We start from the raw sequence: 144,179 nt of genomic DNA on the forward strand, positions 1-144,179 counted from the left end.
AAGAGAATCAGGCGATAGCCTTGAACACCATTCCGAGCCTAGTAGCCAATATTTCGTTGGGTCCCAACCAAGTTGCTCTAGAAGTTCAAGGCCTCTACGAAGGGAACTCCTATAGTTGAGTTCTGAAGTCAAGAAAACCTACACCCCACAAACCTCTACAACCACACCATTAAATGTCATAAAAGCCATGCCTCGGACACCAACTTAAAACTTAAGTAGGAATGGAGAGAGTAGCGGGTGACACCAGCTTCAGAGAAGTTCGAGGAGTCCATATGCAAAGCAGGAAGAGGCAGTAGTACCTTGCCCTTGTGCAATCATACCTATTCTCATCAAAGAAGAGAGCCACCAGGGAGCCAAACCCCAAAGAGTGTTGGTACCCATCATCCCTGTTTGCATCAAAGCAGAGCCACCACGGAGCTAAACCCATCATCCATATTCCTCTCAAAGAAGAGCCACCCATGGAGCCAATGGCCTTACCCATCATCCATGTTCCTCTCAAAGAAGAGCCACCCATGGAGCCAATGGCCTTACCCATCATCCATGTTCCCATCATCAAAGACGAGATACCATGGAGCCAAACCCCAAAGAGTGCCGTGCAAACACTTTCGTGGCACCGTCAAGCAACTCCAAGGCTCAAAACGATCACCACAACCCCACAATAGCTGTGTGTGCCATGCCACAAATGAAATTAGAATGAAAAAGCTTAATAAAGCATGCCTGTTATAAAGCATGCCTGTTATAAAGCTTAATAAAGAATGCACGTTATAAAGCCGGTGGCAATGATGTCAAGGCTTTCGTAGTGGATGGGCATGCGACTATCCGCCTCCTTTGCTCAATTAGTCCACATGGTAAGTGATTATCCGCCTTTGATCAATGAGGCCATATGGACAGCCATTATTCACCTTTTCTCAATGAGGCAACATGGTAAGCGATTATCATCCACATTTGGTGTTGTTGCACGAGGACTAGCCTAGGACTTAGCTTTGTTCTTCTATCCATTCCAAGCTTTTGTGGGATCACCCAATATAGGTTACCCCTTATGGAATGGTTACCATATCCTTGGTGGATGAGGGCACCCCACACTTATCAAAATTTCAAGCCATGGTTAAATTTACCACAGTAATGGTTACCCTCAAGCTTTCCCATGGAATGGTTATCGTAGTAATGGTTACCCTTGAGCTTCCCCATGGACCCTTGTGGGATGAGGACATGCCACACCTAACAAAATTCCAAGCCACATCCTCCACTTATAAGCCATCACCTCACACCTTTCAAAATCCAAGCTACATCCTCCACTTACAAGCCATCACTTTAACTCCTAACACTCAACACTCCTCTTGCCCTCACCATATCGACTACCCCATCAAACCATCAAAGAGAATCAGGCGACAGCCTTGAACACCATTTCGAGCCTAGTAGCCAATATTTCGTTGGGTCCCAACCAAGTTGCTTTAGAAGTTCAAGGCCTCTACGAAGGAAAATCCTATAGTTGAGTTCTGAAGTCAAGAAAACCTACACCCCACAAACCTCTACAACCACACCATTAAATGTCTTTAAAGCCATGCCTCCCACACCAACTTAAAACTTAAGTAGGAATGGAGAGAGTAACAGGTGACACTAGCTTCAGAGAAGTCCGAGGAGTCCATATGCGAAGCAGGAAGAGGCAGTACTACCTTGCCCTTGAGAAGAGAGCCACCAGGGAGCCAATCCCCAAAGAGTGTTGTACATACACTTTCGTGGCACCCATCATTCCTGTTCGCATCAAAGAAGAGCCACCATGGAGCTAAACCCATCATCTATATTCTTCTCAAAGAAGAGCCACCCATGGAGCCAAATGGCCTTACCCATCATCCATGTTCCCATCATCAAAAAAGAGATACCATGGAGCCAAACCCCAAAGAGTGCCGTGCATAAACTTTCGTGGCACCGTCATCAAGCAACCCCAAGGTTTAAAAAGATCACCACGACCCCCCAATAGCTGTGTGTGCCATGCCACAACTGAAATTAGAATAAAAAAGCGTAATAAAGCATGCCTGTTATAAAACCGGTGGCAATGATGTCAAGGCTTTCATTGTGGATGGGCAAGCCACTATCCACCTCCTTTGCTCAATTAGGCCACATGGTAAGTGATTATCCGCCTTTGATCAATGAGGCCATATGGACAGCAATTATTCACCTCTTCTCAATGAGGCAACATGGTAAGCAATTATCCACATTTGGTGATGTTGCACGATGTAAGATCCCTGTTCCCACCGAGCAACGGATTCAGGGTACTGGCAGCGGAAGTAGCGCTTCTCACGCGGGACAGGGGTCCCACACTCGGGGCCTCGCCCACGGATATCCGGATAAGAGACTAATTCGTCGGTTGTTCCAAAACCGAACCCGGAAAAACTTCCTCTACCGGAAAGCACGGGCGATTCCACCAGGATAACTTTTTACTCTAACGTAGTCAAGATCATTTCTGATCGAGATGATCCGATTACATCTATAAGATACTTAGTCAGTTCAAGGAAGAAACTTGCACTTGGATCATTGGGATCAACGCTTTTTTCCCCATTCAAGAGGCACAGCCGTTGATTCCTATCCATAGAACAGTTTCTGTCCGGGATTTATTTTTTTTTTCTATCGTAAAAACAAAAGTTTGAGTCTCGATTTACGGATCCATCAGTCCAGCCTAACCCCATCCAATCCCATGGGTTAGCCAACCGCCCAACCACTGTAGTGATGGGATCCAATTAAAAATTTGGTTAGGTTTTGTCCCGGGTACCAAGGAAAAGAGTTCCAAGGCCCCCTAGCCGGATGTTCATGCAAAATAAAACTAGTCACACCACTCACACACCCAATATGAAATTGCCTTTTTCAACCAGATTCAACCAGTTTAAAACAATCCTTTAATAAAACCATAGTATCATTGATCACCATCTTCCAATTTATCCAATTGATTCTTAATTTCCCATCATTCCGTCATCAGAGTATCTATGGCATCATTGGCAACTAGAACGCTCAGGAGCCGTTTCGATAGTTCCTAGCCCATAATACTTGGCAATATAATCACTTAACATGATGGACTCTCGTTGAAGATCAGCAAGATCAACCAACAGATCCATATAAGGAGCCATGGACTCATCCATTGAAGACCAGCAAGGTCAATCAACCAGATCCATGCTCGATTTCAGAAAACAACTCCAACTCTGTTCCAATATCTTCCTCGACGCACGCGTGGGTATCCTAGGCGACCCAGAGCCCGAGCACCGTATGGTCAGCACCCTCTAGGATCCTTCGCAGGTAACCTAGCGCTTCACGCATAGGCCGCTTCCTTGGCCCCTCATCCACCGTACCGGAAGCTCACCATTTTAATCGCACCGAGGCTGGTCAAGACCTCGGCCGACCTTGCTACGCGAGACGTCCTTCATTGACTCCCCGTCAGCAGTTGCAACTTTCTCATCACGACCTTAATCACAAGACGGTCAAAATGCTCCCCCCAGCATTCTTGACATAAAACAATCATTTACAGACAGCATTTACAAACAGCATTTACAAACAATTTACAATACAATTTCTATTTTAACTTTCATTTTTCCACATTATCCCTCCTCAATCTACATTACTTATTCCATATTCCATTTATATGTATACTCATCCCATCACATCATTTCCATCTCATCACTTCAGATTCCCTCACATCACAATCGTATATTCACATCCATACATCCACAACTATATGCGTACATTCACATCTACATGCATACATCTACATCCCTATGCATACATCCACATCCACATTCACATTCACCTCCATACATCTACATCTACATGCATACATCCACTCCACATTCACATCCACATCTATACATCTACATCTACATGCATACATCCACTTCTACATCCACATCTACATCTATACACCTACATCTACATGCATACATCCACATCTCCATTCACATCTACATCTATACATCTACATCTACATGCTTCCATCCACCTCCACATCCACATCTACATCTCTACATCTACATCTACATGCATCCATCCATATCTCCATTCACATCTACATCTATACATCTACATCTACATGCATCCATCCACCTCCACATCCACATCTACATCTATACATCTACATTTACATGCATACATCCATATCTCCATTCCCATCTACATCTATACATCTACATCTACATGCATCCATCCACCTCCACATCCACATCTACATCTATACATCTACATCTACATGTATACATCCACATTTCCATTCACATCTACATCTATACATCTACATCTACATGCATCCATCCACATCTCCATTTACATCCTCATCTACACATCTATTTCTACATGCATACATCCACATCTCCATGCATACATCCACCTCCACATTCACTCTCACACCCATACCTCTACATCTACATGCAAACACCCATATCTCCATGCATAAATATTCTTTTAATTAATCTAGGATGATAGTTCCTAGAATATGGTAGGAATTCCTCTTTTTATACTTTGAATGAATTTATTTTATGCGTAATTTCTATAAAAATTTTGCCATAGCTCCGCTACTATGACTGATAAATCTCAATTTTTTTCTAAGGGATAAAGCTCATTATTAAAGAAATAATTAGAATGGTCTCTAATTGGATCATCAATCCATAATGGTCTCTAATTGGATCATTAAGAAAACAATTAGAATGGTCTCTAATTGGGTCATCAATCCATAATGGATTGAATCATCAATGTGCATAAACTAAAAGCATAGCAAAAAGCCATTAATTTGGCCTCAAGCATAGCTTAATCTTGGATTAAGGAAAGGCTTTATGAAAAGCTTCATTTGGATTGAGAATGGTTCATGAGTATGACCATTTCTTGAGTGAGAGAGAGAAATTTCATAAAAACCATTAGAATTTAAACATAAATGGAAATTAACTTCTATAGCATTTATTAAATTATGTAACTCTTCACTACTATTCACCAATTAACTTCAATAGCATTTAAAAAACCATACCAATTAAACTTCTCAAGCTTGAGAGGGGTTGAGAAGAGAGAATCATTGAGAAATTATAGAAAAGATCAAAATTCAATATACTTACCTTATGATTTGCTTGATTCTTTATTCACGGTAGAGGCCCCCAACCAATCAATTGGTTTAGTATGTTGATGGAGCCACCAATGGGGATTGAAGAAAGAGAGAATTCACAGTTCTTGGCTTAGGTAGAGTAGAGTAACAAAGCATAAGACTCTATCTAATTTGGCTTAGGTGGAGTAGAGTAACAAAGCATAAGACTCTATATATTTTGGCTTAGGTGGAGTAGAGTGACAAAGCATAAGACTCTATATATTTTGGCTTAGGTGGAGTAGAGTGACAAAGCATAAGACACTATCTAATTTGGTTTAGGTGGAGTAGAGTAACAAAGCATAAGACTCTATATATTTTGGCTTAGGTGGAGTAGAGTGACAAAGCATAAGACACTATATTTTTTTCAACAAGGGGAGGCTTCTATTTATAGGAAAATTTGAGCTCCTAACCAAACAAACTGATTCTAGAATTTTCCAAGTCAGTTTGGTTGAATTTGGACTAGATTTGGACCTAGTTTGGTTACTTTTTGATTCGGTTTGGTTCCATTTTGATTTGGTTTGGTTCAAGAGAGATGAGAGATAAAAATATCACATTATTTTTGAGTTTAAAACTCATTCAAGCATGTGAAATATGCACCTCCTTTAAAGAATTCCCCTTCCTTACATATGTGTCAAAATTTTATTGCTCATAGTTTTTTACTAATAAACCTTGTACATTTTCAACTCTTCATCTTATGTGAAATATGCACCTCCTTTAAAGAACTCCTCTTCCTTACATATGTGTCATAGTTTTTTTACTAATAAACCTTGTACATTTTCAACTCTTCATCTTATGTGAAATATGCACCTCCTTTAAAGAACTCCCCTTCCTTACATATGTGTTTATTTACTAATAAACCTTGTACATTTTCAACTCTTCATCTTATGTGAATTATGCACCTCCTTTAAAGAACTCCCCTTCCTTACATATGTGTTTATTTACTAATAAACCTTGTACATTTTCAACTCTTCATCTTATGTGAAATATGCACCTCCTTTAAAGAACTCCCCCTTCCTTACATAGGTGTCATAATGGAATCATTTTAATATTGCTCATAGTTTTTTACTAATAAACCTTGTACATTTTCAACTCTTCATCTTATGTGAGCATTTACTCATTTTTGGGTATCTTCTTTTACAAATTGGATTTATCTCCTCCCTACACATGGATTGATGCTATTGGCCCATAGGAACCTTAATTGGACCATAATCTAAAAATTTCTGAAAATCTAGACCCTTAGACTAAGGTTCTTTATACTTATTTCCAATTAATTCCAATTGCACATTGGAAAATTCTTTTTGAATTTCTATTTCAGGGGAACTTATTTTAATAAGATGAGTTAATTTTCTATCCAAAAATATTCATAATCTGAATATTCTCTCTCTAGCATATTTTTCTCTCTCTAGGCTAAAACAGTTAGAACAAGGCCTTTATATTTCTGAAGAGGGATTGATTACAGGGGAAGATACTAGACATCAAAAAGGGTTGGGGGAGGAATCTTACATTCTACCCCACTTAAAAAACGCGAGATGTCCTCATCTCGCAACTTCTGATAAATGCGCAAGATGCACGAATATGAGACTTAGAGAAAAATTTTAATCACGATTAACCACCAAGAAAAGTCTTAAAGAGAGCAAGATTCAAAATAAGAACAAGATTTAAACTTTATTCATTCTCGGAACTTATACAGTAAAGATAGAGAAACTCTTTACACTTCCATAAGCCCGTCCATCATATGGTCACAAAAGCAGTCCTCACAAGCTGCACAAGTATAGGGTAACTCATCTATGGGAATGATTCTGCTGGTTATTGCCACACCCATCTCAGTGGTATGAGGTGATCTAACAAAAGGACCTCTGAGAGGCAAGCCAAAAACGGGGTAAAGGCATATCTTCTCATGAGGAAGAAAACATGCCAGTAAGAAGACCCGCTCAGAAAACCCAAGATGCCTTGATCTCATGACACAGTAGTATCGGGGACCCAAACCCAAAGCTTCAATAACCATGGCCAAGCGGACATTGTTACGAAAGTGTTGCTGACCCCAGGGTGTTACCCTAGTTATGTTTTGATAGGTCCGCCATTTGGTCTGCGCTACAGAAGTTCCTAGGTGAGGAAAAAGTGAGTGCTCATACTGTTCTATAAAGTCTTTCTTCACAGACTCTCTTGCGTCTTGAAGGTGAGAAATCATCAGGGATAAAACTAATTCCTATTGCCAAGCCATGAAGGAGATTAAGAAAGAAAGGAGATTGATGGGAGTAAGATTACTGTGAGTGACAAGTAAGTTACGACTTATATAAAGGAAGGAGCTAGCGTAACCTAGAAGCCATACGGTAACTTGCCACTGAAGTTTTACCGTCTTTCCATGATTTGTGTTTGACACATTTTTCTATAGAAGGTATTAAGAATTTTGAGATGAGGAGATAAAAGAAGCTTGTAGGCTAAGTCACCTACTTTCATTGAATTCAGATATAAGGGTCACAATATCTGGGAAATAACTTCTTATACTCCCCAAAAGATAAAGAACTTCTTTTGGGCCATACTCGAATGAAAACCAAAACCTTGGTATCCAAAACACCGATTCTCACTTCTAAACTCATTGTTCTAAATCCTTAAAATAGGCGTGACTCCTGAGAAGTATTTTAGGAAAAGGGTATTCCTTTTTTAAACAGAAACTTTCTTTTATTTTAGAGAGGGAATAATTATAAGATCAGAAAGGAAGATTCTTACTCCAGTATACCTCGAAGGTTGGGGAGGAATCTTACATTCTACCCCACTTAAAAAGTGCGAGATGTCCTCATCTCGCAAGGTAGAGGACAGCTCTTTTTCTTAAGATCCAATTTTATTCTGGGGTTCCTTATATTCTGGTCAACCCAACAGAACACTAGGATAAATATCCCTTATATAGAACTCATCATTAAATAACAATTCATTCAGGTCATATCATTCATATCTTTAACATGATAATGGTCTATTAGACCAAAAAGTTTCCTTCGGAACATTCCTCCACGGAAACTTCAGTCAAGCAAGTTCTCAATTTGACATCCCTTAACTTGATCTACCGGTCAAGTATTAACAGTAGCAATCTAACAGCACAACCCACTAACCTCATAGTGATTTGCTGAATTCATTATCATCATTCTAGTTATGAATATCATCACAGGGACTCGTCCCATTCCCCCTCATTGTGGTTTCATTATATTTCAACTAATTTTTAAAAATCAACATTTCTCAATCAGCATTTTCAATCAGAATCCAAATCAATTCATCAATTCTCAAACAGAATTAAAAATCATATCAATCACATTCAAAATCATCATCTAGATAGCATTAACGCTTATAATTTCAAGTCTTAGATTTACTCGTATATACTGTCAGTAAAGAGCTGCAGTATACTCTCGGTATATACGGGTAGTCACGGCCCTTGGAATTATAAGGTAAATACTATCATGTCTAGGCCTCAAGCAAGTCCGGGTTTCTATATAATTGCGGTACTTCCATCTGAAGAACCAATTACCAAATTATGAATATCAAATTGTATGAATTATATCACACAATTATAACCTTTTTGTGTTTCTTGATAAATTTTTGACATATTTGTCTTCTCAGTTGATCTTTATTAACCAAAGGCTCTGATACCAACTGTAAGATCCCTGTTCCCACCGAGCAACGGATTCAGGGTACTGGCAGCGGAAGTAGCGCTTCTCACGCGGGACAGGGGTCCCACACTCGAGGCCTCGCCCACGGATATCCGGATAAGAGACTAATTCGTCGGTTGTTCCAAAACCGAACCCGGAAAAACTTCCTCTACCGGAAAGCACGGGCGATTCCACCAGGATAACTTTTTACTCTAACGTAGTCAAGATCATTTCTGATCGAGATGATCCGATTACATCTATAAGATACTTAGTCAGTTCAAGGAAGAAACTTGCACTTGGATCATTGGGATCAACGCTTTTTTCCCCATTCAAGAGGCACAGCCGTTGATTCCTATCCATAGAACAGTTTCTGTCCGGGATTTATTTTTTTTTTCTATCGTAAAAACAAAAGTTTGAGTCTCGATTTACGGATCCATCAGTCCAGCCTAACCCCATCCAATCCCATGGGTTAGCCAACCGCCCAACCACTGTAGTGATGGGATCCAATTAAAAATTTGGTTAGGTTTTGTCCCGGGTACCAAGGAAAAGAGTTCCAAGGCCCCCTAGCCGGATGTTCATGCAAAATAAAACTAGTCACACCACTCACACACCCAATATGAAATTGCCTTTTTCAACCAGATTCAACCAGTTTAAAACAATCCTTTAATAAAACCATAGTATCATTGATCACCATCTTCCAATTTATCCAATTGATTCTTAATTTCCCATCATTCCGTCATCAGAGTATCTATGGCATCATTGGCAACTAGAACGCTCAGGAGCCGTTTCGATAGTTCCTAGCCCATAATACTTGGCAATATAATCACTTAACATGATGGACTCTCGTTGAAGATCAGCAAGATCAACCAACAGATCCATATAAGGAGCCATGGACTCATCCATTGAAGACCAGCAAGGTCAATCAACCAGATCCATGCTCGATTTCAGAAAACAACTCCAACTCTGTTCCAATATCTTCCTCGACGCACGCGTGGGTATCCTAGGCGACCCAGAGCCCGAGCACCGTATGGTCAGCACCCTCTAGGATCCTTCGCAGGTAACCTAGCGCTTCACGCATAGGCCGCTTCCTTGGCCCCTCATCCACCGTACCGGAAGCTCACCATTTTAATCGCACCGAGGCTGGTCAAGACCTCGGCCGACCTTGCTACGCGAGACGTCCTTCATTGACTCCCCGTCAGCAGTTGCAACTTTCTCATCACGACCTTAATCACAAGACGGTCAAAATGCTCCCCCCAGCATTCTTGACATAAAACAATCATTTACAGACAGCATTTACAAACAGCATTTACAAACAATTTACAATACAATTTCTATTTTAACTTTCATTTTTCCACATTATCCCTCCTCAATCTACATTACTTATTCCATATTCCATTTATATGTATACTCATCCCATCACATCATTTCCATCTCATCACTTCAGATTCCCTCACATCACAATCGTATATTCACATCCATACATCCACAACTATATGCGTACATTCACATCTACATGCATACATCTACATCCCTATGCATACATCCACATCCACATTCACATTCACCTCCATACATCTACATCTACATGCATACATCCACTCCACATTCACATCCACATCTATACATCTACATCTACATGCATACATCCACTTCTACATCCACATCTACATCTATACACCTACATCTACATGCATACATCCACATCTCCATTCACATCTACATCTATACATCTACATCTACATGCTTCCATCCACCTCCACATCCACATCTACATCTCTACATCTACATCTACATGCATCCATCCATATCTCCATTCACATCTACATCTATACATCTACATCTACATGCATCCATCCACCTCCACATCCACATCTACATCTATACATCTACATTTACATGCATACATCCATATCTCCATTCCCATCTACATCTATACATCTACATCTACATGCATCCATCCACCTCCACATCCACATCTACATCTATACATCTACATCTACATGTATACATCCACATTTCCATTCACATCTACATCTATACATCTACATCTACATGCATCCATCCACATCTCCATTTACATCCTCATCTACACATCTATTTCTACATGCATACATCCACATCTCCATGCATACATCCACCTCCACATTCACTCTCACACCCATACCTCTACATCTACATGCAAACACCCATATCTCCATGCATAAATATTCTTTTAATTAATCTAGGATGATAGTTCCTAGAATATGGTAGGAATTCCTCTTTTTATACTTTGAATGAATTTATTTTATGCGTAATTTCTATAAAAATTTTGCCATAGCTCCGCTACTATGACTGATAAATCTCAATTTTTTTCTAAGGGATAAAGCTCATTATTAAAGAAATAATTAGAATGGTCTCTAATTGGATCATCAATCCATAATGGTCTCTAATTGGATCATTAAGAAAACAATTAGAATGGTCTCTAATTGGGTCATCAATCCATAATGGATTGAATCATCAATGTGCATAAACTAAAAGCATAGCAAAAAGCCATTAATTTGGCCTCAAGCATAGCTTAATCTTGGATTAAGGAAAGGCTTTATGAAAAGCTTCATTTGGATTGAGAATGGTTCATGAGTATGACCATTTCTTGAGTGAGAGAGAGAAATTTCATAAAAACCATTAGAATTTAAACATAAATGGAAATTAACTTCTATAGCATTTATTAAATTATGTAACTCTTCACTACTATTCACCAATTAACTTCAATAGCATTTAAAAAACCATACCAATTAAACTTCTCAAGCTTGAGAGGGGTTGAGAAGAGAGAATCATTGAGAAATTATAGAAAAGATCAAAATTCAATATACTTACCTTATGATTTGCTTGATTCTTTATTCACGGTAGAGGCCCCCAACCAATCAATTGGTTTAGTATGTTGATGGAGCCACCAATGGGGATTGAAGAAAGAGAGAATTCACAGTTCTTGGCTTAGGTAGAGTAGAGTAACAAAGCATAAGACTCTATCTAATTTGGCTTAGGTGGAGTAGAGTAACAAAGCATAAGACTCTATATATTTTGGCTTAGGTGGAGTAGAGTGACAAAGCATAAGACACTATCTAATTTGGCTTAGGTGGAGTAGAGTAACAAAGCATAAGACTCTATATATTTTGGCTTAGGTGGAGTAGAGTGACAAAGCATAAGACACTATCTAATTTGGTTTAGGTGGAGTAGAGTAACAAAGCATAAGACTCTATATATTTTGGCTTAGGTGGAGTAGAGTGACAAAGCATAAGACACTATATTTTTTTCAACAAGGGGAGGCTTCTATTTATAGGAAAATTTGAGCTCCTAACCAAACAAACTGATTCTAGAATTTTCCAAGTCAGTTTGGTTGAATTTGGACTAGATTTGGACCTAGTTTGGTTACTTTTTGATTCGGTTTGGTTCCATTTTGATTTGGTTTGGTTCAAGAGAGATGAGAGATAAAAATATCACATTATTTTTGAGTTTAAAACTCATTCAAGCATGTGAAATATGCACCTCCTTTAAAGAATTCCCCTTCCTTACATATGTGTCAAAATTTTATTGCTCATAGTTTTTTACTAATAAACCTTGTACATTTTCAACTCTTCATCTTATGTGAAATATGCACCTCCTTTAAAGAACTCCTCTTCCTTACATATGTGTCATAGTTTTTTTACTAATAAACCTTGTACATTTTCAACTCTTCATCTTATGTGAAATATGCACCTCCTTTAAAGAACTCCCCTTCCTTACATATGTGTTTATTTACTAATAAACCTTGTACATTTTCAACTCTTCATCTTATGTGAATTATGCACCTCCTTTAAAGAACTCCCCTTCCTTACATATGTGTTTATTTACTAATAAACCTTGTACATTTTCAACTCTTCATCTTATGTGAAATATGCACCTCCTTTAAAGAACTCCCCCTTCCTTACATAGGTGTCATAATGGAATCATTTTAATATTGCTCATAGTTTTTTACTAATAAACCTTGTACATTTTCAACTCTTCATCTTATGTGAGCATTTACTCATTTTTGGGTATCTTCTTTTACAAATTGGATTTATCTCCTCCCTACACATGGATTGATGCTATTGGCCCATAGGAACCTTAATTGGACCATAATCTAAAAATTTCTGAAAATCTAGACCCTTAGACTAAGGTTCTTTATACTTATTTCCAATTAATTCCAATTGCACATTGGAAAATTCTTTTTGAATTTCTATTTCAGGGGAACTTATTTTAATAAGATGAGTTAATTTTCTATCCAAAAATATTCATAATCTGAATATTCTCTCTCTAGCATATTTTTCTCTCTCTAGGCTAAAACAGTTAGAACAAGGCCTTTATATTTCTGAAGAGGGATTGATTACAGGGGAAGATACTAGACATCAAAAAGGGTTGGGGGAGGAATCTTACACACGAGGACTAGCCTAGGACTTAGCTTTGTTCTTTTATCCATTCCAAGCTTTTGGGATCACCCAATATAGGTTACCTTAAGCTTCCCCATGGAATGGTTACCATATGCTTGGTGGATGAGGGCACCCCACACCTATCCAAAATTTCAAGCCATGGTTATAGATTTTACCACAGTAATGGTTACCCTGGAGCTTCCCCATGGAATGGTTATCATAGTAATGGTTACCCTCGAGCTTCCCCATGGACCCTTGTTAAATGAGGAGATGACACACCTATCAAAATTCCAAGCCACATCCTCCACTTATAAGCAATCACCTCACACCTGTCAAAATCCAAGCTACATCCTCCACTTACAAGCCATCACTTTAAGTAACTCCTAACACTCAACACTCCTCTTGCCCTCAACATATCGACTACCCCCTGAAATCATTATGGAGATCCAAAACCTCATTGGTGAAGACGAAGACCAGCCCCCAAACTTCAACCTTAACAACCCTTGAGGGACGTCACTAAGAAGGAGTGGGGTACAAAAGAGTACCCTGCCTAGCCAAGGGAAATATGATGTCCATGTAAAGACTTGGTATCTAACATTTAGCGAGAAGCCTATCCATGAGCAGAGATTTGCCAACCGAGAGTCCCATATAATAGAGTTTTACCTAACCCCCAAGCCCCATTGGATCCTTATTTCAAGGCTTCTACGATGGAAACCCTTCTATTTAGGTGCCAAAAACCTCACACATTGCACCCCAATTTCTAAGTCCAAAGAGAATCATGCGACAACCTTGAACACCATTTCGAGCCTAGTAGCCAATATTTCGTTGGGTCCCAACCAAGTTGCTCTAGAAGTTCAAGGCCTCTACGAAGGGAACTCCTACAGTTGAGTTCTGAAGTCAAGAAAACCTACACCCCACAAACCTCTACAACCACACCATTAAATGTCATAAAAGCCATGCCTCTGACACCAACTTAAAACTTAAGTAGGAATGGAGAGAGTAGCGGGTGACACTAGCTTCAGAGAAGTTTGAGGAGTCCATATGCGAAGCAGGAAAAGGTAGTAGTACCTTGCCCTTGTGCAATCATACTTATTCTCATCAAAGAAGACAGCCACCAGGGAGCCAAACCCCAAAGAGTATTGTACATACACTTTTGTGGCACCCATCATCCATGTTCGCATCAAAGAAGAGCCATCATGGAGCTAAACCCATCATCCATATTCCTCTCAGAGAAGAGCCACCCATGGAGCCAAATGGCCTTACCCATCATCCATGTTCCCATCATCAAAGAAGAGATACCATGGAGCCAAACCCCAACGAGTGCCCTGCATACACTTTCGTTGCACCGTCGAGCAACCCCAAGGCTCAAAATGATCACCACAATCCCACAATAGCTGTGTGTGCCATGCCACAACTGAAAATAGAATGAAAAAGCTTAATAAAGCATGCCTGTTAAAACGCTGGTGGCAATGATGTCAAGGCTTTCATTGTGGATGGGCAAGCGACTATCTGCCTCCTTTGCTCAATTAGTCCACATGGTAAGTGATTATCTGCCTTTGATCAATGAGGCCATATGGACAGCAATTATTCATCTTTTCTCAATGAGGCAACATGGTAAGCGATTATCCACATTTGGTGTTGTTGCACGAGGACTAGCCTAGGACTTAGCTTTGTTCATCTATCCATTCCAAGCTTTTGGGATCACCCAATATAGGTTACAGCTTAAGCTTCCCCATGGAATGGTTACCATATCCTTGGTGGATGAGGGCACCCCACACTTATCAAAATTTCAAGCCATGGTTATAGATTTTACCACAGTAATGGTTACCCTCAAGCTTCCCCATGGAATGGTTATCATAGTAATGGTTACCCTTGAGCTTCCCCATGGACCCTTGTTGGATGAGGACATGCCACACCTATGAAAATTCTAAGCCACATCCTCCACTTATAAGCCATCACCTCACACCTTTCAAAATCCAAGCTACATCCTCCACTTGAAAGCCATCACTTTAAGTAACTCCTAACACTCAACACTCCTCTTGCCCTCACCATATCGACTACCCCCTCAAACCATTATGGAGATCCAAAACCTCATTGGTGAAGACGAAGACTAGCCCCTCCAAACTTCAACCTCAACAACCCTTGAGGGACATCACTAAGAAGGAGTGGGGTACAAAAGAGTACCCTGCCTAGCCAAGGAAAATACGATGTCCATGTAAAGACTTGGTATCTAACATTTCGCGAGAAGCCTATCCATGAGCAGAGATTTGCCAAGCGAGAGTCCAATATAATAGAGTTTTACCTAACCCCCAAGCCCCGTTGGGTCCTTATTTCAAGGCTTCTACGATGGAAACCCTTCTATTTAGGTGCCAAAAACCTCAGACATTGCACCCCATTTTCTAAGCCCAAAGAGAATCAGGCGACAGCCTTGAATACCATTCCGAGCCTAGTAGCCAATATTTTGTTGGGTCCCAACCAGGTTCCTCTAGAAGTTCAAGGCCTCTACGAAGGGAACTCCTATAGTTGAGTTCTGAAGTCAAGAAAACCTACACCCCACAAACCTCTACAACCACACCATTAAATGTCATAAAAGCCATGCCTCGGACACCAACTTAAAACTTAAGTAGGAATGGAGAGAGTAGCGGGTGACACCATCTTCAGAGAAGTCCGAGGAGTCCATATGCGAAGCAGGAAAAGACTTGGTATCTGACATTTAGCAAGAAGCCTATCCATGAGCAGAGATTTTCCAAGCGAGAGTCCCATATAATAGAGTTTTACCTAACTTTCAAGCCCCGTTGGATCCTTATTTCAAGGCTTCTACGATGGAAACCCTTCTATTTAGGTGCCAAAAACCTCACACATTGCACCCAAATTTCTAAGCCCAAAGAGAATCAGGCGATAGCCTTGAACAGCTTTTCGAGCCTAGTAGCCAATATTTCGTTGGGTCCCAACCAAGTTGCTCTAGAAGTTCAAGCCCTCTACGAAGGGAACTCCTATAGTTGAGTTCTGAAGTCAAGAAAACCTACACCACACAAACCTCTACAACCATACCAATAAATGTCATAAAAGCCATGCCTCCGACACCAACTTAAAACTTAAGTAGGAATGGAGAGAGTAGCGGGTGACACAAGCTTCAGAGTCCATATGCAAAGCAGGAAGAGGCAGTACTACCTTGCCCTTGTGCAATCATACCTATTCTCATCAAAGAAGAGAGCCACTAGGGATCCAAACCCCAAAGAGTGTTGTACATACACTTTCGTGGCACCCATCATCCCTGTTCGCATCAAAGAAGAGCCACCATGGAGCTAAACCCATCATCCATATTCCTCTCAAAGAAGAGCCACCCGATGGAGCCAAATGGCCTTACCCATCATCCATGTTCCCATCATCAAAGAAGAGATATCATGGAGCCAAACCCCAAAGAGTTCCGTGCATACACTTTCGTGGTACCGTCGAGCAACCCCAAGGCTCAAAAAATCACCACAACCCCACAATAGCTATGTGTGCCATGCCACAACTGAAATTAGAATGAAAAAGCTTAATAAAGCATGCCCGTTATAAAGCCGGTGGCAATGATGTCAAGGCTTTCGTTGTGGATGGGCAAGCGACTATCCGCCTCCTTTGCTCAATTAGTCCACATGGTAAGTGATTATTTGCCTTTGATCAATGAGGCCATATGGACAACAATTATTCACCTTTTCTCAATGAGGCACTATGTAAGCGATTATCCACATTTGGTGTTGTTGCACGAGGACTAGCCTAGGACTTAGCTTTGTTCTTCTATCCATTCCAAGCTTTTGGGATCACCCAATATAGGTTACCCCTTAAACTTCCCCATGGAATGGTTACCATATCCTTGGTGGATGAGGGCACCCCACACTTATCAAAATTTCACGCCATGGTTAAAGATTTTACCAGAGTAATGGTTATCCTCAAGCTTCCCCATGGAATGGTTATCATGGTAATGGTTACCCTCGAGCTTCCCCATGGACCCTTATGGGATGAGAACATGCATCACTTAACAAAATTCCAAGCCACATCCTCCACTTATAAGCCATCACCTCACACCTTTCAAAATCCAAGCTACATCCTCCACTTACAAGCCATCACTTTAAGTAACTCCTAACACTCAACACTCCTCTTGCCCTCACCATATCGACTACCCCCTCAAACCATTATGGAGATCCAAAACCTCATTGGTGAAGACAAAGACTAGCCTCCAAACTTCAACCTCAACAACCCTTGAGGGACATCACTAAGAAGGAGTGGGGTACAAAAGAGTACCCTGCCTAGCCAAGGAAAATACGATGTCCATGTAAAGACTTGGTATCTAACATTTAGCGAGAAGCCTATCCATGAGCAGAGATTTGCCAAGGGAGAGTCCAATATAATAGAGTTTTACCTAACCCCCAAGCCCCGTTGGGTCCTTATTTCAAGGCTTCTACGATGGAAAACCTTCTATTTAGGTGCAAAAAACCTCAGACATTGCACCCCATTTTCTAAGCCCAAAGAGAATCAGGCGACAGCCTTGAACACCATTTCGAGCCTAGTAGCCAATATTTCGTTGGGTCCCAACCAAGTTACTTTAGAAGTTCAAGGCCTCTACAAAGGAAAATCCTATAGTTGAGTTCTGAAGTCAAGAAAACCTACACCCCACAAACCTCTACAACCACACCATTAAATGTCTTTAAAGCCATGCCTCCCACACCAACTTAAAACTTAAGTAGGAATGGAGAGAGTAGCGGGTGACACTAGCTTTAGAGAAGTCCGAGGAGTCCATATGCGAAGCAGGAAGAGGCAGTACTACCTTGCCCTTGAGAAGAGAGCCACCAGGGAGCCAATCCCCAAAGAGTGTTGTACATACACTTTCGTGGCACCCATCATTCCTGTTCGCATCAAAGAAGAGCCACCATGGAGCTAAACCCATCATCTATATTCCTCTCAAAGAAGAGCCACCCATGGAGCCAAATGGCCTTACCCATCATCCATGTTCCCATCATCAAAGAAGAGATACCATGGAGCCAAACCCCAAAGAGTGCCATGCATACACTTTCGTGGCACCGTCGTCAAGCACCCATGGAGCCAAATGGCCTTACCCATCATCCATGTTCCCATCATCAAAGAAGAGATACCATGGAGCCAAACCCCAAAGAGTGCCATGCATACACTTTCGTGGCACCGTCGTCAAGCAACCCCAAGGTTTAAAAGGATCACCACAACCCCCCAATAGCTGTGTGTGCTATGCCACAACTCAAATTAGAATAAAAAAGCGTAATAAAGCATGCCTGTTATAAAACCGGTGGCAATGATGTCAAGGCTTTCATTGTGGATGGGCAAGCCACTATCCACCTCCTTTGCTCAATTAGGCCACATGGTAAGTGATTATCTGCCTTTGATAAATGAGGCCATATGGACAGCAATTTTTCACCCTTCTCAATGAGGCAACATGGTAAGCGATTATCCACATTTGGTGTTGTTGCACGAGGACTAGCCTAGGACTTAGCTTTGTTCTTCTATCCATTCCAAGCTTTTGCGATCACCCAATATAGGTTACCTTAAGCTTCCCCATGGAATGGTTACCATATCCTTGGTGGATGAGGGCACCCCACACCTATCAAAAATTTCAAGCCATGGTTATAGATTTTACCACAGTAATGGTTACCCTGGAGCTTCCCCATGGAATGGTTATCATAGTAATGGTTACCCTCGAGCTTCCCCATGGACCCTTGTTAAATGAGGACATGACACACCTATCAAAATTCCAAGCCACATCCTCCACTTATAAGCAATCACCTCACACCTGTCAAAATCCAAGCTACATCCTCCACTTACAAGCCATCACTTTAAGTAACTCCTAACACTCAACACTCCTCTTGCCCTCACCATATCGACTACCCCCTCAAACCATTATGGAGATCCAAAACCTCATTGGTGAAGACGAAGACCAGCCCCCAAACTTCAACCTCAACAACCCTTGAGGGACGTCACTAAGAAGGAGTGGGGTACAAAAGAGTACCCTGCCTAGCCAAGGAAAATACGATGTCCATGTAAAGACTTGGTATCTAACATTTAGCGAGAAGCCTATCCATGAGTAGAGATTTGCCAAGCGAGAGTCCCATATAATAGAGTTTTACCTAACCTTCAAGCCCCGTTGGATCCTTATTTCAAGGCTTCTACGATGGAAACCCTTCTATTTAGGTGCCAAACACCTCACACATTGCACCCCAATTTCTAAGCCCAAAGAGAATCAGGCGACACCCTTGAACAGCATTTCGAGTCTAGTAGCCAATATTTCGTTGGGTTCAAACCAAGTTGCTCTAGAAGTTCAAGGCCTCTCCAAAGGGAACTCCTACAGTTGAGTTTTGAAGTCAAGAAAACCTACACTCCACAAACCTATACAACCACACGATTAAATGTCATAAAAGCCATGCCTCCGACACCAACTTAAAACTTAAGTAGGAATGGAGAGAGTAGAGGGTGACACCAGCTTCAGAGAAGTCCGAGGAGTCCATATGCGAAGCAGGAAGAGGCAGTAGTATCTTGCCCTTGTGCAATCATACCTATTCTCATCAAAGAAGAGAGCCACCAGGGAGCCAAACCCCAAAGAGTGTTGTACATACACTTTCGTCGCACCCATCATCCCTGTTTGCATCAAAGAAGAGCCACCATGGAGCTAAACCCATCATCCATATTCCTCTCAAAGAAGAGCCACCCATGGAGCCAAATGGCCTTACCCATCATCCATGTTCCCATCATCAAAGAAGAGATACCATGGAGCCAAACCCCAAAGAGTGCCATGCATACACTTTCGTGGCACCGTCGAGCAACCCCAAGGCTCAAAAAGATCACCACAACCCACAATAGCCGTGTGTGCCATGCCACAACTGAAATTAAAATGAAAAAGCTTAATAAAGCATGCCTGTTATAAAGCCGGTGGCAATGATGTCAAGGCTTTTGTTGTGGATGGGCAAGCGACTATCCACCTCCTTTGCTCAATTAGTCCACATGGTAAGTGATTATTTGCCTTTGATCAATGAGGCCATAAGGACAACAATTATTCACCTTTTCTCAATGAGGCACTATGGTATGCGATTATCCACATTTGGTGTTGTTGCACGAGGACTAGCCTAGGACTTAGCTTTGTTCTTCTATCCATTCCAAGCTTTTGGGATCACCCAATATAGGTTACCCCTTAAGCTTCCCCATGGAATGGTTACCATATCCTTGGTGGATGAGGGCACCCCACACTTATCAAAATTTCAAGCCATGGTTATAGATTTTACCAGAGTAATGGTTATCCTCAAGCTTCCCCATGGAATGGTTATCATGGTAATGGTTACCCTCGAGCTTCCCCAAGGACCCTTATGGGATGAGAACATGCCACACTTAACAAAATTCCAAGCCACATCCTCCACTTATAAGCCATCACCTCACACCTTTCAAAATCCAAGCTACATCCTCCACTTACAAGCCATCACTTTAACTCCTAACACTCAACACTCCTCTTGCCCTCACCATATCGACTACCCCCTCAAACCATTATGGAGATCCAAAACCTCATTGGTGAAGACAAAGACCAGTCCCCAAACTTCAACCTCAACAACCCTTGAGGGACGTCACTAAGAAGGAGTGGGGTACAAAAGAGTACCTTGCCTAGCCAAGGAAAATACGATGTCCATGTAAAGACTTGGTATCTAACATTTTGCGAGAAGCCTATCCATGAGCAGAGATTTGCCAAGCGAGTCCCATATAATAGAGTTTTACCTAACCTTCAAGCCTCGTTGGATCCTTATTTCAAGGCTTCTACAATGGAAACCCTTGTATTTAGGTGCAAAAAACCTCACATTGCACCCCAATTTCTAAGCCTAAAGAGAATCAGGTGATAGCCTTAAACACCATTTCGAGCCTAGTAGCCAATATTTCGTTGGGTCCCAACCAAGTTGCTCTAGAAGTTCAAGGCCTCTACGAAGGGAACTCCTACAGTTGAGTTCTGAAGTCAAGAAAACCTACACTCCACAAACCTATACAACCACACCATTAAATGTCATAAAAGCCATGCCTCCGACACCAACTTAAAACTTAAGTAGGAATGGAGAGAGTAGCAGGTGACACCAGCTTTAGAGAAGTCCGAGGAGTCCATATACGAAGCAAGAAGAGGTAGTAGTATCTTGCCCTTGTGCAATCATACCTATTCTCATCAAAGAAGAGAGCCACCAGGGAGCCAAACCCCAAAGAGTGTTGTACATACACTTTTGTGGCACCCATTATCCCTGTTCTCATCAAAGAAGAGCCACCATGGAGCTAAACCTATCATTCATATTCCTCTCAAAGAAGAGCCACCCATGGAGCCAAATGGCCTTACCCATCATCCATGTTCCCATCATCAAAGAAGAGATACCATGGAGCCAAACCCCAAAGAGTGCCGTGCATACACTTTCGTGGCACCATCGAGCAAACCCAAGGCTCAAAAAGATCACCACAACCCCACAATAGCTGTGAGTGCCATGCCACAACTGAAATTACAATGAAAAAGCTTAATAAAGCATGCATGTTATAAAGCCGGTGGCAATGATGTCAAGGCTTTCGTTGTGGATGGGCAAGCGACTATCCGCCTCCTTTGCTCAATTAGTCCACATAGTAAGTGATTATCCGCCTTTGATCAATGAGGCCATATGGATAGCAATTATTCACCTTTTCTCAATGAGGGAACATGGTAAGCGATTATCCACATTTGGTGTTGTTGCACGAGGACTTAGCTTTGTTCTTCTATCCATTCCAAGCTTTTGGGATCACCCAATATAGGTTACCCCTTAAGGTTCCGCATGGAATGGTTACCATATCCTTGGTGGATGAGGGCACCCCACACTTATCAAAATTTTAAGCCATGGTTATAGATTTCACCACAATAATGGTTACCCTCAAGCTTCCCCATGGAATGGTTATCATAGTAATGGTTACCCTTGAGCTTCCCCATGGACCCTTGTTGGATGAGGACATGCCACACCTATCAAAATTCCAAGCCACATCCTCAACTTATAAGCCATCACCTCACACCTTTCAAAATCCAAGCTACATCCTCCACTTACAAGCCATCACTCACCTCACACATTGCACCCCAATTTCTAAGCCCAAAGAGAATCAGGCGACAGCCTTGAACACCATTTCGAGCCTAGTAGCCAATATTTCGTTGGGTCCCAACCAAGTTGCTCTAGAAGTCAAGAAAACCTACACCCCACAAACCTCTACAACCACACCATTAAATGTCATAAAAGCCATGCCTCCCACACCAACTTAAAACTTAAGTAGGAAGGGAGAGAGTAGCGGGTGACACCAGCTTCAGAGAAGTCCGAGGAGTCCATATGCAAAGTAGGAAGAGGCAGTACTACCTTGCCCTTGAGAAGAGAGCCACCAGGGAGCCAAACCCCAAAGAGTGTTGTACATACACTTTCATGGCACCCATCATCCCTGTTCGCATCAAAGAAGAGCCACCATGGAGCTAAACCCATCATCCATATTCTTCTCAAAGAAGAGCCACCCATGGAGCCAAATGGCCTTACCCATTATCCATGTTCCCATCATCAAAGAAGAGATACCATGGAGCCAAACCCCAAAGAGTGCCGTGCATAAACTTTCGTGGCACCGTCATCAAGCAACCCCAAGGTTTAAAAAGATCACCACAACCCCCCAATAGCTGTGTGTGCCATGCCACAACTGAAATTAGAATAAAAAGCGTAATAAAGCATGCCTGTTATAAAACCGGTGGCAATGATGTCAAGGCTTTCATTGTGGATGGGCAAGCAACTATCCACCTCCTTTGCTCAATTAGGCCACATGGTAAATGATTATCCGCCTTGGATCAATGAGGCCATATGGACACCAATTATTCACCTCTTCTCAATGAGGCAACATGGTAAGCGATTATCCACATTTGGTGTTGTTGCACGAGGACTAGCCGAGGACTTAGCTTTGTTCTTCTATCCATTCCAAGCTTTTGGGATCACCCAATATAGGTTACCCCTTAAGCTTCCCTATGGAATGGTTACCATATCCATGGTGGATGAGGGCACCCCACACCTATCAAAAATTTCAAGCCATGGTTATAGATTTTACCACAGTAATGGTTACCCTGGAGCTTCCTTATGGAATGGTTATCATAGTAATGGTTACCCTCGAGCTTCCCCATGGACCCTTGTTAAATAAGGACATGACACACCTATCTAAATTCCAAGCCACATCCTCCACTTATAAGCCATCACCTCACACTTGTCAGAATCCAAGCTACATCCTCCACTTACAAGCCATCACTTTAAGTAACTCCTAACACTCAACACTCCTCTTGCCCTCAACATATCTACTACCCCCTTAAACCATTATGGAGATCCAAAACCTCATTGGTGAAGACCAAGACCAGCCCCCAAACTTCAACCTTAACAACCCTTGAGGGAGGTCACTAAGAAGGAGTGGGGTACAAAAGAGTACCCTGACTAGCCAAGGAAAATACGATGTCCATGTAAAGACTTGGTATCTAACATTTAGCGAGAAGCCTATCCATGAGCAGAGATTTGCCAAGCAAGAGTCCCATATAATAGGGTTTTACCTAACCCCCAAGCCCCATTGGATCCTTAGTTCAAGGCTTCTATGATGGAAACCCTTCTATTTAGGTGCCAAAAACCTCACACATTGCACCCCAATTTCTAAGCCCAAAGAGAATCAGGCGACAGCCTTGAACACCATTCCGAGCCTAGTAGCCAATATTTCGTTGGGTCCCAACTAGGTTCCTCTAGAAGTTCAAGGCCTCTACGAAGGGAACTCCTATAGTTGAGTTTTGAAGTCAAGAAAACTTACACCCCACAAACCTCTACAACCACACCATTAAATGTCATAAAAGCCATGCCTCTGACACCAACTTAAAACTTAAGTAGGAATGGAGAGATTAGCGGGTGACACTAGCTTCAGAGAAGTCTGAGGGGTCCATATGCGAAGCAAGAAAAGGCAGTAGTACCTTGCCCTTGTGCAATCATACCTATTCTCATCAAAGAAGATAGCCACCAGGGAGCCAAACCCCAAAGCGTGTTGTACATACACTTTCGTGGCACCCATCATCCCTGTTTGCATCAAAACAGAGCCACCATGGAGCTAAACCCATCATCCATATTCCTCTCAAAGAAGAGCCACCCATGGAGCCAATTGGCCTTACCCATCATCCATGTTCCCATCATCAAAGAAGAGATACCATGGAGCCAAACCCCAAAGAGTGCCGTGCATACACTTTCGTGGCATCGTGGAGCAACCCCAAGGAGGCCTTTGATCAATGAGGCCATATGGACAGCAATTATTCACCTTTTCTCAATGAGGTAACATGGTAAGCGATTATCCACATTTGGTGTTGTTGCACGAGGACTAGCCTAGGACTTAGCTTTGTTCTTCTATCCATTCCAAGCTTTTGGGATCACCCAATATAGGTTACCCCTTAAGCTTCCCTATGGAAGCGTTACATTATCCTTGGTGGATGAGGCCACCCCACACTTATCAAAATTTCAAGCCATGGTTAAAGATTTTACCACAGTAATGGTTACCCTCAAGCTTCCCCATGGAATGGTTATCATAGTAATGGTTACCCTTGAGCTTCCCCATGGACCCTTGTTGGATGAGGACATGCCACACCTATCAAAATTCCAAGCCACATCCTCCACTTATAAGCCATCACCTCACACCTTTCAAAATCCAAGCTACATCCTCCACTTACAAGCCATCACTTTAAGTAACTCCTAACACTCAACACTCCTCTTGCCCTCACCATATCGACTACCCCCTCAAATCATTATGGAGATCCAAAACCTCATTGGTGAAGACAAAGACCAGTCCCCAAACTTCAACCTCAACAACCCTTGAGGGACGTCACTAAGAAGGAGTGGGGTACAAAAGAGTACCTTGCCTTGCCAAGGAAAATACGATGTCCATGTAAAGACTTGGTATCTAACATTTCGCGAGAAGCCTATCCATGAGCAGAGATTTGCCAAGCGAGTCCCATATAATAGAGTTTTACCTAACCTTCAAGCCTCGTTGGATCCTTATTTCAAGGCTTCTACAATGGAAACCCTTGTATTTAGGTGCAAAAAACCTCACACATTGCACCCCAATTTCTAAGCCTAAAGAGAATCAGGTGATAGCCTTAAACACCATTTCGAGCCTAGTAGCCAATATTTCGTTGGGTCCCAACCAAGTTGCTCTAGAAGTTCAAGGCCTCTACGAAGGGAACTCCTACAGTTGAGTTTTGAAGTCAAGAAAACCTACACTCCACAAACCTATACAACCACACCATTAAATGTCATAAAAGCCATGCCTCCGACACCAACTTAAAACTTAAGTAGGAATGGAGAGAGTAGCAGGTGACACCAGCTTTAGAGAAGTCCGAGGAGTCCATATACGAAGCAAGAAGAGGTAGTAGTATCTTGCCCTTGTGCAATCATACCTATTCTCATCAAAGAAGAGAGCCACCAGGGAGCCAAACCCCAAAGAGTGTTGTACATACACTTTTGTGGCACCCATTATCCCTGTTCTCATCAAAGAAGAGCCACCATGGAGCTAAACCCATCATCCATATTCCTCTCAAAGAAGAGCCACCCATGGAGCCAAATGGCCTTACCCATCATCCATGTTCCCATCATCAAAGAAGAGATACCATGGAGCCAAACCCCAAAGAGTGCCGTGCATACACTTTCGTGGCACCATCGAGCAAACCCAAGGCTCAAAAAGATCACCACAACCCCACAATAGCTGTGAGTGCCATGCCACAACTGAAATTACAATGAAAAAGCTTAATAAAGCATGCATGTTATAAAGCCGGTGGCAATGATGTCAAGGATTTCGTTGTGGATGGGCAAGCGACTATCCGCCTCCTTTGCTCAATTAGTCCACATAGTAAGTGATTATCCGCCTTTGATCAATGAGGCCATATGGATAGCAATTATTCACCTTTTCTCAATGAGGGAACATGGTAAGCGATTATCCACATTTGGTGTTGTTGCACGAGGACTTAGCTTTGTTCTTCTATCCATTCCAAGCTTTTGGGATCACCCAATATAGGTTACCCCTTAAGGTTCCGCATGGAATGGTTACCATATCCTTGGTGGATGAGGGCACCCCACACTTATCAAAATTTTAAGCCATGGTTATAGATTTCACCACAATAATGGTTACCCTCAAGCTTCCCCATGGAATGGTTATCATAGTAATGGTTACCCTTGAGCTTCCCCATGGACCCTTGTTGGATGAGGACATGCCACACCTATCAAAATTCCAAGCCACATCCTCAACTTATAAGCCATCACCTCACACCTTTCAAAATCCAAGCTACATCCTCCACTTACAAGCCATCACTTTAAGTAACTCCTAACACTCAACACTCCTCTTGCCCTCACCATATCGACTACCCCCTCAAACCATTATGGAGATCCAAAACCTCATTGGTGAAGATGAAGACCAGCCCCCCAACTTCAACCTCAACAACCCTTGAGGGACGTCACTAAGAAGGAGTGGGGTACAAAAGAGTACCCTGCCTAGCCAAGGAAAATAGGGTGTCCATCTAAAGACTTGGTATCTAACATTTAGTGAGAATCGTATCCATAAGCAGAGATTTGCCAAGCGAGAGTCCAATATAATAGAGTTTTACCTAACCCCCAAGCCCCGTTGGGTCCTTATTTCAAGGATTCTACGATGGAAACCCTTCTATTTAGGTGCCAAAAACCTCACACATTGCACCCCAATTTCTAAGCCCAAAGAGAATCAGGCGACAGCCTTGAACACCATTTCGAGCCTAGTAGCCAATATTTCGTTGGGTCCCAACCAAGTTGCTCTAGAAGTCAAGAAAACCTACACCCCACAAACCTCTACAACCACACCATTAAATGTCATAAAAGCCATGCCTCGCACACCAACTTAAAACTTAAGTAGGAAGGGAGAGAGTAGCGGGTGACACCAGCTTCAGAGAAGTCCGAGGAGTCCATATGCAAAGTAGGAAGAGGCAGTACTACCTTGCCCTTGAGAAGAGAGCCACCAGGGAGCCAAACCCCAAAGAGTGTTGTACATACACTTTCATGGCACCCATCATCCCTGTTCGCATCAAAGAAGAGCCACCATGGAGCTAAACCCATCATCCATATTCTTCTCAAAGAAGAGCCACCCATGGAGCCAAATGGCCTTACCCATCATCCATGTTCCCATCATCAAAGAAGAGATACCATGGAGCCAAACCCCAAAGAGTGCCGTGCATAAACTTTTGTGGCACCGTCATCAAGCAACCCCAAGGTTTAAAAAGATCACCACAACCCCCCAATAGCTGTGTGTGCCATGCCACAACTGAAATTAGAATAAAAAGCGTAATAAAGCATGCCTGTTATAAAACCGGTGGCAATGATGTCAAGGCTTTCATTGTGGATGGGCAAGCAACTATCCACCTCCTTTGCTCAATTAGGCCACATGGTAAATGATTATCCGCCTTGGATCAATGAGGCCATATGGACACCAATTATTCACCTCTTCTCAATGAGGCAACATGGTAAGCGATTATCCACATTTGGTGTTGTTGCACGAGGACTAGCCGAGGACTTAGCTTTGTTCTTCTATCCATTCCAAGCTTTTGGGGTCACCCAATATAGGTTACCCCTTAAGCTTCCCTATGGAATGGTTACCATATCCATGGTGGATGAGGGCACCCCACACCTATCAAAAATTTCAAGCCATGGTTATAGATTTTACCACAGTAATGGTTACCCTGGAGCTTCCCCATGGAATGGTTATCATAGTAATGGTTACCCTCGAGCTTCCCCATGGACCCTTGTTAAATAAGGACATGACACACCTATCTAAATTCCAAGCCACATCCTCCACTTATAAGCCATCACCTCACACTTGTCAGAATCCAAGCTACATCCTCCACTTACAAGCCATCACTTTAAGTAACTCCTAACACTCAACACTCCTCTTGCCCTCAACATATCTACTACCCCCTTAAACCATTATGGAGATCCAAAACCTCATTGGTGAAGACCAAGACCAGCTCCCAAACTTCAACCTTAACAACCCTTGAGGGAGGTCACTAAGAAGGAGTGGGGTACAAAAGAGTACCCTGACTAGCCAAGGAAAATACGATGTCCATGTAAAGACTTGGTATCTAACATTTAGCGAGAAGCCTATCCATGAGCAGAGATTTCCCAAGCAAGAGTCCCATATAATAGGGTTTTACCTAACCCCCAAGCCCCATTGGATCCTTAGTTCAAGGCTTCTATGATGGAAACCCTTCTATTTAGGTGCCAAAAACCTCACACATTGCACCCCAATTTCTAAGCCCAAAGAGAATCAGGCGACAGCCTTGAACACCATTCCGAGCCTAGTAGCCAATATTTCGTTGGGTCCCAACTAGGTTCCTCTAGAAGTTCAAGGCCTCTACGAAGGGAACTCCTATAGTTGAGTTTTGAAGTCAAGAAAACTTACACCCCACAAACCTCTACAACCACACCATTAAATGTCATAAAAGCCATGCCTCTGACACCAACTTAAAACTTAAGTAGGAATGGAGAGAGTAGCGGGTGACACTAGCTTCAGAGAAGTCTGAGGGGTCCATATGCGAAGCAAGAAAAGGCAGTAGTACCTTGCCCTTGTGCAATCATACCTATTCTCATCAAAGAAGATAGCCACCAGGGAGCCAAACCCCAAAGCGTGTTGTACATACACTTTCGTGGCACCCATCATCCCTGTTTGCATCAAAACAGAGCCACCATGGAGCTAAACCCATCATCCATATTCCTCTCAAAGAAGAGCCACCCATGGAGCCAATTGGCCTTACCCATCATCCATGTTCCCATCATCAAAGAAGAGATACCATGGAGCCAAACCCCAAAGAGTCCCGTGCATACACTTTCGTGGCATCGTGGAGCAACCCCAAGGAGGCCTTTGATCAATGAGGCCATATGGACAGCAATTATTCACCTTTTCTCAATGAGGTAACATGGTAAGCGATTATCCACATTTGGTGTTGTTGCACGAGGACTAGCCTAGGACTTAGCTTTGTTCTTCTATCCATTCCAAGCTTTTGGGATCACCCAATATAGGTTACCCCTTAAGCTTCCCTATGGAAGGGTTACCATATCCTTGGTGGATGAGGCCACCCCACACTTATCAAAATTTCAAGCCATGGTTAAAGATTTTACCACAGTAATGGTTACCCTCAAGCTTCCCCATGGAATGGTTATCATAGTAATGGTTACCCTTGAGCTTCCCCATGGACCCTTGTTGGATGAGGACATGCCACACCTATCAAAATTCCAAGCCACATCCTCCACTTATAAGCCATCACCTCACACCTTTCAAAATCCAAGCTACATCCTCCACTTACAAGCCATCACTGTAAGTAACTCCTAACACTCAACACTCCTCTTGCCCTCACCATATCGACTACCCCCTCAAATCATTATGGAGATCCAAAACCTCATTGGTGAAGACAAAGACCAGTCCCCAAACTTCAACCTCAACAACCCTTGAGGGACGTCACTAAGAAGGAGTGGGGTACAAAAGAGTACCTTGCCTTGCCAAGGAAAATACGATGTCCATGTAAAGACTTGGTATCTAACATTTCGCGAGAAGCCTATCCATGAGCAGAGATTTGCCAAGCGAGTCCCATATAATAGAGTTTTACCTAACCTTCAAGCCTCGTTGGATCCTTATTTCAAGGCTTCTACAATGGAAACCCTTGTATTTAGGTGCAAAAAACCTCACACATTGCACCCCAATTTCTAAGCCTAAAGAGAATCAGGTGATAGCCTTAAACACCATTTCGAGCCTAGTAGCCAATATTTCGTTGGGTCCCAACCAAGTTGCTCTAGAAGTTCAAGGCCTCTACGAAGGGAACTCCTACAGTTGAGTTCTGAAGTCAAGAAAACCTACACTCCACAAACCTATACAACCACACCATTAAATGTCATAAAAGCCATGCCTCCGACACCAACTTAAAACTTAAGTAGGAATGGAGAGAGTAGCAGGTGACACCAGCTTTAGAGAAGTCCGAGGAGTCCATATACGAAGCAAGAAGAGGTAGTAGTATCTTGCCCTTGTGCAATCATACCTATTCTCATCAAAGAAGAGAGCCACCAGGGAGCCAAACCCCAAAGAGTGTTGTACATACACTTTTGTGGCACCCATTATCCCTGTTCTCATCAAAGAAGAGCCACCATGGAGCTAAACCCATCATCCATATTCCTCTCAAAGAAGAGCCACCCATGGAGCCAAATGGCCTTACCCATCATCCATGTTCCCATCATCAAAGAAGAGATACCATGGAGCCAAACCCCAAAGAGTGCCGTGCATACACTTTCGTGGCACCATCGAGCAAACCCAAGGCTCAAAAAGATCACCACAACCCCACAATAGCTGTGAGTGCCATGCCACAACTGAAATTACAATGAAAAAGCTTAATAAAGCATGCATGTTATAAAGCCGGTGGCAATGATGTCAAGGATTTCGTTGTGGATGGGCAAGCGACTATCCGCCTCCTTTGCTCAATTAGTCCACATAGTAAGTGATTATCCGCCTTTGATCAATGAGGCCATATGGATAGCAATTATTCACCTTTTCTCAATGAGGGAACATGGTAAGCGATTATCCACATTTGGTGTTGTTGCACGAGGACTTAGCTTTGTTCTTCTATCCATTCCAAGCTTTTGGGATCACCCAATATAGGTTACCCCTTAAGGTTCCGCATGGAATGGTTACCATATCCTTGGTGGATGAGGGCACCCCACACTTATCAAAATTTTAAGCCATGGTTATAGATTTCACCACAATAATGGTTACCCTCAAGCTTCCCCATGGAATGGTTATCATAGTAATGGTTACCCTTGAGCTTCCCCATGGACCCTTGTTGGATGAGGACATGCCACACCTATCAAAATTCCAAGCCACATCCTCAACTTATAAGCCATCACCTCACACCTTTCAAAATCCAAGCTACATCCTCCACTTACAAGCCATCACTTTAAGTAACTCCTAACACTCAACACTCCTCTTGCCCTCACCATATCGACTACCCCCTCAAACCATTATGGAGATCCAAAACCTCATTGGTGAAGATGAAGACCAGCCCCCCAACTTCAACCTCAACAACCCTTGAGGGACGTCACTAAGAAGGAGTGGGGTACAAAAGAGTACCCTGCCTAGCCAAGGAAAATAGGATGTCCATCTAAAGACTTGGTATCTAACATTTAGCGAGAATCGTATCCATAAGCAGAGATTTGCCAAGCGAGAGTCCAATATAATAGAGTTTTACCTAACCCCCAAGCCCCGTTGGGTCCTTATTTCAAGGATTCTACGATGGAAACCCTTCTATTTAGGTGCCAAAAACCTCACACATTGCACCCCAATTTCTAAGCCCAAAGAGAATCAGGCGACAGCCTTGAACACCATTTCGAGCCTAGTAGCCAATATTTCGTTGGGTCCCAACCAAGTTGCTCTAGAAGTCAAGAAAACCTACACCCCACAAACCTCTACAACCACACCATTAAATGTCATAAAAGCCATGCCTCGCACACCAACTTAAAACTTAAGTAGGAAGGGAGAGAGTAGCGGGTGACACCAGCTTCAGAGAAGTCCGAGGAGTCCATATGCAAAGTAGGAAGAGGCAGTACTACCTTGCCCTTGAGAAGAGAGCCACCAGGGAGCCAAACCCCAAAGAGTGTTGTACATACACTTTCATGGCACCCATCATCCCTGTTCGCATCAAAGAAGAGCCACCATGGAGCTAAACCCATCATCCATATTCTTCTCAAAGAAGAGCCACCCATGGAGCCAAATGGCCTTACCCATCATCCATGTTCCCATCATCAAAGAAGAGATACCATGGAGCCAAACCCCAAAGAGTGCCGTGCATAAACTTTCGTGGCACCGTCATCAAGCAACCCCAAGGTTTAAAAAGATCACCACAACCCCCCAATAGCTGTGTGTGCCATGCCACAACTGAAATTAGAATAAAAAGCGTAATAAAGCATGCCTGTTATAAAACCGGTGGCAATGATGTCAAGGCTTTCATTGTGGATGGGCAAGCAACTATCCACCTCCTTTGCTCAATTAGGCCACATGGTAAATGATTATCCGCCTTGGATCAATGAGGCCATATGGACACCAATTATTCACCTCTTCTCAATGAGGCAACATGGTAAGCGATTATCCACATTTGGTGTTGTTGCACGAGGACTAGCCGAGGACTTAGCTTTGTTCTTCTATCCATTCTAAGCTTTTGGGGTCACCCAATATAGGTTACCCCTTAAGCTTCCCTATGGAATGGTTACCATATCCATGGTGGATGAGGGCACCCCACACCTATCAAAAATTTCAAGCCATGGTTATAGATTTTACCACAGTAATGGTTACCCTGGAGCTTCCCCATGGAATGGTTATCATAGTAATGGTTACCCTCGAGCTTCCCCATGGACCCTTGTTAAATAAGGACATGACACACCTATCTAAATTCCAAGCCACATCCTCCACTTATAAGCCATCACCTCACACTTGTCAGAATCCAAGCTACATCCTCCACTTACAAGCCATCACTTTAAGTAACTCCTAACACTCAACACTCCTCTTGCCCTCAACATATCTACTACCCCCTTAAACCATTATGGAGATCCAAAACCTCATTGGTGAAGACCAAGACCAGCCCCCAAACTTCAACCTTAACAACCCTTGAGGGAGGTCACTAAGAAGGAGTGGGGTACAAAAGAGTACCCTGACTAGCCAAGGAAAATACGATGTCCATGTAAAGACTTGGTATCTAACATTTAGCGAGAAGCCTATCCATGAGCAGAGATTTGCCAAGCAAGAGTCCCATATAATAGGGTTTTACCTAACCCCCAAGCCCCATTGGATCCTTAGTTCAAGGCTTCTATGATGGAAACCCTTCTATTTAGGTGCCAAAAACCTCACACATTGCACCCCAATTTCTAAGCCCAAAGAGAATCAGGCGACAGCCTTGAACACCATTCCGAGCCTAGTAGCCAATATTTCGTTGGGTCCCAACTAGGTTCCTCTAGAAGTTCAAGGCCTCTACGAAGGGAACTCCTATAGTTGAGTTTTGAAGTCAAGAAAACTTACACCCCACAAACCTCTACAACCACACCATTAAATGTCATAAAAGCCATGCCTCTGACACCAACTTAAAACTTAAGTAGGAATGGAGAGAGTAGCGGGTGACACTAGCTTCAGAGAAGTCTGAGGGGTCCATATGCGAAGCAAGAAAAGGCAGTAGTACCTTGCCCTTGTGCAATCATACCTATTCTCATCAAAGAAGATAGCCACCAGGGAGCCAAACCCCAAAGCGTGTTGTACATACACTTTCGTGGCACCCATCATCCCTGTTTGCATCAAAACAGAGCCACCATGGAGCTAAACCCATCATCCATATTCCTCTCAAAGAAGAGCCACCCATGGAGCCAATTGGCCTTACCCATCATCCATGTTCCCATCATCAAAGAAGAGATACCATGGAGCCAAACCCCAAAGAGTGCCGTGCATACACTTTCGTGGCATCGTGGAGCAACCCCAAGGAGGCCTTTGATCAATGAGGCCATATGGACAGCAATTATTCACCTTTTCTCAATGAGGTAACATGGTAAGCGATTATCCACATTTGGTGTTGTTGCACGAGGACTAGCCTAGGACTTAGCTTTGTTCTTCTATCCATTCCAAGCTTTTGGGATCACCCAATATAGGTTACCCCTTAAGCTTCCCTATGGAAGGGTTACCATATCCTTGGTGGATGAGGCCACCCCACACTTATCAAAATTTCAAGCCATGGTTAAAGATTTTACCACAGTAATGGTTACCCTCAAGCTTCCCCATGGAATGGTTATCATAGTAATGGTTACCCTTGAGCTTCCCCATGGACCCTTGTTGGATGAGGACATGCCACACCTATCAAAATTCCAAGCCACATCCTCCACTTATAAGCCATCACCTCACACCTTTCAAAATCCAAGCTACATCCTCCACTTACAAGCCATCACTTTAAGTAACTCCTAACACTCAACACTCCTCTTGCCCTCACCATATCGACTACCCCCTCAAATCATTATGGAGATCCAAAACCTCATTGGTGAAGACAAAGACCAGTCCCCAAACTTCAACCTCAACAACCCTTGAGGGACGTCACTAAGAAGGAGTGGGGTACAAAAGAGTACCTTGCCTTGCCAAGGAAAATACGATGTCCATGTAAAGACTTGGTATCTAACATTTCGCGAGAAGCCTATCCATGAGCAGAGATTTGCCAAGCGAGTCCCATATAATAGAGTTTTACCTAACCTTCAAGCCTCGTTGGATCCTTATTTCAAGGCTTCTACAATGGAAACCCTTGTATTTAGGTGCAAAAAACCTCACACATTGCACCCCAATTTCTAAGCCTAAAGAGAATCAGGTGATAGCCTTAAACACCATTTCGAGCCTAGTAGCCAATATTTCGTTGGGTCCCAACCAAGTTGCTCTAGAAGTTCAAGGCCTCTACGAAGGGAACTCCTACAGTTGAGTTCTGAAGTCAAGAAAACCTACACTCCACAAACCTATACAACCACACCATTAAATGTCATAAAAGCCATGCCTCCGACACCAACTTAAAACTTAAGTAGGAATGGAGAGAGTAGCAGGTGACACCAGCTTTAGAGAAGTCCGAGGAGTCCATATACGAAGCAAGAAGAGGTAGTAGTATCTTGCCCTTGTGCAATCATACCTATTCTCATCAAAGAAGAGAGCCACCAGGGAGCCAAACCCCAAAGAGTGTTGTACATACACTTTTGTGGCACCCATTATCCCTGTTCTCATCAAAGAAGAGCCACCATGGAGCTAAACCCATCATCCATATTCCTCTCAAAGAAGAGCCACCCATGGAGCCAAATGGCCTTACCCATCATCCATGTTCCCATCATCAAAGAAGAGATACCATGGAGCCAAACCCCAAAGAGTGCCGTGCATACACTTTCGTGGCACCATCGAGCAAACCCAAGGCTCAAAAAGATCACCACAACCCCACAATAGCTGTGAGTGCCATGCCACAACTGAAATTACAATGAAAAAGCTTAATAAAGCATGCATGTTATAAAGCCGGTGGCAATGATGTCAAGGATTTCGTTGTGGATGGGCAAGCGACTATCCGCCTCCTTTGCTCAATTAGTCCACATAGTAAGTGATTATCCGCCTTTGATCAATGAGGCCATATGGATAGCAATTATTCACCTTTTCTCAATGAGGGAACATGGTAAGCGATTATCCACATTTGGTGTTGTTGCACGAGGACTTAGCTTTGTTCTTCTATCCATTCCAAGCTTTTGGGATCACCCAATATAGGTTACCCCTTAAGGTTCCGCATGGAATGGTTACCATATCCTTGGTGGATGAGGGCACCCCACACTTATCAAAATTTTAAGCCATGGTTATAGATTTCACCACAATAATGGTTACCCTCAAGCTTCCCCATGGAATGGTTATCATAGTAATGGTTACCCTTGAGCTTCCCCATGGACCCTTGTTGGATGAGGACATGCCACACCTATCAAAATTCCAAGCCACATCCTCAACTTATAAGCCATCACCTCACACCTTTCAAAATCCAAGCTACATCCTCCACTTACAAGCCATCACTTTAAGTAACTCCTAACACTCAACACTCCTCTTGCCCTCACCATATCGACTACCCCCTCAAACCATTATGGAGATCCAAAACCTCATTGGTGAAGATGAAGACCAGCCCCCCAACTTCAACCTCAACAACCCTTGAGGGACGTCACTAAGAAGGAGTGGGGTACAAAAGAGTACCCTGCCTAGCCAAGGAAAATAGGATGTCCATCTAAAGACTTGGTATCTAACATTTAGCGAGAATCGTATCCATAAGCAGAGATTTGCCAAGCGAGAGTCCAATATAATAGAGTTTTACCTAACCCCCAAGCCCCGTTGGGTCCTTATTTCAAGGATTCTACGATGGAAACCCTTCTATTTAGGTGCCAAAAACCTCACACATTGCACCCCAATTTCTAAGCCCAAAGAGAATCAGGCGACAGCCTTGAACACCATTTCGAGCCTAGTAGCCAATATTTCGTTGGGTCCCAACCAAGTTGCTCTAGAAGTCAAGAAAACCTACACCCCACAAACCTCTACAACCACACCATTAAATGTCATAAAAGCCATGCCTCCCACACCAACTTAAAACTTAAGTAGGAAGGGAGAGAGTAGCGGGTGACACCAGCTTCAGAGAAGTCCGAGGAGTCCATATGCAAAGTAGGAAGAGGCAGTACTACCTTGCCCTTGAGAAGAGAGCCACCAGGGAGCCAAACCCCAAAGAGTGTTGTACATACACTTTCATGGCACCCATCATCCCTGTTTGCATCAAAGAAGAGCCACCATGGAGCTAAACCCATCATCCATATTCTTCTCAAAGAAGAGCCACCCATGGAGCCAAATGGCCTTACCCATCATCCATGTTCCCATCATCAAAGAAGAGATACCATGGAGCCAAACCCCAAAGAGTGCCGTGCATAAACTTTCGTGGCACCGTCATCAAGCAACCCCAAGGTTTAAAAAGATCACCACAACCCCCCAATAGCTGTGTGTGCCATGCCACAACTGAAATTAGAATAAAAAGCGTAATAAAGCATGCCTGTTATAAAACCGGTGGCAATGATGTCAAGGCTTTCATTGTGGATGGGCAAGCAACTATCCACCTCCTTTGCTCAATTAGGCCACATGGTAAATGATTATCCGCCTTGGATCAATGAGGCCATATGGACACCAATTATTCACCTCTTCTCAATGAGGCAACATGGTAAGCGATTATCCACATTTGGTGTTGTTGCACGAGGACTAGCCGAGGACTTAGCTTTGTTCTTCTATCCATTCCAAGCTTTTGGGGTCACCCAATATAGGTTACCCCTTAAGCTTCCCTATGGAATGGTTACCATATCCTCGGTGGATGAGGGCACCCCACACCTATCAAAAATTTCAAGCCATGGTTATAGATTTTACCACAGTAATGGTTACCCTGGAGCTTCCCCATGGAATGGTTATCATAGTTATGGTTACCCTCGAGCTTCCCCATGGACCCTTGTTAAATAAGGACATGACACACCTATCTAAATTCCAAGCCACATCCTCCACTTATAAGCCATCACCTCACACTTGTCAGAATCCAAGCTACATCCTCCACTTACAAGCAATCACTTTAAGTAACTCCTAACACTCAACACTCCTCTTGCCCTCAACATATCTACTACCCCCTTAAACCATTATGGAGATCCAAAACCTCATTGGTGAAGACCAAGACCAGCCCCCAAACTTCAACCTTAACAACCCTTGAGGGAGGTCACTAAGAAGGAGTGGGGTACAAAAGAGTACCCTGACTAGCCAAGGAAAATACGATGTCCATGTAAAGACTTGGTATCTAACATTTAGCGAGAAGCCTATCCATGAGCAGAGATTTGCCAAGCAAGAGTCCCATATAATAGGGTTTTACCTAACCCCCAAGCCCCATTGGATCCTTAGTTCAAGGCTTCTATGATGGAAACCCTTCTATTTAGGTGCCAAAAACCTCACACATTGCACCCCAATTTCTAAGCCCAAAGAGAATCAGGCGACAGCCTTGAACACCATTTCGAGCCTAGTAGCCAATATTTCGTTGGGTCCCAACTAGGTTCCTCTAGAAGTTCAAGGCCTCTACGAAGGGAACTCCTATAGTTGAGTTTTAAAGTCAAGAAAACGTACACCCCACAAACCTCTACAACCACACCATTAAATGTCATAAAAGCCATGCCTCTGACACCAACTTAAAACTTAAGTAGGAATGGAGAGAGTAGCGGGTGACACTAGCTTCAGAGAAGTCTGAGGGGTCCATATGCGAAGCAAGAAAAGGCAGTAGTACCTTGCCCTTGTGCAATCATACCTATTCTCATCAAAGAAGATAGCCACCAGGGAGCCAAACCCCAAAGCGTGTTGTACATACACTTTCGTGGCACCCATCATCCCTGTTTGCATCAAAGCAGAGCCACCATGGAGCTAAACCCATCATCCATATTCCTCTCAAAGAAGAGCCACCCATGGAGCCAATTGGCCTTACCCATCATCCATGTTCCCATCATCAAAGAAGAGATACCATGGAGCCAAACCCCAAAGAGTGCCGTGCATACACTTTTGTGGCATCGTGGAGCAACCCCAAGGAGGCCTTTGATCAATGAGGCCATATGGACAGCAATTATTCACCTTTTCTCAATGAGGTAACATGGTAAGCGATTATCCACATTTGGTGTTGTTGCACGAGGACTAGCCTAGGACTTAGCTTTGTTCTTCTATCCATTCCAAGCTTTTGGGATCACCCAATATAGGTTACCCCTTAAGCTTCCCTATGGAAGGGTTACCATATCCTTGGTGGATGAGGCCACCCCACACTTATCAAAATTTCAAGCCATGGTTAAAGATTTTACCACAGTAATGGTTACCCTCAAGCTTCCCCATGGAATGGTTATCACAGTAATGGTTACCCTCAAGCTTCCCCATGGAATGGTTATCATAGTAATGGTTACCCTTGAGCTTCCCCATGGACCCTTGTTGGATGAGGACATGCCACACCTATCAAAATTCCAAGCCACATCCTCCACTTATAAGCCATCACCTCACACCTTTCAAAATCCAAGCTACATCCTCCACTTACAAGCCATCACTTTAAGTAACTCCTAACACTCAACACTCCTCTTGCCCTCACCATATCGACTACTCCCTCAAATCATTATGGAGATCCAAAACCTCATTGGTGAAGATGAAGACCAGCCCCCAAACTGCAACCTCAACAACCCTTGAGGGACGTCACTAAGAAGGAGTGGGGTACAAAAGAGTACCCTGCCTAGCCAAGGAAAATACGATGTCCATGTAAAGACTTGGTATCTAACATTTAGCGAGAAGCCTATCCATGATGAGCAGAGATTTGCCAAGTGAGAGTCCCATATAATAGAGTTTTACCTAACCCCCAAGCCCCGTTGGATCCTTATTTCAAGGTTTCTACGATGGAAACCCTTCTATTTAGGTGCCAAAAACCTCACACATTGCACCCCAATTTCTAAGTCCAAAGAGAATCATGCGACAACCTTGAACACCATTTCGAGCTTAGTAGCCAATATTTCGTTGGGTCCAAACCAAGTTGCTCTAGAAGTTCAAGGCCTCTACGAAGGAAAATCCTACAGTTGAGTTCTGAAGCCTAAACCCCACAGACCTCTACAACCACACCATTAAATGTCATAAAAGCCATGCCTCCGACACCAACTTAAAACTTAAGTAGGAATGGAGAGAGTAGCGGGTGACACTAGCTTCAGAGAAGTTTGAGGAGTCCATATGCGAAGCAGGAAAAGGAAGTAGTACCTTGCCCTTGTGCAATCATACCTTTTCTCATCAAAGAAGAGAGCCACCAGGGAGCCAAACCCCAAAGAGTGTTGTACATACACTTTCGTGGCACCCATCATCCCTGTTCGCATCAAAGAAGAGCCATCATGGAGCTAAACCCATCATCCATATTCCTCTCAAAGAAGAGCCACCCATGGAGCCAATTGGCCTTACCCATCATCCATGTTCCCATCATCAAAGAAGAGATATCATGGAGCCAAACCCCAAAGAGTGCCCTGCATACACTTTCGTGGCACCGTGGAGCAACCCCAAGGCTCAAAAAGATCACCACAACCTCACAATAGCTGTGTGTGGTGCCATGCCACAACTGAAATTAGAATGAAAAAGCTTAATAAAGCATGCCTGTTAAAAAGCTGGTGGCAATGATGTCAAGGCTTTCGTTGTGGATGGGCAAGCGACTATCCGCCTCCTTTGCTCAATTAGTCCACATGGTAAGTAATTATCTGCCTTTGATCAATGAGGCCATATGGACAGCAATTATTCACCTTTTCTCAATGAGGCAACATGGTAAGCGATTATCCACATTTGGTGTTGTTGCACGAGGACTAGCCTAGGACTTAGCTTTGTTCATCTATCCATTCCAAGCTTTTGGGATCACCCAATATAGGTTACCGCTTAAGCTTCCCCATGGATCGGTTAACATATCCTTGGTGGATGAGGGCACCCCACACTTATCAAAATTTCAAGCCATGGTTATAGATTTTACCACAGTAATGGTTACCCTCAAGCTTCCCCATGGAATGGTTATCATAGTAATGGTTACCCTTGAGCTTCCCCATGGACCCTTGTTGGATGAGGACATGCCACACCTATCAAAATTCTAATCCACATCCTCCACTTATAAGCCATCACCTCACACCTTTCAAAATCCAAGCTACATCCTCCACTTACAAGCCATCACTTTAAGTAACTCCTAACACTCAACACTCCTCTTGCCCTCACCATATCGACTACCCCCTCAAACCATTATGGAGATCCAAAACCTCATTGGTGAAGACGAAGACTAGCCTCCAAACTTCAACCTCAACAGCCCTTGAGGGACGTCACTAAGAAGGAGTGGGGTACAAAAGAGTACCCTGCCTAGCCAAGGAAAATACGATGTCCATGTAAAGACTTGGTATCTAACATTTAGCGAGAAGCCTATCCATGAGCAGAGATTTGCCAAGCGAGAGTCCAATATAACAGAGTTTTACCTAACCCCCAAGCCGCGTTGGGTCCTTATTTCAAGGCTTCTACGATGGAAACCCTTCTATTTAGGTGCAAAAAACCTCAGACATTGCACCCCATTTTCTAAGCCCAAAGAGAGACAGGTGATAGCCTTGAACACCATTCCGAGCCTAGTAGCCAATATTTCGTTGGGTCCCAACCAGGTTCCTCTAGAAGTTCAAGGCCTCTATGAAGGGAACTCCTACATCCACCAAGGATATGGTAACCATTCCATGGGGAAGCTTAAGGTAACCTGTATTGCGTGATCCCAAAAGCTTGGAATGGATAGAAGAACAAAGCTAAGTCCTAGGCTAGTCCTCGTGCAACAACACCAAATGTGGATATTCCCTTACCATGATAGGTGTGGGGTGCCCTCATCCACCAAGGATATGGTAACCATTCCATGGGGAAGCTTAAGGTAACCTATATTGGGTGATCCCAAAAGCTTGGAATGGATAGAAGAACAAAGCTAAAGTCCTAGGCTAGTCCTCGTGCAACAACAACAAATGTGGATAATCGCTTACCATGTTGCCCCATTGAGAAAAGGTGAATAATTGCTGTCCATATGGCCTCATTGATCAAAGGCGGATGGATAATCACTTACCATGTGGCCTAATTGAGCAAAGGAGGCGGATAGTCGCTTGCCCATCCACAGTGAAAGCCTTGACATCATTGCCATCGGCTTTATAACAGCGAGGCATGCTTTATTAAGCTTTTTCATCCTAATTTCAGTTGTGGCATGGCACACACAGCTATTGTGGGGTTGTGGTGATCTTTTTGAGCCTTGGGGTTGCTGGATGGTGCCACAAAAGTGTATGCACGGCACTCTTTGGGGTTTGGCTCCATGGTATCTCTTCTTGGATGATGGGAACATGGATGATGGGTAAGGCCATTTGGCTCCATGGGTGGCTCTTCTTTGAGGGGAATATGGATGATGGGTTTAGCTCCATGGTGGCTCTTCTTTGATGCGAACGGGGATGATGGGTGCCACGAAAGTGTATGTACAACACTCTTTACGGTTTGGCTCCCTGGTCGCTCTCTTCTTTGATGAGAATAGGTATGATTGCACAAGGGCAAGGTACTACTGCCTCTTCCTGCTTTGCATATGGACTCCTCCGACTTCTCTGAAGGTGGTGTCACCCACTACCCTCTCCATTCCTACTTAAGTTTTAAGTTGGTGTAGGAGCCATGGCTTTTATGACATTTAATGGTGTGGTTGTAGAGGTGTGTGGGGTGTAGGTTTTCTTGAATTCACAACTCAACTGTAGGAGTTCCCTTCATAGAGGCCTTAAACTTCTAGAGCAACTTGGTTGTGATTCAACGAAATATTGGTTGCTACGCTCGAAATGGTGTTCAAGGCTGTCGCTTGATTCTCTTTGGGCTTAGAATTTGGGGTGCAATTTGTGAGGTTTTTGGCACCTAAATAGAAGGGTTTCCATCGTAGAAGCCAGGAAATAAGGATGCAACAACGGGGATTGGGGGTTAGGTAAAACTCTATAATATGGGACTCTCGCTTGGCAAATCTCTGCTAATGGATAGGCTTCTCGCTAAATGTTAGATACCAAGTCTTTACATGGACATCGTATTTTCCTTAGCTAGGGAGGGTACTCTTCGGTACCCCACTCCTTCTTAGTGACGTCCCTCGAGGAATGTTGAGGTTGAAGTTTGGGGACTGGTCTTCGTCTTCACCAATGAGGTTTTGGATCTCCATACTGGTTTGAGGGGGTAGTGGATATGGCGAGGGAAAGAGGAGTGTTGAGTGTTAGGAGTTACTTAAAGTGGAGGATGTAGCTTGGATTTTGACAGGTGTGAGGTGATGGCTTATAAGTGGAGGATGTGGCTTGGAATTTTGATAGGTGTGGCATGTCCTCATCCAACAAGGGTCCATGGGGAAGCTCGAGGGTAACCATTACTATGATAACCATTCCATGGGGAAGCTTGAGGGTATCCATTACTATGGTAAAATCTATAACCATGGCTTGAAATTTTGATAGGTGTGGGGTGCCCTCATCCACCAAGGATATGGTAACCATTCCATGGGGAAGCTTAAAGTAACCTATATTGGGTGATCCCAAAAGCTTGGAATGGATAGAAGAACAAAGCTAAGTCCTAGGCTAGTCCTCATGCAACAACACCAAATGTGGATAATCGCTTACCATGTTGCCTCATTTAGAAAAGGTGAATAATTGCTGTCCATATGGCCTCATTGATCAAAGGCGGATAATAACTTACCATGTGGCCTAATTGAGCAAAGGAGGCGGATAGTCGCTTGCCCATCCACAATGAAAGCCTTGACATCATATGCCCATCGGCTTTATAACAGGCATGCTTCATTAAGCTTTTTCATTCTAATTTCAGTTGTGGCATGGCACACACAGCTATTGTGGGGTTGTGGTGATCTTTTTGAGCCTTGGGGTTGCTGGACGGTGCCACAAAAGTGTATGCACGGCACTCTTTGGGGTTTGGCTCTATGGTATCTCTTCTTTGACGATGGAAACATGGATGATGGGTAAGGCCATTTGGCTCCATGGGTGGCTCTTCTTTTAGGGGAATATGGATGATGGGTTTAGCTCCATGGTGGCTCTTCTTTAATGCAAATAGGGATGATGGGTGACACGAAAGTGTATGTACAACACTCTTTGGGGTTTGGCTCCCTGGTGGCTCTTCTTTGATGCAAATAGGGATGATGGGTGACACGAAAGTGTATGTACAACACTCTTTGGGGTTTGGCTCCCTGGTGGCTCTCTTCTTTGAGAATAGGACTCCTCCGACTTCTCTGAAGGTGGTGTCACCCACTACTCTCTCCATTCCTACTTAAGTTTTAAGTTGATGTCGGAGGCATGGCTTTTATGACATTTAATGGTGTGGTTGTAGAGGTTTGTGGGGTGTAGGTTTTCTTGACTTCAGAACTCAACTGTAGGAGTTCCCTTCGTAGAGGCCTTGAACTTCTAGAGCAACTTGGTTGGGACCCAACGAAATATTGGCTACTACGCTCGAAATGGTGTTCAAGGCTGTCGCTTGATTCTCTTTGAGCTTAGAAATTGGGGTGCAATTTGTGAGGTTTTTGGCACATAAATAGAGGGTTTCCACTGTAGGAAGCCTTGAAATAAGGATGCAACGGGGCTTGTGAGTTAGGTAAAACTCTATTATATGGGACTCTCGCTTGGCAAATCTCTCCTCATGGATAGGCTTCTCTGCTCATGGACATCGTATTTTCCTTGGCTAGGCGAAGTACTCTTCGGTACCCCACTCCTTCTTAGTGACGTCCCTCGAGGAATGTTGAGGTTGAAGTTTGGGGGATGGTCTTCTCGTCTTAACCAATGAGGTTTTGGATCTCCATAATGGTTTGAGGGGGTAGTCGATATGGTGAGGGCAAGAGGAGTGTTGAGTGTTAGGAGTTACTTAAAGTGATGGCTTGTAACTAGAGGATGTAGCTTGGATTTTGACAGGTGTGAGGTAATGGCTTATAAGTGGAGGATGTGGCTTGGAATTTTGATAGGTGTGGCATGTCCTCATCCACCAAGGGTCCATGGGGAAGCTCGAGGGTAACCATTACTATGATAACCATTCCATGGGGAAGCTTGAGGGTAACCATTACTATGGTAAAATCTATAACCATGGCCTGAAATTTTGATACGTGTGGGGTGCCCTCATCCACGAAGGATATGGTAACCATTCTATGGGGAAGCTTAAGGTAACCTGTATTGCATGATCCCAAAAGCTTGGAATGGATAGAAGAACAAAGCTAAGTCCTAGGCTAGTCCTCGTGCAACAACACCAAATGTGGATATTCGCTTACCATGATAGGTGTGGGGTGCCCTCATCCACCAAGGATATGGTAACCATTCCATGGGGAAGCTTAAGGTAACCTATATTGGGTGATCCCTTAAGCTTAGAATGGATAGAAGAACAAAGCTAAGTCCTAGGCTAGTCCTTATGCAACAACAACAAATGTAGATAATCGCTTACCATGTTGCCTCATTGAGAAAAGGTGAATAAATGCTGTCCATATGGCCTCATTTATCAAAGGCGGACGGATAATCACTTACCATGTTGCCTAATTGAGCAAAGGAGGCGGATAGTCGCTTGCCCATCCACAGTGAAAGCCTTGACATCATTGCCATAACAGGCAGGCATGCTTTATTAAGCTTTTTCATTCTAATTTCAGTTGTGGCATGGCACACACAGCTATTGTGGGGTTGTGGTGATCTTTTTGAGCCTTGGGGTTGCTGGACGGTGCCACGAAAGTGTATGCACGGCACTGTTTGGGGTTTGGCTCCATGGTATCTCTTCTTTGATGATGGGAACATGGATGATAAGTAAGGCCATTTGGCTCCATGGGTGGCTCTTCTTTGAGGGGAATATGGATGATGGGTTTATCTCCATGGTGGCTCTTCTTTGATGCGAACGGGGATGATGGGTTCCACGAAAGTGTATCTACAACACTCTTTAGGGTTTGGCTCCCTGGTGGCTCTCTTCTTTGATGAGAATAGCTATGATTGCACAAGGGCAAGGTACTGCTGCCTGTTCCTACTTTGCATATGGACTCCTCCGACTTCTCTGAAGGTGATGTCACCCACTACTCTCTCCATTCCTACTTAAGTTTTAAGTTGGTGTCAGAGGCATGGCTTTTATGACATTTAATGGTGTGGTTGTAGAGGTTTGTGGGGTGTAGGTTTTCTTGACTCCAGAACTCAACTGTAGGAGTTCCCTTCGTAGAGGCCTTGAACTTCTAGAGCAACTTGGTTGTGACCCAACGAAATATTGGCTGCTACACTCAAAATGGTGTTCAAGGCTATCGCCTGATTCTCTTTGGGCTTAGAATTTGGGGTGAAATTTGTGAGGTTTTTGGCACCTAAATAGAAGGGTTTCCATCGTAGGAAGCCTTGAAATAAGGATGCAATGGGGCTTGGGGGTTAGGAAAAACTCTATTATATGGGACTCTCGCTTGGCAAATCACTCCTCATGGATAGGCTTCTCTGCTCATGGACATCGTATTTTCCTTGGCTAGGCAGGGTACTCTTCGGTACCCCACTCCTTCTTAGTGACGTCCCTCGAGGAATGTTGAGGTTGAAGTTTGGGGGGTGGTCTTCTCGTCTTCACCAATGAGGTTTTGGATCTCCATAATGGTTTGAGGGGGTAGTCGATATGGTGAGGGCAAGAGGAGTGTTGAGTGTTAGGTGTTAAAGTGATGGCTTGTAAGTGGAGGATGTAGCTTGAATTTTGACAGGTGTGAGGTGATGGCTTATAAGTGGAGGATGTGGCTTGGAATTTTGATAGGTGTGGCATGTCCTCATCCAACAAGGGTCCATGGGGAAGCTCGAGGGTAACCATTACTATGATAACCATTCCATGGGGAAGCTTGAGGGTAACCATTATTGTGGTAAAATCTATAACCATGGCTTTAAATTTTGATAGGTGTGGGTGCCCTCATCCACCAAGGATATGGTAACCATTCCATGGGGAAGCTTAAGGTAACCTGTATTATGTGATCCCAAAAGCTTGGAATGGATAGACGAACAAAGCTAAGTCCTAGGCTAGTCCTCGTGCAACAACACCAAATGTGGATATTCGCTTACCATGATAAGTGTGGGGTGCCCTCATCCACCAAGGATATGGTAACCATTCCATGGGGAAGCTTAAGGTAACCTATATTGGGTGATCCCAAAAGCTTGGAATGGATAGAAGAACAAAGCTAAGTCCTAGGCTAGTCCTCGTGCAACAACAAATGTGGATAATCGCTTACCATGTTGCCTCATTGAGAAAAGGTGAATAATTGCTGTCCATATGGCCTCATTGATTATAGGCAGACCGATAATCACTTACCATGTGGCCTAATTGAGCAAAGGAGGCGGATAGTCGCTTGCCCATCCACAATGAAAGCCTTGACATCATTGCCATCGGCTTTATAACAGCCAGGCATGCTTTATTAAGCTTTTTCATCCTAATTTCAGTTGTGGCATGGCACACACAGCTATTGTGGGGTTGTGGTGATCTTTTTGAGCCTTGGGGTTGCTGGATGGTGCCACAAAAGTGTATGCACGGCACTCTTTGGGGTTTGGCTCCATGGTATCTCTTCTTGGATGATGGGAACATGGATGATGGGTAAGGCCATTTGGCTCCATGGGTGGCTCTTCTTTGAGGGGAATATGGATGATGGGTTTAGCTCCATGGTGGCTCTTCTTTGATGCGAACGGGGATGATGGGTGCCACGAAAGTGTATGTACAACACTCTTTACGGTTTGGCTCCCTGGTCGCTCTCTTCTTTGATGAGAATAGGTATGATTGCACAAGGGCAAGGTACTACTGCCTCTTCCTGCTTTGCATATGGACTCCTCCGACTTCTCTGAAGGTGGTGTCACCCACTACCCTCTCCATTCCTACTTAAGTTTTAAGTTGGTGTAGGAGCCATGGCTTTTATGACATTTAATGGTGTGGTTGTAGAGGTTTGTGGGCTGTAGGTTTTCTTGACTTCAGAACTCAACTGTAGGAGTTCCCTTCATAGAGGCCTTGAACTTCTAGAGCAACTTGGTTGTGACCCAATGAAATATTGGCTGCTACGCTCGAAATGGTGTTCAAGGCTGTCGCCTGATTCTCTTTGGGCTTAGAATTTGGGGTGCAATTTGTGAGGTTTTTGGCACCTAAATAGAAGGGTTTCCATTGTAGAAGCCTTGAAATAAGGATGCAACGGGGCTTGGGGGTTAGGTAAAACTCTATTATATGGGACTCTTGCTTGGCAAATCTCTGCTCATGGATAGGCTTCTCGCTAAATAATAGATACCAAGTCTTTACATGGACATCGTGTTTTCCTTAGCTAGGCAGGGTACTCTTCAGTACCCCACTCCTTCTTAGTGACGTCCGTCATGGAATGTTGAGGTTGAAGTTTGGGGGGTGGTCTTCTTCACCAATGAGGTTTTGGATCTCCATAATGGTTTGAGGGGGTAGTGGATATGGCGAGGGAAAGAGGAGTGTTGAGTGTTAGGAGTTACTTAAAGTGGAGGATGTAGCTTGGATTTTGACAGGTGTGAGGTGATGGCTTATAAGTGGAGGATGTGGCTTGGAATTTTGATAAGTGTGGCATGTCCTGATCCAACAAGGGTCCATGGGGAAGCTCGAGGGTAACCATTACTATGAAAACCATTCCATGGGGAAGCTTGAGGGTATCCATTACTGTGGTAAAATCTATAACCATGGCTTGAAATTTTGATAGGTGTGGGGTGCCCTCATCCACCAAGCATATGGTAACCATTCCATGGGGAAGCTTAAGGTAGCCTATAGTGGGTGATCCCAAAAGCTTGGAATGGATAGAAGAACAAAGCTAAGTCCTAGGCTAGTCCTCATGCAACAACACCAAATGTGGATAATCGCTTACCATGTTGCCTCATTGAGAAAAGGTGAATAATTGCTGTCCATATGGCCTCATTGATCAAAGGCGGATAATCACTTACCATGTGGCCTAATTGAGCAAAGGAGGCGGATAGTCGCTTGCCCATCTGTAAGATTCCTCCCCCAACCCCCTTTTTGATGTCTAGTATATTTCCCTGTAATCAATTCCTTTTCTAAAATATAAGAGATCTTGTTTGTGGCTGTTTTAACCTAGAGAGAGAAAATATTCTAGAGAGAGAATATTCAGATTTTGAATATTTTTGGATAGAAAAATATCTCTTATAATTCAGATGAGTTCCCCTGAAACAGAAATTTAAAAAGAATTTTCCAATGTGCAATTGGAATTAATTGGAAATAGGTATAAAGAACCTTAGCCTAAGGGTCTAGATTTTCAGAAATCTTTAGACTATGGTCCAATTAAGGTTCCTATGGGCCAATAGCATCAATCCATGTGTAGGGAGGAGATAAATCCAAATTGTAAAAGAAGATACCCAAAAATGAGTAAATGCTCACATAAGATTAAGAGTTGAAAATGTACAAGGTTTATTAGTACATAAACACATATGTAAGGAAGGGGAGTTCTTTAAAGGAGGTGCATATTTCACATAAGATGAAGAGTTGAAAATGTACAAGGTTTATTAGTAAATAAACACATATGTAAGGAAGGGGAGTTCTTTAAAGGAGGTGCATATTTCACATAAGATGAAGAGTTGAAAATGTACAAGGTTTATTAGTAAATAAACACATATGTAAGGAAGGGGAGTTCTTTAAAGGAGGTGCATATTTCACATAAGATGAAGAGTTGAAAATATACAAGGCTTATTAGTAAAAAAACTATGACACGTGTAAGGAAGAGGAGTTCTTTAAAGGAGGTGCATATTTCACATAAGATGAAGAGTTGAAAATGTACAAGGTTTATTAGTAAAAAACTATGAGCAATACAATTTTGACACATATGTAAGGAAGGGGAATTCTTTAAAGGAGGTGCATATTTCACATGCTTGAATGAGTTTTAAACTCATAAAAATTGAGATATTTCATCTCTCCTCTCTCCTCATTCAAGTCTAGTTCCAAAAAGTTAGCTTAACTGACCTAAAAATGGTCAAAAAGTGACCAAACTGACTTGGAAAATTCTAGAATCAGTTTGTTTGGTTAGGAGCTCAAATTTTCCTATAAATAGAAGCCTCCCCTTGTTGAAAAAAACATAGTCTCTTATGCCTTGTTACTCTACTCTACCTAAGCCAAAACATATAGTCTCTTATGCCTTGTTACTCTACTCTACCTAAGCCAAATTAGATAGAGTCTTATGCTTTATTACTCTACTCCACCTAAGCCAAAATATAGAGTGTCTTAGGCATTGTTACTCTACTCTACCTAAGCCAAGAACTGTGAATTCTTTAATAATTCACTAGTTTTTGATACTTCTCTCTTTCTTCAATCCCCATTGGTGGCTCCATCAACACACTAAACCAATTGATTGGTTGGGGGCCTCTACCGTGAATAAAGAATCAAGCAAATCATAAGGTAAGTATATTGAATTTTGATCTTTTCTATGATTTCTCAATGATTCTCTCTTCTCAACCCCTCTCAAGCTTGAGAAGTTTAATTGGTATGGTTTTTTTTAAATGCTATTGAAGTAAATTGGTGAATAGTAGTGAAGAGTTACATAATTTAATAAATGCTATAGAAGTTAATTTCCACTTATATTTAAATTCTAATGGTTTTTATAATTTCTCTCTCTCACTCAAGAAATGGTCATACTCATGACCCATTCTCAATCCAAATGAAGCTTTTCATAAAGCTTTTCCTTAATCCAAGATTAAGCTATGCTTGAGGCCAAATTAATGGCTTTTGCTATGCTTTTAGTTTATGCACATTGATGATTCAATCCATTATGGATTGATGACCCAATTAGAGACCATTCTAATTGTTTTCTTAATGATCCAATTAGAGACCATTCTAATTGTTTTCTTAATGATCCAATTAGAGACCATTATGGATTGATGATCCAATTAGAGACCATTCTAATTATTTCTTTAATAATGAGCTTTATCCCTTAGAAAAAAAAATTGAGATTTATCAGTCATAGTAGCGGAGCTATGGCAAAATTTTTATAGAAATCACGCATAAAATAAATTCATTCAAAGCATAAAAAGAGGACTTCCTACCATATCCTAGGAACTATCATCCTAGATTAATTAAAAGAATATTATTATGCATGGAGATATGGATGTTTGCATGTAGATGTAGAGGTATGGATGTGAGTGTGAATGTGGAGGTGGATGTATGCATGTAGATGTAGATGTATAGATGTAGATGTAGATGTGGAGGTGGGTGGATGCATGTAGATGTAGATGTATAGGTGTAGGTGAGAATGGAGATGTGGATGTATACATGTAGATGTAGATGTATAGATGTAGATGTGAATAGAGATGTGAATGTATACATGTAGATGTAGATGTATAGATGTAGATGTGGATGTGGAGGTGGGTGGATGCATGAAGATGTAGATGTATAGATGTAGATGAGAATGGAGATGTGGATGTATATATGTAGATGTAGATGTATAGATGTAGATGTGAATAGAGATATGGATGTATACATGTAGATGTAGATGTATAGATGTAGATGGGAATGGAGATGTGGATGTATACGTAGATGTAGATGTGAATGGAGATGTGGATGTATACGTAGATGTAGATGTATAGATGTAGATGTGAATGGAGATGTGGATGTATGCATGTAGATGTAGGTGTATAGACGTAGATGTGGATGTAGAGGTGGATGTATGCATGTAGATGTAGATGTATAGATGTGGATGTGAATGTGGAGTGGATGTATGCATGTAGATGTAGATGTATGGAGGTGAATGAGAATGTGGATGTGGATGTATGCATAGGGATGTAGATGTATGCATGTAGATGTGAATGCACGCATATAGTTGTGGATGTATGGATGTGAATATACGATTGTGATGTGAGGGAATCTGAAGTGATGAGATGGAAATGAGGTGATGGGATGAGTATACATATAAATGGAATATGGATTAAGTAATGTAGATTGAGGAGGGATAATGTGGAAAAATGAAAGTTAAAATAGAAATTGTATTGTAAACTGTTTGTAAATGCTGTTTGTAAATGCTGTTTGTAAATGATTGTTTTATGTCAAGAATGCTGGGGGGAGCATTTTGACCGTCTTGTGATTAAGGTCGTGATGAGAAAGTTGCAACTGCTGACGGGGAGTCAATGAAGGACGTCTCGCGTAGCAAGGTCGGCCGAGGTCTTGACCAGCCTCGGTGCGATTAAAATGGTGAGCTTCCGGTACGGTGGATGAGGGGCCAAGGAAGCGGCCTATGCGTGAAGCGCTAGGTTACCTGCGAAGGATCCTAGAGGGTGCTGACCATACGGTGCTCGGGCTCTGGGTTGCCTAGGATACCCACGCGTGCGTCGAGGAAGATATTGGAACAGAGTTGGAGTTGTTTTCTGAAATCGAGCATGGATCTGGTTGATTGACCTTGCTGGTCTTCAATGGATGAGTCCATGGCTCCTTATATGGATCTGTTGGTTGATCTTGCTGATCTTCAACGAGAGTCCATCTTGTTAAGTGATTATATTGCCAAGTATTATGGGCTAGGAACTATCGAAACGGCTCCTGAGCGTTCTAGTTGCCAATGATGCCATAGATACTCTGATGAAGGAATGATGGGAAATTAAGAATCAATTGGATAAATTGGAAGATGGTAATCAATGATACTATGGTTTTATTAAAGGATTGTTTTAAATTGGTTGAATCTGGTTGAAAAAGGCAATTTCATATTGGGTGTGTGAGTGGTGTGACTAGTTTTATTTTGCATGAACATTTGGCTAGGGGGCCTTGGAACTCTTTTCCTTGGTACCCGGGACAAAACCTAACCAAATTTTTAATTGGATCCCATCACTACAGTGGTTGGGTGGTTGGCTAACCCATGGGATTGGATGGGGTTAGGCTGGACTGATGGATCCGTAAATCAAGACTCAAACTTTTGTTTTTACGATAGAAAAAAAAAAAAATCCCGGACAGAAACTGTTCTATGGATAGGAATCAACGGCTGTGCCTCTTGAATGGGGAAAAAAAGCGTTGATCCCAATGATCCAAGTGCAAGTTTCTTCCTTGAACTTACTAAGTATCTTATAGATGTAATCGGATCATCTCGATCAGAAATGATCTTGACTACGTTAGAGTAAAAAGTTATCCTGGTGGAATCGCCCGTGCTTTACGGTAAAGGAAGTTTTTCCGGGTTCGGTTTTGGAACAACCGACGGATTAGTCTCTTATCCGGATATCCGTGGGCGAGGCCCCGAGTGTGGGACCCCTGTCCCGCGCGAGAAGCGTTACTTCCGCTGCCAGTACCCTGAATCCGTTGCTCGGTGGGAACAGGGATCTTACAGTTGGTATCAGAGCCAGGTTAATAAAGATCAACTGAGAAGACAAATATGTCAAAAATTTATCAAGAAACACAAAAAGGTTATAATTGTGTGATATAACTCATACAATTTGATATTCAAACTGAAATTTATAATTTGGTAATTGGTTCTTCATATGGAAGTACCGCAATTATATAGAAACCCTGACTTGCTTGAGGCCTAGACATGATAGTATTTACCTTATAATTCCAAGGGCCGTGACTACCCGTATATACCGAGAGTATACTGCAGCTCTTTACTGACAGTATATACGAGTAAATCTAAGACTTGAAATTATAAGCGTTAATGCTATCTAGATGATGATTTTGAATGTGATTGATATGATTTTTAATTCTGTTTGAGAATGAATGAATTGATTTGGATTCTGATTGAAAATGCTGATTGAAAAATGTTGATTTTTAAAAATTAGTTGAAATATAATGAAACCACAATGAGGGGGAATGGGACGAGTCCCTGTGATGATATTCATAACTAGAATGATGATAACGAATTCAGCAAATCACTATGAGATTAGTGGATTGTGCTGTCAGATTGCTACTGTTAATACTTGACCGGTAGATCAAGTTAAGGGATGTCAAATTGAGAACTTGCTTGACTGAAATTTCCGTGGGGAGGAATGTTCCGAAGGAAACTTTTCGGTCTAATGGACCTTTATCATGTTAAAGATATGAATGATATGATCTGAATGAATTGTTATTTAATGATGAGTTCTATATAAGGGATATTTATCCCAGTGTTTTGTTGGGTTGACCAAAATATAAGGAACCCAGAATAAAATTGGATCTTAAGAAAAAGAGCTGTCCTCTACCTTGCGAGATGAGGACATCTCGCACTTTTTAAGTGGGGTAGAATGTAAGATTCCTCCCCAGCCTTCGAGGTATATAGGAGTAAGAATCTCCCTTTCGGATCTTATAATTATTCCCTCTCTAAAATAAAAGAAAGTTTCTGTTTAAAAAAGGAATACCCTTTTCCTAAAATACTTCTCAGGAGTCACGCCTATTTTAAGGATTTAGAACAATGAGTTTAGAAGTGAGAATCGGTGTTTTGGATACCAAGGTTTTGATTTTCATTCGAGTACGGCCCAAAAGAAGTTCTTTATCTCTTGGGGAGTATAAGAAGTTATCCCCCAGATATTGTGACCCTTATACCTGAATTTAATGAAAGTAGGTGACTTAACCTACAAGCTTCTTTTATCTCCTCATCTCAAAATTCTTAATGCCTTCTATAGAAAAATATGTCAAACACAAATCATGGAAAGACGGTAAAACTTCAGTGGCAAGTTACCGTTGGCTTCTAGGTTACGCTAGCTCCTTCCTCCTTTATATAAGTCGTAACTTTTACTTGTCGCTCACAGTAATCTTACTCCCATCAATCTCCTTTCTTTCTTAATCTCCTTCATGGCTTGGCAATAAGAATTAGTTTTATCCATAATGATTCCTCACCTTCAAGACGCAAGTGAGTCTGTGAAGAAGGATTTTATAGAACAGTATGAGCGCTCACTTTTTCCTCACCTAGGAACTTCTGTAGCGCAGACCAAATGGCGGACCTATCAAAACATAACTAGGATAACACCCTGGGGTCAGCAGCACTTTCGTAACAATGTCCGCTTGGCCATGGTTATTGAAGCTTTGGGTCTAGGTCCCCGATACTATTGGGTCATGAGATCAAGGCATCTTGGGTTTTCTGAGCGGGTCTTCTTACTGGCATGTTTTCTTCCTCATGAGAAGATATGCCTTTACCCCGTTTTTGGCTTGCCTCTCAGAGGTCCTTTTGTTAGATCACCTCATACCACTGAGATAGGTGCGGCAATAACCAGCAGAATCATTCCCATAGATGAGTTACCCTATACTTGTGCAGCTTGTGAGGACTGCTTTTGTGACCATATGATGGACGGGCTTATGGAAGTGTAAAGAGTTCTTCTACCTTTACTGTATAAGTCCCGTGAATGAATAAAGTTTAAATCTTGTTCTTATTTTGAATCTTGTTCTCTTTAAGACTCTTCTTGGTGGTTAATCGTGATTAAAATTTTTCTCTAAGTCTCATATTCGTGCATCTTGCGAAATTATTCCAAGTTGCGAGATGAGGACATCTCGCGTTTTTTAAGTGGGGTAGAATGTAAGATTCCTCCCCCAACCCCCTTTTTGATGTCTAGTATATTTCCCTGTAATCAATTCCTTTTCTAAAATATAAGAGATCTTGTTTGTGGCTGTTTTAACCTAGAGAGAGAAAATATTCTAGAGAGAGAATATTCAGATTTTGAATATTTTTGGATAGAAAAATATCTCTTATAATTCAGATGAGTTCCCCTGAAACAGAAATTTAAAAAGAATTTTCCAATGTGCAATTGGAATTAATTGGAAATAGGTATAAAGAACCTTAGCCTAAGGGTCTAGATTTTCAGAAATCTTTAGACTATGGTCCAATTAAGGTTCCTATGGGCCAATAGCATCAATCCATGTGTAGGGAGGAGATAAATCCAAATTGTAAAAGAAGATACCCAAAAATGAGTAAATGCTCACATAAGATGAAGAGTTGAAAATGTACAAGGTTTATTAGTAAATAAACACATATGTAAGGAAGGGGAGTTCTTTAAAGGAGGTGCATATTTCACATAAGATGAAGAGTTGAAAATGTACAAGGTTTATTAGTAAATAAACACATATGTAAGGAAGGGGAGTTCTTTAAAGGAGGTGCATATTTCACATAAGATGAAGAGTTGAAAATGTACAAGGTTTATTAGTAAATAAACACATATGTAAGGAAGGGGAGTTCTTTAAAGGAGGTGCATATTTCACATAAGATGAAGAGTTGAAAATATACAAGGCTTATTAGTAAAAAAACTATGACACGTGTAAGGAAGAGGAGTTCTTTAAAGGAGGTGCATATTTCACATAAGATGAAGAGTTGAAAATGTACAAGGTTTATTAGTAAAAAACTATGAGCAATACAATTTTGACACATATGTAAGGAAGGGGAATTCTTTAAAGGAGGTGCATATTTCACATGCTTGAATGAGTTTTAAACTCATAAAAATTGAGATATTTCATCTCTCCTCTCTCCTCATTCAAGTCTAGTTCCAAAAAGTTAGCTTAACTGACCTAAAAATGGTCAAAAAGTGACCAAACTGACTTGGAAAATTCTAGAATCAGTTTGTTTGGTTAGGAGCTCAAATTTTCCTATAAATAGAAGCCTCCCCTTGTTGAAAAAAACATAGTCTCTTATGCCTTGTTACTCTACTCTACCTAAGCCAAAACATATAGTCTCTTATGCCTTGTTACTCTACTCTACCTAAGCCAAATTAGATAGAGTCTTATGCTTTATTACTCTACTCCACCTAAGCCAAAATATAGAGTGTCTTAGGCATTGTTACTCTACTCTACCTAAGCCAAGAACTGTGAATTCTTTAATAATTCACTAGTTTTTGATACTTCTCTCTTTCTTCAATCCCCATTGGTGGCTCCATCAACACACTAAACCAATTGATTGGTTGGGGGCCTCTACCGTGAATAAAGAATCAAGCAAATCATAAGGTAAGTATATTGAATTTTGATCTTTTCTATGATTTCTCAATGATTCTCTCTTCTCAACCCCTCTCAAGCTTGAGAAGTTTAATTGGTATGGTTTTTTTTAAATGCTATTGAAGTAAATTGGTGAATAGTAGTGAAGAGTTACATAATTTAATAAATGCTATAGAAGTTAATTTCCACTTATATTTAAATTCTAATGGTTTTTATAATTTCTCTCTCTCACTCAAGAAATGGTCATACTCATGACCCATTCTCAATCCAAATGAAGCTTTTCATAAAGCTTTTCCTTAATCCAAGATTAAGCTATGCTTGAGGCCAAATTAATGGCTTTTGCTATGCTTTTAGTTTATGCACATTGATGATTCAATCCATTATGGATTGATGACCCAATTAGAGACCATTCTAATTGTTTTCTTAATGATCCAATTAGAGACCATTCTAATTGTTTTCTTAATGATCCAATTAGAGACCATTATGGATTGATGATCCAATTAGAGACCATTCTAATTATTTCTTTAATAATGAGCTTTATCCCTTAGAAAAAAAAATTGAGATTTATCAGTCATAGTAGCGGAGCTATGGCAAAATTTTTATAGAAATCACGCATAAAATAAATTCATTCAAAGCATAAAAAGAGGACTTCCTACCATATCCTAGGAACTATCATCCTAGATTAATTAAAAGAATATTATTATGCATGGAGATATGGATGTTTGCATGTAGATGTAGAGGTATGGATGTGAGTGTGAATGTGGAGGTGGATGTATGCATGTAGATGTAGATGTATAGATGTAGATGTAGATGTGGAGGTGGGTGGATGCATGTAGATGTAGATGTATAGGTGTAGGTGAGAATGGAGATGTGGATGTATACATGTAGATGTAGATGTATAGATGTAGATGTGAATAGAGATGTGAATGTATACATGTAGATGTAGATGTATAGATGTAGATGTGGATGTGGAGGTGGGTGGATGCATGAAGATGTAGATGTATAGATGTAGATGAGAATGGAGATGTGGATGTATATATGTAGATGTAGATGTATAGATGTAGATGTGAATAGAGATATGGATGTATACATGTAGATGTAGATGTATAGATGTAGATGGGAATGGAGATGTGGATGTATACGTAGATGTAGATGTGAATGGAGATGTGGATGTATACGTAGATGTAGATGTATAGATGTAGATGTGAATGGAGATGTGGATGTATGCATGTAGATGTAGGTGTATAGACGTAGATGTGGATGTAGAGGTGGATGTATGCATGTAGATGTAGATGTATAGATGTGGATGTGAATGTGGAGTGGATGTATGCATGTAGATGTAGATGTATGGAGGTGAATGAGAATGTGGATGTGGATGTATGCATAGGGATGTAGATGTATGCATGTAGATGTGAATGCACGCATATAGTTGTGGATGTATGGATGTGAATATACGATTGTGATGTGAGGGAATCTGAAGTGATGAGATGGAAATGAGGTGATGGGATGAGTATACATATAAATGGAATATGGATTAAGTAATGTAGATTGAGGAGGGATAATGTGGAAAAATGAAAGTTAAAATAGAAATTGTATTGTAAACTGTTTGTAAATGCTGTTTGTAAATGCTGTTTGTAAATGATTGTTTTATGTCAAGAATGCTGGGGGGAGCATTTTGACCGTCTTGTGATTAAGGTCGTGATGAGAAAGTTGCAACTGCTGACGGGGAGTCAATGAAGGACGTCTCGCGTAGCAAGGTCGGCCGAGGTCTTGACCAGCCTCGGTGCGATTAAAATGGTGAGCTTCCGGTACGGTGGATGAGGGGCCAAGGAAGCGGCCTATGCGTGAAGCGCTAGGTTACCTGCGAAGGATCCTAGAGGGTGCTGACCATACGGTGCTCGGGCTCTGGGTTGCCTAGGATACCCACGCGTGCGTCGAGGAAGATATTGGAACAGAGTTGGAGTTGTTTTCTGAAATCGAGCATGGATCTGGTTGATTGACCTTGCTGGTCTTCAATGGATGAGTCCATGGCTCCTTATATGGATCTGTTGGTTGATCTTGCTGATCTTCAACGAGAGTCCATCTTGTTAAGTGATTATATTGCCAAGTATTATGGGCTAGGAACTATCGAAACGGCTCCTGAGCGTTCTAGTTGCCAATGATGCCATAGATACTCTGATGAAGGAATGATGGGAAATTAAGAATCAATTGGATAAATTGGAAGATGGTGATCAATGATACTATGGTTTTATTAAAGGATTGTTTTAAATTGGTTGAATCTGGTTGAAAAAGGCAATTTCATATTAGGTGTGTGAGTGGTGTGACTAGTTTTATTTTGCATGAACATTTGGCTAGGGGGCCTTGGAACTCTTTTCCTTGGTACCCGGGACAAAACCTAACCAAATTTTTAATTGGATCCCATCACTACAGTGGTTGGGTGGTTGGCTAACCCATGGGATTGGATGGGGTTAGGCTGGACTGATGGATCCGTAAATCGAGACTCAAACTTTTGTTTTTACGATAGAAAAAAAAAAAATCCCGGACAGAAACTGTTCTATGGATAGGAATCAACGGCTGTGCCTCTTGAATGGGGAAAAAAAGCGTTGATCCCAATGATCCAAGTGCAAGTTTCTTCCTTGAACTTACTAAGTATCTTATAGATGTAATCGGATCATCTCGATCAGAAATGATCTTGACTACGTTAGAGTAAAAAGTTATCCTGGTGGAATCGCCCGTGCTTTCCGGTAAAGGAAGTTTTTCCGGGTTCGGTTTTGGAACAACCGACGGATTAGTCTCTTATCCGGATATCCGTGGGCGAGGCCCCGAGGGGACCCCTGTCCCGCGTGAGAAGCGTTACTTCCGCTGCCAGTACCCTGAATCCGTTGCTCGATGGGAACAGGGATCTTACACCATCCACAATGAAAGCCTTGACATCATATGCCCATCGGCTTTATAACAGGCATGCTTTATTAAGCTTTTTCATTCTAATTTCAGTTGTGGCATGGCACACACAGCTATTGTGAGGTTGTGGTGATCTTTTTGAGGCTTGGGGTTGCTGGACGGTGCCACAAAAGTGTATGCATTGCACTCTTTGGGGTTTGGCTCTATGGTATCTCTTCTTTGATGATGGGAACATGGATGATGGGTAAGGCCATTTGGCTCCATGGGTGGCTCTTCTTTAAGGGGAATATGGATGACGGGTTTAGCTCCATGGTGGCTCTTCTTTGATGCGAACAGGGATGATGGGTGACAATTGGGGCGCAATTTGTGAGGTTTTTGGCACCTAAATAGAGCGTTTCCATCGTAGGAAGCCTTGAAATAAGGATGCAACGGGGATTGGGGGTTAGGTAAAACTCTATTATATGGGACTCTCGCTTGGCAAATCTCTGCTCATGGATAGGCTTCTCTGCTCATGGACATTGTATTTTCCTTGGCTAGGCAGGGTACTCTTCGGTACCCCACTCCTTCTTAGTGACGTCCCCCTCGAGGAATGTTGAGGTTGAAGTTTGGGGGGTGGTCTTCTCGTCTTCACCAATGAGGTTTTGGATTTCCATAATGGTTTGAGGGGGTAGTCGATATGGTGAGGGCAAGAGGAGTGTTGAGTGTTAGGAGTTACTTAAAGTGATGGCTTGCAAGTGGAGGATGTAGCTTGGATTTTGATAGGTGTGGTGATGGCTTATAAGTGGAGGATGTGGCTTGGAATTTTGATAGGTGTGGCATGTCCTCATCCAACAAGGGTCCATGGGGAAGCTCGAGGGTAACCATTACTATGATAACCATTCCATGGGGAAGCTTGAGGGTAACCATTACTGTGGTAAAATCTATAACCATGGCTTGAAATTTTGATAGGTGTGGGTGCCCTCATCCACCAAGGATATGGTAACCATTCCATGGGGAAGCTTAAGGTAACCTGTATTGCGTGATCCCAAAAGCTTTGAATGGATAGAAGAACAAAGCTTGAAATTTTGATAGGTGTGGGGTGCCCTCATCCACCAAGGATATGGTAACCATTCCATGGGGAAGCTTAAGGTAACCTGTATTGCGTGATCCCAAAAGCTTGGAATGGATAGAAGAACAAAGCTAAGTCCTAGGCTAGTCCTCGTGCAACAACAGCAAATATGGATATTCACTTACCATGATAGGTGTGGGGTGCCCTCATCCACCAAGGATATGGTAACCATTCCATGGGGAAGCTTAAGGTAACCTGTATTGCGTGATCCCAAAAGCTTGGAATGGATAGAAGAACAAAGCTAAGTCCGAGGCTAGTCCTCGTGCAACAACAGCAAATGTGGATATTCACTTACCATGATAGGTGTGGGGTGCCCTCATCCACCAAGGATATGGTAACCATTCCATGGGGAATTGGAATGGATAGAAGAACAAAGCTAATTCCTAGGCTAGTCCTCGTGCAACAACAACAAATGTGGATGATCGCTTACCATGTTGCCTCATTGAGAAAAGGTGAATAATTGCTGTCCATATGGCCTCATTGATCAAAGGCGGATAATCACTTACCATGTGGCCTAATTGAGCAAAGGAGGCGGATAGTCGCTTGCCCATCCACAGTGAAAGCCTTGACATCATTGCCATCGGCTTTATAACAGCCAAGCATGCTTTATTAAGCTTTTTCATTCTAATTTCAGCTGTGGCATGGCACACACAGCTATTGTGGGGTTGTGGTGATCTTTTTAAGCCTTGGGGTTGCTGGATGGTGCCACGAAAGTGTATGCACGGCACTCTTTGGGGTTTGGCTCTATGGTATCTCTTCGTTGATGATGGGAACATGTAGCTTGGATTTTGACAGGTGTGAGGTGATGGCTTATAAGGTGGAGGATGTGGCTTGCAATTTTGATAGGTGTGACATGTCCTCATCCAACAAGGGTCCATGGGGAAGCTCGAGGGTAACCATTACTAAGATAATTATTCCATGGGGAAGCTTGAGGGTAACCATTACTGTGGTAAAATCTATAACCATGGCTTGAAATTTTGATAGGTGTGGGGTGCCCTCATCCACCAAGGATATAGTAACCATTCCATGGGGAAGCTTAAGGTAACCTGTATTGGGTGATCCCAAAAGCATGGAAGTGATAGAAGAACAAAGCTAAGCCCTAGGCTAGTCCTCATGCAATAAGACCAAATGTGGATAATCACTTACCATGTTGCCTCATTGAGAAAAGTTGAATAATTGCTGTCCATCTAGCCTCATTGATCAAAGGCAGATAATCACTTACCATGTGGCCTAATTGAGCAAAGGAGGCGGATAGTCGCTTGCCCATCCAGAATGAAAGCCTTGACATCATTGTCACCGGCTTTATAACAGGCATGCTTTATTAAGCTTTTTCATTTTAATTTCAGTTGTGGCATGGCACGCACAGCTATTGTGGGGTTGTGGTGATCTTCTGGAGCCCCGGGGTTGCTCGACGGTGCCACGAAAGTGTATGCATGGCACTCTTTGGGGTTTGGCTCCCTGGTGGCTCTTTTCTTTTATGAGAATAGGTATCATTGCACAAGGGCAAGGTACTACTACCTCTTCCTACTTCGCATATGGACTCCTCCGACTTCTCTGAAGGTGGTGTTGCCCGCTACTCTCTCCATTCCTACTTAAGTTTTAAGTTGATGTCGGAGGCATGGCTTTTATGACATTTAATGGTGTGGTTGTAGAGGTTTGTGGGGTGTAGGTTTTCTTGACTTTAGAACTCAATTGTAGGAGTTCCCTTCGTAGAGGCCTTGAACTTCTAGAGCAACTTGGTCGGGACCCAACGAGATATTGGCTACTATGCTTGAATTGGTGTTCAAGGCTATCGCTTGATTCTCTTTGGGCTTAGAAATTGGGGTGCAATTTGTGAGGTTTTTGGCACCTAAATAGAAGGGTTTCCATCGTAGAAGCCTTGAAATAAGGATCCAACGGGGCTTGGGGGTTAGGTAAAACTCTATTTTATGGGACTCTCGCTTGGCAAATCTCTGCTCATGGATAGGCTTCTCGCTAAATGTTAGATACCAAGTCTTTACATGGACATCGTATTTTCCTTGGCTAGGTAGGGTACTCTTCATTACCCCGCTCCTTCTTAGTGATGTCCCTCAAGGGTTGTTGAGGTTGAAGTTTGGGGGGTGGTATTCTTGTCTTCACCAATGAGGTTTTGGATCTCCATAATGGTTTGAGGGGGTAGTCGACATGGTGAGGGCAAGAGGAGTGTTGAGTGTTAGGAGATACTTAAAGTGATGGCTTGTAAGTGGAGGATGTAGCTTGGATTTTGACAGGTGTGAGGTGATGGTTTATAAGTGGAGGATGTGGCTTGGAATTTTGATAGGTGTGGCATGTCCTCATCCAACAAGGGTCCATGGGGAAGCTCGAGGGTAACCATTACTATGATAACCATTCCATGGGGACGCTTGAGGGTAACCATTACTGTGGTAAAATCTATAACCATGGCTTGAAATTTTGATAGGTGTGGGGTGCCCTCATCCACCAAGGATATGGTAACCATTCCATGGGGAAGCTTAAGGTAACCTATATTGGGTGATCCCAAAAGCTTGGAATGAATATAGAAGAACAAAGCTACGTCCTAGTCTAGTCCTCATGCAACAACACCAAATGTGGATAATCACTTACCACGTTGCCTCATTGAGAAAAGGTGAATAATAGCTGTCCATATGGCCTCATTGATCAAAGGCCGATAATCACTTACCATGTGGCCTAATTGTGCAAAGGAGGCGGATAGTCGCTTGCCCATCCACAATGAAAGCCTTGACATCATATGCCCATCGGCTTTATAACAGGCATGCTTTATTAAGCTTTTTCATTCTAATTTGAGTTGTGGCATGGCACACATAGATATTGTGGGGTTGTGGTGATCTTTTTGAGTCTTGGGGTTGCTCGACGGTGCCACGAAAGTGTATGCACGGCACTCTTTGGGGTTTGGCTCCATGGTATCTCTTCTTTGATGATGGGAACATGGATGATGGGTAAGGCCATTTGGCTCCATGGGTGGCTCTTCTTTTAGGGGAATATGGATGATGGGTTTAGCTCCATGGTGGCTCTTCTTTGGTGCGAACAGGGATGATGGGTGAAACGAAAGTGTATGTACTGTTAACACTCTTTGGGGTTTGGCTCCCTGGTGGCTCTTTTCTTTTATGAGAATAGGTATCATTGCACAAGGGCAAGGTACTACTACCTCTTCCTACTTCGCATATGGACTCCTCCGACTTCTCTGAAGGTGGTGTTGCCCGCTACTCTCTCCATTCCTACTTAAGTTTTAAGTTGATGTCGGAGGCATGGCTTTTATGACATTTAATGGTGTGGTTGTAGAGGTTTGTGGGGTGTAGGTTTTCTTGACTTTAGAACTCAATTGTAGGAGTTCCCTTCGTAGAGGCCTTGAACTTCTAGAGCAACTTGGTCGGGACCCAACGAGATATTGGCTACTATGCTTGAATTGGTGTTCAAGGCTATCGCTTGATTCTCTTTGGGCTTAGAAATTGGGGTGCAATTTGTGAGGTTTTTGGCACCTAAATAGAAGGGTTTCCATCGTAGAAGCCTTGAAATAAGGATCCAACGGGGCTTGGGGGTTAGGTAAAACTCTATTTTATGGGACTCTCGCTTGGCAAATCTCTGCTCATGGATAGGCTTCTCGCTAAATGTTAGATACCAAGTCTTTACATGGACATCGTATTTTCCTTGGCTAGGTAGGGTACTCTTCATTACCCCGCTCCTTCTTAGTGATGTCCCTCAAGGGTTGTTGAGGTTGAAGTTTGGGGGGTGGTATTCTTGTCTTCACCAATGAGGTTTTGGATCTCCATAATGGTTTGAGGGGGTAGTCGACATGGTGAGGGCAAGAGGAGTGTTGAGTGTTAGGAGATACTTAAAGTGATGGCTTGTAAGTGGAGGATGTAGCTTGGATTTTGACAGGTGTGAGGTGATGGTTTATAAGTGGAGGATGTGGCTTGGAATTTTGATAGGTGTGGCATGTCCTCATCCAACAAGGGTCCATGGGGAAGCTCGAGGGTAACCATTACTATGATAACCATTCCATGGGGACGCTTGAGGGTAACCATTACTGTGGTAAAATCTATAACCATGGCTTGAAATTTTGATAGGTGTGGGGTGCCCTCATCCACCAAGGATATGGTAACCATTCCATGGGGAAGCTTAAGGTAACCTATATTGGGTGATCCCAAAAGCTTGGAATGAATATAGAAGAACAAAGCTACGTCCTAGTCTAGTCCTCATGCAACAACACCAAATGTGGATAATCACTTACCACGTTGCCTCATTGAGAAAAGGTGAATAATAGCTGTCCATATGGCCTCATTGATCAAAGGCCGATAATCACTTACCATGTGGCCTAATTGTGCAAAGGAGGCGGATAGTCGCTTGCCCATCCACAATGAAAGCCTTGACATCATATGCCCATCGGCTTTATAACAGGCATGCTTTATTAAGCTTTTTCATTCTAATTTGAGTTGTGGCATGGCACACATAGATATTGTGGGGTTGTGGTGATCTTTTTGAGTCTTGGGGTTGCTCGACGGTGCCACGAAAGTGTATGCACGGCACTCTTTGGGGTTTGGCTCCATGGTATCTCTTCTTTGATGATGGGAACATGGATGATGGGTAAGGCCATTTGGCTCCATGGGTGGCTCTTCTTTTAGGGGAATATGGATGATGGGTTTAGCTCCATGGTGGCTCTTCTTTGGTGCGAACAGGGATGATGGGTGAAACGAAAGTGTATGTACTGTTAACACTCTTTGGGGTTTGGCTCCCTGGTGGCTCTTTTCTTTTATGAGAATAGGTATCATTGCACAAGGGCAAGGTACTACTACCTCTTCCTACTTCGCATATGGACTCCTCCGACTTCTCTGAAGGTGGTGTTGCCCGCTACTCTCTCCATTCCTACTTAAGTTTTAAGTTGATGTCGGAGGCATGGCTTTTATGACATTTAATGGTGTGGTTGTAGAGGTTTGTGGGGTGTAGGTTTTCTTGACTTTAGAACTCAATTGTAGGAGTTCCCTTCGTAGAGGCCTTGAACTTCTAGAGCAACTTGGTCGGGACCCAACGAGATATTGGCTACTATGCTTGAATTGGTGTTCAAGGCTATCGCTTGATTCTCTTTGGGCTTAGAAATTGGGGTGCAATTTGTGAGGTTTTTGGCACCTAAATAGAAGGGTTTCCATCGTAGAAGCCTTGAAATAAGGATCCAACGGGGCTTGGGGGTTAGGTAAAACTCTATTTTATGGGACTCTCGCTTGGCAAATCTCTGCTCATGGATAGGCTTCTCGCTAAATGTTAGATACCAAGTCTTTACATGGACATCGTATTTTCCTTGGCTAGGTAGGGTACTCTTCATTACCCCGCTCCTTCTTAGTGATGTCCCTCAAGGGTTGTTGAGGTTGAAGTTTGGGGGGTGGTATTCTTGTCTTCACCAATGAGGTTTTGGATCTCCATAATGGTTTGAGGGGGTAGTCGACATGGTGAGGGCAAGAGGAGTGTTGAGTGTTAGGAGATACTTAAAGTGATGGCTTGTAAGTGGAGGATGTAGCTTGGATTTTGACAGGTGTGAGGTGATGGTTTATAAGTGGAGGATGTGGCTTGGAATTTTGATAGGTGTGGCATGTCCTCATCCAACAAGGGTCCATGGGGAAGCTCGAGGGTAACCATTACTATGATAACCATTCCATGGGGACGCTTGAGGGTAACCATTACTGTGGTAAAATCTATAACCATGGCTTGAAATTTTGATAGGTGTGGGGTGCCCTCATCCACCAAGGATATGGTAACCATTCCATGGGGAAGCTTAAGGTAACCTATATTGGGTGATCCCAAAAGCTTGGAATGAATATAGAAGAACAAAGCTACGTCCTAGTCTAGTCCTCATGCAACAACACCAAATGTGGATAATCACTTACCACGTTGCCTCATTGAGAAAAGGTGAATAATAGCTGTCCATATGGCCTCATTGATCAAAGGCCGATAATCACTTACCATGTGGCCTAATTGTGCAAAGGAGGCGGATAGTCGCTTGCCCATCCACAATGAAAGCCTTGACATCATATGCCCATCGGCTTTATAACAGGCATGCTTTATTAAGCTTTTTCATTCTAATTTGAGTTGTGGCATGGCACACATAGATATTGTGGGGTTGTGGTGATCTTTTTGAGTCTTGGGGTTGCTCGACGGTGCCACGAAAGTGTATGCACGGCACTCTTTGGGGTTTGGCTCCATGGTATCTCTTCTTTGATGATGGGAACATGGATGATGGGTAAGGCCATTTGGCTCCATGGGTGGCTCTTCTTTTAGGGGAATATGGATGATGGGTTTAGCTCCATGGTGGCTCTTCTTTGGTGCGAACAGGGATGATGGGTGAAACGAAAGTGTATGTACTGTTAACACTCTTTGGGGTTTGGCTCCCTGGTGGCTCTTTTCTTTTATGAGAATAGGTATCATTGCACAAGGGCAAGGTACTACTACCTCTTCCTACTTCGCATATGGACTCCTCCGACTTCTCTGAAGGTGGTGTTGCCCGCTACTCTCTCCATTCCTACTTAAGTTTTAAGTTGATGTCGGAGGCATGGCTTTTATGACATTTAATGGTGTGGTTGTAGAGGTTTGTGGGGTGTAGGTTTTCTTGACTTTAGAACTCAATTGTAGGAGTTCCCTTCGTAGAGGCCTTGAACTTCTAGAGCAACTTGGTCGGGACCCAACGAGATATTGGCTACTATGCTTGAATTGGTGTTCAAGGCTATCGCTTGATTCTCTTTGGGCTTAGAAATTGGGGTGCAATTTGTGAGGTTTTTGGCACCTAAATAGAAGGGTTTCCATCGTAGAAGCCTTGAAATAAGGATCCAACGGGGCTTGGGGGTTAGGTAAAACTCTATTTTATGGGACTCTCGCTTGGCAAATCTCTGCTCATGGATAGGCTTCTCGCTAAATGTTAGATACCAAGTCTTTACATGGACATCGTATTTTCCTTGGCTAGGTAGGGTACTCTTCATTACCCCGCTCCTTCTTAGTGATGTCCCTCAAGGGTTGTTGAGGTTGAAGTTTGGGGGGTGGTATTCTTGTCTTCACCAATGAGATTTTGGATCTCCATAATGGTTTGAGGGGGTAGTCGACATGGTGAGGGCAAGAGGAGTGTTAAGTGTTAGGAGATACTTAAAGTGATGGCTTGTAAGTGGAGGATGTAGCTTGGATTTTGACAGGTGTGAGGTGATGGTTTATAAGTGGAGGATGTGGCTTGGAATTTTGATAGGTGTGGCATGTCCTCATCCAACAAGGGTCCATGGGGAAGCTCGAGGGTAACCATTACTATGATAACCATTCCATGGGGACGCTTGAGGGTAACCATTACTGTGGTAAAATCTATAACCATGGCTTGAAATTTTGATAGGTGTGGGGTGCCCTCATCCACCAAGGATATGGTAACCATTCCATGGGGAAGCTTAAGGTAACCTATATTGGGTGATCCCAAAAGCTTGGAATGGATATAGAAGAACAAAGCTAAGTCCTAGGCTAGTCCTCATGCAACAACACCAAATGTGGATAATCACTTACCACGTTGACTCATTGAGAAAAGGTGAATAATAGCTGTCCATATGGCCTCATTGATCAAAGGCCGATAATCACTTACCATGTCGCCTAATTGTGCAAAGGAGGCAGATAGTCGCTTGCCCATCCACAATGAAAGCCTTGACATCATATGCCTATCGGCTTTATAACAGGCATGCTTTATTAAGCTTTTTCATTCTAATTTGAGTTGTGGCATGGCACACATAGATATTGTGGGGTTGTGGTGATCTTTTTGAGCCTTGGGGTTGCTGGACGGTGCCACGAAAGTGTATGCACGGCACTCTTTGGGGTTTGGCTCCATGGTACCTCTTTTTTGATGATGGGAACATGGATGATGGGTAAGGCCATTTGGCTCCATGGGTAGCTCTTCTTTTAGGGGAATATAGATGATGGGTTTAGCTCCATGGTGGCTCTTCTTTGGTGCAAACAGGGATGATGGGTGAAACGAAAGTGTATGTACAACACTCTTTGGGGTTTGGCTCCCTGCTGGCTCTCTTCTTTGATGAGAATAGGTATGATTGCACAAAGACAAGGTACTATTGCCTCTTCCTGCTTCGCATATGGCCTCCTCCGACTTCTCTGAAGGTGGTGTCGCCCTCTACTCTCTCCATTCCTACTTAAGTTTTAAGTTGGTGTCGGAGGCATGGCTTTTATGACATTTAATGGTGTGGTTGTAGAGGTTTGTAGGGTGTAGGGTTTCTTGACTTCAGAACTCAACTGTATGAGTTCCCTTCGTAGAGGCCTTGAACTTCTAGGGCAACTTGGTTGGGACCCAACGAAATATTGCCTACTATGCTCGAAATGGTGTTCAAGGCTATCGCCTGATTCTCTTTGGGCTTAGAAATTGGGGTGCAATTTGTGAGGTTTTTGGCACCCAAATAGAAGGGTTTCCATCGTAGAAGCCTTGAAATAAGGATCCAACGGGGCTTGGGGGTTAGGTAAGATGCTATTATATGGGACTCTCGCTTGGTAAATCTCCTGCTCATGGTTGGATAGGCTTCTCGCTAAATGTTAGATACCAAGTCTTTACATGGACATCGTATTTTCCTTGGCTAGGCAGGTACTCTTTGGTACCCAACTCCTTCTTGGTGACGTCCCTCAAGGGTTGTTGAGGTTTAAGTTTGGGGGTGGTCTTCGTCTTCTCCAATGAGGTTTTGGATCTCCATAATGGTTTGAGGGGGTAGTCGATATGGTGAGGGCAAGAGGAGTGTTGAGTGTTAGGAGTTACTTAAAGTGATGGCTTGTAAGTGGAGGATGTAGCTTGGATTTTGACAGGTGTGAGGTGATGGCTTATAAGTGGAGGATGTGGCTTGCAATTTTGATAGGTGTGGCATGTCTGCATCCATGGGGAAGCTTGAGGGTAACCATTACTAAGATAATTATTCCATGGGGAAGCTTGAGGGTATCCATTACTGTGGTAAAATCTATAACCATGGCTTGAAATTTTGATAGGTGTGGGGTGCCCTCATCCACCAAGCATATGGTAACCATTCCATGGGGAAGCTTAAGGTAGCCTATAGTGGGTGATCCCAAAAGCTTGGAATGGATAGAAGAACAAAGCTAAGTCCTAGGCTAGTCCTCATGCAACAACACCAAATGTGGATAATCGCTTACCATGTTGCCTCATTGAGAAAAGGTGAATAATTGCTGTCCATATGGCCTCATTGATCAAAGGCGGATAATCACTTACCATGTGGCCTAATTGAGCAAAGGAGGCGGATAGTCGCTTGCCCATCCATTGTGAAAGCCTTGACATCATATGCCCATCGGCTTTATAATAGGCATGCTTTATTAAGCTTTTTCATTCTAATTTCAGTTGTGGCATGGCACACACAGCTATTGTGGGGTTGTGGTGATCTTTTTGAGCCTTGGGGTTCCTTGACGGTGCCACGAAAGTGTATGCAGGGCACTCTTTGGGGTTTGGCTCCATGGTATTTCTTCTTTGATGATGGGAACATGGATGATGGGTAAGGCCATTTGGCTCCATGGGTGGCTCTTCTTTGAGGGGAATATGGATGATGGGTTTAGTTCCATGGTGACTCTTCTTTGATGCAAACGGGGATAATGGGTGCCACGAAAGTGTATGTACAACACTCTTTGGGGTTTGGTTCCCTGGTGGCTCTCTTCCTTGATGAGAATAGGTATGATTGCACAAGGGCAAGGTACTACTGCCTCTTCTTGCTTTGCATATGGCTCCTCCGACTTCTCTGAAGGTGGTGTCACCCACTAATCTCTCCCTTCGTAGAGGCCTTGAACTTCTAGAGCAACTTGGTTGGGACCCAACAAAATATTGGCTACTACGCTCGAAATGGTGTTCAAGGCTGTCGCTCAATTCTCTTTGGGCTTAGAAATTGGGGTGCAGTTTGTGAGGTTTTTGGCACCTAAATAGAAGGGTTTCCATCGTAGGAAGCCTTGAAATAGGGATGCAACGGGGCTTGGGGATGAGGTAAAACTCTATCATATGTGACTCTCGCTCGGCAAATCTCTGCTCATGGATAGGCTTCTCGCTAAATGTTAGATACCAAGTCTTTACATAGACATCGTATTTTCCTTCGCTAGGCAAGGTACTCTTTGATACCCCACTCCTTCTTAGTGACGTCCCTCAAGGAATGTTAAGGTTGAAGTTTGGGGAGTGGTCTTCTCGTCTTCACCAATAAGGTTTTGGATCTCCATAATGGTTTGAGTGGGTAGTCGATATGGTGAGGGCAAGAGGAGTGTTGGGTGTTAGGAGTTACTTAAAAGGCGGATAATCACTTACCATGTGGCCTAATTGAGCAAAGGAGGCGGATAGTCATTTGCCCATCCACAGTGAAAGCCTTGACATCATTGCCATCAGCTTTATAACAGCCATGCTTTATTAAGCTTTTTCATTCTAATTTCTGTTGTGGCATGGCACACACAGCTATTGTGGGGTTGTGGTGATCTTCTTGAGCCTTGGGGTTGCTCAACGGTGCCATGAAAGTGTATGCACGGTACTCTTTGGAGTTTGGCTCCAAAGTATCTCTTCTTTCATGATGGGAACATAGATGATGGGTAAGGCCATTTGGCTCCATGGGTGGCTCTTCTTTGAGGGGAATATGGATGATGGGTTTAGCTCCATGGTGGCTCTTCTTTGATGTGAATGGGGATGATGGGTGCCACGAAAGTGTATGTTTAACACTCTTCGGGGTTTGGCTCCCTGGTGGCTCTCTTCTTTGATGAGAATAGCTATGATTGCACAAGGGCAAGGTACTACTGGCTCTTCTTGCTTTGCATATGGACTCCTCCGACTTCTCTGAAGGTGGCCGACTACTCTCTCCATTCCTGCTTAAGTTTTTAAGTTGGTGTCGGAGGCATGGCTTTTATAACATTTAATGGTGTGGTTGTAGGGGTTTCTGGGGTGTAGGTTTTCTTGACTTCAGAACTCAACTGTAGGAGTTCCCTTCGTAGAGGCCTTGAACTTCTAGAGCAACTTGGTTGGGACCCAACAAAATATTGGCTACTACGCTCGAAATGGTGTTCAAGGCTGTCGCCTTATTCTCTTTGGGCTTAGAAATTGGGGTGCAATTTGTGAGGTTTTTGGCACCTAAATAGAAGAGTTTCCATCGTAGAAGCCTTGAAATAAGGATGCAACGGGGCTTGGGAGTTAGGTAAAACTCTATTATATGGGACTCTCACTTGGCAAATCTCTGCTCATGGATAGGCTTCTCGCTAGATGTTGGATACAAAGTCTTTGCATGGACATCGTATTTTCCTTGGCTAGGCAGGGTACTCTTCGGTACCCCCCTCCTTCTTAGTGACGTCCCTCGAGAAATGTTGAGGTTGAAGTTTGGGGGGTGGTCTTCATCTTCACCAATGAGGTTTTGGATCTCCATAATGGTTTGAGGGGGTGTAGTAGATATGGTGAGGGAAAGAGGAGTGTTGAGTGTTAGGAGTTACTTAAAGTGATGGCTTGTAAGTGGAGGATGTAGCTTGGATTTTGACAGGTGTGAGGTGATGGCTTATAAGTGCAAGATGTGGCTTGGATTTTTGATAGGTGTGGCATGTCCTCATCCAACAAGGGTCCATGGGGAAGCTCGAGGGTAACCATTACTATGATAACCATTCCATGGGGAAGCTTGAGGGTAACCATTACTGTGGTAAAATCTATAACCATGGCTTGAAATTTTGATAGGTGTGGGGTGCCCTCATCCACCACTATGGTAACCATTCCATGCGGAAGCTGATCCCAAAAGCTTGGAAAGGATAGAAGAACAAAGCTAAGTCCTAGGCTAGTCTTCATGCAACAACACCAAATATGGATTATCACTTACCATGTTGCCTCATTGAGAAAAGGTGAATAATTGCTGTCTATATGGCCTCATTGATCAAAGGCGGATAATCACTTACCATGTGGCCTAATTGAGCAAAGGAGGCGGATAGTCGCTGGCCCATCCACAATGAAAGCCTTGACATCATATGCCCATCGGCTTTATAAACAGGCATGCTTTATTAAGCTTTTTCATTCTAATTTCACTTGTGGCATGGCACACACAGCTATTGTGGGGTTGTGGTGATCTTTTTGAGCCTTGGGGTTGCTGGACGGTGCCACGAAAGTGTATGCACGGCACTCTTTGGGGTTTGGCTCTATGGTATCTCTTCTTTGATGATGGGATCGTGGATGATGGGTTTAGCTCCATGGTGGCTCTTCTTTGATGTGAACAGGGATGATGGGTGACACAAAATTGTATGTACAACACTCTTTAGGGTTTGGCTCCCTGGTGGCTCTCTTCTTTGATGAGAATAGGTATGATTGCACAAGGGCAAGGTACTACTGCCTCTTCTTGCTTCGCATATGGACTCCTCCGACTTCTCTGAAGGTCGTGTCACTAACTACTCTCCATTCCTACTTAAATTTTAAGTTGGTGTCAGAGGCATGGCTTTTATAACATTTAATGGTGTGGTTGTAGAGGTTTCTGGGGTGTAGGTTTTCTTGACTTCAGAACTCAACCGTAGGAGTTCCCTTCGTAGAGGCCTTGAACTTCTAGAGCAACTTGGTTGGGACCCAATGAAATATTGTCTACTATGTTCGAAATGGTGTTCAAAGCTGTCGCTTGATTCTCTTTGGGCTTAGAAATTGGGGTGCAATTTGTGAGGTTTTTGGCACCTAAATAGAAGGGTTTCCATCGTAGGAAGCCTTGAAATAAGGATGCAACGGGGCTTTGGGTTTAGGTAAAACTCTATTATATGGGACTCTCGCTTGGCAAATCTCTGCTCATGGATAGGCTTCTCGCTAAATAATAGATACCAAGTCTTTACATGGACATCGTATTTTCCTTGGCTAGGCAGGGTACTCTTCGGTACCCCACTCCTTCTTAGTGACGTCCCTCAAGGGTTGTTGAGGTTGAAGTTTGGGGGGTGGTCTTCATCTTCACCAATGAGGTTTTGAATCTCCAATATGGTTTGAGGGGGTAGTCAATATGTTGAGGGCAAGAGGAGTGTTGAGTGTTAGGAGTTACTTAAAGTGATGGCTTGTAAGTGGAGGATGTAGCTTGGATTTTGATAGGTGTGAGGTGATGGCTTATAACTGGAGGATGTGCCTTGTAATTTTGATAGGTGTGGCATGTCCTCATGGGTCCATGGGGAAGCTCGAGGGTAACCATTACTATGATAGCCATTCCATGGGGAAGCTTGAGGGTAAGCATTACTGTGGTAAAATCTATAACCATGGCTTGAAATTTTGATAGGTGTGGGGTGCCCTCATCCACCAAGGATATGGTAACCATTTCATGGGGAAGCTTAAGGTAACCTATATTGGGTGATCCCAAAAGATTGGAATGGATAGAAGAACAAAGCTAAGTCCTAGGCTAGTCCTCGTGCAACAACACAGAATGTGGATAATCGCTTACCATGTTGCCTCATTGAGAAAAGGTGCATAATTGCAGTCCATATGGCCTCATTGATCAAAGGCGGATAATCACTTACCATGTGGCCTAATTGAGCAAAGGAGGCAGATAGTCGCTTGCCCATCCATTATGAAAGCCTTGACATCATTGCCACTGGCTTTATAACTGGCATGCTTTATTAAGCTTTTTCATTCTAATTTCAGTTATGGCATGGCACACACAGCTATTGTGGGGTTGTGGTGATATTTTTGAGCCTTGGGGTTGCTTGACGGTGCCACGAAAGTGTATGCACAGCACTCTTTGGGGTTTGGCTCCATGGTATCTCTTCTTTGACGATGGGAACATGGATGATGGGTAAGGCCATTCGGCTCCATGGGTGGCTCTTCTTTGAGGGGAATATGGATGATGGATTTAGCTCCATGATGGCTCTTCTTTGATGCGAATAGGGATTGTAAGGTTCCTCCCTTTAAAAATGGGAGAAACACTTAAGATAGTCCGCTAAGTCTTATCTTGGGAAAAATTTCCTATTCATCGACACCTTGACCCTGTAGAGATTCAAGGATACGATTCATAGGTATGACCTAGCTCTATCCCAGAGGGTGTTGAAATTTGAGCATAATGATGAGCTATGGTGGATCATACACTAGAATCAACATGATTAACAAAGTGATTAGGAAATAATTAAGATGTAATTAGTGAATAATTAGCAAATAGATTAATGTAGGCATGGATACTCAAAAACCAGCAAATTCTCATTAGGGCTATGCCTCAATTTATAGAGTTTACATCAAGCATCAAATCCCATTGATTTCTCCATGATTCACTCCCTGAATATCTCCACCTCTTGCCTGATTCTCTCCACCTCTTCTCTTTTCCCTGAATATCTCCCAGAATATCTCCACACTCCTAAATTCCCTCATGCTACCCATTATTCTCTCCCAGTAGATTCTCCTAACCTTTTCACAGGTTCTTTCACAATTACATCTCCTCTTTTACAGCCTCTATCCAAGAGCTTGTTCCCACACACACCCTTTTCACTTGTATATTTCAACACCTCCCCTCAAGTGAATACTCCTAGTACACCTAGACCCTATACCAAGTTTGCCTCCCTTTACTTGTAGTCCGCGACCAGTGTCTACTCCTCCCCTCAAGTTATCTCAGCACACCTGGACCCTGTATCAAGTTTTTTTCTTACTTGATAGTCCGTGACCAGTGCCTCAAGTCCCTAAACTCCATAGTCCTTGACACTCTCTCTCTCTATGTGTCCAAGGCTACTATAAGTGCCCGCGACCTTGACTAAAGTGCTCACACATACATCTACCACGTGGCCTACATCATCGGTGGCTCAGAGGTGGTTTTACTTTATTAGGGCAGGTTACATTGGGTGGTGGGGTCTCTCTCTCTCTCTCTCTCAGAGATTTTCACGTGGCTCCTCACTCTTTGGAGCCTCACATCTTCTCTTGTCTTCAGTCTTCTTCTCGTGGCAGCATCTCTCCACGCGTCCGTCTCTTCTTCTAGTCTTCTCGGGGCAGCTTCTCTTCTTGTGGCAGCTTCTCTTCTCATGTCCATGTCTTCCTTCATCTTTTCTTCTTGGTGTGGATCCTCTTCTTGGGAAGAGATATTCTTCTTCTTTCATGGTGGCTGGGGCCATGAGCTCGTCCGTCAGGTCATTTTGCTCCATGTGAGCAACATGTTTCAATGTTTTGCTGATAGTTCCTTTGGGCTTTTTATGTTTATTTTGTATCATTATGCAATGCAAACCCAAATTTATGCGGGAGGTCTTACCTCTTGCCTTAATCTGGACAAGGGCAGTGTCTGTTCCCATTTTTACACTGATAAAATGTGCCCAATACATAATGCGTATAGCATTCATTCTCATGCACATTCCAAATGCAACTCTGGCTGTGAATAATCTTGTATTTGAGTGAGATTTATAGGCATTAACCAAGGGTTAAATGCAAAATGATGATTTTCACAAATTTATCAGCACAATTTTCCCAGAAATTACATTAAATTAAGGGTAACCAATTTGTACGGGATGGTTAGAGTATCAAACCAACTCCGATTTGCAATCTGAAGCTTTAGGGATCTGTATCAGATACCTAATGGTTAATTTGAACCCTCAATTGCACCAAAATATAGTGATTAGCACTGATTAATCACTGATTAGCAAATTAATGCTCTGTTTTGTGTGTAGAAAACAGAGTATGCGGGGAGTCCAGATCTGATGCCTTCCACTTCAAATGAGCTCAAATGCTTTCAAAGGAATCAATAGCAATGAATCTAGTAGAGGATTAAGCCAAGAAACACAAGATTTGACCAAATATTGAAAGCTTAATCTCTATTTTACCAAAGTCACCTGCAGATTTGATGAAGAGCTTGGATCTCACTGTAGACTTGATGAAATTAAATTCTGTCTTCACCAGCTTGTAGAGCATGCTTGAAAACCCCCGAGGCTAAGAGGAATTGAAGCAATTTGATTTTATGAAGTGGGAATTAGTGATTTGCTGCAGAAAAACGTAGCCTGCTAAAACAGCGATTTCTCCCAGCTCCGTTGACGGTTTGTGGTTCTTTCTTGATGAGCTTAAAGAGCACTGAGATAGCTATCATGTGCTAGAAGGGTTTGGTCTAATTTTATGTGTGCAAGGAGAGGGAGCTCCTCCACTGGCTGGGGGTACAAAGGTGAGTTGAAAAAAGAGGGAAAATTATAATTTTCTACTAATCCTAATTAGCAAAATAATTAGCAAGATAATGGGCTCACAAATTAGCATGGCTCTGATACCATGTTGAAATTTGAGCATAATGATGAGCTATGGTGGATCATACACTAGAATCAACATGATTAACAAAGTGATTAAGAAATAATTAAGACGTAATTAGTGAATAATTAGCAAATAGATTAATGTAGGCATGGATACTCAAAAACCAGCAAATTCTCATTAGGGCTATGCCTCAATTTATAGAGTTTACATCAAGCATCAAATCCCATTGATTTCTCCATGATTCACTCCCTGAATATCTCCACCTCTTGCCTGATTCTCTCCACCTCTTCTCTTTTCCCTGAATATCTCCCAGAATATCTCCACACTCCTAAATTCCCTCATGCTACCCATTATTCTCTCCCAGTAGATTCTCCTAACCTTTTCACAGGTTCTTTCACAATTACATCTCCTCTTTTACAGCCTCTATCCAAGAGCTTGTTCCCACACACACCCTTTTCACTTGTATATTTCAACACAGGGGGAGCGTGATTTCCTAAACATCAAATCACCCATAGGGCAATTGATCAAAAATTGGGCAACTACTAGACTTGATGTCTAGAGACAACGCTTTTTTCCTCATCTTATGCAAGGCACAGCCACTGACCTAGTTTTCTAGAATAGAGTTGCCCAAGAACCTAACTATCTAACGTAGGGCTTTCACTTAATCTATTGGAAAGCTACCCGACTAATCGGGTCCACCCATCCGTAGGATGGTGCCGTCAGGGCATTCCATCCTCCCACTTTCCACCCTACTCACGCATCAATTTGTTTTCTAATTAATACTACCACACTGTTTGACATAAATAAGCATATTCCTTAATTAGGGTCCTTCTTCACAAGGTTCGTTATAACAGCCTTCTTACACAATACAATCATACCAAAGACAAGATGCAATTATATAAAAAGTTTATACATGAATCCATTTCCATACAAGCCAATCCGGCTCTCTTATTCTTATTCTGCCGATGATCTAGAATTCGGCCTTCCAGCCTCTACATGCTGAGCAAAACCCTACGGGACCATACACCTCATCGTCGGCCGCTGGCGAGGACTCAAGCCGGCCTGTCGCCCTCTCAGGCTCCATCGCTCGATCCTCCCGCCCCTCAGAGGGATGTCTGCGCACTAGGGTGGGCTTATTTACCGCACTAGCCTGGGCCCTCAGAACTAGGCAGCCTCATAATCTCTCGCCTCAATCAGCGATCCTTATTCTTCCAAAGGTATGAGGGATACCTTGGACCATTACCGGGCTTTGCTAACGACGCCGCCCGGCTACACAAGCACGGAACAGAGTTAGCGTTGAAGCCAAAAAAAATCTTGAATTCCAAAGATAACAACTTCAATGCAATTTTCTAAGTATAGCATTCACAATTCATGAAGATAGCAATTTCAACGCAATTTATCGAAAACAACATCACATAATTCATAATTTCATATAATTTTTATGTCGTCATTTTAAGAGGAAAAGACACCATTCATTAATACTAATTTAAGGAAAAATCTCTTCTTTTGAAAATTATCCAAGCTAACCTGGCCACCGTTTCCTTGAGGGGCTTGAAAAGGGCGGACTGGAGCCGCGTTGGGCGCATCTTCCCCCATCTCATTGTTACGTGCGCCTCTTGAGGCAATATTTTCCCGTCTCCGGGATGAGACCATCTTAGGCGTCGCCTTGTAGAGCTCGCTGCTGCGATCGAAACGCTTCAATCGGATCTGAATTCCGAGCTCGTTTGCTCACCGTATGAGCAAAAGAATATGGCGCACGAACCCTCGCTTGAGCCAAAAATCCCTTACTAAAGTCTACGCAAATGGGGGGGGGATTGTGAGATGTCCTTAAGGCCAAAGGCAAAAACGTGGAGAGGGCTGGGAGGGGTTGCTGCAAGCCTCTCTGTAAGTCTATTCACACCGGGGGGGGGGGGGGGGGGGGGGAGGGAGAAGAGTTAAGGACACTGGTCCATGGCAAGAGGAGGATGGAGGAAAATTGGCTTATCTGAAAAGAGCCAAATGAGGGGGTGTGAGAGGGGTGGCTGCAAGGGCGGCTGTACTTGCAGCAAGTACGCTACGGCGGTACGGACGGCGGCACAACAGGGCATACGCTACACAGAAGTGCGTGCCGACTGAGGAGCACCCCGGGGGTTTATATAGCTGAGGGGTGAGGGTGCGGGCACTGCGCAAAGCAGGGACGAAAGGACGGTGTACCTTCAAAGGCCATGGATCAGTGGCCTGCATGGGTCTACCGAAAAGGTACGGTGTCGGTTGTCTGGGAAAGGAGTGGTACGCATGTACCTTATCCGGTCTGGGTGTCCGCCAAGGGTACGCGTGGACCAAACAGTGGGCGGCCGTCCTTTGGTTCTTGGGCGGCCATTGTACGGGCGCCCTAGTAAGTGTGTACGGACCAAATTTTGGGACGGGGTATCCAAATTTGGGGCGCCCGCCTTGATTTGCGTGCCGGACCGCCCCGGGGGGCGAAATTTTTTTTTGTCCGGGAGGTTCTCCTGGTCGCAGGGGTTCAGACCGTTCGTCAATCGGACGTGTGGTCGTGCATTTATTAAGGTTTAAAGGTCGTCGTTTTCTAACTAAAATGATTGAAATTAGCGTATAAGCTTGATCCGGTGTCCGTTTTGGATGCTGTAAAATCCTATATTAGGGTAAAATCGCGCGCAGATTCCAAATTTGGGCTCAGAATTTGAAGATTCTAAGTAGAAATGACTCAAATAATTAAATCATTGATATTTATACCATAAAAACTCATAATTACATGGACATTTCTTTATTAGTGAAGATGGGTACGTTACATCCTTCCCCCCTTAAAGAAATCGAGATGTCCTCATCTCGTCATGAATTGGGGATAATCCTTTAAGAGTGTAGCTTCATCTTCCCAAGTTGCATCCTCTTCAGGATAATCTTTCCACTGAACTAGATGTTCTACAAGAGTTCTATTTCGGAGTTGCCTTTCCCTAGAATCTATGATGCTATTGGGCTGTAATTTAAGGACTCCTTGAGTAGGGATTACAACTTGTTCATCATCAAGAATATGATCGAGACTGGGGACATATGGCTTTAACAAACTTACATGAAATACATTATGGACTTTGATATGGGCTGGAAGTTGGAGTTTATAGGCACTTTTACCTAGACACTTGATAACTGTATAAGGACCACAATACCTAGGGCTGAGCTTCTTATATTTTCCAAGTGATAGAGAACTTCGTTTGGGTCGCACCCGTAGAAGAACTTTGTCTCCTTCCTTGAAGATCCTTTCAGACCTCTTGTTGTCAGCATAAAGCTTTTGTCGATCTTGGGCAGCTTTAATATCTGTTTGGATTGCCTTGGTTTGTTCCTCCATTTCTTCGAGCATTTTCCTGGATGCCTCAACTCTTATGGTCGGATCAGAGAAATTTAGAGGAGACAAGCATTCTTGCCCATAGAGTGCTTTGAATGGTGACATTCCTATGCTTTGATGATAAGACGCATTGTAGGCGAATTCCACCAGAGGAAGGTATTGAATCCACCTTCTGGGCTCCCGTCCACAGTATGCATTGAGAATGTCTTCAATTACTTGATTGACTCTTTCAGTCTGGCCATCGGTCTCTGGATGATAAGCTGTGCTAAAGCAAAGTTGAGTCCCCAGAGCTTGAAATAAAGACTGCCAGAATTTTGAGGTGAAGTCAGAATCCCGATCACTTACTATCCTTTTTGGGAGACCATGAAGTTTGAAGACTTCCTTGATGAATATACGAGCAACATCAGAAGCTTTGAAGGTCTTCTTTGCTGGTATAAGGTGAGCTACTTTGGTAAGTAAGTCCACTACTACTAGAATGGAGTCATATCCTCCTTGAACAGTGGGGAGACTTGTGACAAAATCCATACTAATGCACTCCCACTTCATTTGGGGAATATCTAAGGGTTGAAGCTTTCCAGGCATCTTGACCCTTTCAGCCTTGATCCTTTGGCATGAGAGACATTGTTTCAAGTACCGAAGCACATCATTTTTCAAGCCTGCCCAATGAAAGCTCCTTCTTACTGCATTTAATGTTTTTGCATAACCTGGGTGTCCTGCAACAGGGCTATCATGAGCTTCATGGAGGATTAGTTTCTTTAAAGCAGGATCCTTAGGGATACATAGCCTGTGATTGAAGTAGAGGCTTCCTTCATGAGTGGAGTATCCCTTGATTAGATTCTTCTCTTTCTCTGAATGTCCCCCTTCTTCTACTAACTTTATCATCCTTTGATAATCTGGGTCATGAGATGAGACTTCTTCCACCTTGACCAGTATGGGATTATTTGGCATTGAAACTGCATTCAAGAAAGATTTGCGGCTAAGTGCATCTGCTACCACATTATCTTTCCCAGGGCGGAATTTGATGTCGAAATCATATTCTTGTAGAATTTCAATCCATCTCCTTTGCCGCATGTTGAGGTTAGGCTGGGTGAAGATCCACTTTAGACTTTTGTGGTCAGTTACAAGCTGGAATTTGCCTCCCAAGAGATAATGTCTCCATAATTTGAGGCAATGAACAACTGCTAAGAGTTCCAAATCATGGGTGGCATAGTTTGCTTCATATTGCTTCAGCTTGCGGGAAGTATAAGCAACTGGTCTTCCTTCTTGGCCTAAGACACCACCAAGTGCTAGGCTACTAGCATCGGTAACCACTTCAAATTCCTTGGAGAAATCAGGAAGCTTTAAGACTGGGGCAGAAGTAATAATGACTTTCAGCTGATCAAAGCTGTTTTGATGGATTGGCAGCCACACTATTTTGCAATCCTTTTTAAGAAGATCTGTCAAGGGTGCAGCTACCAAGGCATAATCTTTGATAAAAATCCTATACCAACCCATGATTCCCAAGAATCCACGAACTTCACGAACTGATTTAGGGGGTGGCCATTCTAGAATATCCTTGACTTTGGCAGGGTCTACTGAGATGCCATCTTTGGAGACGATGAATCCAAGATACTCAATTTGATGAGTAAAGAAGGTACATTTGCTCTTCTTGGCATAGAGTTTGTGTCTGCGCAGCAATTGCAGAACTCTACGCACATGCTCCTCATGCTCTTCCATTGATTTGGAGTAGATTAGGATGTCATCAAAGAAAACAAGCACAAACTCATCCAAGTACGGGCGGAATATATCTTGCATTAGGCGGTTGAAGGTTGCAGGAGCATTGGTTAACCCGAATGACATTACAGTAAACTCATAGTGGCCATAACGGGTATTGAAGGCTGTTTTGGGTATATCTGCTTCCTTGACTTTGATCTGATAGTAACCAGACCTCAAATCTATTTTTGAGAAGACTTTGGCCCCATGAAGCCTGTCAAGAAGTTCATCGATGCGAGGGATAGGATACTTATTTTTGACAGTGACTTGATTTAGCCCTCGATAATCTATGCAGAGGCGGAGAGTCCCGTCCTTCTTCTTTTGGAAAAGAACAGGTGCTCCCCAAGGAGAGCTACTGGGGCGTACAAATCCTTGTTCAATGAGTTGGGAAAGTTGCTCCTTAAGTTCAATGGCTTCAGGAAGGGACATTTTATAGGGAGTTTTTGAGACGGGTTGAGCTCCAGGGATCACCTCGATTTCATGGTCGACTTCTCGAGGAGGCGGTAACCCTGTAAGCTCGTCAAGGAAGATGTCAGAGAATTCTTGGAGCCAAGAGGGTTCTGTCTCCATACTAGGTTCAAAGACTTTGTTGAGTTTGACTAAGAAAACTTGCTGACCCTTACGTGTTCCCTTGAGAAGATGTTTTGCCTTGACTACCCTAGACTTAGGTTTTCCTGTGATCCCCTGAACAGATATTACTTGGCCATGCTCATTTTTAAAAGTGATACTCCCCTGGTTACAATGAATGCTAGCTTTGTTCGCAATTAACCAATCCATCCCAAGGATTCCATCATAAATACCTAGTGGCAAGACTCTAAAGTGACCATGAGTTTGCTCATTACCCAGTTCAAAATCAAGGTTTCCTATAGAGTGGCGAGATACTACTTCTTTCCCACTGGCTAACTCTACAATCATTTTTCTAGCTGATTTTTGACTCAAGTTTAATTTTTACAAGCACCTAGGAGAAAGGAATGAATGGGTACTGCCACAATCAATCAAAAGCTGAAATGGCTTACCGTGAGTGGCGGGGGCTTGGATTACACCAAATTGTTTATTCGGACCTTGGTGTTCTACTGCCGCATGGACGGTGGCACGCTCTTCTTCAGCCTCTTCCAAGGTTGGTTCTTCACTTATAACACAGGCAGTTCTAGCAACTGTTCCTCCGCGGCCTCTGCCACGACCACTGCATCTTGCACCTTGGTGGGTAGGGGTTCCACGGCCTTGATTTCCTCTGTTACCTTGGGGGAATGATGTTGCCATCTTGGGACAGTTGGCTCTAAAGTGTCCTGGCTCATTGCACTCAAAACACAGAGGGCCTTCTCTAGAAGAAGCAGCATACGGGCGGGGGGCAAAAGAGTTGCCTTGTCGCCCTCTGTTGTAGTAGGGAAAATTCTGTTGAGGTTTCTTGTAGGGTTGATCTCTAAGGTTTGCCTCAGGGTAAGATCTCTTTTGATTCTTCGGTTTGTTAGCCTTCATTTCTTTCACAAGGGGCTTAGCTCGTATGAGAGCATCCTGTAAAGTGGTTGGCCTCATTGCTTCAAGGCGGGAATCTAGGGGTTCATTTAGCCCTTGGCAGAAACGAGCCACTTGCTGGGAAGTAGTCATAGCTGGGGCATACTTCCGAAGGGTAATAAATTTGGAATAGTAGTCCTCAAGAGTTAAGGTGCACTGTCTAAGACTAAAAAACTCATTCATCTTTATGGACTCATGGGATGGAGGAAGATATCTTTCCTTCACTGCATGCTTGATGTCTTCCCACGTTTGAGAATGCTCGGTGACCTCCTTGTCACGGCACCACTGTTTCCACCAGAGTTTAGCATCTCCAGTGAGGCGAAACCGTGTGAGCATAGACTGATTTGCTACTCCAGTACTGGCAGCAGAGAAATAATCGTCCATCGCCTCAATCCAGACTTCAGCATCCTTCTCAACCTTTGAACCTTCTCCTTTAAAGGAGGGAGGTTGCATTTGCTTGAGCAGGAGCTTCTTCTCCTGGGTATCGGTGTAAAGCGCATTGGGAAGTGGAGGGTGGTCGTCCTGGCCATCATCGTAAAAACAATTTTTAAGATTACAAGATTTATATTTGCACAACGCTTAATTTTTGGAGAGTAAAACCATTGAAATTATTTTATTTCCAAATATTTACAAGGACAAGTTTTATTACAAAGTTCTGAGACTATAATCAGTCTTATTTGCTATGAAGGGAAATCCTTAGGCTTGACTATGACATAAGGGTAGAGCGGTCCACATAGGTGAAATATGGGGGTTCCGCTGTAGTTTCTAAGACTCTAAAAACTGATGGTAAGGGTAGTAAACTCTGGATTGGGGTGGGTCCCAACACTGCTACTCTATCAGCAGGTAAGACCTGCATCACTTTGTCATACACCCAACAATCCTGAGGTATGCGAACCCCATCTATAGTCACCGAGGTGTCGTCCCTGGGGGTACCGACGAACCAAAATAAGCGGACCATCTTCAGCTTCTCAATCCAACGAATCTGCTTAAGGTCGGTGGTGAGGTTCCCAATCTGATCTGCTCGGATGATGAAGTATCTCAGCCCACGACTCCAGAAATCTCTACCCCATCCTCTCTGAATACGAGAGAAATGAGGGAGGGATATCTTCTCTAATATCTGCACCATGGTGTCGCGGAACTCGAAATTCGAGGAGTGACTAGCAGTCTCGAAGATGCATTGGAAAACTAGAAATTTGGAGTAGGCATCTTCCTCTTCCTACAATCATTCAAACATCAATTTAATTCATTTGTTTTAGTAGGATGTCTTTACTAATTATGTTAGGTAAAACATTTATTACAAAACAGTCCTTAAACTGCAATTCCTAGGAGCCAAACTCGCTCTGACACCAATTGTAAGGTTCCTCCCTTTAAAAATGGGAGAAACACTTAAGATAGTCCGCTAAGTCTTATCTTGGGAAAAATTTCCTATTCATCGACACCTTGACCCTGTAGAGATTCAAGGATACGATTCATAGGTATGACCTAGCTCTATCCCGCAGGGGGAGCGTGATTTCCTAAACATCAAATCACCCATAGGGCAATTGATCAAAAATTGGGCAACTACTAGACTTGATGTCTAGAGACAACGCTTTTTTCCTCATCTTATGCAAGGCACAGCCGCTGACCTAGTTTTCTAGAATAGAGTTGCCCAAGAACCTAACTATCTAACGTAGGGCTTTCACTTAATCTATTGGAAAGCTACCCGACTAATCGGGTCCACCCATCCGTAGGATGGTGCCGTCAGGGCATTCCATCCTCCCACTTTCCACCCTACTCACGCATCAATTTGTTTTCTAATTAATACTACCACACTGTTTGACATAAATAAGCATATTCCTTAATTAGGGTCCTTCTTCACAAGGTTCGTTATAACAGCCTTCTTACACAATACAATCATACCAAAGACAAGATGCAATTATATAAAAAGTTTATACATGAATCCATTTCCATACAAGCCAATCCGGCTCTCTTATTCTTATTCTGCCGATGATCTAGAATTCGGCCTTCCAGCCTCTACATGCTGAGCAAAACCCTACGGGACCATACACCTCATCGTCGGCCGCTGGCGAGGACTCAAGCCGGCCTGTCGCCCTCTCAGGCTCCATCGCTCGATCCTCCCGCCCCTCAGAGGGATGTCTGCGCACTAGGGTGGGCTTATTTACCGCACTAGCCTGGGCCCTCAGAACTAGGCAGCCTCATAATCTCTCGCCTCAATCAGCGATCCTTATTCTTCCAAAGGTATGAGGGATACCTTGGACCATTACCGGGCTTTGCTAACGACGCCGCCCGGCTACACAAGCACGGAACGGAGTTAGCGTTGAAGCCAAAAAAAATCTTGAATTCCAAAGATAACAACTTCAATGCAATTTTCTAAGTATAGCATTCACAATTCATGAAGATAGCAATTTCAACGCAATTTATCGAAAACAACATCACATAATTCATAATTTCATATAATTTTTATGTCGTCATTTTAAGAGGAAAAGACACCATTCATTAATACTAATTTAAGGAAAAATCTCTTCTTTTGAAAATTAACCAAGCTAACCTGGCCACCGTTTCCTTGAGGGGCTTGAAAAGGGCGGACTGGAGCCGCGTTGGACGCATCTTCCCCCATCTCATTGTTACGTGCGCCTCTTGAGGCAATATTTTGCCGTCTCCGGGATGAGGCCATCTTAGGCGTCGCCTTGTAGAGCTCGATGCTGCGATCGAAACGCTTCAATCGGATCTGAATTCCGAGCTCGTTTGCTCACCGTATGAGCAAAAGAATATGGCGCACGAACCCTCGCTTGAGCCAAAAATCCCTTACTAAAGTCTACGCAAATGGGGGGGGGGGAATTGTGAGATGTCCTTAAGGCCAAAGGCAAAAACGTGGAGAGGGCTGGGAGGGGTTGCTGCAAGCCTCTCTGTAAGTCTATTCACACCGGGGGGTGGGAGGGGGGAGAAGAGTTAAGGACACTGGTCCATGGCAAGTGGAGGATGGAGGAAAATTGGCTTATCTGAAAAGAGCCAAATGAGGGGGTGTGAGAGGGGTGGGTGCAAGGGCGGCTGTACTTGCAGCAAGTACGCTACGGCGGTACGGACGGCGACACAACAGGGCATACGCTACACAGAAGTGCGTGCCGACTGAGGAGCACCCCGGGGGTTTATATAGCTGAGGGGTGAGGGTGCGGGCGCTGCGCAAAGCAGGGACGAAAGGACGGTGTACCTTCAAAGGCCATGGATCAGTGGCCTGCATGGGTCTACCGGAAAGGTACGGTGTCGGTTGTCTGGGAAAGGAGTGGTACGCATGTACCTTATCCGGTCTGGGTGTCCGCCAAGGGTACGCGTGGACCAAACAGTGGGCGACCATCCTTTGGTTCTTGGACGGCCATTGTACGGGCGCCCTAGTAAGTGTGTACGGACCAAATTTTGGGGCGGGGTACCCAAATTTGGGGCGCCCGCCTCGATTTGCGTGCCCGACCGCCCCGGGGGGCGAAATTTTTTTTTTGTCCGGGAGGTTCTCCTGGTCGCAGGGGTTCAGACCGTTCGTCAATCGGACGTGTGGTCGTGCATTTATTAAGGTTTAAAGGTCGTCGTTTTCTAACTAAAATGATTGAAATTAGCGTATAAGCTTGATCCGGTGTCCGTTTTGGATGCTGTAAAATCCTATATTAGGGTAAAATCGCGCGCAGATTCCAAATTTGGGCTCAGAATTTGAAGATTCTAAGTAGAAATGACTCAAATAATTAAATCATTGATATTTATACCATAAAAACTCATAATTACATGGACATTTCTTTATTAGTGAAGATGGGTACGTTACAGGGATGATGGGTGCCATGAAAGTGTATGTACAACACTCTTGGGGGTTTGGCTCCCTGGTGGCTCTCTTCTTTGATGAGAATAGGTATGATTGCACAAGGTCAAGGTACTACTGCCTCTTTTTGCTTCGCATATGGACTCCTCCGACTTCTCTGAATGTCGTGTCACTAACTACTCTCTCCATTCCTACTTAAGTTTTAAGTTGGTGTCGGAGGCAAGGCTTTTATAACATTTAATGGTGTGGTTGTAGAGGTTTCTGGGGTGTAGGTTTTCTTGACTTCAGAACTCAACCGTAGGAGTTCCCTTCGTAGAGGCCTTGAACTTCTAGAGCAACTTGCCAATGAAATATTGGCTACTATGCTCGAAATGGTGTTCAAGGCTGTCGCCTGATTCTCTTTGGGCTTAGAAATTGGGGTGGAATTTGTGAGGTTTTTGGCACCTAAATAGAAGGGTTTCCATCGTAGGAAGCCTTGAAATAAGGATGCAACGGGGCTTGGGGGTTAGGTAAAACTCTATTATATGGGACTCTTGCTTGGCAAATCTCTACTCATGGATAGGCTTCTCGCTAAATGTTAGATACCAAGTCTTTACATGGACATCATATTTTCCTTGGCTAAGCAGGGTACTCTTCGGTACCCCACTCCTTCTTAGTGACGTCCCTCAAGGGTTGTTGAGGTTGAAGTTTGGGGGGTGTTCTTCGTCTTCACCAATGAGGTTTTAAATCTCCAATATGGTTTGAGGGGGTAGTTGATATGTTGAGGGCAAGAGGAGTGTTGAGTGTTAGGAGTTACTTAAAGTGATGGCTTGTAAGTGGAGGATGTAGCTTGGATTTTGATAGGTGTGAGGTGGTGGCTTATAAGTGGAGGATGTGGCTTATAATTTTGATAGGTGTGGCATGTCCTCATGGGTCCATGGGGAAGCTCGAGGGTAACCATTACTATGATAACCATTCCATGGGGAAGCTTGAGGGTAACCATTACTGTGGTAAAATCTATAACCATGGCTTGAAATTTTGATAGGTGTGGGGTGCTCTCATCCACCAAGGATATGGTAACCATTTCATGGGGAAGCTTAAGGTAACCTATATTGGGTGATCCCAAAAGATTGGAATGGATAGAAGAACAAAGCTAAGTCCTAGGCTAGTCCTCGTGCAATAACACAGAATGTGGATAATCGCTTACCATGTTGCCTCATTGAGAAAAGGTGCATAATTGCAGTCCATATGGCCTCATTGATCAAAGGCGGATAATCACTTACCATGTGGCCTAATTGAGCAAAGGAGGCAGATAGTCGCTTGCCCATCCATAGTGAAAGCCTTGACATCATTGCCACTGGCTTTATAACTGGCATGCTTCATTAAGCTTTTTCATTCTAATTTCAGTTATGGCATGGCACACACAGGGTTATTGAGGTTTGTAAGATTCCTCCCCCAACCCCTTTTTGATGTCTAGTATCTTCCCCTGTAATCAATCCCTCTTCAAAAATATAAAGACCTTGTTTCTAACTGTTTTAACCTAGAGAGAGAAAATATTCTAGAGAGAGAATATTCAGTTTTTTAATATTTTTGGATAGAAAATTATCTCATCTTATTAAAATAAGTTCCCCTGAAACAGAAATTCAAAAAGAACTTTCCAATGTGCAATTGGAATTAATTAGAAATGGGTATAAAAGGACCTTAGCCTAAGGGTCTAGATTTTCAGAAATTTTTAGATTATGGTCCAATTAAGGTTCCTATGGGCCAATAGCATCAATCCATGTGTAAGGAGGAGATAAATCCAATTTGTAAAAGAAGATACCCAAAAATGAGTTGAAAATGTACAAGGTTTATTAGTAAAAAACTATGAGCAATATTAAAAATATGAGATATTTTGGGTATCCAAAAATGAGTAAATGCTCACATAAGATGAAGAGTTGAAAATGTACAAGGTTTATTAGTAAAAAACTATGAGCAATATTAAAATGATTCCATTATAACACATATGTAAGGAAGGGGAGTTCTTTAAGGGAGGTGCATATTTCACATAAGATGAAGAGTTGAAAATGTACAAGGTTTATTAGTAAAAACTATGAGCAATATTAAAATGATTCCATTATGACACATATGTAAGGAACGGGAGTTCTTTAAAGGAGGTGCATATTTCACATAAGATGAAGAGTTGAAAATGTACAAGGTTTATTAGTAAAAAAAAACTATGAGCAATATTAAAATTATTCCATTATGACACATATGTAAGGAAGGGGAGTTCTTTAAAGGAGGTGCATATTTCACATGCTTGAATGAGTTTTAAACTCATAAAAATTGAGATATTTCATCTCTCCTCTCTCCTCATTCAAGTCTAGTTCCAAAAAGTTAGCTTAACTGACCTAAACATGGTCAAATATTGACCAAACTGATTTAGAAAATTCTAGAATCAGTTTGTTTGGTTAGGAGCTCAATTTTTCCTATAAATAGAAGCCTTCCTCTTGTTGAAAAATATATAGTGTTTATGCATCGTTACTCTACTCTACCTAAGCCAAGAACTATGAATTCATTAATAATTCACTAGTTTTTGGAGCTTCCCTCTTTCTTCAATCCCCATTGGTGGCTCCATCAATATACTTAACCAATTGATTGGTTGGGGGCCTCTACCGTGAACAAAGAATCAAGCAACTTGTAAGGTAATTAGTGAATATTGATCTTTTCTATAAATTCTCAATGTTTCTCTCTTCTCAACCCCTCTCAAGCTTGAGAAGCTTAATTGATATGGTTTTTTTTAATGCTATTGAAGTGAATTGATGAATGTTAGTGAAGAGTTACATAATTTAATAAATGCTATTGAAGTTAATTTCTATTTATGTTTAAATTCTAATAGTTTTTATGTAATTTCTCTCTCTTACTCAAGAAATGGTCATACTCATGACCCATTCTCAATCCAAATCAAGCTTTTCATAAAGCTTTTCCTTAACCCAAGATTAAGCTATGATTGAGGCCAAATTAATGGCTTTTTTCTATGCTTTTAGTTTATGTATATTGATGATTCAATCCATTATGGATTAATGATCCAATTAGAGATCATTTTAATTATTTTCTTAATGATAAGCTTTATCCCTTAGAAAATTTGAGATTTATCAATCATAGCAGCGGAGCTATGGCAAAATTTTTATAAAAATTATGCATAAAATAATTTCATTCAAAGCATAAAAAGAGGACTTCCTACCATATTCTAGGAATTATCATCCTAGATTAATTGAAAGATATTCATTGTAATCATAGAGAAATTGATTTTTATATTATGCATAATTGATTTTCATGCATAGAGGTATACATAAAAGATTATTATTTTAACATAAAAGTGTTACTTTTATCATATTTGGATTTCATGCATAGAGGTATGCATAAAAGATTATTATTTTAACATAAAAGTGTTACTTTTATCATATTTTGATTTCATGCATAGAGGTATGCATAAAAGATTATTATTTTAACATAAAAGTGTTACTTTTATCAAATTTTAATTTTCATGCATAGAAGTATACATAAAGGATAATTTTTTTATATTAAAAGTGTTACTTTTATCATTTTTAATTTTCATGCATAGAAGTATGCATAAAAGATAATTTTTTTATATTAAAAGTGTTACTTTTATCATTTTTAATTTTCATGCATAGAAGTATGCATAAAGGAAAATTTTTTATATCAAAAGTGTTACTTTTATCATTTTTAATTTTCATGCATAGAAGTATGCATAAAGGATAATTTTTTATATCAAAAGTGTTACTTTTATCATTTTTAATTTTCATGCATAGAAGTATGCATAAAGGATAATTTTCTTATATCAAAAGTGTTACTTTTATCATTTTTAATTTTCATGCATAGAAGTATGCATAAAGGATAATTTTTTTATATCAAAAGTGTTACTTTTATCATTTTTAATTTTCATGCATAGAAGTATGCATAAAAGATAATTTTTTATATCAAAAGTGTTACTTTTATCATTTTTAATTTTCATGCATAGAAGTATGCATAAAGGAAAAATTTTTATATCAAAAGTGTTACTTTTATCATTTTTAATTTTCATGCATAGAAGTATGCATAAAGGATAATTTTCTTATATCAAAAGTGTTACTTTTATCATTTTTAATTTTCATGCATAGAAGTATGCATAAAGGATAATTTTTTTATATCAAAAGTGTTACTTTTATCATTTTTAATTTTCATGCATAGAAGTATGCATAAAAGATAATTTTTTTATATCAAAAGTGTTACTTTTATCATTTTTAATTTTCATGCATAGAAGTATGCATAAAGGATAATTTTTTTATATCAAAAGTGTTACTTTTATCATTTTTAATTTTCATGCATAGAAGTATGCATAAAGGATAATTTTTTTATATCAAAAGTGTTACTTTTATCATATTGGATTTCATGCATAGAGGTATGCATAAAAGATGATTATTTTAATGTAAAAGTGTTGCTTTTGTCACAATTGAATTCCATGCATAGAGGTATGCATAAAAGTTGATTATTTTATTATAAAAGTGTTACTTTTATCATAATTGGATTTCATGCATGGAGGTATGCATAAAAGATATTCTTTTTATACTAAAAGTGTGATTTTCATCATAAATGGATTTTATGCATAACGTAGATGCATAAGAGAAATTCTTTTATTCTAAAAGTGTAATTCCTACCAAATTGACTTTATGCATAAGAAGATGCATAAAAAAATTGATTTTTAATTCAAAAGTGTCATTCTCATCTGAATTGAATTTATGCATAGGAAGATGCATAAAAGATTGAATTTTTAATTCAAAAGTGTCATTCTCATCTAAATTAAATTTATGCATAGGAAGATGCATAAAAGATTGAATTTTTAATTCAAAAGTGTCATTCTCATCTAAATTAAATTTATGCATAGGAAGATGCATAAAAGATTGAATTTTAATTCAAAAGTGTCATTTTCATTTAAAATGAATTTATGCATAGGAAGATGCATAAAAGATTGATTTTTCTTCGGAAGTATTAATCTCCTTAAATGGAATTTATGCATAAGTAAATGTGTAAAGAAATCTTATATCAAATATAAGAATTCTCTTGTATTCTATAAATAGATATGAGATGTGATAGGATGTGATAAGAGGTGATAAGATGAATTAAGATGTGATAAGATGTGTATGGGATGAGGTAAGAAGTGTATGTGATAGGATAGATGTATATGGGTTGTGATAGGGCGAGAATGGATGTGATGTAAAAGATTAGATGTGAAGGCATATGGGGTTACATGAATGGGAATGTGGAAAGGGATGTATGTATGTGGTTGTGTGGATGTGGAGATGGGAGTGTGGATGTATGAATGTGAAAATGGATGTATGCATGAAGATGTATATGCATAGATGTGAATGTAGATGTAGATGTGGTTGTATAGATGTGAATGTGGAATGAGGATGTGGATGTATGTATGTATGTGGATGTAGATGTGGATGTATAGATATGAATGGGAATGTGGATGTGGATGTATGTATGTATGTGGATGTGGATGTATGAATAAGGAAGTGATAGTGGATGTATGCATGTGGGTGTGGATGTATGGATGTGGATATGGATGTGTATGTATGAATGTGGATACGAGATGTGGATGTATAAATGAGGATGTGAAAATGGAGGTAAGCATGTAGATGTGGATGTATGGATGTGGATGTGGATGTATGGATGTGGATATGGATGTGAATATATGATATGTGATGTGAAGGAACCTGAAGTGAAGAGATGGAAAATGATGTGATTGGATGAGTACATATATAAATGGAATGTGGAATAAGTAATGTGGATTAATGAGGGATAATGTGGAAAATGAGAGTTAATATAGAAACTGTATTTGTAAACTGTTGTAAATGCTGTTTGTAAATGGCTGTTTTATGTCAAGAATGCTGGGAAAGCATTTTGACCGTCTTGTGATTAAGGTCGTGGAGACGTAACTATTAAAGTTGCAACTGCTGACGGAGAGTCAATGGAGGACGTCTCGTGTAGCAAGGTCGGCCGAGGTCTTGACCAGCCTCGGTTCGATTAAAATGGTGAGCTTCCGATACGGTGGATGAGGGACCAAGGAAGCGGCCTATGAGTGAAGCGCTAGGTCACCTGCGAAGGATCCTAGAGGTGCTGACCATACGGTGCTCGGGCTCTGGGTTCGCCTAGGATACCCACGCGTGCGTCGAGGAAGATATTGGAACAAGGAGTAAGAGTTGTTTTGTGAAACCGGGCATGGATCTGGTTGATTGACCTTGCTGGTCTTCAATGGATGAGTCCATGGCTCTTTATATGGATCTGTTGGTTGATCTTGCTGATCTTCAACGAGAGTCCATCTTGATTGTTATAAGTGATTATATTGCCGAGTATTATGGGCTAGGAACTATTGAAAAGGCCCCTGTGTGGACAGGTGGTGAGCGTTCTAGTTGCCAATGATGCCATAGATACTCTGATGAAGGAATGATGGGAAATTATGAATCAACCGGATAAATTGGAAGATTGTGATCAGTGGTACTATGGTTTCATTAAAGGATTGTTTTAAAGTTAGCTGATGCTAAGAAAAAGGCAATTTCATATTGGGTGTGTAAGTGGTGTGGCTAGTTTTATGTTTGCATGAACTTCCGGCTAGGGGGCCTTGGAACTCTTTTCCTTGGTACCCGGGACAAAACCTAACCAAATTCCAAATTGGATCCCATCACTACAGTGGTTGGGCGGTTGGCTAATCCATGGGATCGGATGGGGTTAGGCTAGACTGATGGATCCGTAAATCGAGACTCAATTTCTGTTATTACGATAGATAAAGTAAATCCCGGATAGTAATTGTTCTATGGATAGGAATCAACGGCTGTGCCTCTTGATGGGGAAAAAAGCGTTGATCCCAATGATCCAAGTGCAAGTTTCTTCCTTGATCCGACCAAGTATCTTTATAGGTGCAGTCGGATCAGCGTGATCAGTAATGATCTTGACTACGTTAGAGTAAAAAGTTATCTTGGTGGAATCGCCCGTGCTTTCCGGGTAAGGGGAGTTTTTCCGGGTTCGGTTTTGGAAAAACCGACGGATTAGTCTCTTGTCCGGATATCCGTGGGGACGAGGCCCCGAGTGTGGGTCCCTGCCCCGCGCATGAAGTGCTACTTCCGCTGCTAGTACCCCGAATCCGTCGCATGGTGGGGATAGGGATCTCACAGTTGGTATCAGAGCATTTGGTTAATAAAGATCAACTGAGAAGACAAATAGGTCAAAAATTTATCAAGAAACACAAAAAGGTTGTAATTGTGTGATATAAGTCATACAATTTGATATTCAAACTAAAATTCGTAATCTGGTAATTGGGTCTTCAAATGGAAGTACCGCAATTATATAGAATCCTTGACTTTCTTGAGGCCTAGACATGATGGTATTTACCTTATAATTCCAAGGGCCGTGAGTACCTGTATATACCGAGAGTATACTGCAGCTCTTTACTGACAGTATATACGAGTAAATCTAAGACTTGAAATTATAAGCGTTAATGCTATCCAGATGATGAATTCGAATGTGGTTGATATGATTTTTAATTCTGTTTGGGAAGTGATGAAATTGATTTGGATTCTGATTGAAAATGATGATTTCTGAAATTTAGTTAAAATGTAATAAGCTGAGCGAAACCACAATGAGGATAAATGGGACGAGTCCCAGTGATGATATTCATAACTGGAATGATGATAATGATTTCAGCAAATCACTATGAGATTAGTGGGTTGTGCTGTCAGATTGCTACTGTTAACACTTGACCGGTAGATCAAGTTAAGGGATGACAAATTGAGAACTTGCTTAACTAAAATTTCCCGGGGAGGAATGTTCAGAAGGTATTTTGTTGGGTTGACCAGAATATAAGGAACCCCAGAATAAAATTGATCTTAAGAAAAAGAGTTGTCCTCTTCCTACGAGACGAGGACATCTCGCGCTTTTTTTTAAGTGGGGTAGAATGTAAGAATTCTCCCCAGTTTTTGAGGTATTCAAAAATAAGAATCTCCTCTCTAATCTTATAACTATTCTCTCTCTAATATATAAATTTTTGATAGAATCATGAGACGAGGAAACCGTAGCCGTCACCAGCCAGACCCTGTCACACTGAAGATAACGAACTTGATCCTGATGTTCGCAAGGCTCTTCATAGGACTCAGCCAGGACCCTTCAAAGGAGAAGGGGAGAACCTGAGTGAGACTGTGGAGAAATGGGTGGAAGCCATGGAAGAGTATTTTGACGTCACAGGTTATAATGAGCTGAGCAAAATAGCTCTTGGCCGGTTGAAAATAGTGGAAACAGCCAGGGTAGCATGGAGGAACCACTGTGACACCAACCGTCTAAATAGAAATACTCAATCTTGGAATGACCTAAAAACCTATTTGAGAAAGAGATTTTGTCCCCCTGGATTTTTGGAAACCAAAATGAACGAATTTTTAGAACTAAAGCAGGAGAACAAAACCATTGAAGAATATCACCAGGCCTTTGCTCTTCTACTCAAATACTCACCACCTCTAGATGAAGAACAGCTCATGGCCAGGTTCATTCGGGCAATGAACGAACCTTTGGACACACTGGTCAAAAATGCCAAACCCGTGTCCATGGCTGAAGCAGTAAAAATGGCAAAGGATTTTGCCAAAGCCTTTGTAGTAAAGGTCCCGCCAAAGCCTACACCCTCTAACTTTAAAAGATTCCAAGCCCAGGAAGGTACTTCAAACTTTCCACCCCCAAAGAGACAACAAGGACCGATTCAGAATCAAGGTGCAGGAAGATTCCAAAGTGAAGGAAGATCCTTCCCCCAGAATACTTTCTCAGGAGGACCATCTATTTTAAGGATGCAGAACAATGAGCCCAAAAGTGAGAACCGGTGTTTTGGATGCCAAGGTTTTGGTCATCAGTTAAAAGACTGCCCAACTCCTGCCATGTCAAGGGAACAGGGAAGTCTAGGACCCCGAATTCAGAGACTAATTCCTTCATACCAGTCTAATCAGGGTCCGTCTCGCCCAAGCCAGGGTAACCCCAGAAGAACTCCAAATCAACCATCTGCCTCTACCCAAAGTAACCTAAGAACTCCTTTCCAGAACAAGGGCAACCAAAGAGAAAGAATTCCACCTCAGACTGCAGCAACCAGGGCAGTCACAATTTCAGAAGAAGTAGAAGAGGAAAGAAGGGCAGATCTTTACTGCAATTGAAAAACCAAGGGCTTAACCGACAGTTCTCAAGTCATCCATACTCCAGCAGAATACCAGGGGAAAAAATCGGTCGTCCACTTCCAAGGCGTAATGTTGAAAGTGATTAAAGAAGAAGAAGAAGATGAAAGAGATCATACTCCACCTGCGAGATGAGGACATCTCGCGTTTTTTAAGTGGGGTAGAATGTAAGATTCCTCCCCCAACCCCTTTTTGATGTCTAGTATCTTCCCCTGTAATCAATCCCTCTTCAGAAATATAAAGACCTTGTTTCTAACTGTTTTAACCTAGAGAGAGAAAATATTCTAGAGAGAGAATATTTAGATTTTTAATATTTTTGGATAGAAAATTATCTCATCTTATTAAAATAAGTTCCCCTGAAACAGAAATTCAAAAAGAACTTTCCAATGTGCAATTGGAATTAATTAGAAATGGGTATAAAAGGACCTTAGCCTAAGGGTCTAGATTTTCAGAAATTTTTAGATTATGGTCCAATTAAGGTTCCTATGGGCCAATAGCATCAATCCATGTGTAAGGAGGAGATAAATCCAATTTGTAAAAGAAGATACCCAAAAATGAGTAAATGCTCACATAAGATGAAGAGTTGAAAATGTACAAGGTTTATTAGTAAAAAACTATGAGCAATATTAAAAATATGAGATATTTTGGGTATCCAAAAATGAGTAAATGCTCACATAAGATGAAGAGTTGAAAATGTACAAGGTTTATTAGTAAAAAACTATGAGCAATATTAAAATGATTCCATTATGACACATATGTAAGGAAGGGGAGTTCTTTAAAGGAGGTGCATATTTCACATAAGATGAAGAGTTGAAAATGTACAAGGTTTATTAGTAAAAACTATGAGCAATATTAAAATGATTCCATTATGACACATATGTAAGGAACGGGAGTTCTTTAAAGGAGGTGCATATTTCACATAAGATGAAGAGTTGAAAATGTACAAGGTTTATTAGTAAAAAAAACTATGAGCAATATTAAAATGATTCCATTATGACACATATGTAAGGAAGGGGAGTTCTTTAAAGGAGGTGCATATTTCACATGCTTGAATGAGTTTTAAACTCATAAAAATTGAGATATTTCATCTCTCCTCTCTCCTCATTCAAGTCTAGCTCCAAAAAGTTAGCTTAACTGACCTAAACATGGTCAAATATTGACCAAACTGATTTAGAAAATTCTAGAATCAGTTTGTTTGGTTAGGAGCTCAATTTTTCCTATAAATAGAAGCCTTCCCCTTGTTGAAAAATATATAGTGTTTATGCATCGTTACTCTACTCCACCTAAGCCAAGAACTATGAATTCATTAATAATTCACTAGTTTTTGGAGCTTCCCTCTTTCTTCAATCCCCATTGGTGGCTCCATCAACATACTTAACCAATTGATTGGTTGGGGGCCTCTACCGTGAACAAAGAATCAAGCAACTTGTAAGGTAATTAGTGAATATTGATCTTTTCTATAAATTCTCAATGTTTCTCTCTTCTCAACCCCTCTCAAGCTTGAGAAGCTTAATTGGTATGGTTTTTTTTTAATGCTATTGAAGTGAATTGATGAATGTTAGTGAAGAGTTACATAATTTAATAAATGCTATTGAAGTTAATTTCCATTTATGTTTAAATTCTAATAGTTTTTATGTAATTTCTCTCTCTCACTCAAGAAATGGTCATACTCATGACCCATTCTCAATCCAAATCAAGCTTTTCATAAAGCTTTTCCTTAACCCAAGATTAAGCTATGCTTGAGGCCAAATTAATGGCTTTTTTCTATGCTTTTAGTTTATGTATATTGATGATTCAATCCATTATGGATTAATGATCCAATTAGAGATCATTTTAATTATTTCCTTAATGATAAGCTTTATCCCTTAGAAAATTTGAGATTTATCAGTCATAGCAGCGGAGCTATGGCAAAATTTTTATAAAAATTATGCATAAAATAATTTCATTCAAAGCATAAAAAGAGGACTTCCTACCATATTCTAGGGATTATCATCCTAGATTAATTGAAAGATATTCATTGTAATCATAGAGAAATTGATTTTTATATTATGCATAATTGATTTTCATGCATAGAGGTATGCATAAAAGATTATTATTTTAACATAAAAGTGTTACTTTTATCATATTTGGATTTCATGCATAGAGGTATGCATAAAAGATTATTATTTTAACATAAAAGTGTTACTTTTATCATATTTTGATTTCATGCATAGAGGTATGCATAAAAGATTATTATTTCAACATAAAAGTGTTACTTTTATCAAATTTTAATTTTCATGCATAGAAGTATGCATAAAGGATAATTTTTTTATATTAAAAGTGTTACTTTTATCATTTTTAATTTTCATGCATAGAAGTATGCATAAAAGATAATTTTTTTATATTAAAAGTGTTACTTTTATCATTTTTAATTTTCATGCATAGAAGTATGCATAAAGGAAAATTTTTTATATCAAAAGTGTTACTTTTATCATTTTTAATTTTCATGCATAGAAGTATGCATAAAGGAAAATTTTTTATATCAAAAGTGTTACTTTTATCATTTTTAATTTTCATGCATAGAAGTATGCATAAAGGATAATTTTCTTATATCAAAAGTGTTACTTTTATCATTTTTAATTTTCATGCATAGAAGTATGCATAAAGGATAATTTTTTTATATCAAAAGTGTTACTTTTATCATTTTTAATTTTCGTGCATAGAAGTATGCATAAAAGATAAATTTTTTATATCAAAAGTGTTACTTTTATCATTTTTAATTTTCATGCATAGAAGTATGCATAAAGGAAAAATTTTTATATCAAAAGTGTTACTTTTATCATTTTTAATTTTCATGCATAGAAGTATGCATAAAGGATAGTTTTCTTATATCAAAAGTGTTACTTTTATCATTTTTAATTTTCATGCATAGAAGTATGCATAAAGGATAATTTTTTTATATCAAAAGTGTTACTTTTATCATTTTTAATTTTCATGCATAGAAGTATGCATAAAGAATAATTTTTTTATATCAAAAGTGTTACTTTTATCATTTTTAATTTTCATGCATAGAAGTATGCATAAAGGATAATTTTTTTATATCAAAAGTGTTACTTTTATCATATTGGATTTCGTGCATAGAGGTATGCATAAAAGATGATTATTTTAATGTAAAAGTGTTACTTTTGTCACAATTGAATTTCATGCATAGAGGTATGCATAAAAGTTGATTATTTTATTATAAAAGTGTTACTTTTATCATAATTGGATTTCATGCATGGAGGTATGCATAAAAGATATTCTTTTTATACTAAAAGTGTGATTTTCATCATAAATGGATTTTATGCATAACGTAGATGCATAAGAGAAATTCTTTTATTCTAAAAGTGTAATTCCTACCAAATTGACTTTATGCATAAGAAGATGCATAAAAAAAATTGATTTTTAATTCAAAAGTGTCATTCTCATCTAAATTGAATTTATGCATAGGAAGATGCATAAAAGATTGAATTTTTAATTCAAAAGTGTCATTCTCATCTAAATTAAATTTATGCATAGGAAGATGCATAAAAGATTGAATTTTTAATTCAAAAGTGTCATTCTCATCTAAATTAAATTTATGCATAGGAAGATGCATAAAAGATTGAATTTTAATTCAAAAGTGTCATTTTCATTTAAAATGAATTTATGCATAGGAAGATGCATAAAAGATTGATTTTTCTTCGGAAGTATTAATCTCCTTAAATGGAATTTATGCATAAGTAAATGTGTAAAGAAATCTTTTATCAAATATAAGAATTCTCTTGTATTCTATAAATAGATATGAGATGTGATAGGATGTGATAAGAGGTGTATAAGAGGTGATAAGAGATGATAAGATGAATTAAGATGTGATAAGATGTGTATGGGATGAGGTAAGAAGTGTATGTGATAGGATGGATGTATATGGGTTGTGATAGGGTGAGAATGGATGTGATGTAAAAGATTAGATGTGAAGGCATATGGGGTTACATGAATGGGAATGTGGAAAGGGATGTATGTATGTGGTTGTGTGGATGTGGAGATGGGAGTGTGGATGTATGAATGTGAAAATGGATGTATACATGAAGATGTATATGCATAGATGTGAATGTAGATGTAGATGTGGTTGTATAGATGTGAATGTGGAATGAGGATGTGGATGTATGTATGTATGTGGATGTAGATGTGGATGTATAGATATGAATGAGAATGTGGATGTGGATGTATGTATGTATGTGGATGTGGATGTATGAATGAGGACGTGATAGTGGATGTATGCATGTGGGTGTGGATGTATGGATGTGGATATGGATGTGTATGTATGAATGTGGATACGAGATTGTGGATGTATAAATGAGGATGTGAAAATGGAGGTAAGCATGTAGATGTGGATGTATGGATGTGAATGTGGATGTGGATGTGGATGTATGGATGTGGATATGGATGTGAATATATGATATGTGATGTGAAGGAACCTGAAGTGAAGAGATGGAAAATGATGTGATTGGATGAGTACATATATAAATGGAATGTGGAATAAGTAATGTGGATTAATGAGGGATAATGTGGAAAATGAGAGTTAATATAGAAACTGTATTTGTAAACTGTTGTAAATGCTGTTTGTAAATGGCTGTTTTATGTCAAGAATGCTGGGAAAGCATTTTGACCGTCTTGTGATTAAGGTCGTGGAGACGTAACTATTAAAGTTGCAACTGCTGACGGAGAGTCAATGGAGGACGTCTCGTGTAGCAAGGTCGGCCGAGGTCTTGACCAGCCTCGGTTCGATTAAAATGGTGAGCTTCCGATACGGTGGATGAGGGACCAAGGAAGCGGCCTATGAGTGAAGCGCTAGGTCACCTGCGAAGGATCCTAGAGGTGCTGACCATACGGTGCTCGGGCTCTGGGTCGCCTAGGATACCCACGCGTGCGTCGAGGAAGATATTGGAACAAGGAGTAAGAGTTGTTTTGTGAAACCGGGCATGGATCTGGTTGATTGACCTTGCTGGTCTTCAATGGATGAGTCCATGGCTCTTTATATGGATCTGTTGGTTGATCTTGCTGATCTTCAACGAGAGTCCATCTTGATTGTTATAAGTGATTATATTGCCGAGTATTATGGGCTAGGAACTATTGAAAAGGCCCCTGTGTGGACAGGTGGTGAGCGTTCTAGTTGCCAATGATGCCATAGATACTCTGATGAAGGAATGATGGGAAATTATGAATCAACCGGATAAATTGGAAGATTGTGATCAGTGGTACTATGGTTTCATTAAAGGATTGTTTTAAAGTTAGCTGATGCTAAGAAAAAGGCAATTTCATATTGGGTGTGTAAGTGGTGTGGCTAGTTTTATGTTTGCATGAACTTCCGGCTAGGGGGCCTTGGAACTCTTTTCCTTGGTACCCGGGACAAAACCTAACCAAATTCCAAATTGGATCCCATCACTACAGTGGTTGGGCGGTTGGCTAATCCATGGGATCGGATGGGGTTAGGCTAGACTGATGGATCCGTAAATCGAGACTCAATTTCTGTTATTACGATAGATAAAGTAAATCCCGGATAGTAATTGTTCTATGGATAGGAATCAACGGCTGTGCCTCTTGATGGGGAAAAAAGCGTTGATCCCAATGATCCAAGTGCAAGTTTCTTCCTTGATCCGACCGAGTATCTTTATAGGTGCAGTCGGATCAGCGTGATCAGTAATGATCTTGACTACGTTAGAGTAAAAAGTTATCTTGGTGGAATCGCCCGTGCTTTCCGGGTAAGGGGAGTTTTTCCGGGTTCGGTTTTGGAAAAACCGACGGATTAGTCTCTTGTCCGGATATCCGTGGACGAGGCCCCGAGTGTGGGTCCCTGCCCCGCGCATGAAGTGCTACTTCCGCTGCTAGTACCCCGAATCCGTCGCATGGTGGGGATAGGGATCTCACAAGGTTGAAGTTTGGGGGTTGGTCTTCGTCTTCACCAATGAGGTTTTGGATCTCCATAATGGTTTGAGGGGGTAGTGGATATGGTGAGGGAAAGAGGAGTGTTGAGTGTTAGGAGTTACTTAAAGTGATGGCTTGTAAGTGGTGGATGTAGCTTGGATTTTGAGTGGTGTGATGTAAGATTCCTCCCCCAACCCCTTTTTGATGTCTAGTATATTCCCCTGTAATCAATTCCTTTTCTGAAATATAAGAGATCTTGTTTGTGACTGTTTTAACCTAGAGAGAGAAAATATTCTAGAGAGAGAATATTCAGATTTTGAATATTTCTGGATAGAAAAATATCTCTTATAATTCAGATGAGTTCCCCTGAAACAGAATTTTAAAAAGAATTTTCCAATGTGCAATTGGAATTAATTGGAAATAGGTATAAAGAACCTTAGCCTAAGGGTCTAGATTTTCATAAATCTTTAGACTATGGTCCAATTAAGGTTCCTATGGGCCAATAACATCAATCCATGTGTAGGGAGGAGATAAATCCAAATTGTAAAAAGAAAATACCCAAAAATGAGTAAACGCTCACATGAGGTGAAGAGTTGAAAATGTACAAGGTTTATTAGTAAAAAACTATATTAAAAATATGAGATATTTTGGGAATAATGATTTTATTATGACACATATGTAAGGAAGGGGAGTCCCTTAAATGCTCACATAAGATGAAGAGTTGAAAATGTACAAGGTTTATTAGTAAAAAACTATGAGCAATATTACAATGATTCCATTATGACACATATGTAAGGAAGGAGAGTTCTTTAAAGGAGGTGCATATTTCACATAAGATGAAGAGTTGAAAATGTACAAGGTTTATTAATAAAAAACTATGAGCAATATTAAAAATATGAGATATTTTGGGAATAATGATTTTATTATGACACATATGTAAGGAAGGGGAGTCCCTTAAATGCTCACATAAGATGAAGAGTTGAAAATGTACAAGGCTTATTAGTAAAAAACTATGAGCAATATTAAAATGATTCCATTATGACACATATGTAAGGAAGGGGAATTCTTTAAAGGAGGTGCATATTTCACATGCTTGAATAAATTTTAAACTCATAAAAATTGAGATATTTTATCTCTCCTCTCTCCTCATTCAAGTCTAGTTCCAAAAAGTTAGCTTAACTGACCTAAAAATGGTCAAAAAGTGACCAAACTGACTTGGAAAATTCTAGAATCAATTTGTTTGGTTAGGAGCTCAAATTTTCCTATAAATAGAAGCCTCCCCTTGTTGAAAAAGATATAGTGTCTTATGCTTTGTTACTCTACTCCACCTAAGCCAAAACATATAGTGTCTTATGCTTTGTTACTCTACTCCACCTAAGCCAAAATAGATAGTGTCTTATGCCTTGTTACTCTACTCCACCTAAGCCAAAATATATAGTGTCTTATGCCTTGTTACTCTACTCCACCTAAGCCAAAATATATAGTGTCTTATGCCTTGTTACTCTACTCCACCTAAGCCAAAATATATAGTGTCTTATGCCTTGTTACTCTACTCCACCTAAGCCAAAATATATAGTGTCTTATGCCTTGTTACTCTACTCCACCTAAGCCAAAATATATAGTGTCTTATGCTTTGTTACTCTACTCCACCTAAGCCAAAATATATAGTGTCTTATGCTTTGTTACTCTACTCCACCTAAGCCAAAATATATAGTGTCTTATGCTTTGTTACTCTACTCCACCTAAGCCAAAATATAGAGTGTCTTATGCATTGTTACTCTACTCTACCTAAGCCAAGAACTGTGAATTCTTTAATAGTTCACTAGTTTTTGATACTTCTCTCTTTCTTCAATCCCCATTGGTGGCTCCATCAACATACTAAACCAATGGATTGGTTGGGGGCCTCTACCGTGAATAAAGAATCAAGCAAATCATAAGGTAAGTATATTGAATTTTGATCTTTTCTATAATTTCTCAATGATTCTCTCTTCTCAACCCCTCTCAAGCTTGAGAAGCTTAATTGGTATGGTTTTTTTTTTAAATGCTATTGAGGTTAATTGGTGAATAGTAGTGAAGAGTTACATAATTAATAAATGCTATTGAAGTTAATTTCCATTTATGTTTAAATTCTAATGGTTTTTATGTAATTTCTCTCTCTCACTCAAGAAATGGTCATACTCATGACCCATTCTCAATCCAAATGAAGCTTTTCATAAAGCTTTTCCTTAATCCAAGAGTAAGCTATGCTTGAGGCCAAATTAATGGCTTTTTTCTATGCTTTTAGTTTATGTATATTGATGATTCAATCCATTATGGATTGATGATCCAATTAGAGACCATTCTAATTATTTTCTTAATGATCCAATTTAGAGACCATTATGGATTCATGATCCAATTAGAGACCATTCTAATTATTTTCTTAATGATCCAATTAGAGACCATTTTGGATTGATGATCCAATTAGAGACCATTCTAATTATATCCTTAATGATAAGCTTTATCCCTTAGAAAAAAAATTGAGATTTATCAGTCATAGTAGCGGAGCTATGGCAAAATTTTTATAGAAATTACGCATAAAATAAATTTATTCAAAGCATAAAAAGAGGACTTCCTACCATATTCTAGGAACTATCATCCTAGATTAATTAAAAGAATTTTATTATGCATGGAGATGTGAATGTTGCATGTAGATGTAGATGTATGGATGTGAGTGTGAATGTGGAGGTGGATGTATGCATGGAGATGTGGATGTATGCATGTAGAAGTAGATGTATAGATGAGGATGTAAATAGAGATGTGGATGGATGCATGTAGATGTAGATGTATAGATGTGGATGTGAATGGAGATGTAGATGTATGCATGTAGATGTAGATGTATAGATGTGGATGTGAATGGAGATGTAGATGTATGCATGTAGATGTAGATGTATAGATGTGGATGTGGATGTATGCATGTAGATGTAGATGTATAGATGTGGATGTGGATGTGGAGGTGGATGTATGCATGTAGATGTAGATGTGGATGTGGATGTGGAGGTGGATGTATGCATGTAGATGTAGATGTATAGATGTGGATGTGAATGTGGAGGTGGATGTATGCATGTAGATGTAGATGTATGAGGAGAATGTGGATGTGGATGTGGATGTGGATGTATGCATAGAGATGTGGATGTATGCATGTAGATGAGAATGTACGCATATAGATGTGGATGTATGGATGTGAATATGCATGTAGATGTGGATGTATGGATGTGGATGCATGAATGTGCATGTAGATGTGGATGTGAAATTAGATGTATGGATGTAGATGTGGATGTGTGGATGTGAATGTGGATGTGGATGTGGATGTGGATATATGTATGGATGTGAATATACGATATGTGATGTGAAGGAATATGAAGTGTTGAGATGGAAAATGATGTGATGGGATGAGTGTACATATAAATGGAATATGGAATAAGTAATGTGGATTGATGAGGGATAATGTGGAAAAATGAAAGTAAAAATAGAAACTGTATTGTAAACTGTTTGTAAATGCTGTTTGTAAATGACTGTTTTATGTCAAGATTGCTGGGGGAGCATTGTGACTATCTTGTGATTAAGGTCGTGAGACCTAACTGATAATGTTGCAACTGCTGACGGAGAGTCAATGAAGGACGTCTCGCGTAGCAAGGTCGGCCGAGGTCTTGACCAGCCTCGGTGCGATTAAAATGGTGAGCTTCCGGTACGGTGGATGAGGGGCCAAGGAAGCGGCCTATGCGTGAAGCGCTAGGTTACCTGCGAAGGATCCTAGAGGGTGCTGACCATACGGTGCTCGGGCTCTGGGTCGCCTAGGATACCCACGCGTGCGTCGAGGAAGATATTGGAACAGAGTTAGAGTTGTTTTCTGAAATCGAGCATGGATCTGGTTGATTGACCTTGCTGGTCTTCAATGGATGAGTCCATGGCTCCTTATATGGATCTGTTGGTTGATCTTGCTGATCTTCAACGAGAGTCCATCTTGATAAGTGATTATATTGCCGAGTATTCTGGGCTAGGGATTAGGAAACGGCCCCTGAGTGGACAGGTGGTGAGCGTCCTAGTTACCAATGATGCCATAGATACTCTGATGAAGGAATGATGGGAAAATTGAGAATCAACTGGATAAATTGGAAGATGGTGATCAGTGATACTATGGTTTTATTGTTTTAAACTGGTTGAATCTGTGAAAAGGCAATTTCATATTGGGTGTGTGAGTGGTGTGACTAGTTTTATTTTGCATGGACATCCGGCTAGGGGGCCTTGGAACTCTTTTCCTTGGTACCCGGGACAAAACCTAACCAAATTCTTAATTGGATCCCATCACTACAGTGGTTGGGCGGTTGGCTAACCCATGGGATTGGATGGGGTTAGGCTGGACTGATGGATCCGTAAATCGAGACTCAAACTTTTGTTTTTACGATAGAAAAAAAATAAATCCCGGACAGTAACTGTTCTATGGATAGGAATCAACGGCTGTGCCTCTTGAATGGGGAAAAAAGCGTTGATCCCAATGATCCAAGTGCAAGTTTCTTCCTTGAACTGACTAAGTATCTTATAGATGTAATTGGATCATCTCCATCAGAAATGATCTTGACTACGTTAGAGTAAAAAGTTATCCTGGTGGAATCGCCCGTGCTTTCCGGTAAAGGAAGTTTTTCCGGGTTCGGTTTTGGAACAACCGATGGATTAGTCTCTTATCCGGATATCCGTGGGCGAGGCCCCGAGTGTGGGACCCCTGTCCCGCGCGAGAAGTGCTACTTCCGCTGCTAGTATCCCGAATCTGTTGCTCGGTGGGAACAGGGATCTTACAGTTGGTATCAGAGCATTTGGTTAATAAAGATCAACTGAGAAGACAAATATGTCAAAAATTTATCAAGCAACACAAAAAGGTTATAATTGTGTCATACAAATTGATATTCAAACGGAAATTCGTAATTTGGTAATTGGGTCTTCAGATGGAAGTACCGCAATTATATAGAATCCCTGACTTGCTTGAGGCCTAGACATGATAGTATTTATCTTATAATTCCAAGGGCCGTGACTACCCGTATATACCGAGAGTATACTGCAGCTCTTTACTGACAGTATATACGAGTAAATCTAAGACTTGAAATTATAAGCGTTAATGCTATCTAGATGATGATTTCGAGTGTGATTGATATGATTTTTAATTCTGTTTGAGAATTGATGAATTGATTTGGATTCTGATTGGAAATGCTGATTGAAAAATGTTGATTAGTTGAAATATAATGAAACCACAATGGGGGGAATGGGACGAGTCCCTGTGATGATATTCATAACTAGGATGATGATAATGATTTCAGCAAATCACTATGAGATTAGTGGATTGTGCCGTCAAATTGCTACTGTTAACACTTGACCGTTAGATCAAGTTAAGGGATGACAAATTGAGAACTTACTTGACTGAAATTTCCGTGGAGGAATATTCAGAAGGAAATTTTTTGGTCTAATGGACCATTATCATGTTAAAGATATGAATGATATGATCTGAATGAATTGTTATTTAATGATGAGTTCTATATAAGGGATATTTATCCCAGTGTTCTGTTGGGTTGACCAGAATATAAGGAACCCCAGAAGAAAATTGGATCTTAAGAAAAAGAGCTGTCCTCTACCTTGCGAGATGAGGACATCTCGCATCTTTTTAAGTGGGGTAGAATGTAAGATTCCTCCCCAACCTTCGAAGTATACAGGAGTAAGAATCTTCCTTTCTGATCTTATAATTATCCCCTCTCTAAAATAAAAGAAAGTTTCTGTTTAAAAAAAGGAAGACCCTTTTCCTAGAATACTTCTCAGGAGTCACGCCTATTTTAAGAATTCAAAACAATGAGTTCAGAAGTGAAAATCGGTGTTTTGGATACCAAGATTTTGGTTTTCATTCGAGTACGGCCCAAAGGAAGTTCTTTATCTCTTGGGGAGTATAAGAAGTTATCCCCCAGATATTGTGATCCTTATATCTAAATTCAATGAAAGTAGGTGACTTAGCCTACAAGTTTCTTTTATCTCCTCATCTCAAAATTCTTAATGCCTTCTATAGAAAAATGTGTCAAACTCAAATCATGGAAAGACGGTAAAACTTCAGTGGCAAGTTACCGATGGCTTCTAGGTTACGCTAGCTCCTTCCTCTATATAAGTCGTAACTTTTACTTGTCGCTCACAGTAATCTTACTCCCATCAATCTCCTTTCTTTCTTAATCTCCTTCGTGGCTTGGCAACAAGAACTAGTTTTATCCATGATGATTTCTCACCTTCAAGACGCAAGAGAGTCTGTGAAGAAAGACTTTATAGAACAGTATGAGCGCTCACTTTTTCCTCACCTAGGAACTTCTGTAGCGCAGACCAAATGGCAGACCTATCAAAACATAACTAGGGTAACACCCTGGGGTCAGCAGCACTTTCGTAACAATGTCCGCTTGGCCATGGTTATCGAAGCCTTGGGTTTGGGTCCCCGATACTACTGCGTCATGAGATCAAGGCATCTTGGGTTTTCTGAGCGGGTCTTCTTACTGGCGTGTTTTCTTCCTCATGAGAAGATATGCCTTTACCCCGTTTTTTGCTTGCCTCTCAGAGGTCCTTTTGTTGGATCACCTCATACCACTGAGATAGGTGTGGCAATAACCAGCAGAATCATTCCCATAGATGAGTTACCCTATACTTGTGCAGCTTGTGAGGACTGCTTTTGTGACCATATAATGGACGGGCTTATGGAAGTGTAAAGAGTTCTTCTATCTTTACTGTATAAGTTCCGAGAATGAATAAAGTTTAAATCTTGTTCTTATCTTGCCCTCTTTAAGACTTTTCTTGGTGGTTAATCTTGATTAAAATTTTTCTCTAAGTCTCATATTCGTGCATCTTGCGAAATTATCCCAAGTTGCGAGATGAGGACATCTCGCGTTTTTTAAGTGGGGTAGAATGTAAGATTCCTCCCCCAACCCCTTTTTGATGTCTAGTATATTCCCCTGTAATCAATTCCTTTTCTGAAATATAAGAGATCTTGTTTGTGATTGTTTTAACCTAGAGAGAGAAAATATTCTAGAGAGAGAATATTCAGATTTTGAATATTTCTAGATAGAAAAATATCTCTTATAATTCAGATGAGTTCCCCTGAAATAGAATTTTAAAAAGAATTTTCCAATGTGCAATTGGAATTAATTGGAAATAGGTATAAAGAACCTTAGCCTAAGGGTCTAGATTTTCATAAATCTTTAGACTATGGTCCAATTAAGGTTCCTATGGGCCAATAGCATCAATCCATGTGTAGGGAGGAGATAAATCCAAATTGTAAAAAGAAAATACCCAAAAATGAGTAAACGCTCACATGAGGTGAAGAGTTGAAAATGTACAAGGTTTATTAGTAAAAAACTATATTAAAAATATGAGATATTTTGGGAATAATGATTTTATTATGACACATATGTAAGGAAGGGGAGTCCCTTAAATGCTCACATAAGATGAAGAGTTGAAAATGTACAAGGTTTATTAGTAAAAAACTATGAGCAATATTACAATGATTCCATTATGACACATATGTAAGGAAGGAGAGTTCTTTAAAGGAGGTGCATATTTCACATAAGATGAAGAGTTGAAAATGTACAAGGTTTATTAATAAAAAACTATGAGCAATATTAAAAATATGAGATATTTTGGGAATAATGATTTTATTATGACACATATGTAAGGAAGGGGAGTCCCTTAAATGCTCACATAAGATGAAGAGTTGAAAATGTACAAGGCTTATTAGTAAAAAACTATGAGCAATATTAAAATGATTCCATTATGACACATATGTAAGGAAGGGGAATTCTTTAAAGGAGGTGCATATTTCACATGCTTGAATAAATTTTAAACTCATAAAAATTGAGATATTTTATCTCTCCTCTCTCCTCATTCAAGTCTAGTTCCAAAAAGTTAGCTTAACTAACCTAAAAATGGTCAAAAAGTGACCAAACTGACTTGGAAAATTCTAGAATCAGTTTGTTTGGTTAGGAGCTCAAATTTTCCTATAAATAGAAGCCTCCCCTTGTTGAAAAAGATATAGTGTCTTATGCTTTGTTACTCTACTCCACCTAAGCCAAAACATATAGTGTCTTATGCTTTGTTACTCTACTCCACCTAAGCCAAAATAGATAGTGTCTTATGCTTTGTTACTCTACTCCACCTAAGCCAAAATAGATAGTGTCTTATGCTTTGTTACTCTACTCCACCTAAGCCAAAATATATAGTGTCTTATGCCTTGTTACTCTACTCCACCTAAGCCAAAATATATAGTGTCTTATGCTTTGTTACTCTACTCCACCTAAGCCAAAATATATAGTGTCTTATGCTTTGTTACTCTACTCCACCTAAGCCAAAATATACAGTGTCTTATGCATTGTTACTCTACTCTACCTAAGCCAAGAACTGTGAATTCTTTAATAATTCACTAGTTTTTGATACTTCTCTCTTTCTTCAATCCCCATTGGTGGCTCCATCAACATACTAAACCAATTGATTGGTTGGGGGCCTCTACCGTGAATAAAGAATCAAGCAAATCATAAGGTAAGTATATTGAATTTTGATCTTTTCTATAATTTCTCAATGATTCTCTCTTCTCAACCCCTCTCAAGCTTGAGAAGCTTAATTGGTATGGTTTTTTTTTAAATGCTATTGAGGTTAATTGGTGAATAGTAGTGAAGAGTTACATAATTAATAAATGCTATTGAAGTTAATTTCCATTTATGTTTAAATTCTAATGGTTTTTATGTAATTTCTCTCTCTCACTCAAGAAATGGTCATACTCATGACCCATTCTCAATCCAAATGAAGCTTTTCATAAAGCTTTTCCTTAATCCAAGAGTAAGCTATGCTTGAGGCCAAATTAATGGCTTTTTTCTATGCTTTTAGTTTATGTATATTGATGATTCAATCCATTATGGATTGATGATCCAATTAGAGACCATTCTAATTATTTTCTTAATGATCCAATTTAGAGACCATTATGGATTCATGATCCAATTAGAGACCATTCTAATTATTTTCTTAATGATCCAATTAGAGACCATTTTGGATTGATGATCCAATTAGAGACCATTCTAATTATATCCTTAATGATAAGCTTTATCCCTTAGAAAAAAAATTGAGATTTATCAGTCATAGTAGCGGAGCTATGGCAAAATTTTTATAGAAATTACGCATAAAATAAATTTATTCAAAGCATAAAAAGAGGACTTCCTACCATATTCTAGGAACTATCATCCTAGATTAATTAAAAGAATTTTATTATGCATGGAGATGTGAATGTTGCATGTAGATGTAGATGTATGGATGTGAGTGTGAATGTGAATGTGGAGGTGGATGTATGCATGGAGATGTGGATGTATGCATGTAGAAGTAGATGTATAGATGAGGATGTAAATAGAGATGTGGATGGATGCATGTAGATGTAGATGTATAGATGTGGATGTGAATGGAGATGTAGATGTATGCATGTAGATGTAGATGTATAGATGTGGATGTGGATGTATGCATGTAGATGTAGATGTATAGATGTGGATGTGGATGTGGAGGTGGATGTATGCATGTAGATGTAGATGTGGATGTGGATGTGGAGGTGGATGTATGCATGTAGATGTAGATGTATAGATAAGGATGTGAATGTGGAGGTGGATGTATGCATGTAGATGTAGATGTATGAGGAGAATGTGGATGTGGATGTGGATGTGGATGTATGCATAGAGATGTGGATGTATGCATGTAGATGAGAATGTACGCATATAGATGTGGATGTATGGATGTGAATATGCATGTAGATGTGGATGTATGGATGTGGATGCATGAATGTGCATGTAGATGTGGATGTGAAATTAGATGTATGGATGTAGATGTGGATGTGTGGATGTGAATGTGGATGTAAATGTGGATGTGGATGTGGATGTGGATATATGTATGGATGTGAATATACGATATGTGATGTGAAGGAATATGAAGTGTTGAGATGGAAAATGATGTGATGGGATGAGTGTACATATAAATGGAATATGGAATAAGTAATGTGGATTGATGAGGGATAATGTGGAAAAATGAAAGTAAAAATAGAAACTGTATTGTAAACTGTTTGTAAATGCTGTTTGTAAATGACTGTTTTATGTCAAGATTGCTGGGGGAGCATTGTGACTATCTTGTGATTAAGGTCGTGAGACCTAACTGATAATGTTGCAACTGCTGACGGAGAGTCAATGAAGGACGTCTCGCGTAGCAAGGTCGGCCGAGGTCTTGACCAGCCTCGGTGCGATTAAAATGGTGAGCTTCCGGTACGGTGGATGAGGGGCCAAGGAAGCGGCCTATGCGTGAAGCGCTAGGTTACCTGCGAAGGATCCTAGAGAGTGCTGACCATACGGTGCTCGGTTCGCCTAGGATACCCACGCGTGCGTCGAGGAAGATATTGGAACAGAGTTGGAGTTGTTTTCTGAAATCGAGCATGGATCTGGTTGATTGACCTTGCTGGTCTTCAATGGATGAGTCCATGGCTCCTTATATGGATCTGTTGGTTGATCTTGCTGATCTTCAACGAGAGTCCATCTTGATAAGTGATTATATTGCCGAGTATTCTGGGCTAGGGATTAGGAAACGGCCCCTGAGTGGACAGGTGGTGAGCGTCCTAGTTACCAATGATGCCATAGATACTCTGATGAAGGAATGATGGGAAAATTGAGAATCAACTGGATAAATTGGAAGATGGTGATCAGTGATACTATGGTTTTATTGTTTTAAACTGGTTGAATCTGTGAAAAGGCAATTTCATATTGGGTGTGTGAGTGGTGTGACTAGTTTTATTTTGCATGGACATCCGGCTAGGGGGCCTTGGAACTCTTTTCCTTGGTACCCGGGACAAAACCTAACCAAATTCTTAATTGGATCCCATCACTACAGTGGTTGGGCGGTTGGCTAACCCATGGGATTGGATGGGGTTAGGCTGGACTGATGGATCCGTAAATCGAGAGACTCAAACTTTTGTTTTTACGATAGAAAAAAAATAAATCCCGGACAGTAACTGTTCTATGGATAGGAATCAACGGCTGTGCCTCTTGAATGGGGAAAAAAGCGTTGATCCCAATGATCCAAGTGCAAGTTTCTTCCTTGAACTGACTAAGTATCTTATAGATGTAATTGGATCATCTCGATCAGAAATGATCTTGACTACATTAGAGTAAAAAGTTATCCTGGTGGAATCGCCCGTGCTTTCCGGTAAAGGAAGTTTTTTCGGGTTCGGTTTTGGAACAACCGATGGATTAGTCTCTTATCCGGATATCCGTGGGCGAGGCCCCGAGTGTGGGACCCCTGTCCCGCGCGAGAAGTGCTACTTCCGCTGCTAGTATCCTGAATCTGTTGCTCGGTGGGAACAGGGATCTTACAGTTGGTATCAGAGCATTTGGTTAATAAAGATCAACTGAGAAGACAAATATGTCAAAAATTTATCAAGCAACACAAAAAGGTTATAATTGTGTCATACAAATTGATATTCAAACGGAAATTCGTAATTTGGTAATTGGGTCTTCAGATGGAAGTACCGTAATTTGGTAATTGGGTCTTCAGATGGAAGTACCGCAATTATATAGAATCCCTGACTTGCTTGAGGCCTAGACATGATAGTATTTATCTTATAATTCCAAGGGCCGTGACTACCCGTATATACCGAGAGTATACTGCAGCTCTTTACTGACAATATATACGAGTAAATCTAAGACTTGAAATTATAAGCGTTAATGCTATCTAGATGATGATTTCGAGTATGATTGATATGATTTTTAATTCTGTTTGAGAATTGATGAATTGATTTGGATTCTGATTGGAAATGCTGATTGAAAAATGTTGATTAGTTGAAATATAATGAAACCACAATGGGGGGAATGGGACCAGTCCCTGTGATGATATTCATAACTAGGATGATGATAATGATTTCAGCAAATCACTATGAGATTAGTGGATTGTGCTGTCAAATTGCTACTGTTAACACTTGACCGTTAGATCAAGTTAAGGGATGACAAATTGAGAACTTACTTGACTGAAATTTCCGTGGAGGAATATTCAGAAGGAAATTTTTTGGTCTAATGGACCATTATCATGTTAAAGATATGAATGATATGATCTGAATGAATTGTTATTTAATGTTGAGTTCTATATAAGGGATATTTATCCCAGTGTTCTGTTGGGTTGACCAGAATATAAGGAACCCCAGAAGAAAATTGGATCTTAAGAAAAAGAGCTGTCCTCTACCTTGCGAGATGAGGACATCTCGCATCTTTTTAAGTGGGGTAGAATGTAAGATTCCTCCCCAACCTTCGAAGTATACAGGAGTAAGAATCTTCCTTTCTGATCTTATAATTATCCCCTCTCTAAAATAAAAGAAAGTTTCTGTTTAAAAAAAGGAAGACCCTTTTCCTAGAATACTTCTCAGGAGTCACGCCTATTTTAAGGATTCAAAACAATGAGTTCAGAAGTGAAAATCGGTGTTATGTACAAGGTCTATTAGTAAAAAACTATATTAAAAATATGAGATATTTTGGGAATAATGATTTTATTATGACACATATGTAAGGAAGGGGAGTCCCTTAAATGCTCACATAAGATGAAGAGTTGAAAATGTACAAGGTTTATTAGTAAAAAACTATGAGCAATATTACAATGATTCCATTATGACACATATGTAAGGAAGGAGAGTTCTTTAAAGGAGGTGCATATTTCACATAAGATGAAGAGTTGAAAATGTACAAGGTTTATTAATAAAAAACTATGAGCAATATTAAAAATATGAGATATTTTGGGAATAATGATTTTATTATGACACATATGTAAGGAAGGGGAGTCCCTTAAATGCTCACATAAGATGAAGAGTTGAAAATGTACAAGGCTTATTAGTAAAAAACTATGAGCAATATTACAATGATTCCATTATGACACATATGTAAGGAAGGAGAGTTCTTTAAAGGAGGTGCATATTTCACATAAGATGAAGAGTTGAAAATGTACAAGGTTTATTAATAAAAAACTATGAGCAATATTAAAAATATGAGATATTTTGGGAATAATGATTTTATTATGACACATATGTAAGGAAGGGGAGTCCCTTAAATGCTCACATAAGATGAAGAGTTGAAAATGTACAAGGCTTATTAGTAAAAAACTATGAGCAATATTAAAATGATTCCATTATGACACATATGTAAGGAAGGGGAATTCTTTAAAGGAGGTGCATATTTCACATGCTTGAATAAATTTTAAACTCATAAAAATTGAGATATTTTATCTCTCCTCTCTCCTCATTCAAGTCTAGTTCCAAAAAGTTAGCTTAACTGACCTAAAAATGGTCAAAAAGTGACCAAACTGACTTGGAAAATTCTAGAATCAGTTTGTTTGGTTAGGAGCTCAAATTTTCCTATAAATAGAAGCCTCCCCTTGTTGAAAAAGATATAGTGTCTTATGCTTTGTTACTCTACTCCACCTAAGCCAAAACATATAGTATCTTATGCTTTGTTACTCTACTCCACCTAAGCCAAAATAGATAGTGTCTTATGCTTTGTTACTCTACTCCACCTAAGCCAAAATAGATAGTGTCTTATGCTTTGTTACTCTACTCCACCTAAGCCAAAATATATAGTGTCTTATGCCTTGTTACTCTACTCCACCTAAGCCAAAATATATAGTGTCTTATGCTTTGTTACTCTACTCCACCTAAGCCAAAATATACAGTGTCTTATGCATTGTTACTCTACTCTACCTAAGCCAAGAACTGTGAATTCTTTAATAATTCACTAGTTTTTGATACTTCTCTCTTTCTTCAATCCCCATTGGTGGCTCCATCAACATACTAAACCAATTGATTGGTTGGGGGCCTCTACCGTGAATAAAGAATCAAGCAAATCATAAGGTAAGTATATTGAATTTTGATCTTTTCTATAATTTCTCAATGATTCTCTCTTCTCAACCCCTCTCAAGCTTGAGAAGCTTAATTGGTATGGTTTTTTTTTAAATGCTATTGAGGTTAATTGGTGAATAGTAGTGAAGAGTTACATAATTAATAAATGCTATTGAAGTTAATTTCCATTTATGTTTAAATTCTAATGGTTTTTATGTAATTTCTCTCTCTCACTCAAGAAATGGTCATACTCATGACCCATTCTCAATCCAAATGAAGCTTTTCATAAAGCTTTTCCTTAATCCAAGAGTAAGCTATGCTTGAGGCCAAATTAATGGCTTTTTTCTATGCTTTTAGTTTATGTATATTGATGATTCAATCCATTATGGATTGATGATCCAATTAGAGACCATTCTAATTATTTTCTTAATGATCCAATTAGATACCCACGCGTGCGTCGAGGAAGATATTGGAACAGAGTTGGAGTTGTTTTCTGAAATCGAGCATGGATCTGGTTGATTGACCTTGCTGGTCTTCAATGGATGAGTCCATGGCTCCTTATATGGATTTGTTGGTTGATCTTGCTGATCTTCAACGAGAGTCCATCTTGATAAGTGATTATATTGCCGAGTATTCTGGGCTAGGGATTAGGAAACGGCCCCTGAGTGGACAGGTGGTGAGCGTCCTAGTTACCAATGATGCCATAGATACTCTGATGAAGGAATGATGGGAAAATTGAGAATCAACTGGATAAATTGGAAGATGGTGATCAGTGATACTATGGTTTTATTGTTTTAAACTGGTTGAATCTGTGAAAAGGCAATTTCATATTGGGTGTGTGAGTGGTGTGACTAGTTTTATTTTGCATGGACATCCAGCTAGGGGGCCTTGGAACTCTTTTCCTTGGTACCCGGGACAAAACCTAACCAAATTCTTAATTGGATCCCATCACTACAGTGGTTGGGCGGTTGGCTAACCCATGGGATGGGGTTAGGCTGGACTGATGGATCCGTAAATCGAGACTCAAACTTTTGTTTTTACGATAGAAAAAAAATAAATCCCGGACAGTAACTGTTCTATGGATAGGAATCAACGGCTGTGCCTCTTGAATGGGGAAAAAAGCGTTGATCCCAATGATCCAAGTGCAAGTTTCTTCCTTGAACTGACTAAGTATCTTATAGATGTAATTGGATCATCTCGATCAGAAATGATCTTGACTACGTTAGAGTAAAAAGTTATCCTGGTGAAATCGCCCGTGCTTTCCGGTAAAGGAAGTTTTTTCGGGTTCGGTTTTGGAACAACCGATGGATTAGTCTCTTATCCGGATATCCGTGGGCGAGGCCCCGAGTGTGGGACCCCTGTCCCGCGCGAGAAGTGCTACTTCCGCTGCTAGTATCCCGAATCTGTTGCTCGGTGGGAACAGGGATCTTACAGTTGGTATCAGAGCATTTGGTTAATAAAGATCAACTGAGAAGACAAATATGTCAAAAATTTATCAAGCAACACAAAAAGGTTATAATTGTGTCATACAAATTGATATTCAAACGGAAATTCGTAATTTGGTAATTGGGTCTTCAGATGGAAGTACCGCAATTATATAGAATCCCTGACTTGCTTGAGGCCTAGACATGATAGTATTTATCTTATAATTCCAAGGGCCGTGACTACCCGTATATACCGAATGTATACTGCAGCTCTTTACTGACAATATATACGAGTAAATCTAAGACTTGAAATTATAAGCGTTAATGCTATCTAGATGATGATTTCGAGTGTGATTGATATGATTTTTAATTCTGTTTGAGAATTGATGAATTGATTTGGATTCTGATTGGAAATGCTGATTGAAAATGCTGATTGAAAAATGTTGATTAGTTGAAATATAATGAAACCACAATGGGGGGAATGGGACGAGTCTCTGTGATGATATTCATAACTAGGATGATGATAATGATTTCAGCAAATCACTATGAGATTAGTGGATTGTGCTGTCAAATTGCTATTGTTAACACTTGACCGTTAGATCAAGTTAAGGGATGACAAATTGAGAACTTACTTGACTGAAATTTCCGTGGAGGAATATTCAGAAGGAAATTTTTTGGTCTAATGGACCATTATCATGTTAAAGATATGAATGATATGATCTGAATGAATTGTTATTTAATGATGAGTTCTATATAAGGGATATTTATCCCAGTGTTCTGTTGGGTTGACCAGAATATAAGGAACCCCAGAAGAAAATTGGATCTTAAGAAAAAGAGCTGTCCTCTACCTTGCGAGATGAGGACATCTCGCATCTTTTTAAGTGGGGTAGAATGTAAGATTCCTCCCCAACCTTCGAAGTATACAGGAGTAAGAATCTTCCTTTCTGATCTTATAATTATCCCCTCTCTAAAATAAAAGAAAGTTTCTGTTTAAAAAAAGGAAGACCCTTTTCGTAGAATACTTCTCAGGAGTCACGCCTATTTTAAGGATTCAAAACAATGAGTTCAGAAGTGAAAATCGGTGTTTTGGATACCAAGATTTTGGTTTTCATTCGAGTACGGCCCAAAAGAAGTTCTTTATCTCTTGGGGAGTATAAGAAGTTATCCCCCAGATATTGTGATCCTTATATCTAAATTCAATGAAAGTAGGTGACTTAGCCTACAAGTTTCTTTTATCTCCTCATCTCAAAATTCTTAATGCCTTCTATAGAAAAATGTGTCAAACTCAAATCATGGAAAGACGGTAAAACTTCAGTGGCAAGTTACCGATGGCTTCTAGGTTACGCTAGCTCCTTCCTCTATATAAGTCGTAACTTTTACTTGTCGCTCACAGTAATCTTACTCCCATCAATCTCCTTTCTTTCTTAATCTCCTTCATGGCTTGGCAACAAGAACTAGTTTTATCCATGATGATTTCTCACCTTCAAGACGCAAGAGAGTCTGTGAAGAAAGACTTTATAGAACAGTATGAGCGCTCACTTTTTCCTCACCTAGGAACTTCTGTAGCGCAGACCAAATGGCGGACCTATCAAAACATAACTAGGGTAACACCCTGGGGTCAGCAGCACTTTCGTAACAATGTTCGCTTGGCCATGGTTATCGAAGCCTTGGGTTTGGGTCCCCGATACTACTGCGTCATGAGATCAAGGCATCTTGGGTTTTCTGAGCGGGTCTTCTTACTGGCGTGTTTTCTTCCTCATGAGAAGATATGCCTTTACCCCGTTTTTGGCTTGCCTCTCAGAGGTCCTTTTGTTGGATCACCTCATATACCACTGAGATAGGTACGGCAATAACCAGCAGAATCATTCCCATAGATGAGTTACCCTATACTTGTGCAGCTTGTGAGGACTGCTTTTGTGACCATATGATGGACGGGCTTATGGAAGTGTAAAGAGTTCTTCTATCTTTACTGTATAAGTTCCGAGAATGAATAAAGTTTAAATCTTGTTCTTATCTTGCCCTCTTTAAGACTTTTCTTGGTGGTTAATCTTGATTAAAATTTTTCTCTAAGTCTCATATTCATGCATCTTGCGAAATTATCCCAAGTTGCGAGATGAGGACATCTCGCGTTTTTTAAGTGGGGTAGAATGTAAGATTCCTCCCCCAACCCCTTTTTGATGTCTAGTATATTCCCCTGTAATCAATTCCTTTTCTGAAATATAAGAGATCTTGTTTGTGACTGTTTTAACTTAGAGAGAGAAAATATTCTAGAGAGAGAATATTCAAATTTTGAATATTTCTGGATAGAAAAATATCTCTTATAATTCAGATGAGTTCCCCTGAAACAGAATTTTAAAAAGAATTTTCCAATGTGCAATTGGAATTAATTGGAAATAGGTATAAAGAACCTTAGCCTAAGGGTCTAGATTTTCATAAATCTTTAGACTATGGTCCAATTAAGGTTCCTATGGGCCAATAGCATCAATCCATGTGTAGGGAGGAGATAAATCCAAATTGTAAAAAGAAAATACCCAAAAATGAGTAAACGCTCACATGAGGTGAAGAGTTGAAAATGTACAAGGTTTATTAGTAAAAAACTATATTAAAAATATGAGATATTTTGGGAATAATGATTTTATTATGACACATATGTAAGGAAGGGGAGTCCCTTAAATGCTCACATAAGATGAAGAGTTGAAAATGTACAAGGTTTATTAGTAAAAAAACTATGAGCAATATTACAATGATTCCATTATGACACATATGTAAGGAAGGAGAGTTCTTTAAAGGAGGTGCATATTTCACATAAGATGAAGAGTTGAAAATGTACAAGGTTTATTAATAAAAAACTATGAGCAATATTAAAAATATGAGATATTTTGGGAATAATGATTTTATTATGACACATATGTAAGGAAGGGGAGTCCCTTAAATGCTCACATAAGATGAAGAGTTGAAAATGTACAAGGCTTATTAGTAAAAAACTATGAGCAATATTAAAATGATTCCATTATGACACATATGTAAGGAAGGGGAATTCTTTAAAGGAGGTGCATATTTCACATGCTTGAATAAATTTTAAACTCATAAAAATTGAGATATTTTATCTCTCCTCTCTCCTCATTCAAGTCTAGTTCCAAAAAGTTAGCTTAACTGACCTAAAAATGGTCAAAAAGTGACCAAACTGACTTGGAAAATTCTAGAATCAGTTTGTTTGGTTAGGAGCTCAAATTTTCCTATAAATAGAAGCCTCCCCTTGTTGAAAAAGATATAGTGTCTTATGCTTTGTTACTCTACTCCACCTAAGCCAAAACATATAGTGTCTTATGCTTTGTTACTCTACTCCACCTAAGCCAAAATAGATAGTGTCTTATGCTTTGTTACTCTACTCCACCTAAGCCAAAATATATAGTGTCTTATGCCTTGTTACTCTACTCCACCTAAGCCAAAATATATAGTGTCTTATGCTTTGTTACTCTACTCCACCTAAGCCAAAATATATAGTGTCTTATGCTTTGTTACTCTACTCCACCTAAGCCAAAATATAGAGTGTCTTATGCATTGTTACTCTACTCTACCTAAGCCAAGAACTGTGAATTCTTTAATAATTCACAAGTTTTTGATACTTCTCTCTTTCTTCAAATCCCATTGGTGGCTCCATCAACATACTAAACCAATTGATTGGTTGGGGGCCCCTACCGTGAATAAAGAATCAAGCAAATCATAAGGTAAGTATATTGAATTTTGATCTTTTCTATAATTTCTCAATGATTCTCTCTTCTCAACCCCTCTCAAGCTTGAGAAGCTTAATTGGTATGGTTTTTTTTAAATGCTATTGAGGTTAATTGGTGAATAGTAGTGAAGAGTTACATAATTAATAAATGCTATTGAAGTTAATTTCCATTTATGTTTAAATTCTAATGGTTTTTATGTAATTTCTCTCTCTCACTCAAGAAATGGTCATACACATGACCCATTCTCAATCCAAATGAAGCTTTTCATAAAGCTTTTCCTTAATCCAAGAGTAAGCTATGCTTGAGGCCAAATTAATGGCTTTTTTCTATGCTTTTAGTTTATGTATATTGATGATTCAATCCATTATGGATTGATGATCCAATTAGAGACCACGCATAAAATAAATTTATTCAAAGCATAAAAAGGGGACTTCCTACCATATTCTAGGAACTATCATCCTAGATTAATTAAAAGAATTTTATTATGCATGGAGATGTGAATGTTGCATGTAGATGTAGATGTATGGATGTGAGTGTGAATGTGGAGGTGGATGTATGCATGGAGATGTGGATGTATGCATGTAGAAGTAGATGTATAGATGAGGATGTAAATAGAGATGTGGATGGATGCATGTAAATGTAGATGTATAGATGTGGATGTGAATGGAGATGTAGATGTATGCATGTAGATGTAGATGTATAGATGTGGATGTGGATGTATGCATGTAGATCTAGATGTATAGATGTGGATGTGGATGTGGAGGTGGATGTATGCATGTAGATGTAGATGTGGATGTGGATGTGGAGGTGGATGTATGCATGTAGATGTAGATGTATAGATGTGGATGTGAATGTGGAGGTGGATGTATGCATGTAGATGTAGATGTATGAGGAGAATGTGAATGTGGATGTGGATGTGGATGTATGCATAGAGATGTGGATGTATGCATGTAGATGAGAATGTACGCATATAGATGTGGATGTATGGATGTGAATATGCATGTAGATGTGGATGTATGGATGTGGATGCATGAATGTGCATGTAGATGTGGATGTGAAATTAGATGTATGGATGTAGATGTGGATGTGTGGATGTGAATGTGGATGTGGATGTGGATGTGGATATATGTATGGATGTGAATATACGATATGTGATGTGAAGGAATATGAAGTGTTGAGATGGAAAATGATGTGATGGGATGAGTGTACATATAAATGGAATATGGAATAAGTAATGTGGATTGATGAGGGATAATGTGGAAAAATGAAAGTAAAAATAGAAACTGTATTGTAAACTGTTTGTAAATGCTGTTTGTAAATGACTGTTTTATGTCAAGATTGCTGGGGGAGCATTGTGACTATCTTGTGATTAAGGTCGTGAGACCTAACTGATAATGTTGCAACTGCTGACGGAGAGTCAATGAAGGACGTCTCACGTAGCAAGGTCGGCTGAGGTCTTGACCAGCCTCGGTGCGATTAAAATGGTGAGCTTCCAGTACGGTGGATGAGGGGCCAAGGAAGCGGCCTATGCGTGAAGCGCTAGGTTACCTGCGAAGGATCCTAGAGAGGGTGCTGACCATACGGTGCTCGGGCTCTGGGTCGCCTAGGATACCCACGCGTGCGTCGAGGAAGATATTGGAACAGAGTTGGAGTTGTTTTCTGAAATCGAGCATGGATCTGGTTGATTGACCTTGCTGGTCTTCAATGGATGAGTCCATGGCTCCTTATATGGATCTGTTGGTTGATCTTGCTGATCTTCAACGAGAGTCCATCTTGATAAGTGATTATATTGCCGAGTATTCTGGGCTAGGGATTAGGAAACGGCCCCTGAGTGGACAGGTGGTGAGCGTCCTAGTTACCAATGATGCCATAGATACTCTGATGAAGGAATGATGGGAAAATTGAGAATCAACTGGATAAATTGGAAGATGGTGATCAGTGATACTATGGTTTTATTGTTTTAAACTGGTTGAATCTGTGAAAAGGCAATTTCATATTGGGTGTGTGAGTGGTGTGACTAGTTTTATTTTGCATGGACATCCGGCTAGGGGGCCTTGGAACTCTTTTCCTTGGTACCCGGGACAAAACCTAACCAAATTCTTAATTGGATCCCATCACTACAGTGGTTGGGCGGTTGGCTAACCCATGGGATTGGATGGGGTTAGGCTGGACTGATGGATCCGTAAATCGAGACTCAAACTTTTGTTTTTACGATAGAAAAAAAATAAATCCTGGACAGTAACTGTTCTATGGATAGGAATCAACGGCTGTGCCTCTTGAATGGGGAAAAAAAGCGTTGATCCCAATGATCCAAGTGCAAGTTTCTTCCTTGAACTGACTAAGTATCTTATAGATGTAATTGGATCATCTCGATCAGAAATGATCTTGACTACGTTAGAGTAAAAAGTTATCCTGGTGGAATCGCCCGTGCTTTCCGGTAAAGGAAGTTTTTCCGGGTTCGGTTTTGGAACAACCGATGGATTAGTCTCTTATCCGGATATCCATGGGCGAGGCCCCGAGTGTCGGACCCCTGTCCCGCGCGAGAAGTGCTACTTCCGCTGCTAGTATCCCGAATCTGTTGCTCGGTGGGAACAGGGATCTTACATGTGAGGTGATGGCTTATAAGTGGAGGATGTGGCTTGGAATTTTGATAGGTGTGGCATGTCCTCATCCAACAAAGGTCCATGGGGACGCTTGAGGGTAACCATTACTATGATAACCATTCCATGGGGAAGCTTGAGGGTAAACATTACTGTGGTAAAATCTATAACCATGGCTTGAAATTTTGATAGGTGTGGGGTGCCCTCATCCACCAAGGATATGGTAACCATTCCATGGGGAAGCTTAAGGTAACCCCTATATTGGGTGATCCCAAAAGCTTGGAATGGATAGAAGAACAAAGCTAAGTCCTAGGCTAGTCCTCGTGCAACAACACCAAATGTGCGCTTACCATGTTGCCTCATTGAGAAAAGGTGAATAATTGCTGTCCATATGGCCTCATTGATCAAAGGCGGATAATCACTTACCATGTGGCCTAATTAAGGAAAGGAGGCGGATAGTCGCTTGCCCATCCCTAGTGAAAGCCTTGACATCATTACCATCGGCTTTAGGCATGCTTTATTAAGCTTTTTCATTATAATTTAAGTTGTGGCATGGCACACACAGCTATTGTGGGGTTGTGGTGATCTTTTTAAGCCTTGGGATATTGCTCGACGGTGCCATGAACATATGGCCTCATTGATCAAAGGCGGATAATCAGTTACCATGTGGCCTAATTGAGCAAAGGAGGTGGATAGTCGCTTGCCCATCCACAGTGAAAGCCTTGACATCCACTGGCATTATAACAGGCATGCTTTATTAAGCTTTTTCATTCTAATTTCAATTGTGGCATGGCACACACAGCTATTGTGGGGTTGTGGTGATCTTTTTAAGCCTTGGGGTTGCTCGACGGTGCCCCGAAAGTGTATGCATGGCACTCTTTGCGGTTTGGCTCCATGGTATCTCTTCTTTTATGATGGGAACATGGATGATGGGTAAGGCCATTTGGCTCCATGGGTGGCTCTTCCTTGAGGGGAATATGGATGATGGGTTTAGCTCCATGGTGGCTCTTCTTTGATGCGAACAGGGATGATGGGTGCCACAAAAGTGTATGTACAACACTCTTTGGGGTTTGGCTCCCTGGTGGCTCTCTTCTTTGATGAGAATAGGTATGATTGCACAAGGGCAAGGTACTACTACCTCTTCCTGCTTTGCATATGCACTCCTCCGACTTCTCTAAACGTGGTGTCACCCACTACTCTCTCCATTCCTACTTAAGTTTTAAGTTGGTGTCGGAGGCATGGCTTTTATGACATTTAATGGTGTGGTTGTAGAGGTTTGTGGGGTGTAGGTTTTCTTGACTTCAGAACTCAACTGTAGGAGTTTCCTTCGTAGAGGCCTTGAACTTCTAGAGCAACTTGGTTTGGACCCAACGAAATATCGGCTACTACGCTCGAAATGGTGTTCAAGGCTGTCGCCTGATTCTCTTTGGGCTTAGACATTGGGGTGCAATTTGTGAGGTTTTTGGCACCTAAATAGAAGGGTTTCCATCACATAGAAACCTTGAAATAAGGATGCGACGAGGCTTGGGGGTTAGGTAAAACTCTATTATATGGGACTCTCGCTTGGCAAATCTCCGCTCATGGATAGGCTTCTCGCTATATGTTAGATACCAAGTCTTTACATGGACATCGTATTTTCCTTAGCTAGGCAGGGTACTCTTCGTTCCGCACTCCTTCTTAGTGACGTCCCTTGAGGAATGTTGAGGTTGAAGTTTGGGGAGTGGTCTTCTCGTCTTCACCAATGAGGTTTTGGATCTCCATAATGGTTTGAGGGGGTAGTCGATATGGTGAGGGCAAGAGGAGTGTTGAGTGTTAGGAGTTACTTAAAGCGATGGCTTGTAAGTGGCGGATGTAGCTTGGATTTTGACAGGTGTGAGGTGATGGCTTATAAGTGGAGGATGTGGCGTGGAATTTTGATAGGTGTGACATGTCCTCATCCAACAAGGGTCCATGGGAAAGCTCGAGGGTAGCCATTACTATGATAACCATTCCATGGGGAAGCTTAAGGGTAACCACCATTACTGTGGTAAAATCTATAACCATGGCTTGAAATTTTGATAGGTGTGGGTGCCGTCATCCACCAAGGATATGGTAACCATTCCATGGGGAAGCTTAAGGTAACGTATATTGGGTGATCCCAAAAGCTTGGAATGGATAGAAGAACAAAGCTAAGTCCTAGGCTAGTCCTCATGCAACAACACCAAATGTGGATAATCACTTACCATGTTGCCTCATTGAGAAAAGGTGAATAATTGCTGTCCATATGGCCTCATTGATCGAAGGCGGATAATCACTTACCATGTGGCCTAATTAAGGAAAGGAGGCGGATAGTCACTTGCCCATCCACAATGAAAGCCTTGACATTATATGCCCATCGGCTTTATAACAGGCATGCTTTATTAAGCTTTTTCATTCTAATTTCAGTTGTGGCATGGCACACACAGCTATTGTGGGGTTGTGGTGATCTTTTTGAGCCTTGGGGTTGCTGAACGGTGCCACGAAAGTGTATGCACGGCACTCTTTGGGGTTTGGCTCCATGGTATCTCTTCTTTGATGATGGGAACATGGATGATGGGTAAGGCCATTTGGCTCCATGGGTGGCTCTTCTTTTAGGGGAATATGGATGATGGGTTTAGCTCCATGGTGGCTCTTCTTTGGTGCAAACAGGGATGATGGGTGAAACGAAAGTGTATGTACAACACTCTTTGGGGTTTGGCTCCCTGGTGGCTCTCTTCTTTGATGAGAATAGGTATCATTGCACAAGGGCAAGGTACTACTGCCTCTTCCTGCTTCGCATATGGCCTCCTCCGACTTCTCTGAAGGTGGTGTCGCCCGCTACTCTCTCCATTCCTACTTAAGTTTTAAGTTGGTGTCGGAGGCATGGCTTTTATGACATTTAATGGTGTGGTTGTAAAGGTTTGTGGGGTGTAGGTTTTCTTGACTTCAGAACTCAACTGTAGGAGTTCCCTTCGTAGAGGCCTTGAACTTCTAGAGCAACTTGGTTGGGACCCAACGAAATATTGGCTACTACGCTCGAAATGGTGTTCAAGGCTGTCGCCTGATTCTCTTTGGGCTTAGAACTTGGGGTGCAATTTGTGAGGTTTTTGGCACCTAAATAGAAGGGTTTCCATCGTAGAAGCCTTGAAATAAGGATCCAATGAGGCTTGGGGGTTAGGTAAAACTCTATTATATGGGACTCTCGTTTGGCAAATGTCTGCTCATGGATAGGCTTCTCGCTAAATGTTAGATACCAAGTCTTTACATAGACATAGTATTTTCCTTGGCTAGGCAGGGTACTCTTATGTACCCCACTCCTTCTTAGTGATGTCCCTCAAGGAATGTTGAGGTTGAAGTTTGGGGGGTGGTATTCTCGTCCAATGAGGTTTTGGATCTCCATAATGGTTTGAGGATGTAGTCGATATGGTGAGGGCAAGAGGAGTGTTGAGTGTTAGGAGTTACTTAAAGTGATGGCTTGTAAGTGGAGGATGTAGCTTGGTGGATTTTGACAGGTCTGAGGTGATGGCTTATAAGTGGAGGATGTGGCTTGGAATTTTGATAGGTGTGGCATGTCCTCATCCAACAAGGGTCCATGGGGAAGCTCGAGGGTAACCATTACTATGATAACCATTCCATGGGGAAGCTTAAGGGTAACCTTTACTGTGGTAAAATCTATAACCATGGCTTGAAATTTTGATAGGTGTGGGGTGCCCTCATCCACCAAGGATATGGTAACCATTCCATGAGGAAGCTTAAGGTAACCTATATTGGGTGATACCAAAAGCTTGGAATGGATAGAAGAACAAAGCTAAGTCTAAGGCTAGTCCTCATGCAACAACACCAAATGTGGATAATCACTTACCATGTTGCCTCATTGAAAAAAGGTGAATAATTGCTGTCCATATGGCCTCATTGATTAAAGGCCGATAATCACTTACCATGTGGCCTAGTTGAGCGAAGGAGGCGGATAGTCGCTTGCCCATCCACAATGAAAGCCTTGACATCATATGCCCATCGACTTTATAACAGGCATGCTTTATTAAGCTTTTTCATTCTAATTTCAGTTGTGGCATGGCAAACACAGCTATTGTGGGGTTGTGATGATCTTTTTGAGCCTTGGGGTTGCTCGACGGTGCCACGAAAGTGTATGCACGGCACTCTTTGGGGTTTGGCTCCATGGTATCTCTTCTTTGATGATGGGAACATGGATGATGGGTAAGGCCATTTGGCTCCATGGGTGGCTCTTCTTTTAGGGGAATATGGATGATGGGTTTAGCTCCATGGTGGCTCTTCTTTGGTGCGAACAGGGATGATGGGTGAAACGAAAGTGTATGTACAACACTCTTTGGGGTTTGGCTCCCTGGTGGCTCTCTTCTTTGATGAGAATAGGTATGATTGCACGAGGGCAAGGTACTATTGCCTCTTCCTGCTTTGCATATGGACTCCTCCGACTTCTCTGAAGGTGGTGTTGCCCACTACTCTCTCCATTCCTACTTAAGTTTTAAGTTGGTGTCGGAGGCATGGCTTTTATGACATTTAATGGTGTGGTTGTAGAGGTTTGTGGGGTGTAGGTTTTCTTGACTTTAGAACTCAACTGTAGGAGTTCCCTTCGTAGAGGCCTTGAACTTCTAGAGCAACTTGGTTGGGACCCAACAAAATATTGGCTACTACGCTCGAAATGGTGTTCAAGGCTGTCGCTTGATTCTCTTTGGGCTTAGAAATTGGGGTGCAATTTGTGAGGTTTTTGGCACCTAAATAGAAGGGTTTCCATTGTAAAGGCCTTGAAATAAGGATCCAACGGGGCTTGGGGGTCAGGTAAGACTCTTCTATATGGGACTCTCGCTTGGTAAATCTCTGCTCATGGTTGGATAGGCTTCTCGCTAAATGTTAGATACCAAGTCTTTACATGGACATCGTATTTTCCTTGGCTAGGCAGGGTACTCTTTGGTACCCAACTCCTTCTTAGTAACGTCCCTCAAGGGTTGTTAAGGTTGAAGTTTGGGGGGTGGTCTTCGTCTTCTCCAATGAGGTTTTGGATCTCCATAATGGTTTGAGGGGGTAGTCAATATGGTGAGGGCAAGAGGAGTGTTGTGTTAGGAGTTACTTACAGTGATGGCTTGTAAGTAGAGGATGTAGCTTGGATTTTGACAGGTGTGAGGTGATGGCTTATAAGTGGAGGATGTGGCTTGTAATTTTGATAGGTGTGGCATGTCCTCATCCAACAAGGGTCCATGGGGAAGCTCGAGGGTAACCATTGCTAAGATAATTATTCCATGGGGAAGCTTGAGGGTAACCATTACTGTGGTAAAATCTATAACCATGGCTTGAATTTTTGATAGGTGTGGGGTGCCCTCATCCACCAAGGATATGGTAACCATTCCATGGGAAAGCTTAAGGTAACCTGTATTGGGTGATCCCAAAAGCTTGGAAGTGATAGAAGAACAAAGCTAAGTCCTAGGCTAGTCCTCATGCAATAAGACCAAATGTGGATAATCACTTACCATGTTGCCTCATTGAAAAAAGTTGAATAATTGCTGTCTATCTGGCCTCATTGATCAAAGGCGGATAATCACTTACCATGTGGCCAGTTGAGCAAAGGAGGCGGATAGTCGCTTGCCCATCCAGAATAAAAGCCTTGACATCATTGCCACCGGCTTTATAACAGGCATGCTTTATTAAGCTTTTTCATTCTAATTTCAGTTGTGCCATGGCACGCACAGCTATTGTGGGGTTGTGGTGATCTTCTGGAGCCTCGGGGTTGCTCGACGGTGCCACGAAAGTGTATGCATGGCACTCTTTGGGGTTTTGCTCCATGGTATCTCTTCTTTGATGATGGGAACATGGATGATGGGTAAGGCCATTTGGCTCCATGGGTGGCTCTTCTTTTAGGGGAATATGGATGATAGGTTTAGCTCCATGGTGGCTTAGCTTTGATGTGAACAGAGATGATGGGTGCCACGAAAGTGTATGTACAACACTCTTTGGGGTTTGGCTCCCTGGTGGCTCTCTTCTTTGATGAGAATAGGTATCATTGCACAAGGGCAAGGTACTACTACCTCTTCTTGCTTCGCATCTGGACTCCTCCGACTTCTCTGAAGGTGGTGTTGCCCGCTACTCTCTCCATTCCTACTTAAGTTTTAAGTTGGTGTCGGAGGCATGGCTTTTATGACATTTAATGGTGTGGTTGTAGAGGTTTGTGGGGTGTAGGTTTTCTTGACTTTAGAACTCAATTGTAGGAGTTCCCTTCGTAGAGGCCTTGAACTTCTAGAGCAACTTGGTTGGTACCCAATGAAATATTGGCTACTACGCTTGAATTGGTGTTCAAGGCTATCGCTTGATTCTCTTTGGGCTTAGAAATTGGGGTGCAATTTGTGAGGTTTTTGGCACCTAAATAGAAGGGTTTCCATCGTAGAAGCCTTGAAATAAGGATCCAACGGGGCTTGGGGGTTAGGTAAAACTCTATTATATGGGACTCTCGCTTGGCAAATCTCTGCTCATGGATAGGCTTCTCACTAAATGTTAGATACCAAGTCTTTACATGGACATCGTATTTTCCTTGGCTAGGCAGGGTACTCTTCGGTACCCCACTCCTTCTTAGTGACGTCCCTCGAGGAATGTTGAGGGTGAAGTTTGGGGGGTGGTCTTCGTCTTCACCAATGAGGTTTTGGATCTCCATAATGGTTTGAGGGGGTAGTAGATATGGTGAGGGAAAGAGGAGTGTTGAGTGTTAGGAGTTACTTAAAGTGATGGCTTGCAAGTGGAGGATGTAGCTTGGATTTTGATAGGTGTGGTGATGGCTTATAAGTGGAGGATGTGGCTTGGAATTTTGATAGGTGTGGCATGTCCTCATCCAACAAGGGTCCATGGGGAAGCTCGAGGGTAACCATTACTATGATAACCATTCCATGGGGAAGCTTGAGGGTAAACTTTACTGTGGTAAAATCTATAACCATGGCTTGACATTTTGATAGGTGTGGGGTGCCCTCATCCACCAAGGATATGGTAACCATTCCATGGGGAAGCTTAAGGTAACCTATATTGGGTGATCCCAAAAGCTTGGAATGGATATAGAAGAACAAAGCTAAGTCCTAGGCTAGTCCTCATGCAACAACACCAAATGTGGATAATCACTTACGATGTTGCCTCATTGAGAAAAGGTGAATAATAGCTGTCCATATGGCCTCATTGTTCAAAGGCCGATAATCACTTACCATGTGGCCTAATTGTGCAAAGGAGGCGGATAGTCGCTTGCCCATCCACAATGAAAGCCTTGACATCATATGCCCATCGGCGGCTTTATAACAGGCATGCTTTATTAAGCTTTTTCATTCTAATTTCAGTTGTGACATGGCACACACAGATATTGTGGGGTTGTGGTGATCTTTTTGAGCCTTGGGGTTGCTCGACGGTGCCACGAAAGTGTATGCACGGCACTCTTTGGGGTTTGGCTCCATGGTATCTCTTCTTTGATGATGGGAACATGGATGATGGGTAAGGCCATTTGGCTCCATGGGTGGCTCTTCTTTTAGGGGAATATGGATGATGGGTTTAGCTCCATGGTGGCTCTTCTTTGGTGCGAACAGGGATGATGGGTGAAACGAAAGTGTATGTACAACACTCTTTGGGGTTTGGCTCCCTCCCTGGTGGCTCTCTCTTATTTGATGAGAATAGGTATGATTGCACAAAGACAAGGTGGTGTCACGAATTTTTGGTTTCCATCGTAGAAGCCTTGAAATAAGGATCCAACGGGGCTTGGGGGTTAGGTAAGACTCTATTATATGGGACTCTTGCTTGGTAAATCTCTGCTCATGGTTGGATAGGCTTCTCGCTAAATGTTAGATACCAAGTCTTTACATGGACATCGTATTTTCCTTGGCTAGGCAGGGTACTCTTGGGTACCCAACTCCTTCTAATGAAGTTTTGGATCTCCAAGATGGTTTGAGGGGGTAGTCGATATGGTGAGGGCAAGAGGAGTGTTGAGTGTTAGGAGTTACTTAAAGTGATGGCTTGTAAGTGGAGGATGTAGCTTGGATTTTGACAGGTGTGAGGTGATGGCTTATAAGTGGAGGATGTGGCTTGGAATTTTGATAGGTGTGGCATGTCCTCATCCAACAAGGGTCCATGGGGAAGCTCGAGGGTAACCATTACTATGATAACCATTCCATGGGGAAGCTTGAGGGTAAACATTACTGTGGTAAAATCTATAACCATGGCTTGACATTTTGATAGGTGTGGGTGCCGTCATCCACCAAGGATATGGTAACCATTCCATGGGGAAGCTTAAGGTAACCTATATTGGGTGATCCCAAAAGCTTGGAATGGATAGAAGAACAAAGCTAAGTCCTAGGCTAGTCCTCGTGCAACAACACCAAATATGGATAATCGCTTACCATGTTGCCTCATTGAGAAAAGGTGAATAATTGATGTCCATATGGCCTCATTGATCGAAGGCGGATAATCACTTACCATGTGGCCTAATCAAGGAAAGGAGGCGGATAGTCGCTTGCCCATCCACAATGAAAACCTTGACATCATATGCCCATCGGCTTTATAATAGGCAAGCTTTATTAAGCTTTTTCATTCTAATTTCAGTTGTGGCATGGCACACACAGCTATTGTGGGGTTGTGGTGATCTTTTTAAGCCTTGGGGTTACTGGACGGTGCCACGAAAGTGTATGCAGGGCACTCTTTGGGGTTTGGCTCCATGGTATTTCTTCTTTGATGATGGGAACATGGATGATGGGTAAGGCCATTTGGCTCCATGGGTGGCTCTTGTTTGAGGGAAATATGGATGATGGGTTTAGTTCCATGGTGACTCTTCTTTGATGCGAACGGGGATGATGGGTGCCACGAAAGTGTATGTACAACACTCTTTGGGGTTTGGCTCCTTGGTGGCTCTCTTCTTTGATGAGAATAGGTATGATTGCACAAGGGCAAGGTACTACTGCCTCTTCTTGCTTTGCATATGGCTCCTCCGACTTCTGTGAAGGTGGTGTCACCCACTAATCTCTCCCTTCGTAGAGGCCTTGAACTTCTAGAGCAACTTGGTTGGGACCCAACGAAATATTGGCTACTACGCTCGAAATGGTGTTCAAGGCTGTCGCCTGATTCTCTTTGGGCTTAGAAATTGGGGTGCAATTTGTGAGGTTTTTGGAACCTAAATAGAAGGGTTTCCATCGTAGGAAGCCTTGAAATAAGGATGCAACGGGGCTTGGGAATGAGGTAAAACTCTATCATATGTGACTCTCGCTTGGCAAATCTCTGCTCATGGATAGGCTTCTCGCTAAATGTTAGATACCAAGTCTTTACATAGACATCGTATTTTCCTTGGCTAGGCAAGGTACTCTTTGGTACCCCACTCCTTCTTAGTGACGTCTCTCGAGGAATGTTGAGGTTGAAGTTTGGGGAGTGGTCTTCTCGTCTTCACCAATAAGGTTTTGGATCTCCATAATGGTTTGAGTGGGTAGTCGATATGGTGAGGGCAAGAGGAGTGTTGGGTGTTAGGAGTTACTTAAAAGGCGGATAATCACTTACAATGTGGCCTAATTGAGCAAAGGAGGCGGATAGTCGCTTGCCCATCCACAGTGAAAGCCTTGACATCATTGCCATTAGCTTTATAACAGCCATGGTTTATTAAGATTTTTCATTCTAATTTCAGTTGTGGCATGGCGCACACAGCTATTGTGGGGTTGTGGTGATCTTCTTGAGCCTTGGGGTTGCTCAACGGTGCCACGAAAGTGTATGCAAGGCACTCTTTGGAGTTTGGCTCCATAGTATCTCTTCTTTGATGATGGGAACATGGATGATGGGTAAGGCCATTTGGCTCCACGGGTGGCTCTTCTTTGAGGGGAATATGGATGATGGGTTTAGCTCCATGGTGGCTCTTCTTTGATGTGAACGGGGATGATGGGTGCCACGAAAGTGTATGTACAACACTCTTCGGGGTTTGGCTCCCTGGTGGCTCTCTTCTTTGATGAGAATAGCTATGATTGCACAAGGGCAAGGTACTACTGGCTCTTCTTGCTTTTCATATGGACTCCTCTGACTTCTCTGAAGGTGGTGTCACCCACTACTCTCTCCATTCCTACTTAAGTTTTAAGTTGGTGTCGGAGGCATGGCTTTTATGACATTTAATGGTGTGGTTGTAGAGGTTTGTGGGGTGTAGGTTTTCTTGACTTCAAAACTCAACTGTAAATTTTGATAGGTGTGGGGTGCCCTCATCCACCACTATGGTAACCATTCCATGCGGAAGCTTAAGGTAGCCTATAGTGGGTGATCCCAAAAGCTTGGAAAGGATAGAAGAACAAAGCTAAGTCCTAGGCTAGTCTTCATGCAACAACACCAAATATGGATTATCGCTTACCATGTTGCCTCATTGAGAAAAGGTGAATAATTGCTGTCTATATGGCCTCATTGATCAAAGGTGGATAATCACTTACCATGTGGCCTAATTGAGCAAAGGAGGCCGAAAGTCGCTTGCCCATCCACAATGAAAGCCTTGACATCATATGCCCATCGGCGGCTTTATAACAGGCATGCTTTATTAAGCTTTTTCATTCTAATTTCACTTGTTGCATGGCACACACAGCTATTGTGGGGTTGTGGTGATCTTTTTAAGCCTTGGGGTTTCTGGACGGTGCCAGGAAAGTGTATGCACGGCACTCTTTGGGGTTTGGCTCTATGGTATCTCTTCTTTGATGATGGAAACATGGATGATGGGTATAGCTCCATGGTGGCTCTTTTTTGATGTTAACAGGGATGATGGGTGACACGAAAGTGTATGTACAACACTCTTTAGGGTTTGGCTCCCTGATGAATCTCTTCTTTGATGAGAATAGGTATGATTGCACAAGGGCAAGCTACTACTGCCTCTTCTTGCTTCGCATATGGACTCCTCTGACTTCTCTGAAGGTCGTGTCACTAACTACTCTCCATTCCTACTTAAGTTTTAAGTTGGTGTCGGAGGAATGGCTTTTATAACATTTAATGGTGTGGTTGTAGAGGTTTCTGGGGTGTAGGTTTTCTTGACTTCAGAACTCAACCGTAGGAGTTCCCTTCGTAGAGGCCTTGAACTTCTAGAGCAACTTGGTTGGGACCCAATGAAATATTGTCTACTATGTTCGAAATGGTGTTCAAGGCTATCTCCTGATTCTCTTTGGGCTTAGAAATTGGGGTGCAATTTGTGAGGTTTTTGGCACCTAAATAGAAGGGTTTCCATCGTAGGAAGCCTTGAAATAAGGATGCAACGGGGCTTGGGGGTTAAGTAAAACTCTATTATATGGGACTCTCGCTTGGCAAATATCTGCTCATGGATAGGCTTCTCGCTAAATGTTAGATACCAAGTCTTTACATGGACATTGTATTTTCCTTGGCTAGGCAAGGTACTCTTCGGTACCCCACTCCTTCTTAGTGACGTCCCTCAAGGGTTGTTGAGGTTGAAGTTTGGGGGGTGGTCTTCGTCTTCACCAACGAGGTTTTGAATCTCCATAATGGTTTGAGGGGGTAGTCGATATGTTGAGGGCAAGAGGAGTATTGAGTGTTAGGAGTTACTTAAAGTGATGGCTTGTAAGTGGAGGATGTAGCTTGGATTTTGACAGGTGTTAGGTGATGGCTTATAAGTGGAGAATGTGGCTTGTAATTTTGATAGGTGTGGCATGTCCTCATGGGTCCTTGGGGAAGCTCGAGGGTAACCATTACTATGATAACCATTCCATGGGGAAGCTTGAGGGTAACCATTACTGTTGTAAAATCTATAACCATGGCTTGAAATTTTGATAGGTGTGGGGTGCCCTCATCCACCAAGGATATGGTAACCATTCCATGGGGAAGCTTAAGGTAACCTATATTGGGTGATCCCAAAAGATTGGAATGGATAGAAGAACAAAGCTAAGTCCTAGGCTAGTCCTCGTGCAACAACACCAAATGTGGATAATCGCTTACCATGTTGCCTCATTGAGAAAAGGTGCATAATTGCTGTCCATATGGCCTCATTGATCAAAGGCGGATAATCACTTACCATGTGGCCTAATTGAGCAAAGGAGCGGATAGTCGCTTGCCCATTCATAGTGAAAGCCTTGACATCATTGCCACTGGCTTTATAACAGGCATGCTTTATTAAGCTTTTTCATTCCAATTTCAGTTATGGCATGGCACACACAGCTATTTCGGGGTTGTGGTGATATTTTTGAGCCTTGGGGTTGCTTGACGGTGCCACGAATGTGTATGCACAGCACTCTTTGGGGTTTGGCTCCATGGTATCTCTTCTTTGATGATGGGAACATGGATGATGGGTAAGGCCATTCGGCTCCATGGGTGGCTCTTCTTTGAGGGGAATATGGATGATGGATTTAGCTCCATGGTGGCTCTTCTTTGATATGAATAGGGATGATGGGTGCCACAAAAGTGTATGTACAACACTCTTTGGGGTTTGGCTCCTTGGTGGCTCTCTTCTTTGATGAGAATAAGTATGATTGCACAAGGGCAAGGTACTACTGCCTCTTCTTGCTTCGCATATGGACTCCTCCGACTTCTCTGAAGGTGGTGTCGCCCGCTACTCTCTCCATTCCTACTTAAGTTTTAAGGTGGTGTCGGAGGCATGGCTTTTATGACATTTAATGGTGTGGTTGTAGAGGTTTGTGGGGTGTAGGTTTTCTTGACTTTTCAGAACTCAACTGTAAGAGTTCCCTTTGTAGAGGCCTTGAACTTCTAGAGACACTTGGTTGGGACCCAACAAAATATTCGCTACTATGCTCGAAATGGTGTTCAAGGCTGTCGCCTTATTCTCTTTGGGCTTAGAAATTGGGGTGCAATTTGTGAGTTTTTTGGCACCTAAATAGAAGGGTTTCCATCGTAGAAGCCTTGAAATAAGAATCCAACGGGGCTTGGGGTTAGGTAAAACTCTATTATATGGGACAACCACTTGGCAAATCTCTGCTCGTGGATAGGCTTCTCGCTAAATGTTAGATACGAAGTCTTTACATGGACATCGTATTTTCCTTGGCTAGGCATGGTACTTTTTGGTACCCCACTCCTTCTTAGTGACGTCCCTCAAGGGTTGTTGGGGTTGAAGTTTGGGCGGTGGTCTTCGTCTTCACCAATGAGGTTTTGGATCTCCATAATGGTTTGAGGGGGTAGTGGATATGGTGAGGGAAAGAGGAGTGTTGAGTGTTAGGAGTTACTTAAAGTGATGGCTTGTAAGTGGAGGATGTAGCTTGGATTTTGAGTGGTGTGAGGTGATGGCTTATAAGTGGAGGATGTGGCTTGGAATTTTGATAGGTGTGGCATGTCCTCATCCAACAAGGGTCCATGGGGAAGCTTGAGGGTAACTATTACTATGATAACCATTCCATGGGGAAGCTTGAGGGTAAACATTACTGTGGTAAAATCTAAAACCATGGCTTGAAATTTTGATAGGTGTGGGGTGCCCTCATCCACCAAGGATATGGTAACCATTCCATGGGGAAGCTTAAGGTAACCTATATTGGGTGATCCCAAAAGCTTGGAATGGATAGAAGAACAAAGCTAAGTCCTAGGCTAGTCCTCGTGCAACAACACCAAATGTGGATAATCGCTTACCATGTTGCCTCATTGAGAAAAGGTGAATAATTGCTGTCCATATGGCCTCATTGATCGAAGGCGGATAATCACTTACCATGTGGCCTAATTAAGGAAAGGAGACGGATAGTCGCTTGCCCATCCCTAGTGAAAGCCTTGACATCATTACCATCGGCTTTATAATAGGCATGCTTTATTAAGCTTTTTCATTATAATTTAAGTTGTGGCATGGCACACACAGCTATTGTGGGGTTGTGGTGATCTTTTTAAGCCTTGGGAGATTGCTCGACGGTGCCACGAACATATGGCCTCATTGATCAAAGGCAGATAATCAGTTACCATGTGGCCTAATTGAGCAAAGGAGGCGGATAGTCGCTTGCCCATCCACAGTGAAAGCCTTGACATCCACCGGCTTTATAACAGGCATGCTTTATTAAGCTTTTTCATTCTAATTTCAGTTGTGGCATGGCACACACAGCTATTGTGGGGTTGTGGTGATCTTTTTAAGCCTTGGGGTTGCTCGACGGTGCCCCGAAAGTGTATGCATGGCACTCTTTGGGGTTTGGCTCCATGGTATCTCTTCTTTTATGATGGGAACATGGATGATGGGTAAGGCCATTTGGCTCCATGGGTGGCTCTTCTTTGAGGGGAATATGGATAATGGGTTTAGCTCCATGGTGGCTCTTCTTTGATGCGAACAGGGATGATGGGTGCCACAAAAGTGTATGTACAACACTCTTTGGGGTTTGGCTCCCTGGTAGCCGGCTCTCTTCTTTGATGCGAACAGGGATGATGGGTGCCACAAAAGTGTATGTACAACACTCTTTGGGGTTTGGCTCCCTGGTAGCCGGCTCTCTTCTTTGATGAGAATAGGTATGATTGCACAAGGGCAAGGTACTACTACCTTTTCCTGCTTTGTATATAAACTCCTCCGACTTCTCTAAACGTGGTGTCACCCACTACTCTCTCCATTCCTACTTAAGTTTTAAGTTGGTGTCGGAGGCATGGCTTTTATGACTTTTAATGGTGTGGTTGTAGAGGTTTGTGGGGTGTAGGTTTTCTTGACTTCAGAACTCAACTGTAGGAGTTTCCTTCGTAGAGGCCTTGAACTTCTAGAGAAACTTGGTTGGGACCCAACGAAATATTGGCTACTATGCTCGAATTGGTGTTCGAGGCTGTCGCCTGATTCTCTTTGGGCTTAGAAATTGGGGTGCAATTTGTGAGGTTTTTGGCACCTAAATAGAAGGGTTTCCATCGTAGAAGCCTTGAAATAAGAATCCAACGGGGCTTGGGGTTAGGTAAAACTCTATTATATGGGACAACCGCTTGGCAAATCTCTGCTCGTGGATAGGCTTCTCGCTAAATGTTAGATACGAAGTCTTTACATGGACATCGTATTTTCCTTGGCTAGGCATGGTACTTTTTGGTACCCCACTCCTTCTTAGTGACGTCCCTCAAGGGTTGTTGGGGTTGAAGTTTGGGCGGTGGTCTTCGTCTTCACCAATGAGGTTTTGGATCTCCATAATGGTTTGAGGGGGTAGTGGATATGGTGAGGGAAAGAGGAGTGTTGAGTGTTAGGAGTTACTTAAAGTGATGGCTTGTAAGTGGAGGATGTAGCTTGGATTTTGAGTGGTGTGAGGTGATGGCTTATAAGTGGAGGATGTGGCTTGGAATTTTGATAGGTGTGGCATGTCCTCATCCAACAAGGGTCCATGGGGAAGCTTGAGGGTAACTATTACTATGATAACCATTCCATGGGGAAGCTTGAGGGTAAACATTACTGTGGTAAAATCTAAAACCATGGCTTGAAATTTTGATAGGTGTGGGGTGCCCTCATCCACCAAGGATATGGTAACCATTCCATGGGGAAGCTTAAGGTAACCTATATTGGGTGATCCCAAAAGCTTGGAATGGATAGAAGAACAAAGCTAAGTCCTAGGCTAGTCCTCGTGCAACAACACCAAATGTGGATAATCGCTTACCATGTTGCCTCATTGAGAAAAGGTGAATAATTGCTGTCCATATGGCCTCATTGATCGAAGGCGGATAATCACTTACCATGTGGCCTAATTAAGGAAAGGAGACGGATAGTCGCTTGCCCATCCCTAGTGAAAGCCTTGACATCATTACCATCGGCTTTATAATAGGCATGCTTTATTAAGCTTTTTCATTATAATTTAAGTTGTGGCATGGCACACACAGCTATTGTGGGGTTGTGGTGATCTTTTTAAGCCTTGGGAGATTGCTCGACGGTGCCACGAACATATGGCCTCATTGATCAAAGGCAGATAATCAGTTACCATGTGGCCTAATTGAGCAAAGGAGGCGGATAGTCGCTTGCCCATCCACAGTGAAAGCCTTGACATCCACCGGCTTTATAACAGGCATGCTTTATTAAGCTTTTTCATTCTAATTTCAGTTGTGGCATGGCACACACAGCTATTGTGGGGTTGTGGTGATCTTTTTAAGCCTTGGGGTTGCTCGACGGTGCCCCGAAAGTGTATGCATGGCACTCTTTGGGGTTTGGCTCCATGGTATCTCTTCTTTTATGATGGGAACATGGATGATGGGTAAGGCCATTTGGCTCCATGGGTGGCTCTTCTTTGAGGGGAATATGGATAATGGGTTTAGCTCCATGGTGGCTCTTCTTTGATGCGAACAGGGATGATGGGTGCCACAAAAGTGTATGTACAACACTCTTTGGGGTTTGGCTCCCTGGTAGCCGGCTCTCTTCTTTGATGCGAACAGGGATGATGGGTGCCACAAAAGTGTATGTACAACACTCTTTGGGGTTTGGCTCCCTGGTAGCCGGCTCTCTTCTTTGATGAGAATAGGTATGATTGCACAAGGGCAAGGTACTACTACCTCTTCCTGCTTTGTATATAAACTCCTCCGACTTCTCTAAACGTGGTGTCACCCACTACTCTCTCCATTCCTACTTAAGTTTTAAGTTGGTGTCGGAGGCATGGCTTTTATCTTGAACTTCTAGAGAAACTTGGTTGGGACCCAACGAAATATTGGCTACTATGCTCGAATTGGTGTTCGAGGCTGTCGCCTGATTCTCTTTGGGCTTAGAAATTGGGGTGCAATTTGTGAGGTTTTTGGCACCTAAATAGAAGGGTTTCCATCGTAGAAGCCTTGAAATAAGAATCCAACGGGGCTTGGGGTTAGGTAAAACTCTATTATATGGGACAACCGCTTGGCAAATCTCTGCTCGTGGATAGGCTTCTCGCTAAATGTTAGATACGAAGTCTTTACATGGACATCGTATTTTCCTTGGCTAGGCATGGTACTTTTTGGTACCCCACTCCTTCTTAGTGACGTCCCTCAAGGGTTGTTGGGGTTGAAGTTTGGGCGGTGGTCTTCGTCTTCACCAATGAGGTTTTGGATCTCCATAATGGTTTGAGGGGGTAGTGGATATGGTGAGGGAAAGAGGAGTGTTGAGTGTTAGGAGTTACTTAAAGTGATGGCTTGTAAGTGGAGGATGTAGCTTGGATTTTGAGTGGTGTGAGGTGATGGCTTATAAGTGGAGGATGTGGCTTGGAATTTTGATAGGTGTGGCATGTCCTCATCCAACAAGGGTCCATGGGGAAGCTTGAGGGTAACTATTACTATGATAACCATTCCATGGGGAAGCTTGAGGGTAAACATTACTGTGGTAAAATCTAAAACCATGGCTTGAAATTTTGATAGGTGTGGGGTGCCCTCATCCACCAAGGATATGGTAACCATTCCATGGGGAAGCTTAAGGTAACCTATATTGGGTGATCCCAAAAGCTTGGAATGGATAGAAGAACAAAGCTAAGTCCTAGGCTAGTCCTCGTGCAACAACACCAAATGTGGATAATCGCTTACCATGTTGCCTCATTGAGAAAAGGTGAATAATTGCTGTCCATATGGCCTCATTGATCGAAGGCGGATAATCACTTACCATGTGGCCTAATTAAGGAAAGGAGACGGATAGTCGCTTGCCCATCCCTAGTGAAAGCCTTGACATCATTACCATCGGCTTTATAATAGGCATGCTTTATTAAGCTTTTTCATTATAATTTAAGTTGTGGCATGGCACACACAGCTATTGTGGGGTTGTGGTGATCTTTTTAAGCCTTGGGAGATTGCTCGACGGTGCCACGAACATATGGCCTCATTGATCAAAGGCAGATAATCAGTTACCATGTGGCCTAATTGAGCAAAGGAGGCGGATAGTCGCTTGCCCATCCACAGTGAAAGCCTTGACATCCACCGGCTTTATAACAGGCATGCTTTATTAAGCTTTTTCATTCTAATTTCAGTTGTGGCATGGCACACACAGCTATTGTGGGGTTGTGGTGATCTTTTTAAGCCTTGGGGTTGCTCGACGGTGCCCCGAAAGTGTATGCATGGCACTCTTTGGGGTTTGGCTCCATGGTATCTCTTCTTTTATGATGGGAACATGGATGATGGGTAAGGCCATTTGGCTCCATGGGTGGCTCTTCTTTGAGGGGAATATGGATAATGGGTTTAGCTCCATGGTGGCTCTTCTTTGATGCGAACAGGGATGATGGGTGCCACAAAAGTGTATGTACAACACTCTTTGGGGTTTGGCTCCCTGGTAGCCGGCTCTCTTCTTTGATGCGAACAGGGATGATGGGTGCCACAAAAGTGTATGTACAACACTCTTTGGGGTTTGGCTCCCTGGTAGCCGGCTCTCTTCTTTGATGAGAATAGGTATGATTGCACAAGGGCAAGGTACTACTACCTCTTCCTGCTTTGTATATAAACTCCTCCGACTTCTCTAAACGTGGTGTCACCCACTACTCTCTCCATTCCTACTTAAGTTTTAAGTTGGTGTCGGAGGCATGGCTTTTATCTTGAACTTCTAGAGAAACTTGGTTGGGACCCAACGAAATATTGGCTACTATGCTCGAATTGGTGTTCGAGGCTGTCGCCTGATTCTCTTTGGGCTTAGAAATTGGGGTGCAATTTGTGAGGTTTTTGGCACCTAAATAGAAGGGTTTCCATCGTAGAAGCCTTGAAATAAGAATCCAACGGGGCTTGGGGTTAGGTAAAACTCTATTATATGGGACAACCGCTTGGCAAATCTCTGCTCGTGGATAGGCTTCTCGCTAAATGTTAGATACGAAGTCTTTACATGGACATCGTATTTTCCTTGGCTAGGCATGGTACTTTTTGGTACCCCACTCCTTCTTAGTGACGTCCCTCAAGGGTTGTTGGGGTTGAAGTTTGGGCGGTGGTCTTCGTCTTCACCAATGAGGTTTTGGATCTCCATAATGGTTTGAGGGGGTAGTGGATATGGTGAGGGAAAGAGGAGTGTTGAGTGTTAGGAGTTACTTAAAGTGATGGCTTGTAAGTGGAGGATGTAGCTTGGATTTTGAGTGGTGTGAGGTGATGGCTTATAAGTGGAGGATGTGGCTTGGAATTTTGATAGGTGTGGCATGTCCTCATCCAACAAGGGTCCATGGGGAAGCTTGAGGGTAACTATTACTATGATAACCATTCCATGGGGAAGCTTGAGGGTAAACATTACTGTGGTAAAATCTAAAACCATGGCTTGAAATTTTGATAGGTGTGGGGTGCCCTCATCCACCAAGGATATGGTAACCATTCCATGGGGAAGCTTAAGGTAACCTATATTGGGTGATCCCAAAAGCTTGGAATGGATAGAAGAACAAAGCTAAGTCCTAGGCTAGTCCTCGTGCAACAACACCAAATGTGGATAATCGCTTACCATGTTGCCTCATTGAGAAAAGGTGAATAATTGCTGTCCATATGGCCTCATTGATCGAAGGCGGATAATCACTTACCATGTGGCCTAATTAAGGAAAGGAGACGGATAGTCGCTTGCCCATCCCTAGTGAAAGCCTTGACATCATTACCATCGGCTTTATAATAGGCATGCTTTATTAAGCTTTTTCATTATAATTTAAGTTGTGGCATGGCACACACAGCTATTGTGGGGTTGTGGTGATCTTTTTAAGCCTTGGGAGATTGCTCGACGGTGCCACGAACATATGGCCTCATTGATCAAAGGCAGATAATCAGTTACCATGTGGCCTAATTGAGCAAAGGAGGCGGATAGTCGCTTGCCCATCCACAGTGAAAGCCTTGACATCCACCGGCTTTATAACAGGCATGCTTTATTAAGCTTTTTCATTCTAATTTCAGTTGTGGCATGGCACACACAGCTATTGTGGGGTTGTGGTGATCTTTTTAAGCCTTGGGGTTGCTCGACGGTGCCCCGAAAGTGTAGGCATGGCACTCTTTGGGGTTTGGCTCCATGGTATCTCTTCTTTTATGATGGGAACATGGATGATGGGTAAGGCCATTTGGCTCCATGGGTGGCTCTTCTTTGAGGGGAATATGGATAATGGGTTTAGCTCCATGGTGGCTCTTCTTTGATGCGAACAGGGATGATGGGTGCCACAAAAGTGTATGTACAACACTCTTTGGGGTTTGGCTCCCTGGTAGCCGGCTCTCTTCTTTGATGCGAACAGGGATGATGGGTGCCACAAAAGTGTATGTACAACACTCTTTGGGGTTTGGCTCCCTGGTAGCCGGCTCTCTTCTTTGATGAGAATAGGTATGATTGCACAAGGGCAAGGTACTACTACCTCTTCCTGCTTTGTATATAAACTCCTCCGACTTCTCTAAACGTGGTGTCACCCACTACTCTCTCCATTCCTACTTAAGTTTTAAGTTGGTGTCGGAGGCATGGCTTTTATGACTTTTAATGGTGTGGTTGTAGAGGTTTGTGGGGTGTAGGTTTTCTTGACTTCAGAACTCAACTGTAGGAGTTTCCTTCGTAGAGGCCTTGAACTTCTAGAGAAACTTGGTTAGGACCCAACGAAATATTGGCTACTATGCTCGAATTGGTGTTCGAGGCTGTCGCCTGATTCTCTTTGGGCTTAGAAATTGGGGTGCAATTTGTGAGGTTTTTGGCACCTAAATAGAAGGGTTTCCATCGTAGAAGCCTTGAAATAAGGATCCAATGGGGATTGGGG

Source organism: Cibotium barometz, chromosome 61 (genome assembly GCF_041138505.1).
Source record: "Cibotium barometz isolate CiBa-2024 chromosome 61, ASM4113850v1, whole genome shotgun sequence".
Taxonomy (NCBI): domain Eukaryota; kingdom Viridiplantae; phylum Streptophyta; class Polypodiopsida; order Cyatheales; family Cibotiaceae; genus Cibotium; species Cibotium barometz.